The sequence below is a fragment of the Nuphar pumila genome, chromosome 4 (genome assembly GCF_984573655.1).
Source record: "Nuphar pumila chromosome 4, dmNupPumi1.hap1.1, whole genome shotgun sequence".
Classification (NCBI taxonomy): Eukaryota; Viridiplantae; Streptophyta; class Magnoliopsida; order Nymphaeales; family Nymphaeaceae; genus Nuphar; species Nuphar pumila.
In genome coordinates, this window is record NC_143252.1 from 123015598 (window position 1) to 123159776 (window position 144179).

The 144179-nt window shown below is 37.0% G+C and overlaps 2 protein-coding genes across 6 annotated transcripts; both read right to left on the bottom strand.

The window, feature by feature from the left end:
• Window positions 1–9064: 9064 nt before the first annotated feature.
• LOC149840880 (Tetratricopeptide repeat (TPR)-like superfamily protein) lies at window positions 9065–80902 on the bottom strand. Of its 5 annotated transcripts, XM_090003421.1 has the most exons (6): window positions 80376–80902; window positions 78087–78167; window positions 76529–76654; window positions 52938–53179; window positions 51990–52232; window positions 9065–9542 (listed from the first exon to the last, which is right to left on the bottom strand). In XM_090003421.1, the coding sequence occupies exons 4-6, from the start codon at window positions 53148–53150 to the stop codon at window positions 9288–9290; spliced, it is 711 nt and encodes a 236-aa protein (XP_089859547.1). In that variant the 5' UTR covers window positions 53151–53179; window positions 76529–76654; window positions 78087–78167; window positions 80376–80902; the 3' UTR covers window positions 9065–9287. The 5 variants fall into 5 exon arrangements, with proteins under 5 accessions (XP_089859547.1, XP_089859549.1, XP_089859550.1 ...); XM_090003423.1 differs by lacking the exons at window positions 76529–76654; window positions 78087–78167 and having other exon boundaries at window positions 52938–53162; XM_090003424.1 differs by lacking the exons at window positions 76529–76654; window positions 78087–78167 and having other exon boundaries at window positions 51990–52169.
• A 37502-nt stretch (window positions 80903–118404) lies between these two features.
• On the bottom strand, window positions 118405–134190 carry LOC149840881 (U-box domain-containing protein 6-like). The gene is made up of 7 exons (XM_090004575.1): window positions 134007–134190; window positions 133052–133171; window positions 131190–131278; window positions 130169–130354; window positions 124202–124309; window positions 120543–121717; window positions 118405–119460 (listed from the first exon to the last, which is right to left on the bottom strand). Exons 3-7 carry the CDS (start codon window positions 131247–131249, stop codon window positions 118674–118676), a joined length of 2316 nt encoding a protein of 771 aa, XP_089860701.1. The 5' UTR covers window positions 131250–131278; window positions 133052–133171; window positions 134007–134190; the 3' UTR covers window positions 118405–118673.
• Window positions 134191–144179: the final 9989 nt, after the last annotated feature.

Below are 144179 nucleotides of genomic sequence, written 5' to 3' on the forward strand. Positions count from 1 at the left end.
GTTGTCAGACGCTCATTGAGAGTACTACGTTGCTTGAAGATCTTTCTAAGCTCGCACCTGAAGTTTCTTCAGGCATTTGCATATTCTTCCAACACCAATGATTTCATTATCTCAAGAATGTTAAACTTTTTCTTCAATAACAATATATGTATCTTACGTATAGATGAATGAATAAATGTTAAAATTCAAAAAATTATATTATATAAATAAAGAATATACCTACCAATACTAAAGTCCAAGCATCCTTCTTGAAAGAATCTGGTAATGCATGTCAAAAAAAATGTAAAGGTATGTGGTTATGATCTCGTAAGATTGTTCCTATGAAGCTACTTAGGTATTGTGCCTCTCACCCTATGGTTACCCATACATATTAATGTCAACCTTATGCTTTTGTCTCTACATCAATGCTTCTAATGATACATGTCTAGGAAATATCTCTTAAAAATTTAATAATATGTTAACATTTATAAAAAATAAGCATGCATTCAATAATATATTACAAAAATATTGATTATAATGTAAAACCCTTAAAATCTAAATCATACATGAGAAAAAAAATAGATTTAGCATGCATTAACTACGAAAATTCTAAAAAATATGGATTATTATGCAAACCTCTAAAATTTAAATCATACTTAAAAAAATTGATTTAGAATGCATTTAATCAATATATTACAAAAATATGAATATCATAAAAATCATAAATATATCATCAAATAAATGAAAACATACCACTATCATGTAGACATTCTTCTATGGGTGTGTCAATTGGGTTTTCAATGTTTGTTCTAAGAATATCTGTCGTGACCTAATTTATATCAACATCGTCATTTATACTTTAGACAACATCAATAGCATGTGGTTTACTATCCCAATATGGTTCTAGCTCACCGGCATTCATGACATGCAATTCACCTATTTGTTTGTTGTGTATATCAAATAAATGTCATGGTTTTGTTCTAATGACAACCTGAAATATGCATTAGTAGGATCTTTCACATAAAAGATGTGTTCTTTTTAAGATGCAAATACATAGAGTTTGCCATCCATGCAACACAAGTTCATGTTGACAAGTGTGAAACCAAATTCATCTTTCTTTATCTTCTTTGCACAAGGACTAAGGACATCATGTCATTCACACTTGAATAAAATAAATCGCATATCTCCACGAGATTAAATTTTAATGATGTCAGTAATGTATTCATAATAGATGGCATCACTGACTATCTAGTTTTTATCTCTTGCACTTGAATAACTTGAAGTTTGGGCACTGATAATGACACCACTAATTTTGGTCTTCTTTATTTCTTTGTGTCATTTTGTATGAAACCAAAAACCATTTATGACAAAACCCATGTATCTCCTTGCAACTTTTTGAAGATACTGAGAAAGCTATATTATCTTATTCTGAAGTTCATTGCTAGTACCTCCATCACATAGTTGATGAATCTATTATAATAAAAATATTATTTCATGAACATAATAAAAAGTGTGCATGAAAGGACAATATAATAGTTTCTTACATGGTTTCAAAACCAATCTACAAATTTGGCCTTATGAATGGGCTCAAGTTCACATTGACTTTGAAGCGATATTAAGTATTGCCTACAAGTATAAAATTTGGCTCAAATATTAAAAACTTATTTAAAGAAATTGCAAATAATAATTGAATTTAAAAACAACCATAATCTTACTAAAGATACGATAATACATATTTATGATTTAATAAAATGTATGTGCGGATTTGGTTCAATGTTGATGGTGAGAGACTAAACAATTCACTTGCACACAATGTATGTCCCCTTCGCAACATTGAATTATTGTCAACTGGAATACCAACATCTTCATAATTTCTTTCTGGCCTATTAAACCTTGTCTTCATACCATGTAAATACCTGGAGCAAAATGCTAAACATTCTTCAGTCAGGTATCCCTCAATGATTGAGCCTTCAGGCTCACTTATGAAGTGCATATATGCTTTCAGCTTGCATAAGTACCTAGAATATGTACACATCAATTGTAATAATTGATAATACACTGCTGGTTAAAAATCACAATAGTATTGCATTTATAAAGTATTTTTGTTTGTACCTTTTGATAGAATACATCCATTGGTATGCAACTGACTCACCCAACCTAATCTCTCATGCTAGATGAACTGGTAAATGCACCATAATATCAAAAAATGAGGGTGGGAAAATCTTCCCTAGATGACACAATATCAAAATAACAATTTGTTCTAGTTGTGATAGCTCATCCTCGTTCACAACTTTTAAGCATAAGTCCTTAAAAATCATGCAAAACTCAATAGGCACTATACTGACCTTCTTGGGTAACATTTTTCTTAGCGCCAAAGGAAGAAATTTATGCAAAAACACATGGCAATCATTACTCTTCAGGCCAAAAATTTTATGCTCTTTCGTGAGTACACATCGTGACATGTTTACTGAATAGTCATATAAAACTTTTATATTCTTCAACACTTTACAAAATATAGTTTTCTCTCTCTTGCTCATAAAAAAGCATATTACAAGTATAAACATTTGAGTAGAATTAACATGCCTTTGTGGATGAAGTGTATGTCTTATATTCATTGCCTACAAATCAAACTGACCATTGAGATGATCCTTCGACTTCTTATACATATTCATTAACGTTTCAATGATGTTATCACATAAGTTATTCTAAATGTGCATGACATCCAAGTTATAACAAAGCAAATTATGCTCCCAATAAGGTAATTAAAAAAAATTTATTGTTCTTCTTCCAATTCCATAAAAAAGTAAGTTCATTGGCAACTGAGATATGTGCATCTGTTAGTTTTTGCAACGTGCTTGTGCTTGAAAGAGGAGTTGGAGATGTATTCATTTAAACGGTACCATCGAATGCATGTTTGTTCTGCCAATATCTATGATCCATGGGCAAGAACCAGCGATGCCCCATATAACACATTTTCTTGTTGTGTTTTAGCCGCATAGAACACATGTCCTTATGGTATAATAGGCATGCTAACTTCTCTACTCCATCCTAATAGATCTATGCATGCAGGAAAATAGTTGAAATTACTTACTATTTGATGCATCATAAGTGCAAACACCGTTGACCCATAATGTTTTTAACTCCTCCATAAGAGGTTGCAAAAACACATAGATGTATTTCTCAAGAGATTATGGTAAAAAAATAAGCAATGACATCATCATGTAAGATTGCTTCATACATATCTATGGAGGCAAGTTGTATGCAATGATTGACTATGTTGTAAGTGGTACTCAAAGTTCTATAAGGATTAAAACCATCACTTGCCAATCTCAGTGTAGCATTATGATTGTCAGTTGTAAATGATGGATGTGAAAGATCAAAAGATTTTCATATATAAGTCAGCAGGATGCCTTAAACTGTCATCTTTGACGCATACTTTATCATGTCATCTCATTTTCGAAACAGTCTTTGTTGACATAAACAACTTTTGCAACCTCTGAATCAAAGCAAAATACTGCAAAGTCTTTGTAAGAACATTGGTAACTTCCTTGCGATGTGTCACATCACCCTCACTCTCTCTCCATATTGATATTTTATAGTGCACACATTTCTCCTTTTTTTTGTCTTCTTTCCAATATAACATGCAATTTCTGGGACATGCATCTATTATTCATAATTCAATCTTAGTTTCCTAATATTTTTTTTCATCTCATAATAATCCTTAGGTAATTATACACCAACAAAAAAAACTTCATGCAATAGCTCAGGCAACATATCAAAGGACTTATTAGTCCACCCGTTATCTGAATAGAGTTGGCGCATCGAGAAAATATCTGAATGTGACCAAGACTGATAATCTTATCCAAAAGTCAAACAGCGAAACCATGGCTAGCTCAAGGACAACGATATTTCCTTATGAGCCATCACTCAACGAGAAGCCACTATGGCCAGATAAATCATTAAAATAGCCTGCAAGGAATCTTCATGGGAAATCTAAGAACCCAAACATAATTGAACAGGAATCAAAAGAAAGGATCATAGAGGAAAAGGTGATACATGCAACTGATGAATGGAACAAATACTAGAAATGTGAAACCATATGCCTGAAGGCTTTTGTAGGTCAGTGGTTTTCTATATTTGATCAGGGCCAACAATGAAAAATAGATAATTATTTTTTTTACCAGAAATTGCACTTTGAATTGAGTGGTTTTGATGAAAAAATATGATTAGCAAGAATGAAACTCAAAGGAATTGACTTCTTAACATTGAAATTTTAAGGCATTATACTGTTGGAATTCGTGGCCCTTAGAAAATTTGCCTGTACAACATGTTCGGATGATCTAAAACATGTTTTTGACTAAGCAATCCATGTAGATCATATTGATAGGTACGGCTTGATTCACAAAAAAAGAAGGAATAGGTAGTTTCTGCTATAGGGTAGGATTGGGGTGTCAACGGGTTGGGTTTACCCAGATCTGACCCGGACCAAAACCCTATAGCGTCTGGGTTTGGTGACAAATAGAAAGACCCAATTAAGACGCAGACTGAAGGTCTGATTAATACGTGGACCTGGGTATAGTTTGTGAAATTTTATACCAGACTTGAGTTTTGATTAAGCCACAATTTTTCAATGTAAAAATGATAAAAAAATATTACTTTAACGAGTATGGCCCGGGTTTGGTTCATGTAGTTCTTATCGGTTCCAAGTATGATTTCACTTATAGTAGACCTGATTAGACCCAGGTCTGGACCTGATAGCAGACCTAAAAATTGGTTCAAGTCTGGTTCTACCTGGGTTCGAACCAAACTCGACCCGTTGACAACCCTAGGTATGATACACTTGAGGATAGCCAATATTTTCATGGGTTTGCTAGATTAATAGGACTCACTTGGGCCTAGTGGATCTAAGGCTTGTTTTTGTCAGGTATAGAAGATCTAATGAGCGGACAACCATGATTCAGAAAATGATCGTACTGTACGAATAATTTAACCTGATTTCCTAAAAACTCTATAATTTTTTATATTTCTTTCGATATCCAAAATTGCAAATATCTGACATCGTTAGGACCCTTTTACCTTTTGCAACTGTGAATTTATGCCTTATTGATATAAAAATGTACCACCCATCGACTAATTCCACCTCCCACTTAAATCCAGAATCATAGGCTTTTTAAAGCAAAAACTCTGTCCTCACAAACTCGCATAAATTTATTTACAATTATTTGGTGAAATTGAAACCACCAAAATCACAAATATCCTACTACTTCCCATATACATCAATATTTTGCATAAAAATATTTGTGAAACTCCACTTAAATTAAAGCCACTAAAATCCTATTGTTTCGCATATAATTCACAATTGTGCATAAACATATTTGTGAAAATCCTACTATTTCATGAAAATCCTTCTATTTCGCAAATAAGTTGGTTATTTACAATTTCATTTGTTTCAGCAGTTACATGAAACAATAGGATTGTTGTGAAATTGTCAAATTTGTGAGAATCAATAGGATTTTTGCAAATATTTTTTTTTTTGAATTTGTGACTTAATATGCAAAAAAGTATGATATATGCAATTTTAATGGTTTGAGTTTAAGTGGACATATATTTAAGCGAATTTATATAGTATTTGTGATTTAGTGGTTTCAGTTTTTAAAGTGGACTTTCATATATAATAACCCAAATAACAATACAGACATTTAAATCATTTAAACATTTAAATGATTTGAAAACATATAAACAACGACCTTATATACAAATCATTCAACGGTGCTTTCATTTTGAACATTCAAATTATTCAAACATTTAATAGTGCTTTCAGTTTAAACATCTAAACATTCAACAGTGGTTTCAATTTTATATTCAAATCATTTAAACATTCAATCAATGACATTATATACAAATGAATGACAAGCAAATGACTTTATATAAAAATTCATTTATAGAAACATTCAAATGACTTTATATACAAATTAATGAGTTATAATGTTAATTTTCGAATATATACAAAAAAAAATCAAATGAATTTTTATGGTTAAGGATGTTGTGACTGCCATGGTCATAGCTTCTCGATGACCTTATTTGCATTCTCCATAAGGTCAACTATATTTGGATACGTGCACCTACGCTCTACTATATATATATATATATATATATATATATATATATATATATATATATATATATATATATATATATATATATATATATATATATCATTTTTTTATATGTGCTTGATTTTATGCTCTACGATATATATATAGTGGTTGGCATGGTCGATTTATGAGGAATCCACACTTGGATCATGTACTTTCAATGAAAAAAATGATATTTGGGGCCTTAAAATTTTACAAAGATTTTGGACCATGTGTCAAATTGAAGACTTCAAGAGCTTATCCCTATAAAGTCAAGTACATAGATCACATTTGTATGGTCAGAATTTAAAAGCAAAACAAAAAAAAACTAAAAAACTCATCAAGCATGTATCGCAACCACCTAACGTTCAAGCACCTACGTTCTACTATATATATATATATCAATTTAATCAATGAAATCAATCAATTGCAATGAATTTCTACATGTTTCACCCATACATGACAAACTAATTAATTGCATTCATATATAGTAGCAATTTCAATTTAATCAATGATTATTACAAAATAACAAATGAACAAGATATATGTTCATGAGTGCCTCTTTGTCCAAAAATTCACAAATAAATTTATGCGAGTTCGTGAGGTATGAGTTTCCACATAAAAAACCTGCGATTCTAGATTTAAGTGAGAGTTGAAACTAGTTGACAGACAATACAATTTCATCGCAATAAGGCATAAGTTCGAAGTTCCAAAGGGTAAAAGAATTCTAACGATGTTAGATATTTGTGATTTTGAACATCGAAAGAATATAAAAAATTATAAGGTTTTTAGAGAATTGGGTCAAATTATTTGTACAGTACGATCATTTTATACCCATGATTGGCCTTAGTCCTAGGCCTGCAGGACCAGATAAGACTCTGATGCCACAAACCTTGCTAATTAAGTATGTACTTGAGAGCTCTCAGCAATCCAAGCTCTCTCTATATATAGAGAGAACCAGGAGTATCGTCGAAAAGTTATTGTGTCGGACTAGCTGACGTGTTGCACGTCCGCTCATATGGCCTTTAGCGACAATCGTGGCTGCACTAAAGGCCTTACAATTATAACACAATATGATTATAAGGTCTTTAGTGACTGCAACCGTTGCTAAAGATAATTTTTGCATAAAATGAGGTCCGCACATTTTTTTGTGAAACTTCCTGTTAAACTTAAACACAATGAGGAAGTCTGCATATATTTTATGTGGACTTCCTCAAGTCCCCATATATTTTTATGCTGACTTGAGGAAGTCCACACATTTTATGCATACTTCCTCAAGTTCGAATAAAATATATGTGGACTTCCTCAAGTCTGCACAAAATATATAAGGACTTGAAGAAGTCCGAATAAAATATAGGCAGACTTGAGAAAGTCTGCATATATTTTATGCGAACTTGAGAAAGTTTACATATATTTTATGCGAACTTCCTCAAGTTCGCCTATATATTTTATGTAGACTTTTCATCCTTGCCTATGTTCGTTGTTTGCATGTTTAAGAAGAATAGTCTATCTTTCATATGACATTTCTTTCCAACAAATCAAGGTGATCTTGATGGCAGTGGAAAGCTTATGTCTTGATCAAGGTGATCTTTTTTTCTCAATTTCTATTGCAAGTAGCCAAAAAATAGCATAGAAGAAACAAAAAATGCACAACCCTTAAGGGTGCAAAGCATGTTTCTATTCTATTTTTATAACTTAAAAATGAAAACACTAAAGAGGTTTTCTGATCTCACTCAAAATATGAAAGTTACAGTTTTGTGCCTCAGCTTTCGAATAACTATAAAAACACAAGTTTTCGACATCTAATGAAAGAGATAAAGATATGATAATAAAAAATATTCTGTAAAAAAGAATCACATTTTTGAAAGAAAGTTCACATATATAGGAAAAGTTCGCATATGCAAAGGGTAAAAAAGTCTTTTTTAATTCAAATATTTACAATTTTAGACATGAAGAGAATATAGAAAATTATAGTTTTTAAAAAAAAAACATCAAATTACCTGTAGTCATTTTTTGAAAAAAAAAAGTGTATGCCATTGATCCATGCACGATCAGGAGCAGATAATGTTACGATAAAAGTAGATGATTTGCTCATCCACTGTTGCGAGCTTCTCTCTCTCTCTCTCTCTCTCTCTCTCTCTCTCTCTCTCTCTCTCTCTCTCTCTCTCTCTTTATATATATATATATATATATATATATATATATATATATATAGGAGTAACATTGGACAACTATACTTCTCATCAAACAAGCAGACATGCAGCCACTCGCAAAGGCTTTAGCAGCGGTGGTGACTGCCGCTAAAGGCCCTTTGGGCAGAAGAAAAATGTGGGGCTTTGATCGCGCATGCTGTCAACAGTTTACACTAGTCCGACCTGAGCATCCAGTGTTATATATGCATTCTAGTTTCAAAATCTTTACTAAGTGCACGTATCTCAGGCTAACCGGGCTCAGAAGGCTAACTAACCTGTTTGAGTACCATTTGCATAAAACCATGTCAGTTCAGAAAATCGTAATGCCCATTGTAGCTTATTGCGAAGTCACGTTTGCTTGCCAAATGAATGAAGATGAACAGATTTTGGTATAAAGCCTAGACAAAGGGTGAGTCAGTACCGAGGAATGGTTGGATCTTGGTCACCTTTCATCAACAGCAAGGATCTGAAGTAAATCTTGGAAAGAAAAGTAGCCATCTGAATCAGGTTTCAGATCTGGGCTTGGTCAGTACTTCATGGGTGGTTGGATCTTGGCCACCTTTCATCAACAGTGTGATTATCTGAAGTCTGCAACTGTTTTCATGTTAAACAGCATTCTATGCCAGTGTGCCACCTTATGCTAAAATACAATCTTGGGTTTAAGGCTACATGCCTCGTTAGGGAGCAAGTGCAACAAAAAATATCTGAACATGATGCCAATGCGCTTTTCAATCTTACATGAATTCATAGTCCTTTACAGGAGTGACTAATGTTTTCATGCGCAGTCATTACGAAACCTTCAGCGATCACAATCAAATGGGAGGTTCCACATGATTTTAGAAAATGGCAAGGAAAAAAGCAAAGTGGACTGTGAAATTTGAAACATAATTCTTTAAGCATAAAAAGTTGGCAACTTGCCTACCAAAAGCCCCATCCAGATTTGCAATGTACTAAGAGAATTCAAAATCTACTAGAAAGCAAGTTATGAAGAGGACATTCTCCGGCGCAACTTTTCCTGGTTTTGCCATTCCGGATCATACCACCAAGTTGGTGTTGCAAGAATTTCCTGCTCAAGCCAATCACTCCTGGCTTCTCCCTTACTATTGAAGTTTTCAAGGAATGATTCCCATCTATCCATGGCTCGTGTTAGCCGGATGCTTTTTCTTCGCACAAAAAGAAACCGGATATAATCTTTTACAAGCCTGCTGAACTCCTCCCCATTTATGATGTAATAATACTGCATAAATAGAAGCACATATTAACAACATCAAAATTGTAAGGCTAGGCTTAGTGGCATGGCACATCAATCTAGACCTTATCAATACTCCCAGTTTACTCCCCCGGGCCAAGACAGCAGAATCTTTGTTTAGAGGAGCATCTTATGATGCACAGCTGTATCAATGATCCCAGATATCTCCATGACACCCCATGAAAAAGTCAGTATTTTGTACCCCTATCTGGATATAAGGGGAATGCAAAAAGTCGAAGTTTCAGAAAATATAATCAACATAGCCCCAACGGTTTGGTGTTGAAGAACGAAGGAAAGGAACTTAGAATGGAAGCAAGTCTGATGCAAATACATGGTTTCAATTATGACAAGTAATATTTTTCTGCACAAAGGATAAGCAGGTACAAAGCAACATTAGTGTTAATAGTATTGCAGCTGCTGCATTGGTACAACAAAGTGCTCCTAAGAATAGAAAAAATATCTCACACAAACATGAACAAGATCAAAGAGCAAGTACTTCAAAATGAAAAGCACAGTATTTCGGATCAATTTTTCCATACTTGGAAATTGTTTTGAAGATATTGCTTCTCCTTAAAGGATTGAGATTCCCTCAAAGCAAGACAGACTTACTTCAAGGCATGTTCTCCTTTGTAATCTCATCTACCTTTCCTTACAAGTTGGCATCTATAATGGTTTTCTATATTGTTCACCTGATTTGCGTTCATGCTCTCAAATATTTCCAGTTGGATTCATCTTATGCTTCCCAATAACTTGTTTTCTTTCATCTCTAGCACTCCAAGGTCATCACAGAGCTATGTCACATGGATACAGATGCGGGAGCGGGACACAATGGGGATTCACTTGTTACAATTCGATAATTTTCAATAATTAGGATACAAGGACAGGGCTACACACACACATAGATGTATGTATGTGTGTGTCTGTATAAAACAACAATTCTAAATTGCTATAACTAGGAACATCAAATAATGAAAGTAAATTGAAAATGAAATGTAATATAATTGATGACAAATTTTAAAAGAAAAAAAATCAGGTGAATATGAAATAGGAAAAGAAAATAGATAAAGTTAAATGACACAATGTTGACTGTGTGAAACTGGTTTGACTGTGCCCATGAAGTATAGTGTCGTTCCCATGAAGTGTCGAAGTGTCATATCGTGTTGAAATGAGATATGCATGCTAAGTGAAGTGTTTGTGTGACATAATCTCAGGGACTTTTCAGCTTCGCACTTTAGTAGTAGTTCAAAGGATTCTGATTCTTACCCAACCATGACTTAGAAAACACAGACAACTGGACAAAATTAAGCTGAGTTGTATGAGTTTCACCAAGTTTAGGTCATGCTAGACCAAGGTTGTCAGTCAAGGAAGTAGAGCAAGAAGCGATACGGGAAGCAAAAGCGGAAAGTGAGACACTCCTAAAAAATTAGAAAGTAGGAAGCGTTGAACTTGGAAGCAAACCGGGAATCGTATCAGAAGCAACAAGAGAATCAAACCAAAAGTCACTTAGGAATTGAACCAGAAGCGAAAAAGGATTTGAAAGGGAAATGAAGAGGGAACCGAATGGGAAGCGAAAGGAGAAGCGTATATGTATTTATATTTTTCCAACTTAATCAAACATGTAACTTATGTTATCATTGATAAAGGAAAGCATGAATAATCAAAAGCATTATAACCATTAATCTTAAAATTGAATCATATGTGCAATCACTTAACAACTATGTAATACAGACTCTTCTAACAGGGCACTGCACCCGCATCGCACCCGCGCCCATGTGGGTGCGATGCTTGGACACGGCTTCCTTTGTGTCATGTGAAGTCAACCTCACTGAGGTCCATTTCTGTCCAAAAGTAGATTCAGTTAACCTTAACCAAGTTCAATTGTATCTATATTATATATATAAATACATAAATGAACACATACACGTGTGTGTGTGTGTGTATTGATGATGAATAACAATTGTAGATTGTTAATTTGATTTATTGCATGATGAATTGATGATATGATAATTATTTTTATTTCATTAGTATTAACTTAAAACTGTTAAAATATATATATATATACCCTCCCCACACCCCCGCACCCAAGTTTTTTTTAAAGTGCCGCATCGCCGCATCCACACCAGCACCTATGTGACATAGCTTAACAAGATGCATCTTTTTTGCAAGCATTTGGTACATCAATGAATAGCTAGTAACATACTCCACTGTATCATGATGTCTGACTTAGTACAAATAAATAAAAATTCATATTCTATATCTTTGACTGAAATTTTGGTCCCAATACTCCCAATCTCAACTTTAGCATCTGCTGACCATGCCAAATTGTTTTGAAGTTTGAGCTTTGAGCTTTGAACTTTGAATTACCAGAATACCAAATACAAAAAAATGCACGAATTTTTCATCTAATTCAATTTTAATCATAATTCTAACGTTGATGTCTCACATTTTTTGTTTTTTTCTTGTTTCCATCAGATGAAAGCAAATGAAAATGCCAGGAAAAAAGAAAATTGAAAAAGAAACAGAAAAATAGGGAAGTGAAGAACAGGAAAAAGAACAGAAAAAAAGAAAAATAGCAAAAAATAACAGAGAAAAAGAAGAATATAAAAAAGAAGAAAAGGAAGCAGAATAGAAAAAAGAAGAGGAAGAACAGAAAAAAGAAGAAAAAGAATAGAAAATAGAAGAAGAAAGAAAAAGAACAGAAAAAAGGAGAAGAAGAAGAACAGGTAAAAAGAAGCATAGAAAAAAGAACAGAAAAAAAGAAAAAGAACAGAAAAAAGAACTAGGAGAGAGAGAGAGGGAGTAACTACGAACCTTGTAAAAAACCCCATAATCTAAGTGTTGGGAGTGACCGTGTGGAAGCCAACTCATTGAGAGAAGAGTCGGGGCCCTTTGCAAAGAGAAGAAAAACCTAAACCCCAGCGCAAATGCGCTCTTTATAACTTTTTTGTAAAAGTACTTTTTTCTATTTAAAAACGCAAATTTCCTTTTTTCTTTTTGGTCAAAACACAAGTATAAAAGGTTAAAACTGAAAAATCACATGCAAAAAATAAGGGGAATCAAGTTTTCCAAGTAGGGGAATCTCGATTCCCCATAATGGAAATCGTGGTTCCTATATTCAGGAAACCCATTAGTAGCTTGTGTGTGATCTTGAGTGTTTGTTCTAGCCCTTAGTTTATGTGCTTTATCCCATTGGATTTGTGCATGCACTCTTTCTTCATTACATGGTATCAGAGCCAATAGGCTCTTAATCCTATTGGTGGACCTTCGTGGTTATCGAGCTTCTTAGAGAATGTGTCATAACTTTGAATCTTCATCAACTCTCTCTCGTTCCATCATATTTCTCTCTCGTTCATTATGGAGAAAGAATTTGTATACGTCATGCCCATCAAATTGAATGGATCCAACTATTGTACTTGGGTCTTTACTATGGAGAATCACATTATCCAAAGGCCTCATCAAGTAGATCGAGAGAGATTGCCTGAAACCACAACTCTCATTCACAAAGATTGTGCATGGGAACTTGAGGTTCCTTGAAGACAAGGAAAAGACCATCGCCACTCTTGAGTTTGAAAGAAGACACATGGAATGGTAGATGGACAATGCAAAAATCATTGCATAGATTGTAAGTAGCGTAGATGCTTCCATCCTTGGTAGTGTGACCCAATTTAAAGTGGCCAAGGAAGCTTGGGAGTTCTTAAAGGATATGTATAATATAAAAGACATGGCGCATTGGTGGAACCTGTTAGAATACAGTATGGATATATGCATATGGATCTGGATCCAGATCCATACGCATATTGTATGAACACATGCCATATAACCTCATTAATGGCATTTTTGTAATATCGTTGTACATGTTTTTACCTTTTAATGTTTAGGGTTTCGGTGGTCGAGCAGTGTGTGCCGCCCCAGCCATTGTGACTTCTCTCTCTCCCTCTCTCTCTCTCTCTCTCTCTCCTTATTTCCTGTATACCAATCTAATATGGTATCAGAGCACACAGGTTAATCCTGTGCGTGAAGAACTTCCAGCGTGATCATCTCGTGGTTCGTCAGCGTGAACAGCAACCCCAGCTCCCAGCGTGATCATCTCGTGGTTCGTCAGCGTGAACAGCAACCCCAGCGTGAAGAAGTTCCAGCGTGATCATCTCGTGGTTCGTCAGCGTGAACAGCAACCCCAGCGTGGACAGGTCCCAGCGTGATCATCTTTTTTATCTGAAAGTTGGTACTTTCCTTTTCCCCTTTTTCCTTTCAGCGTGCTCATCCATCTTTTCTTCTCTGTTAATGATTTATCTTCTTCATCTTCTCTGTTAATCATTTATCTTCTTCATCTGTTAATCGTCTTTGATTCCAGAAATTTTTTTATTCTTTTTATTCATTCTTTGATTTCCAGAACTTCTTTGATTCCAGAAAATTTTTCTTTATTGCTATTTTAGTGTCCCCTGTGCAACGTCTGTCAGTTTCATTCATTTTATTTTTTATTGATTCCAGAAATTCTTCCTTTATTGCTATTTTAGTGTCCCCTGTGCAACGCCTACAGGCAGATTGTAACTGTTTACAATCTCGATTCTGAACTGAAAAAAAAAAGGCGGTTATTTCCAGATATCGGTAGCACAGGTACATGTCTTGTTGAGGTTCTCCTGCTTGATTAAGTGATCTCAAACCTGTTTGTTTCTTTCCATTCGTTTTGTTTGCTTATTCATTGTCCCATTGATATGGATTTCCATTCGTCATTCGGTCCCTCTGCAAATTTCTTGAGTCAGCTCGTTACAGAAAAACTTACTCATTCTAATTTTTTGACTTGGAAGAGGCAAATCCTTCCTTTTATACGGAGTCAGGATCTCGATGAACATCTGGATGGTTTAGTTCCTATACCATCACGACTTATTTTGCAGGAAACCAAAGATGAGAAGGGTGACACAATTACCATTTCTATTAAGAATCCAGAGTATACAGCTTGGAGGAAGCGGGATCAGTCTTTGGTTGCTTATATTACGTCAACACTCTCTCAAGAAGTGTTGGTTACTCTTTCAGATGATTGCACTGCGGCTGATCTATGGAGTAAGTTGTCTCAGACATATTCTCAGATATCAGAAGCCCGAGTTATGTACTTAAAAAATGAATTTCAAAGTTTGAAGAAAGGCTCCATGACAGTCATGGAATACATAGGCCGCTTGAAGAGTATTACCGATCAATTGGCGGTTATTGGAAGTGTTATTGCAGATAAAGATAAAGTTCAACAACTTCTCAATGGATTGGGTCCTGATTTTGACATGCTTACCACGGCTTTATCATGCCTTCCGCAGTTGCCCACTTTTGACGATCTTCAAGCGAAGCTTCTCCAGCATGAGATGATTATGAAACAACGGGCAGAAGGAAATGAATTTGCTCGTCCTCATTCAGTATTGGCCATGGACACTTCTGTAGGTTTTGGACGAGGGAATGGAGGGCATCAAGGAGGCAGAGGCCGCGGACGTTTTGGGCAAGGAGGATGTGGTATTTTGCCTACACCTAATATTTCAGGGGTTTTTAATACAGGAAATCAGAGGAGAGTGCCCACTTGTTTCTTATGCAACAAAATAGGACATGTGAAAGCTGATTGTTGGTTTAATCTACAGAATAGAGGAAAAATAAACAAAATTGAGCATAAATCAGCTACTCCTATGGACACAAAAGGGCCATCCACAGATGTGCAACAACTTTTGTTATCAGCATTGTCACAGATGACGATCAAGCAAAATGAACAAGGCGAGTGGTATGTTGATTCAGGTGCCGCCACACATGTTACGGGTAATGCGGGTAAGTTATCTCACTTATTGCCTTATTTTGAAAAAGGTAGTATAGTTACGGGAGATGGAACTTATCACTCCATTAGTCATACTGGCAGTGCACATATCCCTATGTCAAAGTCCTCACTTCACTTGTCCAATGTCCTTCTTGCTCCTAATATTAAAAAGAACATTGTTTCTGTAGCTAAACGTGTTGACGATATGAATTCTTTCGTCGAATTTACTCCCTCTTCTGTTTATGTTAAGGATCTACGAATGAAGGAGACGTTCGCTAAGGGGGAGCGACAAGGAAACATGTACGTCTTCAAGGAGGTTCTTTCAGTGTCTTCATCTTCAGTCCGAGTTCTCTAGTTGAAGTCGTCCAAGCATTCTTCAGTGTCTTCATCTTCAGTCCCAGTTCTCCAGTTGAAGTCGTCCAAGCATTCTTCAGTGTCTTCACCTTCAGAGTCTTTGTTTTTTCCTTCATTGAAAGTTTTTAATTCATCTCATTGTAATAAGTCAAATATTTGGCATAGTCGTTTGGGACATTGTAGTCGGGGTTTCGTTGAAAACCTTGTATCTGATGGTCTCCTTCCAGAGTCTAGTTTATGTTCATTTTTTGATAATAATAATAAATGTTCTTCATGCGAACTCTGCAAAAGTCATGTTCTTCATTTTCATATTATAAATAAAAGAGCTTCAAAGCCATTTGAGATTATTTGTTCTGATGTTTGGGGACCCGCACCTATTCCTTCTCTTTCTGGCAGTCGCTACTATGTTATCTTTATTGATTCTTATTCCCGTTATACTTGGATATATTTCTTAAAACACAAGCATGAAGTTTTTCAAATATTTCGGGAATTCCATTCGATGGTCAAAACAAAGTTTGCTTGTGATATTGTGCATTTACAATGTGATGGTGGAGGAGAGTATTCATCGAACGAGTTTATTGCCTTTCTTCGGGATAAAGGAATAAGTCGACAGGTTTCTTGCCCTCATACTCCTCAACAAAATGGGGTTGCGGAGAGGAAACACAGGCATATTGTAGAGAGCGCAATGAGCATGCTACATGACAGCAATATGCCCATTAGTCTCTGGACAGAAGTTTTTCATACATCTGTTCATATCATAAATCGTCTTCCTATGACACTTTTGGATCGGAAATCTCCCTATTATACTTTATTCGAGCAACATCCCTCTTACGATGAGCTGCGTGTTTTTGGTTGTGTATGTTATGTACATGTTGATTCATCTCTGCGAAATAAATTTCAGGACAAGGCTGTCAAGTGCAGATTTGTTGGGTATGCAGATGAATACAAAGGTTATTGATGCTATGATCCTACTACAAAACGTATTAGGACCTCCAGGAATGTTGTTTTTGATGAAGGAAATTTTCAAGTCAATGACTCTGCAGCGTTACCATCTCGAGAATTAGAAGTATATGATCCATGGATGAGCGCAGATCTTTTTGCTAATACAGGAGAAACATGTCAGACAAATTGTCCTTCCTTCGGCTTGAGTAGGGAGTTGAATGACTCACAAATGCATGTTGAATTATCTTCAGTTGAGTCTCCAGCTGAGCCACCCCCAGTAGAACGCTTCTCTGGGCAGATATACACTAGACGAGACAAAAATACAGAGCCGAGGAATGTGAAGGAAAGCATCGCCAATGCTTCGGCTCAAAGGTCGTCACGCATTAAGCATCCTATTCAACGATGGGTGAGTTATGAGACCTTCTCCCTTGATTTCCAGTTGTTTGTGTCTCAGCTCACAAAACAGGATGAACCCACTTGTTTTAATCAAGCTCTTCAATCCCGTCATTGGACTGAAGCTATGAATGAAGAAATGGAAGCTCTTAATGAATGCCAGACTTGGGAAATAGTTTCTCGGCCAGAAGGAAAGAATGTAGTTGGCTCAAAATGGGTTTATAAAATAAAATATAAGCCTGAAGGAAGTATTGACAGATATAAGGCGCGACTTGTTGCTCGAGGATTCACACAACAATATGGTGAAGACTACTACGAAACTTTTAGTCCCGTAGTCAAAATGGGTACTATTCGTATCATCATATCCCTAGCAGTTGATAAAGGTTGGAGCCTTAGCCAGATGGATGTTAAAAATGCTTTTTTGCATGGAACTTTAAAGGAAGAAGTGTATATGGAGCAACCACCTGGTTATGCCGAGAAGGATCCTATTGCCTGGGTGTGCAAACTAAGGAAATCTCTGTATGGGTTGAAACAGGCGTCCCGTTCCTGGTTTGAAAGTTTCTCTATGCAGATTCAGAGTTATGGTTTTAGAAGATGCTCTTTGGATCACTCACTCTTTATTTACCAAAAGGCGGACATTGTTATACTTCTTCTTATATATGTTGATGACATTGTGATCACTGGGAGCTCAGATAGTCATGTGCAAGACGTGAAACAGTTTTTAATGAAAACTTTCAAGATGAAAGATTTAGGGGAGTTGCGGTACTTTCTTTGTGTGGAAGTTGACAGACAACAAGACACGTTGACACTCATGCAACAAAAATACACTCTCGACCTTCTGGAAAAAGCCGGGATGACGAATTGCAAACCAGTCAGCACTCCTAGTGTATTACATCAAAGGCTGAGCTCTGAAGATGGTCATCTTTGTGTCAACCCTACAACGTATAGAAGTCTCGTGGGGATGTTACAGTACTTGACCTTTACCAGACCTGATATAGTTTATGTTGTCAATCAGGTATCCCAGTTTATGCATGCTCCAACGGAGGGTCATATGGAAGTTGTGAAGTGCATTCTACGCTATTTAAAAGGAACTATATGAGACAGACTTGTTTATCGCAAGAACGATAATCTGCATAGAGGACATGAACTCATCACTTATACAGACACAGATTGGGCAGGGGATCCAGATGAGAGACGATCTGTCTCTGGATATTGTGTTTATATTGGGCACAATTTAGTGTCCTGGAGCAGCAGAAAACAAAAGGCAGTGGCACGATCGAGTACAGAGGCTGAATACAGATCGATGGTTGCAGGCACGGCAGAAGCCACATGGATTAGACACTTATTGAGTGATCTTGGGGAGACAATTATTCGATCATTTCTTTTATGTGACAATCAAAGCGCAATAAACATTGCATGTAATCCTATCCAGCATAGCACAACGAAGCACATTGAGATTGATCAACATTTCATACGGCATAAAGTCGAGATGAAGGAGATAGAACTACGTCATGTTCGAACAGAAGATCAAGTGGCAGACCTGTTTACCAAAGGATTAACAGGACGTCAATTTTGGCTATTGAAGAGCAAGTTGTACATGCTCCAAAATCACGTACAACTTGAGGGAGGGTGTTAGAATACAATATGGATATATGCGTATGGATCTGGATCCAGATCCATACGCATATTGTATGAACACATGCCATATAACCTCATTAATGGCATTTTTGTAATATCGTTGTACATGTTTTTACCTTTTAATGTTTAGGGTTTCGGTGGTCGAGCAGTGTGTGCCGCCCCAGCCATTGTGACTTCTCTCTCTCCCTCTCTCTCTTTCTCTCTCTCTCTCTCCTTATTTCTTGTATACCAATCTAATAGAACCTTCATAAGAAGATTATGTCCTTCAAACAAGGTGACAAGTCTATCCGAGACTAATACAACGAGATGACCTTTCTATGGAGGGAACTTGTCGTCTTGGAGCACAAGTGGGAGACCACCGAGGATCTTCGCCTTAGACAAGCAACTAAAGAGTGAGCAATTGTTTATGTTCCTCAATGGTTTAAGGCTTGAATTCGAATGAGTAAGGATGATGATGCTCCATAAATCCAAAATCTCTTCTCTCCAAGAAACCTTACTGAATTGAGCATGGAGAAAAGAAGGTTGAAAGATGATAAGAAAAAGCTAGTGACACTGTTCTTCCCGCCTCCAAACCCGATGCCACTATCAAAACATATAAACCTCTACATTTTGGAAGACAAAACAATGGAGGTTTTATAAAACTTATTTCACTTTTTCCATGAGTCGGGTCACATAAAGCCGGCTTGCCCAAAGCTAAAGGTGGGCTTCCTTTGGAGACTCCACCAAAGTAAGCAATGATATCAACAAAGGAGGAGAACTTAAAGATCTCTCAATTGCACAATTGGTCGCGGCTCTATAACGACACTTGGAGGCAATACATTCTTCCACTTCTGGTGTCGCTCACAAGCATTGGTCATTTAAAAAATGATTCCACAAATTTTATTGTTCGAAAAGTTAGAATTATTCCTAAATTAAATTTGAATTTGATTTCAGTTTCTCAAATAAGACCATAAAATTAGGTTAGCCACTTGGAACATAGGGTCTTTAACTGGTAAGTTGGTAGAGCTAGTAGATGTTATGTGTAAGAGAAAGATTGATATTTTATGTCTACAAGAGACCAAATCGTTAATAGATGTTATGTGTAGGAGAAAGATTGATATTTTATGTCTACAAGAGACCAAATGGGTAGGTGAGAAAGCAAAAGTGATAGAACCTTGGGGATATAAGATTTGGTATACAGGAATAGGAATGGAGTAGGGATTGTTATGAGTCGTGAGTTTATAGATAATGTAGTTGAGATCCGTAGGAAGGGCGAAAGGATTTTACTTATTAAATTAGTATTAGGTACAGATAATATTAATATTATTAGTGTGTATACACCTCAAGTAGGTTTAGATGATTCTATTAAGAATCAATTTTGAGAAGATTTAGATGGAGTAGTACAAGGGATATCTTACGGAGAAAAGTTTTTCATCGGTGGTGACCTTAATGGACATGTAGGCATTAGTAGGGATGGATTTGAGAATATCCATGGAGGCTATGGAATAGGAGAAAGAAACAAAAGAAGAGAAAGGATTTTAGATTTTGGTTTGTCCTATGATATGATCTTAGCAAACACTTGGTTTAGGAAGAGGGAATCTCACCTAGTAACGTTTAAAAGTGGGGTTAATACGAGTCAGATAGATTTTTCCCTACTTAGAAAGAGAGATAGGGGTTGTTGCATCGATTGTAAGGTTATACTGGGAGAAAGTGTAGCTACACAACATAGAGACTTAATTTTAGATCTTAGAATTACACAATATCGCAAAAGAGATAGACATAGGATAGATCCTAGAATTAAATGGTGGGCACTGAAAAGAGCTAAACAATGTATGTTTGTAGAGCAGGTAGTTAAGGAAGCTGATTGGTGTCTCGAGGAGGATTCAGAATCAATGTGGAATAAGATAGCGGGTGGCATGAGAAAGGTGGCTAAGGAGGTATTGGGTGAGTCTAAAGGCGATGCACCGCTAGGTAAGGATATATCATGGTGGAACGAGGATGTCAAATTAGCTATTAAGGTTAAAAAAGAGTGTTATAGAAAACTAAGTAAGAGTCGTGATAATGAAAATTTGGACAAGTATATGATAGCAAAGAAGGAAGCTAAAAAAGTAGTTCGAAACGCGAGGGATAAGGTATATAAGGAGGTTTATGACAAGTTTGATACCAAAAAGGGCGAGAAGGATATTTATAGGCTTGCAAAGATGAGAGATAAAAAATCGAGGGATCTGGGTATGGTTAGATGTATCAAAGATGAAACGCAAAGGGTTTTAGTCAAAGATGAGGAGACTAAAGAGAGATAGAAAGATTATTTTGATAAAGTATTTAATGAAAGTCATGCTCAGGATCTCGGAGACTTCTCCATTCTTTTTCAAAAGATGAATCGTGACTTCATGCGTAAGATTTAAAAGAAAGAAATTGCAGAGGCTTTGAAGAAATGAAATCAAGAATGACAGTTGGTCCAGATGGTATACCTATCGAGGCTTGGAAATGCTTGGGAGAGAAAGGTTTAGAATGGTTGATAAATCTTTTTAACAAGATTTGGCGAATAAATAAGATGCCTAATGAGTGGAGGAAGAGTACTTTGGTGCCTCTATATAAGAATAAGGGTGATATACAAGATTGCACAAACTATCGTGGTATAAAACTCATGAGTCTTTGGGAGAGGGTAATTGAGTTTAGGTTGAGGAAGGTTGTCATGATATCGGAGAATCAATTTGGTTTTATGCTGGGAAGATCAGCTATGGAAGCTATACATCTTCTTAGACAACTTATTGAGAGAAATAGAGAGAGGAACAAAGATTTGCATATGGTTTTTAATGATTTGGAGAAGGCATACGATAGAGTACCTAGGGACGTTCTCTAGTGGACAATGATGAAGAAAGGTGTTACATTAGTATAATTAAAGATATGTATGAAGGAATAGTAACCAATGTTCGCACTTGTGGAGGGGTGACAACCAATTTTCCTATAACGGTTGGGTTACATCAAGGATCTGCTTTAAGCCCTTTCTTATTTGCTATAGTGATGGATGAGCTTACGAGATCAATTCAAGAAAAAGTGTCGTGGTGCATGTTGTTTGCTGATGATATTGTTTTGATTGATGAGTCTAGAGCTGGGGTTAATGCTAAGTTAGAATTATGGAGACAGACATTGGAAGCAAGAGGTTTTAAGTTGAGTAAGAGTAAGACAGAATATATGGAATGTCGGTTTAGTAAGCAACGAAGTAGTGATGGGAGTGTAGTGAAGCTTGGTGAGCAAGAAATACCGGTGGATGATTGTTTCAAATATTTGGGATCTATCATTCAAAAGTATGGAAAAATTGATGGAGATGTAAATCATAGGATAAAGGTTGGGTGGATGAAATGGAAAAGTGCAACTGGAGTGTTGTGCGATCGTAGAATGCCATTGCGGTTGAAGGGAAAGTTTTATAGGACGACTATGTGAAAGTATCTCCAATAAGATACTAATATCAAGACCTTAATATTCTTGATATTAAACCCACCACGAAAGCACAATAAGAACACTTTAGAACACTTCAAATAACTCACAAATGCACAAAGGCATAAAAACAATGGAATCGATTTATTGAGAACTTGGGCTTTGACTCAAAGCCATGAAAAATACAAAGGGGTGAAACCCCTATTTATAACAACACAAGAGGGGCCTTGGAGGGGCTCCACTCATAGACGTTGGAGCCCCTCCAACGGTCACAAATGTGACCGTTGGAGAGGGCCCAACGTCTATGTTAGTGGGCCCCCCAAGGTACATTTTGGTACTTTACATAAAAGAAAATAAAAAATAAAAGAAAAAGAAAACGAAAATAAATTACAATCACATTCATAAATTGAATGTGCGTAAAATGGAGAAAAAGACTAATCTACCCCTACGGCTAAACAAAACAGAAATATATATTTTATATATATAATAAGTAGATACATATACATATATATTAATATATGTATATGTATTACTTTATATATATAAAATATATATATTACATTGAATGATTAGATATATAATTTAACACCCCCCCTCAAACCTAGGGCAGGATGACCGAGAGTTTGCTAAGAAGAAAGTTGAAACGCGGAGCACACAAGGCTTTAGTGAAGAAGTCCGCCAATTGATATTCGGACGTGACATATGGAAGGTCAATGATTCCTTTGAGGTACGCCTCCCGAACGTAGTGACAATCCATCTCTATGTGTTTGGTCCGCTCATGAAAAGTGTGATTCTTAGCAATATAAATCGCACTTTTGTTGTCACAGCAAAGCTTGGTAGGCCCTTCAATAGTGATCCCCATGTCTTCCAACAACTGATGAATCCAAACAATTTCCATGGTAGTAGTTGCCATGGCCCGATATTCTGCTTCAGTTGATGATAGAGACACCTTTTGCTGCTTCTTACATCTCCATGAGATTAAAGAGTCACCTAAGAATACACAAAAACCAGTGGTGGAGTGACGGTTATTCGGGTCACCTCCCCAATCAGAGTCAGTATAAGCAATTAATCTTAACTCAGAAGAAGAAGACAAAAAAACTCCCTTATTAATAGTGTGCTTTAGATATCTTACGACACGTAAGATAGCACCCATGTGAACAGAAGTTGATGCATGCTGAAATTGACTTGTCGTATGCATCGTATGTGAGATATCTGGTCTGGTGATGCTTAGGTACATCAACGATCCTACTAGTTGCTTGTATGGAGTAGGATCGGAGAGGGGAACACCATCATCAATCTTCATTTTAGCTCCTACTATAGCAGGAGTTTCACAAACTTTATCATCTGTAATATCGGACCTGTCAATAATCTCAGATGCAAGTTTAGTTTGAGATAGAAAATATCCTCTATGAGAGTAAGCTACCTCAATACCCAAAAAATAAGTTAAGAAGCATAAGTCAGACATTTCAAACTTATCCTTTAAAATGGACTTTATACTTTTAATCCCTTTAGAGTCGCTCCCAGTTATAAGCATGTCATCCACATAAAGTAGTAGAATGACAATCCCTGCATTAGATTTTCTAACAAACAAAGCAGTATCAGTAAAGCAGGATGAGAAATCATTTTCTAACATTATGGAGTTAAACCTATCATACCAAGCCTTGGGAGCTTGTTTTAAACCGTAAAGTGCTTTCCGAAGACGAAGCACTTTTCCTTTAGGATATTCCATTCCAGGAGGAGCATCCATATATACTTCTTCGTTTAGATCTCCGTTTAAAAACGCATTCTTAACATCCATCTGATAGATGTTCCATTTATTGATAGAAGCAACGGTTATAAGACATTGAACGGTGACCATCCGAGCAACGGGGGCAAAAATCTCCTCATAATCAATCCCATATTTTTTACCATATCCTTTTGCAACTAAGCGGGCCTTATATCTCTCAAGAGACCCATCACTCTTAGTTTTGACTTTAAATAACCATCTAAACCCTATTGCTTTCTTGTCTTTAGGAAGGTCTTGAAACTCCCAGGTCTTTGCTTTCTTTAGGGCTTCAAGTTCATTATTCATAGCAACTATCCATTCCGGGCATTTTCGTGCTTCCTCGAAATCCCTAGGTTCTATGTACGAGTGAATGGCGCTTAGACATGCTCTATATTTTGGTGAAAAAGACTCATATGAGATGAACCTAGAAGGAGGACTTCTTGATCTTTCGGTTCTACGAAGATTTCCTTCACTTGGAGGGATAGACTCACTATCATATCTTTCGAGGGCACTTCTAAAAGTACTCCTATCTCTATGAGAGTAGGTTATAGGATCTCTATGTGGTTCTTCATTGATGTGTTGATCAGAATGAGTTTCGTCATTTTGATTAGTTTCATCATCACTAGTATCATCATCTTCAGTTAAGAAATCAAACAAAAAAAAAAGTCAATATTCTCGTCATTGGTTTCAAGTTTTTCGAAACCACTAACATTTTCCAATAAGCTTACATTTCTGGAAACATATAGTTAATCATTCTTAACATCATAATAGCGAAAACCTTTATGAGTTTCAGAATAACCAAGAAAGGCACAAGGAATGGCCTTAGGAGAGAGTTTGTTATTTTTATCAGTAAGGACAAAACATTTACATCCAAAAACCCTTAACCTGCTATAATCAGGTTCTTTTTCATATAATTTTTCAAATGGGGAAATCTTGTCCAAGTTTTTAGATGGAAGTCTATTTATGAGATAGATAGAAGTAAGAGTGGCCTCCGCCCAAAGTTTTTTCGGAATATTTTGGGAAATGAGCAAAGTTCATGTGGTTTCAATAATATGCCTATGTTTTCGTTCGGCCAACCCATTTTGTTGGGGGGTTTTGGGACAAGACTTTTGATGTAGAATTCCATGGTTTTCAAGATAGCTTTTGAATTCATTGGAAAGGTATTCACCACCCGAATCGGATCTAAAAAATTTTAAATTTCCATTGAATTGATTTAAAACCATCATATGAAATGTTTTAAATGTTGAAAAAACTTCATGTTTATGTTTAAGAAAGAATATTCAACTAAACCTAGTGAAATCGTCCACAAAGATAACATAGTAAGAGAAACCTCCCTTGGATATCACTGGAGCCGGACCCCATACATCGGAGTGAACAATTTAAAAAGGTTTTGTTGTAAACATGGATCTTTGAGGAAAAGGAAGACTTCTCATTTTTCCAAGAATACATTCATTACAAACAAAAATTTCATTACAAAGATGCTTAATAAAAGGCAAATAAGAGATTTTAACAATGTTGGGATGACCCAATCTCTTATGCCATACATGAATATCTTTGTTTTGAGCAACACTACAAAATTGATTCTTGGGAATTTTAAGAAAATCAACATAGTAGAGGTCTCCTCTCCTAGAGCCTTCCCCAATCAATTTCCCGGACTGGCGATCCTGTATCCAACATTTATTAGAAGAGAATTTTATATCGCAACCACAGTCCGAGAGTTGAGAAACGGAAAGTAAATTTAAGTTTAGTTTTGGTATAAGACGAATTTTTGGGATAAAAAAGTCTTGTTTTTCAAAATTGCCCATTCTTTTAATTTCAAGAGGGGTTCCATCCGCCGTTGAGACAAAAGATGGAAGACAATTTTTAGAATAATCAGAAAGAAAACAATAGCTTGGAGTCATATGAAACGAAGCACCGGAATCAAGTAACCAAGATGTCTTACCAAGAGAGGAAGAGGATGACATAGCGGCTCCAGAAATGCCTCCTTTGAGAAGAGGTTGAAGAGCATCCATAATTTGATGAAGCGAAAGAGGTTCATTCGAAGTTGAAGGCCGTTCCTCCGATTGGGATGCTAAAGCCGCGGCAAGAAATTTCTTCCATTTGGGACAATTGGGTGTGACATGTCCCGGTTCTTTACAAAAATGGCAAGTTAATTTGCTATAATCTCTCTTGCCATACCGATCATTTTGCCCTTGATTTTTGAAATGCGGCGGTTTGTAGGTCTTCAAATTATTTCCGGGTCTTGACACGGCATTAACCACTTCATAGTCACTTTGAGAAGGTGTAGCAAGGATGCTTGGGTTATTTTTACTAATCCCCATACGTGTTTCCTCACCACTTAGCTTGGTGATGACATCTTCAATAGATGGGGAGGTGAAAGCCGATAGAAGAGAGGACCGAATTTGCTCAAATTCGGGTCTAAGACCATTTAGGAAGTTGAAAAATCGATCTTCCTGTAGTTGTTTGTGTCTTAATTCAATAGCTTCTCCGCTCCATTTTGGTTCGAGCATGACAAGCTCGTCCCAAATAGATGACAATTTGGCAAAATATTCTCGAATAGATAAATCATTTTGTTGAAGAGTCAAGGCTTTCTTTTGGAGATAGTATTTGTGAGACAAGTCCCTTGAAGTATACATTTTTTCAAGGTATAACCAAGCTTCGGAGGCCCTTTTAAACTTAATGATGTTGGCATTGATCTTGGTTTCTACGGACGAAAAAATCCAAGACAATATTTTGAAGTTCTTCATTTCCCACTCATCATGCCTTTTGGAATATTCTTCTAAGGCCTTTTGTCTATCTTCTCCTTCTAGAATCTTAATTTCCCCTTTCTCTATAGCAGAAAGCTTGGGTTCGGGTTCCGATATGGAGCCTTGAACGTAACCCCAAAGGCATTTCCCTTTGATATGGGCTTCCATATTGCCGGCCCAAACATGGTAGTTCGAACCACTAAGTTTAAACCCAAGAGAGAAATGGGAGTCTTTTTCACCCATTAGAGAGAAGAGAAGATGAAAAATAATGCGTACCTTAACGGATTTTCAACCTTTTCTTGACAAAAGTTGCTTCTAAAATATTGCCCAAAGTAAATGCTTCACTCAAAAACTTCACTAGCTTGAGGGCACGTTTTTCGAGGTACTTCACAAGAGACGAGATGCACGATCATCTTTCTTCCAACGAGGCTCTGATACCATGTGAAAGTATCTCTAATAAGATACTAATATCAAGACCTTAATATTCTTGATATTAAACCCACCACGAAAGCACAATAAGAACACTTTAGAACACTTGTGCACAAAAAGCACAATCCACAAATAACTCACAAATGCACAAAGGCATAAAAACAATGGAATCGATTTATTGAGAACTTGGGCTTTGACTCAAAGCCATGAAAAATACAAAGGGGTGAAACCCCTATTTATAACAACACAAGAGGGGCCTTGGAGGGGCTCCACTCATAGACGTTGGAGCCCCTCCAACGGTCACAAATGTGACCGTTGGAGAGGGCCCAACGTCTATGTTAGTGGGCCCCCAAGGTACCTTTTGGTACTTTACATAAAAGAAAATAAAAAATAAAAGAAAAAGAAAAAGAAAATAAATTACAATCACATTCATAAATTGAATGTGCGTAAAATGGAGAAAAAGACTAATCTACCCCTACGGCTAAACAAAACAGAAATATATATTTTATATATATAATAAGTAGATACATATACATATATATTAATATATGTATATGTATTACTTTATATATATAAAATATATATATTACATTGAATGATTAGATATATAATTTAACAGACTATTAGGCCCGCTTTACTATATGGTACGGAATGTTAAGCTGCCAAGAGACTTCATATTCAAAAAATGTGTAGTTGAGATGCGTATGTGTGGAAATACAATAAAAGATAAGATTCAGAATGAGGAGATACGTAAGAAGGTAGGCATTGCACCCATTGACAATAAGATGAGATAGAATCGTTTATGGTGGTTTGGACATATTCGACGAAGGCCTAATGATGCTCCAGTTAGAAGGATGGAGAAATGGGAAAATATATTAGTTAAAAGAGGTCGGGGTAGGCCTAGGAAGACATGGATGGAGAAGATAGGAAAGGATATGAATGCTTTGAACCTCACCGAGGACATGGCATTGGATACAAATGATTGGAGGAGAAGGATTCATGTGGAAGACCCAAAATGATTTTCTTTTTTGGTTCATATCGTCGACCCCAATTGTTTTGGGATGAAGGCGTAGTTGTTGTTGTTGTTTGTATTTCAGTTTCTCAAATATCTGATCATGGGTATGATATCTCCTGATGGCACTACTTTAGAAGTCACAAGCATTGGTGATTTAAAAAATGATTCCAAAAATTTTGTTGTTCCAAAAGTTAGAGTTATTCCTAAATTAAATTTGAACTTGCTTTCGATTTATCAAATATCTGATCATGGGTAAGAAATTTCCTTCTCATCTAAGGATTATTTCGTGCAGGATCGCCAATCAGGGAAGCTAATTGGGGAATGTCATAGAAGAAGAGAATTATTCATAAATTAAATTTTAATTTGATTTCGGTTTCTCAAATATCCGATCATGGGTATGAAATCTCCCAATGACACTTCTTTAGAAATCACAAGCATAGGTGATTTAAAAAATGATTTCAAAAATTTTGTTGTTCCAAAAGTTTAAGTTATTCCTAAATTAAATTTGAACTTGCTTTCTATTTATCAAATATCCGATTATAAGTATGAAATCTCCTTCTCATCTAAGAATTGTTTCGTGCAAGATTGTCAGTGAGGAAAGCTAATTGGGAAAGGGCCATAGAAGAGGAGATTTATACTATATGAATTTTTTATGTATTCCTAGGAACTCTTTTTGTAACTATGCCACAAAAAAAGATATTGAAACGTGGCATAGAAGACTAGGCCGTCCAAGTGTATCAAAACTCTCTTGTTTCCTTTTTGCAAAAAGTTTGTAATGAGAAAGAATTTGTATGCAAAGAATGTATACTTGAAAAAATGAAAACTCTTTCTTTTCCTTCTCAATATTATGTGACTAAAAGAGATTTTGAGTTGGTGCATTAAGATGTGTAGGGACCCGCATCGATCATGTCTAAAGAAGGATTCTCCTATTATATTATACATATTGACAATCATACTAGATATACTTGGGTGTATTTTCTTAGGCAAAAATCGAAAATCTTTTCTTGTTTTAAAGGATTTCATAATTTGATTAAAAATCAATTTCAAACTAATATTCATGTCTCGATCAAATTCGAGAGGTGAGTTTTCATCATATAAGTTCAAAAGTTATTTGAAAGAAAATAAAATTTTACATTAAAGATCTTGCCCAAGAACCCCCCAATAAAATGGCCTTGCCGAAAGAAAACATGGACACATCATATAAACTACTAGAACATTACTTATTTCAAAAAATGTTCCTAAAAGCTTTTGGGTCAAATCCACTCTCACTGTAGTCTATTTGATAAATAAAATGTCATCTTTCACTTTGAAGAATATTTTTCGTTAGCAAAGCTTTTTGATATTGAACCGGATTTGAAAATACTGAGTTTTTTGTTGTAAGGGTTTCGTGCTTTGTGAAAGAAATGATAAATTTTCACATAAGGCCATTGAATGTGTTTTTCTTGAGTATGGGAAAAATAAAAAAGGTTATAGATGTCATAATTAAAAAATGAAAAACTTTATATATCAAGAAATGTAACCTTGCTTGTGTTAAGTTGTACATGTATGTATTTTCATACATATATATATATATATATATATATATATATATATATATATATATTTTTTGGTTCATATTGTACATATATATATATATATTCATACATATGTATATATATTTTAGTTATAATAATGTAATAGGTAAATACCCATTAGGGGTATGATGATCATTTCAATCCTTGTAATAAGTTGTGCCCATTAAAGGCACATTAGTACTTTTACTTTATTCTTTTCTTTTTGTCCCTTTCTGTTTTTATAGGGACTATTTGGTCAAATAACAAATAGAGTTTTTGGGGTTTTCTTGACTAATCAACATAGAGTTGACTAGTTAATAGAGCGGTTGGAACAGTCAAACAACTATATTTATAATTGTTGGAACCAAGGTTGTTCGTATCGTACGATACGTATCATTATTTTTTAGTCTAACAATACGATACACACTCGTATCGCGATACGAGTGGCATATTTATCAAAAATGCGCCTCAAGATGCAAATACCGTGCCTCACCTTGAGGCGAGGCCCTCTGCACCTCAAGGCGCAGGTAAATAGCGCAACAAAGAAAAAAGAAAGGAAAAGAAAGAAAACAAAAGAAGGAAAGAAAGAAAGGAAAGAAAAAAGAAAGAAAATGAAGGAAGAAAGAAAAAGAAAGGAAGAACGGAAGAAGGAAAGAAAAAGAAACAAAGAAAGAAAAAGAAATAGAGAAATAGAGAAATAGAGAGACAGAAAGAAAGAAAAAAGGAAAGAAAACTACTTATATTTGCAATTTTCTGTAGAAGAAGAAAAATGTTAATTTCGCTATTTATTTGCAATTTTTTGTTTCTTATTGATTTTTACTTTATCAATAAAGCATTTCTATTATTTATTTGTATTCGCAAATATTTTTAAAGGGTTTTTTAAAGTTTAAAAAAAATTGAGGCGTACGCCTCGCTTCAATTTTTGGTGGAGCGCTACGCCACAACGCTTTTCACAACATTGGTGTATCGTACCAGTATCGGGTGTATCGTACGATACATCCTTGTATTGACCTGTATTGTACGATATGCCATGTATCGTATGATATGGATCTGGCACACTTTAAAAGACCCAAAAACAAGTCTTTTTCGTTTTGGGTTTAAAAGCCCTCTTAAGGGCTGATTTCTACACGTGTAGAGGCTCTTACAAGGAACCCATGCACCCTAGGTTAGGTTCTGTGAGATCGATTTGTGGGCCTATTTGTGCGCAAGGGAGAGTGCTTTAGTGATTTTCTCAAGAGTGCATTTCCACCAATTTTTTCACTTATGAAAGTGGGTTAAGGTAAAAATCCCTATTGTTTGCTTGTTATTGAGTGTTTTTGAGGAAAGATGGTATCGAAAGATCCGACATGACAATGGTACACTCAAGTAACGAGTGGAAACCGATTAAGAATTAAATGCAACTATTGCCAAATTAGTTTTTCGAGTGGCATCTCTCGATTGAAGCATCATTCAGCCGAGACACATCATAATGTGCACGAATGCACATCAAGGAAATTATCGAATGTCGTAAAATGCCAATGTCAATAATTACTTGATGATCTTAAAGGAAAAAGACAAGAGAGATGAATAGGGCAGAAATGGGGTAGGAGGAGTGTAAGAAGATGAAAAATAAAATCTAAAAAACTAACCTAACTAGTTTCTAACTAGAATACATAACTAAGGTAAAAAACTAAAAAGAATTACATTATGATATTATATTTTTTAACACACCCCTTCAAACTTATGGTTGAATAACCGAAAGTTTGTTCAAGACAAAGTGAAATTGAGGAGCATCGAGAGGTTTGGTAAAGAAGTCTCTCAGTTGATATTCTGAGGAAAGATCAATGGTGTCATGTAGAAATTTCTCTTGCACGTAGTGACAATCAATTTCAATATGCTTGGTGTGTCTGTGGAATGTTCGGTTGCTGGCAATATAAATAGAACTTTTGTTGTCACAGCATAACCTTGATGCTTATGTACTTTCAACACCCATATCATGAAGCAAGCGCCTTAGTCAGACTACTTCCATAGTGGATGTAGTCATCGCCATGTACTCCGCTTTAGTTGACGAGAGAGAGACCTTTTGTTGCTTCTTGCACCTCTATGAAATCAATAATTCACCTAAAAATACACAAAAACCAATAATTGAGTGTCGATCATTGAGATCACATCCCCAATCTGCATCGTTATAAGCAGTTAAATCTAAGGAGGAAGAAGCAGACAAAAAAAGATCTCTAAAAATGAAAGTTTTAATATATCTAATAATGCATAAAACAACTCTCATATGAACAGTGGTATGAGCATGCTCAAATTGGTCTTGTAATGGAAAGATATGATAGTACCCCGACAAGTTGTCTGTAAGGTGTTGGATTTTCCAGTAGTTCTCCATCATTAATCTTCATTTTAATATTTACAACTTCGGGAGCGTCAACGTGTCTTCCATCTGAGATACCCGACCTGGCAACAATATCTAGAGCAAATTTAAATTGAGTTAGCAAATAGCCTCTAAAGAAGTACGCAACTTCGATGTCAAAATTTTTTTTTAAAAAACCCAAATAACTCATTTCAAAGTGTGTTTTGAGAAACTTTTTAATATTGTTAAATCCCTATTTATCACTTCCAATGATGATCATGTCGTCAATATAGAGGAGAAGAAGAATAATACCTACATCAGAATTCTTAACAAACAAAGTTGTGTCAGTAAAACAAAATTGAAAACCAAAATCAAGATAACCTGACTAAACTTATCATACCAGGCTTTTGGGGCTTGCTCAAGTCCATACAAACCTTATTTAAATGAAGAGTTTTTCTTTTAAGAATATTGATACCAGGTGGTGGGTCCATGTAAAATTTTTCAGCTAGGCTTTCATTGAGAAATGCATTTTTGACATCCATTTGATAAATATGTCATTTCTTTACTGAGGTAAAAGTTTCTTCATAGTCTATTCCAAAATCTTGAGAATAGCCTTTGGCAACTAATCGAGCTTTAAACCTCTCAAGAGTGTCGTCACTCTTGGTTTTAACTTTGTACACCCATCGACATCCAATAGGTTTTTTGTCAGATGGAATGTCTTGAATAGTCCAGGTATTTGTCTTTTCTAAGGCTTCTAATTCTGTTGTCATAGCTTTAACTCATTCAGGTTGTTCTTTAGTTGCAGCATAGTTAGAAGGCTCTTCATAGGAGTGTATTAAGGTAATGTAGGCCTGATACATTGGTGAAAACGACCCATACGACACAAATTTTCCAAGAACTTTTGAGGCTCTAGATGACTTTCTAGTTGATATTTTGTCATGTTCTTTAATATATTTTTCAAAAGCACTTGGTTTTTCTAAATTTCCCTGACTAGAATATTGAATACAATTTTGATTACCATCAACTGATATTGTACTTGTTAAATCATTTTGATGATCTTGACTCTCATCAATGACACCTTCATTAATTTTTGGAACTAAGTCCAACAAGAAAGAATACTCATCTATTTTCGTAGGATTCTCACTTTCAAAAAAACTTTCCTTTTCTAAGAAGGGTGCATTTCTCGATACATATAATTTTTTAGTTTTAAGATCAAAACACATGTACCTTTTTTGATGACTCGTATACCCTAAGGAGGCACAGAGAATCGCTCGTGGAGAGAGTTTATCATTTTTATCTGTAAAAACAAAATATTTGCACCCAAAAACCCTCAACCTAGAATAATCTAAAATTTGCTTAAAAAGTTTTTCAATATGAGAAATATTGTTTAGTGAGGAAGAGGGCATCCTGTTAATAAGGTAAACTGCAATTAAAGTGGCTCGGCCAAAAAGTTGTTGGTACTTGATGTGTAATGAGTAAAGTTCTTGTTGTTTCTATAATATGCCTATGTTTCCTTTATGCTAAACCATTTTGTTGAGGAGTATAGGGGCATGATTTTTTATGTGTAATATTGTATAGGTTCAAATAATCTTTGAATTCTTTTGATTAAAACTCTCCCCTTGAATCAATGCAAAATATTGAAATATCATTCTTAAATTGATTTTTGACTAGATTGTGAAATATTTGAAAATGTGAGAAAACTTTGAATTTATGTTTAAGAAAATAAAACCAAGTATGACGTATAAAGTCATCTACGAAAATTACATAATACATGAAACGACTTTTTGATAAAACATGTGTGGGTCCCCAAACATCTGAATGTACTAACTCAAGTGGTCGAAAAGAAACAAAGGCTCTTTCTAGAAAAGGTAGTCTTCATTTTCCAAGAATATATTTTTCACACATAAAGGCTTCAAAATTACAAAACTTCCATACTTGAAAAAAATTGAATCTTGGATATACTAAGATGACCAAGTCTCTTGTGCCATAGATCCAAGTCTATTTTCTGAACATTACAACATAATATACTCTTGGGTATTTCCAAAAAATCCATGTAGTATAAGCCTCATTCTTTATGGCATTCCCCAATCAAATTTCCTAACTGGTAATCCTGCACTCGACAATCACGAGAGGAAAAGGAAACATTATACCCATGGTCAGTTAACTGAGAGACAGATAAAAGATTTAAGTTGAGTTTAGGAATATATCTAATTTACAAAATACAAAATCCTTTTGAATTTTGAGAAATATTTTTAAATTTTCCTATTCCTTTGATTTCAAAAGATGTTTCATCCGCGGTAAAAACATTTGACCCACTTGAGTTATGACATTCAGATAGCATATTTATGTTTGGTGTCATATGAAAAGAAGCACTTGAGTCAAGGAGCCAAAGAGATTTACCGAGATCGAAAATGCCAACGAAAGAAACAGCGACTCTGGTGGATGAGGATGCTCCTTTGAGAAGTGGTTAAAGCGCATCCACCAATTGTGCTAGAGACGTGCTTCCAATAGATGACTCACTTGATTATTTCGGGGATTCAACCGTAGCGACCTTTTCATAGGATTTCTTCAATTTTGGAAAGTAAGTCTTTACATGTCTCGGTTCTCGGCAATAGTAACAAATGACTTTTCTTTTTTCAAATTCATTTCCTTGTTTTTCATCATTTGTCCTCCCAAGGTGTGGAGGTTTGTATGTACGAACATAATTTACCAGTCTAGATACGCCTAGAACCGAGTCATCATCACTCTTACAGATTCTTTTCTTGAGCTTATTCTCTTTCATACTTAATTCTTTTATTGTGTCTTTTATGAAAGGAACCTTTCTTTGATGAAGAAGAACGGATTTGGTTGATTCAAACTCCGATTTTAACTCATTATTAAATTAAAAGAAGTGCTCCGCATTCATTTAATTTTGGCAGAGTTCTATGACTTGTGGACAATGCCACTTTGGTTCAAGAAGAGTCAATTCTTCCCATAACTCGGACAAGTTATTATAATATTCTCTAATACTCTTGTCCCCTTGAAGCATATTACGAACTTTGTCTTGAAGTTTGCACACATGTGTAATGTCTTTAAGAGAATACATTCTCTTAAGGTAATCTCAAGCGTCATTAGTATGTTCAAACTTTGCAAGGCTTGAACATTTTTTTATGTTAACCCTACTTATGAGCCAAGACATAATCTTGGCACGTCCCATCCTCCATTCTTTCCACTTCTTTTCGTAAGTGGTAATGGCTTTGTTTTTCTCAACCTTCGTAAGAAGTATTCCTTTCTCTCCTTCCACTTTTGTAAGAATTAGTTTAGGTTCCAAATCGGTTCCATCAACTAATCTCTGCAACCCCTTTCCCCAAATGAAGTGCATCATTATTGAAGCCTATGTAACATAGTTGGAATCATTAAGCTTGATGGGTTTAATGGTGATATTATCATTGTCATTCATTTTACACGATTTTTTAGGAAAGAAAGAGTAAAGAGAGAATAACGATAGGAAAAGAGAAAAGAGAGGATAATAAGTACTCCACCACCGATAGTGAGTACAAGTGCTCCAAGCTCTTTAGACGATCACGATTTTGAAAGGAACTTCACTCCTTTTCCAAAAAAATTGAGTGGCGCATTTTTCGATGCATTGAAAACAAACTTAGCTTGATCACCAAGCTCTGATACCATGTAAGAAGACGAGTTCTTTGATTATCACCAAAAGAAGCTTCAAATGGCTTCAACCAAAATACCGAAAAAAGAGAACACACACAAGAACCACAAGGGTTCATACAATAATACCCAAAAAAGAGGTATTCAATAAAGGGAGAAAAAATTTTTATTGAATGGGTAAAACACCCTTACAAAAGACATACATATCAAGGGGAAATAGCCCCATATTTATAATACACAAAGAGGACTTCAAGTGGAAGTCATTGGGCTCCCAACAACTCTAAATAGAGTCGTTGGGAGTCCAACGACTCCCTAGTACACTTTACTTTTTGACTTTGGTCAAAAAGTAAAGTCTAAAAGGGTCCAAAAATAAAAGCTAAAAACTAACCTAACTAGTTTCTAACTAGAATACATAACTAAGGTAAAAAACTAAAAAAAATTACATTATGATATTACATTTTTTAACAAGGAGCCTTAGGAGAATGTCTATTACGAAAATAATCTCCCTACTTCTGATCCTACAGCCCATAGCATAGGATCAAAACTAGGAAGTTCTGCAGTAAAGAAAAAAGGTGTGGCTGGTGCTAGTAATAGTGGTGCAGGCACAAAAAGAAGATGAACAGGAGGAAGTTCTTCAAGAGGAGGACTAGGAGGTAGCGGTAGAGGCTTTATTAAGAGTTTTTTCCCTCCTAGGACTGCACCTGAGGGCATCCCGACATTCGTACTGCTATGACTCTTCAGCATTTAATCGAGCAGACTAATGTCACGGTTCGGAGATGGTTTTATAACGCATGCATTCCTTTCAATGCGGCAAATTCCTTTTATTTTCAGGTCATGGCAGATGCCATAACCAGTATCGAGACTGGATACAAGATGCCATCATATCATACTTTAAGAGGAAAGATTTTAGATGCTAACATGAATGAAGTGAAGGCTTATTGTGATGAGATGGGGCAATCATGGAGAGAGATCAAGTGTAGCATCATGGCAGACGGGTGAACAGATACAAAGTCAAGGACCTTGATAAATTTTCTTATTTATTGCCCTAAAGTAACAATGTTTTTGAAATCAATTGATTTGTCTGATACGCCCAGGAGAGCAGATGTATTGTTGAGGGTTTTTTACCAGGTAGTCGAAGAGGTTCAGCCTCAAAACATTGTACAATTTATTACTGATAATGCAGCAAATTATAGGACAACAGGTGAAGAATTGGCAGAAAATTTTGGGTCATTGTTTCGAACCTCGTGTGTTGCCCATTGCATAGACCTCATGCTTGAGGACATTGGCACCATTTATGAGGTACATCAAACAGTTGAATGCTAGTAAGAAATTACTAAATTTATTTGAAATCATGCATGAGTTTTAAGCATAACGAGAAAGTACATTAGTGTTGAGTTGATTCATAGTGCAGTTACCAGATTTGCTACAAATTTTTTAATAGTGCAAAGTTTAGTACAGAATAAAGCTGCAACAAAAAAAATGTTTTCATCATATGAATGAAATGCATATCCCCATGCCTTAAAAGAAAGCCCAGAGAAATTGTACATATTGTATTAAGAAGTGAATTTTGGGATTCACGTGTGAAGTTATTGAGAATAACTATACCTTTGGTGAAGGTAATTTAATTGATTGACAATGAAAATATACCAGGTATAGGTTATCTCTATAAGGCCATGGATAAGGCAAAAGAGGAAACAATTCTACGTACCTATATAGAACATCATTGATCATTGTTGGACTGAACAACTTCATCAACTTATTCATGCTGCAGCATACTATGTAAATCTTGTATTTAGATACTCCCCTACTTTTAAAATGGACAGAGAAGTCAACAAAGGCCTTTTGGATTGCATCGAAAGGTTGAACCCTGATTATAGCATTCAAGATCAAATTCATAAGGAAATGTAAACTTATGATAATGCATTGTATGATATGGTAAGACTTACAACAGTGCAAAACCGTGCCACAATGCATCCAGATTTGAGCAAATTCATACCGAAGGAAGAAACAGATCGGAGTACAAACGACTCAATGACTTTGTCTACGTTCGCTACACATTACGATTGAAGCAGAGGTATATAAAATTCTAAAGTTTATTTGTCATTTTCATTCAAAACTGAACTAATTTTATTTTTTTAAACTAATTTTAATTTTTTCATGTCATATTTTTAGGCAAATTGAAAAGTTATCAGCAAGGAAGCACAAAAAGCAATTTGATCTCATCAGTTTAAACATTTTGATGAATTAGATGCATGGATTGAAGAAGAAGCAAAGGCTCTTTTGAATGAAAAGGACATTCAATGGATTAACATGGAAGGAGCACAAGAAGTAGATGATGAAGACCCCAAGTATCATGGGAACGATGTGGATGTCGAAGAAGGAGAAGAAGAAGATAATGAAGATGATCATTAAAAGACTTGTTCTTGTAAGATGTTTTTGTTTATGTAATATGAAAGTATGACTTATGATATGTAATAGAGACATGCTTCGTAATATGTATGTAGTTTGTGCAATTCATCATTATTTCATGTGAAATTATTTTTTTACAATTTTTACTGAATTTTTCTGATTTTTCTTGATTTTTATTTTTTAATTTTTTAATTTTTTTGAATTTTTTATTAAAAAATTAGGATACGTTTACGATATGATACGATACGGAGTCACTATTGGATCGACCGATACAGGTAACGATACACTACTTACAATCTTGGTTGGAACAAACCAACAACTCTATTGAGGTCTCCCTCTCTCTTGTAAGTGTATAAATAGGGGCTTTTATCTCCTTTCATTTCTTAATGTTTCTCTTAAGCATTCATACGCAATAAGATGAGTATTTTTTATGTTTTGTATTCTTCTCTTTAGTTCTTTAATGCCTTGAATGCACTTAGTGCTTGTGTAACGCCGCAAAATCGTAGACTTGAAACCTTTTATGAAAAAGGTTGAAAGCTTTGAAATCAATTATTTATCAGAGTTTAAAACAGAAGTTCAGTGGAAGATCAGGTTCAAAACAACAAGTCCCTAGACCTTGGGCACATTACAACCAAAAAGCAGATTTTCCTTTTACAAACCGACTTGCAATTCAAATATATATTTTATTGAAATGAGAAGAAGAACCACATTTTGGTAATACAGATTTAGAAATCCAGAGTTCTAATCAAAAGAGATGTTTTCTAAGAAACCTTGTACCAGGTCTATCAAAAGAGTCCCCAGGAGCGCAACGTCAGGAAAGGGCATTGCCTTGAGTGCATCGCGTCATCATGCCATCGCAAGCTGTCTCAACCTGTTCACCACCTGCCCATGGAAATGAGTCAGTCACACAACAGACTAGTAGGGGTGCAAAGGACAAGAAAGAGCAGAAGCTGCAATAAGTAAGATAAACGCTAGCTCAAGCAGGAACAAGCAAGACTAGCAGATCTAACCAAATGTGTTGTGGAGTAAGCAAAGCTCTAGTAAAGCAGACAGCTACGTAAAAGAGCAGGAAGGATCAGAGTGCTTGAACAGACCACTATAGCAACCTCACAAATATAATAGGTGAAGAGTAACTAACTCTATCCACCAACCAAGCAAAAGCAATTGCAAAAGACAGGTATTCATAACAACATTCGAAATAAATACAAGTACCATAATATGGTTCAGCCTATCGGCCAGCAGCTACATTAATCGTGAGGCACAAGCTATTGCATCACAAGCAATTATAAGCTACACAAGATAAGCAATCAACTAGTATGAGAAACTAGTTATCACCAAGCACAGAACTGCGTAAGCAGTTTATCCAATAAGGGTAACGCCTCGACCGGCGTACCTAGCTCCACGAGTAGCATACCTAACTATCGAGCTAACAAGCAAGCAAGCAATGCACGTCACAATATGCATATCTCAAGATCATGTGCATAAGTTATATCTTGTCTCATTACTGAGCAGGCCGTTGTGGGTACGCACAAGGCAAAACGTAGAAACAGCCGAGATCGATTAGGGGGTCCATTATGCTATGTATTTTATTATACCCCGAATGACTGACTGAGTCCGCTTCCTAAGGGGACGGTCTGTGACCAAGAGAGTAAATCCCCAAAGGCAAACAAAGGCCCAATGGATGCGCATCCGTACTTCTGCAGAAGTGGCCCGAAGGATTTCCCCTAACCTCCGATGACTGGGGAAGGTCGGATCTTTGCCCGAAATTGCCATATATGACTGTCCATCGAAGTTTTGTACCATCCATCCTCTCTCTTGATGAACCGTTCCGAATGAGCGCGACGGAGGGTTTCTTAACCGCCGTCCCATTCTCATGCTCTGGTCTTTCAACCCAATCGAGCATCTTGCCTGTGAAGGCGCATGATTATTATTTAGGTGAGTTATACACGCCATTGCGCGTTCGAGACAAGCACACAATTCACATCTTACAAACAGCAGTACGCATCGTAACTATTCACATATACAATCACAATGAAAAGGGGGTCAATCCTCAGTGAGGGTAGAAACATCACTCTTGTGATCTCAAACACATGCCATTGCATGTTCGAGGCAGACATAGGCCTCTCATCCTACTCATCGTAGTACGAAACGTACCTGTTCAAAAGTACAACCACGATAAGAGGGGTATGGATCTCTCGCAGGAAATCCCAAAGCTTCTACTTTATAGAAACCCGCAGTGAACTTATTTCAGTTCCAACTGATCGTGCTCGGGTCCTTTAGACAATCGCGAGCAATTGGCCTATTAGGCGAAAACAACATAGGTTACTGTAGACCTCTCGTTCTGCTCTCGTAGCCCAAACATATCGTATGTGACTTAAGGGTACAACTATAAGAGGAGGAACATGGATCCTTCGTAAAAGATCCAACAATACCTTCACGAAGGAAAGCACCACAATCATGGTTGAACCAGAAAGCCTAGAAATTAGGTCTCGCATCAAAGGTGAGGTAGCGTCGATCTAGCGATGGCGCAAGTACCTCGTCAGGATTCCCGCCCCTACTCGTGCATAGGCTTCTAAACCAGGCTATCTGAGTCAAATCGAATAGGTGAACTAAGGTTGTAACACACCTATCCCGAATGCACCGATTTGGGAGATCTGGCCGCTATCACTTTACAAGCTATACATTCCTGAAAATAGGATCGCACCTAGGACAATGTCTTTTGAGAACTGAAGTGCATAAGTGCGTGTCGTGGCTTGTAAGCCAAGTGAAACGATATACACTATACATTCGAAGTTGCACGCAGGGAGTGCAAGCTGACAAGAGGCAAACGCATGCACATACTAATACAAAGGCAAAACGAGGGACAAGACTCAGTGGGCGAAACCGTACCGCGAGGGTAGAACGCTAAATCTCCACATGAGGTATGAGATCATACCTCGATCATCGTAACGCACAAGCAGGCAAACACGTAAGCAACTCGTGAGGTAAGAGATCATATACTGACCACGCGAGTGTAAAGGACGACTCACGAGGCATGGGGTTACACCTCGATAGATCAATAAGCGCAAGTAAGAAAAGGAGCATGCGACAAAGATAGGATACATGCACGAACAAGGCATATGCATGAAGCGCAGCATCAAGGTAAAGACGAATACATACAAAAGGTAAGTGCAAGAGCAAGCACGATAGCACATGAAAGTAAAATACGAAGAGTAAAGCAGAAGCAAAGCCATGGCGCATAAAGCGCAGGGCAACAAGTAAAAACAAGAAGTAAAGTGCAAGAACGTAAAGAAGGACCAGGCATCCTGGAGAACAAGGCAGACATAAGCAAGTAAATGCCAAGGCACAAAGCGCGGGGCAGCATGAAAGTAAAGTGCGGAAAAGTAAAAAGGACAAGGATCGCGAAACCGCGTCCTTGAGTTAAAAGACATGGAATGTAAAGCCTAGGCACATATAGCGCGGCGGCGACAGAAAGGAAAGTGCAGAAAAGTAAAGAGGACAAGGATCGCGAAACCGCGTCCTTGAAGGTAAAGACATACGTATATATATTATACGTATACATATATCGTCCTCTTTTAGTTATCTTTCTTATTTTAGCATTTATCAGTTCATTGTCCTTTCACGCAAGAATCCCCTACCTTAAGGGGTTGCGGGTCCTCGTACGCATGCAGCGTAGGCAAGCAAGAGCTCGAGCCACAGAGGGCGAGTTGGATCCACCGTTCAACCTGGAGATCTCAGAACATTAGTATATGCCATATAAGAAAAGAGAAGCAAACACAGCAAGGTCTCCTGCCTGCAGAAGGCAGAGGCAGGAGCTCTGCATCCTGCAGACAAGGGTGCCAGAGGCAGGGGCCTCAGCCCTGCTTGGCAACAGTAGCAGAGGCAGGGAGCAGGAGCTCCCTGTCTGCTAGCACAAGGAAAGGCAGGGGAGGGAGCAGGGGCTCCCTGCCACACCTGCCACAACAAGGCAGGGGGTAACACCCCCTGTCAGAACAAGAGACAGGGGAGCAGCCCCCTGCCGGCAGCAAGAACAAGGCAAGAGGGCAAAGCCCCTTGCCGAAGAACAGCAAAGATGCAGGGGGCAAGCCCCTGCTCGAAAACAAGAAATCAGGGGGGGCTTCGCCCCCCGCTGGCACAACGCAGGAGGCAGAGGGCCGCCCCCTGCCGGCCCAATGCAAGAGGCAGGGGGGACAGAGCCCCCTGCCGAGGAGCAACAAAAGAGCAGGGGGGCTCCGCCCCCTGCCAGGAACAACAGAGGGTGCAGGGGGCTCCACCCCCTGCAGGAAAAAAAACTGAAGGCAGGGGGGCTAACCCCCTGCCGGCAAGCAACACAAAGGCAGGGGGGGCCCTCCCCCTACCGAGAACCAACAAGGGAGCAGGGGGGCTCGCCCCCTGCCAGAAAACAAATGGAAGGGGGAGCCTCGCTCGCCCCCTGCAGGCAAACAGCAAAAAAGGACAGGGGGAGAGGAACCCCCTGTCAACAAAACAAATGGCAGGGGGAAGCGGAGCCCCCTGCCAACCCAAACAAGCGAGAAGAGACGGGGGGTGACAGGGCTCGATCGGCCCCTGCCGACACACTCCGAAAGCCCAGGGTGGTGGCAAGGACTCGGTCCCTGCCGACCCACCAGCAAAGAGGCAGGGGGTAACCCCCTGCCAAAAACAAGCGACAGGGGGCTCAGCCCCCCTGTCGACCCACACCAAACAGGAAGGAGCCACAGGGGGCGGAGCCCTCTACCAAGAAGGGCCAACGACAGGGGGCTCAGCCCCCTGTCGACCAGAAACAAAGGGAGGCAGGGGGGTTTTAAACCCCCTGCCTAGCAGCACTGCTGACAGGGGCTCAGCCCCCCTGTCAAACCCACCTGCACAAAGGAAGAAAAGGGGAGGGTTTACCTCCGAAAACGACAGCAACAGGGGAGGAGCTGAGTGGAAGGGGCGAAGAGGTGGTGGTCGTGCTTGCAGGATACCGGCGCTCGAGGGGTCGTCGACGGCTCCCACGACACAGGGAACGAAAAAGGGGGGTTCCTGCCGGAGCTAAAAGGCCGTCGGTGGCCGGCGCAGGGAGCAGAACAAGGGGGAGGCGACGATCGCCGGCGGCTGCAGCACCAAGGACGGCGGCCGAGGCTGACGGCGAGTCGTCGGTGCTCGGAGGCCACTGGGTCGCTCGAAACTCCGAGGGGAGGAGAAGAGGTGGCCGCAGGGAGGATCGTCGGTCGTCGGCGGCGAGGATGCCGGCTATTGAAGGTCGGCGGCGATCGTGGACTCACCGGAGCTCGAAGGGGGGAAACGCCGGTCGTCAGGGAGGCAGAGGGGTGCTCACGTCGTCGGGAGGCCCGCCGGACCGAGAGAGGAGGCGGCCGGACGGAGCCGCTCGTCGGCGTCTCCGATCGCCGGCGACAGCTCGAGGGAGGCGGAGCAGAGGAGAGAGAGAAGGGGCGAGGGTTTTGCCCCTCGCCCGAGACACCTGCGTCTTTTTAAAAGACGCAGGTTCTCGGGAGTTCGAGAACCCGGGTCCGGGTTGAGCTCGGGTCCGGCCCGGATCCGGGCCCGACGCAGGGGTCAGACCCTGACTCGTGTCCGACACGTGCGGGGCACGTGTCTGACACGAGTCGAACACGATTTTTTTTTTCACGGGCTTTACAGCTTGTGTTATGCCTTTGTTGATTTCATGCATGAGGGCATGAGAGGGTTATCACTGTGACCTATAACTTAATAATAAAGATAATCATGAGTCCATTTGAGAAGTCGGTGAAACAAGGCTCTCTGAGATGGCTGGGTCCGTCCCGATCTCTTGTCCTCCCGGGAGAGGGAAGGGCGATACAAGTCTCGTAGGATATATTAAGTTTTTAAGGGTTGAAGGCGCCTCTTGTCCCTATCCTACGGAGGTTAGGGGACAGGTAAACCAATGAGTCTTAGGTGGTAATACCACAACTCTGCAGAGTTAGGGATGCATGCCCGATTTTTCGCCGGCGATTTTGGTTTGGCGTATGCCAAGACCTGGGATCGTGAGTCCGTTCTCCCAACCGCTACATTGCAGAGTTGAATCGCTTGGGAAAAAACCAATTAAGACATAGGAGGGCAAATAAAATACATAGAATAATAAATACTTCTATGATTGTTTATGGATGTCTATACTCTTTTTTTGTATCAAATGAGTCTGAATAAATAAGAGAAACAATGAATTAGATTTTTAGAATCACTACTATCGTATGCATAAACATATAGATGTAAATATGTAGAGACTACTAAGGTTTGCATATGAATTTCACGTGTGAATGAAAAATACATGTTTATGGCCATGTGATTGACCTGTTGACACAAGTCACGAGCTTGTTTGTTGTACGTGAGGTGCTTGTGTGTGTGAGACACACAGGAAAGGTCGAATAAGGGTTTGTTCCTTATATAACTGAATGCAAATGTGCATTAATGTTCTGAGAATAAACATGAAAATTAATAATTTAGATAATGCATATCATAGTCATGAGTTGGACACGAATATGCTCTTTTTTAGGATAAAAAAAAGTGAAAGTTTACATTTTCATGGACTGTTATGTTTTATTTCACTTTGAAGCATGCTATGAATTGTGAATTCTCATTTATGTATGTGAACACCTGTCATGGATATGAATGAATGTAATGTTTAATGTTATGAATGAGATTGAATGTGAGTTTGAGTTTTATGCATACAACTTACACAATTATGAATGCCATGGAATGAATGATGATAAATGTAATTGAATGCTATATGCATGTTTTGATGTGGATTTCCTTGACCCTCATTTTTTAAATGATAAGAATCACACTTTGATTGTACCATTACAAACTTTATATATATTTTTCAAGTTTAGTTTTGGGTTTTCCTACGGGCAAATGGTTGATGCCCTACAACACTACAGATAACATCGGGGAGGACTGAAGCGAAGTGCGGGTTGTTGCACAGCTAAAGGCTCCACTCTTACCTATTATGATCCTTGGAGGATCTAAACAATTTTTTATGGTTATAAACTTGTAACAATTTAACTCTTTTATATCTCGATCTTTATGTTCGAAGAATTGTAATATTTTGGAATGAGAATATTTCTGAATTTTGTCTTTTCACCTATGCAATGGTTGTGCTTATGAATTAGAAATTTTAAATCTTTACGTAACTCCTCAACGGTCTTAAACCTTAAATTAATTTCATCTTCTGTATTTTTGTATTTTTCCACGTGTGAGAATCCCTGAAGTAATAACCTCAATCAAGTTGTATTTATGGATGATTCTGTACTGAATCTGATACAGGGAGGCTAATATACATTCGTGTTTGCGCTCAGGTGGGTCGTCTAGTATTCGGAACGGTTGGAATGTGGTCATAGATGAACTCGTTGAGATATTACTTTCAAGAATCATACAAAACTTTGTAACGAATAAAAAAGTTTTAAATTTTTTTCAAAATTTTGGGTTGGAAAAGTTTAAAAAGATTGAATTTTTTAGGGGTGTTACATTATTAAACTTTTTTTTAAATTATCATATATTTTAAAATATGATAATTTAAAAACGGAATGTTGGGCTGCCAAGAGACATCATATTCAAAAAATGAGTGTAGCTGAGATGCGTATGCTGAGATGGATGTGTGGAAATACAATAAAAGATAAGATTCGGAACGAGGAGATACGTAAGAAGGTAGGCGTTGCACCCATTGAAAATAATATGAGAGAGAATCGTTTAAGGTGGTTTGGACATATTCGGCGAAGGCCTAATGATGCTCCAGTTAGAAGGATGGAGAAATGGAAAAATATATTAGTTAAAAGAGGTCGGGGTAGGCGTAGGAAGACATGGATGGAGTTGATAGGAAAGGATATGAATGCTTTGAACCACACCGAGGACATGGCATTGGATAGAAATGATTGGAGGAGAAGGATTCATGTGGAAGACCCAAAATGATTTTCTTTTTTGGTTCATATCGCCGACCCCAATTGTTTTGGGATGAAGGCGTAGTTGTTGTTGTTGTTGTATCATATATTTTAAAATAATTTGAAATGGTGTTGTTTGTCTTTCACAAGCATGATCTTATAAAATTTTGCTTAACTTGTATTTAATTTCTCTCTCTTTACTCTTGGTGTATTCTTACGTGAAACTTAAAGTAGCTTATGAAGTATTAAAAATTATGACCTAGCTTATGAATAAATAATTTTTATATTGATAGTTGATTTTTGTGCACTTGTGATTGCCTTACATGATGAATGAGATTGTTTATTCGCGCATAAGGTATTGAGCATGATTTCTTATGAAGTCATTCACTTTAATAAATGTCTTTTGTGATACTTTTGTGGGACAATAGTTATGTTACCAGGTGTTTCTCTTGTTGGTCCTTATGATTATGTTATTTTCTTATCTCATGGCTTTTTAATGAAAATTATCTTACATGTATTGCAGGGGATTTAAATATTATGTTTCTATTGCATACTTAGTTTTTTAATAAATACTAAGTTGAGAATTATGAGAAACTTATTTGTGTTTGCCCTTTGTGGGTGTTATAAGTGTTTCCCTCATGGTTCACTTTAGCATGTGTTATTGATTAAAGACTCTGGATTCATTTCATACTTGTTATTTATAAAATATTATTTTTATATTGTGGCCTCTTTGGTATATCCTTAGTGCCTTAATGTATCACTTGCATGTATGCTTAAATGTGTTCTTATGTGGTTCTTCATAGCTTTTGTATAAGGTATATGGTTTTAAGTTATTAAGATTGTTATATATAAATGAGTTTTTTTATCTCTTTGTGAGTATCCATGATTAGTTGTACTTGTGTATGCACTTAGTTATATATATGGTTCTTTGAGAATCTCTATATATGTTTTGGCAATCTTTAATGTTATATGCCATTGTTGTCTTATAGGAGACTTGTAATCTAGATTGAGTTATCTCTATATATAACTTGTTTATATTGACCATGCATATGATTGCACTATATTCATTTTAAGTTTCCATCTATCATTATTAGATTTGATTTGAAACTTTGTTTTTTCAAATCGGTTATTATACATGAACTCACTTATTTGAAAATTGATTTACGTGAGTATTTATTGCCTTCTTATGGCATTTGTTTTGTCCATCACAAATCTTTTATATGATGCTTCTTTTGTTTTTGGCCTTGTTGCTTATGTTGAACCAAAGTTGTTTGTTGGGGTAAGTTGTGAGCACTTCGGTTTTGTCAATTTAGATTATCGGCTTATAGTTTAGATCTAATTGGCATTTGTTTGATCTTTGGTTCCATGAGAGTATTGTATCACTCACTTGGATATTTGGCCATTTGTATTATGGATGCTTATAATTATATTTATTTGCGATGGCTATCTATTTTTTAAACCATCGTGTTTCGAAAGGTTGTGAAATTTAATATTTCTGCATTGATTTGTAAATTTTTTCTTACCTTCTTGATGACACTAGTTTGTTTTCATTACACGCTCTCTTACCCTGTGTGTTTCCTCCTATTATGCCTCTTATTTAGCTGTCATTATGCAGACAAGAGATGTTTTTCAAATGTAGTGAGTTGTGTGCACCCATTGGTTATTCATATTTTTTATGTGTTTATTTTGCCCATATGTGGCATTGTGATTATGCGCTTATTATAGTAGTTGATACACTTGTTTACGTGTCATTTTATGTAGACAAGATGTGTTAGTTATTCACACTTTTTGTTTGTTTTTTAGTCCATTAGTGGCATTGTGATTATGCTCTTGTTCTAGTAGATGATACACATGTTTAAGTGTCATTTTATATAGACAAGAGATGTTGGTTATTGACACTTTTTGCGTGTTTTTTAGACCATTAATGGCATTGTAATCATGCTTTTGTTCTAGTAGCCGATACACTTGATTTTTGAGGTTTTAAGGTCTAGTGAGGTGCTTGCCTTGTGGTGGTCGAATTATTATTGAGATTTGCAAATATCATTCCTTTTGTTGAGTGGGATTTTTAAAATCTCTCCAAAAAAATTAAACTTTTTTCTACTTCTATGAAAAAATATTTATTGATAAAATTTTATGCATCTTATGTGCATTTCATTAATAATATAATATATATATATATTAAGATTCATGTTTGGTCCTTTGTGCTTAAGCCCATTCTAGGTTGTGTGAATGAATCATAGTCGGTTGTGATTCATGAAATTGTTTTCTTTCTTTATTATGTGCAATAAATATGTTTTAATTGCATGTTGGATTTATATGTATTTAACATTAATTATCTTGTTCACATTGTTGTATGCATGAATTTAATTATCTCTTCTTTTCTTGAGGGCTCTTTTGAATTGTTATATTTTATATGCATGTTGTCGGTGATGATTTGTTATTTTATTTGAAATGCTTTTCTAAAAATCCTTGGGATATTATTTATGCATAATTGTTTATCTCTTCATGGTGATTTATATGTCCTTTAGTGCTCAAATTCTATTATGATCAATACTTATGTTTTTCTTGAAAAAAAAATATGTTGATTTTGGGTTTATGGTTTGATTTTATAAAAAAATTATCATTGAGGTATGCTCCTCCTATCTTTCTTAATGATTATCTAATGTTTCTCTTATTCAAAAATATATTTGTTTTTAAAACTTTATAACTTTTGGGTTAGGATATTTTTTTTTAATTGAAACCTTTGTTTTGTTCGCTTTGCAAGTTCTTAAAGATGTGATGGATTGAGAAAAGAATATATTTGATGCATCATATAATGAAGATGGAGATATTTGATGAATGTGTTTGGGGACGATCACCAATAAAGACATACAGAGACTTATATTTGCAAAATTCTCTGATGTGACACAAGGATTGAGACTTTCAATGAAGACACTTGAAGACTTTGATCCTTCTCGTTGATTCTTTTTGCATTTTCAAACTTTCGGTATATCACACCGTAAGTTTGAAGGGGAGTGTTAAGTTGTGTGTATATATATATATATATAATGATGTAATAGGTAAATACTCATTAGTGGTATTTTGGTCATTTCAATCTTTGTAATAGGTTGTGCCCATTAGAGGCACATTAGTACTTTTACTTTATTCTTTTCTTTTTGTCCTTTTCTATTTTATAGGGACTATTTGGTCAAATACCAAATACAGTTGTTTGACTAGTCAATATAGAGTTGACTAGTCAATATAGTTGTTGGAACAGTCCAACAGCTCTATTGAGGTTTCCCTCTCTTGTATGTGTATAAATAGGGGTTTTTATCCCCTTTCATTTCTTAATGCTTCTCTTAAGTATTCATGCCAAAAAAATGAATATTTTTTATGTTTTGTGTTCTTCTCTTTAGTTCTTGTGCCTTTGTGCTTAGTGCTTGTGCCTTTGTGCTCTTGTATTGTCCCTTAGTTGGACTTATCTACGTGCATGTACACTTTGTTTTTATGATCTTCTAAGCCCTTAGAGACCCTCATTTTGTATTTTCGCATATTTCATTACACCTTGAAGAAGAAAGTGGCTTTGAGAAAGATGTGACTAAGAAAGATTGATTATTCTTTCTTGTTTGATTTATTGTCAAAAGAAATAAATGAATCATCTAACATTAACGATGAGAATGATGATTGCATTGCTAATAAACCAAGTAGTAATGATGAAGGTGGTAATGATAATGTTGGAAATGACTCTCCAAACATTATTGGAAATGAAGGCTTATTGACAAAGAGTTTAAGGTTTATTCTCGGTGTATTAATGAGGACCACCCATGTGCACTTGAGAAATATATGCAAAATCAACCTATAGATGAAACCCATCTTAAGGGATTAAAACACATATCCAAGGCCCCTAATAAGTTCATGTCTTATAAGTCTTTTACCCCAAAGTATAGAGTTTGTTTATTAGCCATTCATGCCCTTCATGAACCATCTACCTACAAAAAAGCCAAAGATCATCCTATTGGATAGAAGCTATGAAGGTTGAGTTAGATGCCCTCTATAAAGCCAAAACCTCAAAAATTATGAGTATCCTTTAAGAAAGAAAACCATAGGATGTAGATGGATCTTCAAAATTAAAACCAAAAGTGATGAAAATTTAGAAAAATATAAGGCTAAGTTAGTAGCCAAATGATATACTCAAGAATATGGAATTGACTACGAAGAAAGTTTTGCCCATGCAGCGAGAATGACAAGTGTTAGGATCTTTATAGTTGTAACTTCTATTAAAAAATGGTCAATTTACCAATTTGATGTCAAAAATTCTTTTCTTAATGGGAATCAAAATGAAGTGTACATGGACCCTCCTCATGGGATTGATGTTGAAGAAGGCAAAGTTCTTCAACTCAAGAAAGCATTGTATAGTCTCAAAACTAGTTTCTAAAGGATGGTAAGATAATTTTAGCAAAGTCATGACTGATCTTGGTTTTATATCATGCTATACTAATATTGCTCTTTTTGTAAAGAGTGCAGGACTAGGTATCATCATCTTACTATTATATGATAGTGCCAAAAAAAAGGGTTAAATTTATTAAAAATGTTCTTAAAAATAATTTTGATATGTTTGATCTTGGGTTTTCGAGATACTTTCTAAGTATTGAGGTTGTGTACTCCTCCCGAGTGTATATTTTGTCCCAAATGAAATTAGCATATGAAATTGTTGTTAGGTCAGATAAAAAGGTTGTGGATACTCCAAAAGTCATCAATATTAAAATGAGGATCAATGATGGAACTAGTTTAGAAGATCCCACACTTTACAAAGAGTTGATTGCATCACTTAACTACTTGTCTATTACTCAACAAGACATAACATGTGTTGTACACAGTATTAACCAGTTTCAGCATGCACCCACTTCACTTCACGAGTGCAGTTATGTGGATCATTCGATATATCAAGGTTAAATAAAGGATTATTTATTTCATCCACTTCTTGTTTAAATCTAATTGCTTATACAAATTCGATTGGAGAAGCAATCCTAATGGTCGTATTGTATCTTTCTTGGATACTCTGATCATTTCTTAAAGGTGCAAGAAGCAACACAAGGTGTCGCTCTCTTCCACCGAAGTTGAGTACTAACTAATGGCAACTATAATCTCAGAAATTATTTGGTTGAGAAGTCTCTTAAAAGATATGTGTGTTATCATCTCTACTCCATCGAAGATGTGTTGCATCAACAAAAGTGTTATCTATATTGCTAGCAATCACACCTTCCACGAGCGTACGAAGCACGTAGAGATGGATTGTCATTATGTTCGTGAAGAGTTTCTAAGAGGCATTTTTAAGCTTCCCTATGTGAACATAATTCCAAATTGCAGTTCTTCATCAAAGCATTGTCGGTGCCTCGCTTTTCCTTTCTCTTTAGCAAACTCTGGGTGGTCTCACATATTTATATATATTCATGAGAATATATATATATATATTGTAGAATGTAGTTTAGGATAATTGTATTTTTTGTTTGTTTTTGTTTTTTATTATTTGTTTTCTACCCCTTTATGAGAGGGGTATTTATGACTTTCTGGACTAACCGTTAGGCTAGGCCTAACAAATGAAACTTGCATTTCGCCACACGTTTCGAAAGCGATGCATTTCATGCTTTTGAAGTGCGCTTCCCCGCTCCTATAGGCGCTTTTGGTAACCCTGTGCTAGACCCTGGATGCATGAGTCTTCATAAAGTCTTGCCTACATAACCCAGTGAAAGCTCAAACTCATGGCCCACATACATCTGAGACCAACTGGGCAGCTACAGTAGGCCAGTTGTAAGATCTCTATGGTGGGGGTGGCTCTTCTGATCCCGCAACAAATTTGACCCAATTGGTTAGAACTCAAATCACCAAGAAGTATTCGGAAAGAATGGCAATTTCAGCTATTCTGAGAAGTAATCCTTCTATGAACATGGCTGCATTGTGTAATTAAAATAAACCAATGAAGCCTTCTTTATTTCCAGATTTAAGGTAAGTGTCTACTATGTCAAAAAAAATTTGAAGTATTTATTGATTTTTACATCTCAATTAGACCTAAAACTATGTCATTAGTAGTAGAATACTAGCAAGCGGACCAAATAGGTCATGAAACAAATGAAGCACATGCTTACCAAGAACATAAATCCAAGAGCTGCGAGGATCACTTGCAGAAATTCAGCAAAAGCCCCTGCAAATCCTTCATCCTCTGGTCCACCAGAACCATCACCTCCTCCGCCTGTTCCCTTTCCATCACCGCCATCATCATCTCCAAATTCCATCTCTTTCATCCTCTTCTGCTCCTTTAATACATCCTGCACAGTCAATTCCTTCTTGAACCTACCCATTAACTTTTCTAGCACTTTGAATGGAGAAGCCTGAAAAGCAATTTCAAATCATAAGATTAATGAAGAGGGAAGCTTTCAACCAGTAGAAACTAAGCATAGGCAATTTCATCATAAAATCTGTTAAATCTGTTATTCAACCTATGACCCAGAAAACCAAATCCTAAAATCTGTTTCAGAATTAATGTTACAACATGGCTGGGAATCAGATAATAAATTAATTGAGTTTTCTAAACACATAAACAGTATGATGTACATGAACTACAAGAATTGTGATCACCCACAATGACAACATTAAATAGACTGTTAAAGAAGAATAGCAATTCAACAGTAGCATGAACAACACATTATACAAGATCATAGAAGATCGCAATGCAAAAACAATATCCCTTGCTTTATTCTTACATCAGCATTTATCTAAAAGAATTTGTGAATCAGATATACAAAACACAGAAAACTACCTCCACATGAAACTGCCTGACTTCTTAACAACAGACTGTGGGCTTGGTTTGTATAAAAACAACTCATTGTTTTTAAGGAAAATAATTTACACAACAAAAACTTCAAACCATTTTACAATAAGGTCCTTGCATGGTAATCTTTTGAATGATGATATGATAGGTCAGCAGAAAACACACTTTCACTGAAGGCAATACCTTCCAGATAGCTATTTTACAAACTCACACATCTCTCACAACAGGAAGTCGATCACAATAAGGGTATATGAAGAAAAAATACCTCATTTTCTTTCCCTGGATTTACTCCACGGCCAAACACACATACTGGTGTGCATCTCTGGCTCCTTGATGCATCAAAAACTAGTCTTCTTTGAGCTTTAAGAACGTGGATGGGTTTGGTTGCATACCTGAGTGACTTTGAAGCAGAAAAGAAGCACACAGGACCTTCGATCCTCACATGAGGTGAGCAAGCATTGATGTGAAGAGAAGTCATCCTTAACTCATGCTTAATTATGCAACCAACTACATGACAACAAAGAAAAGACAGTGGCTTCAATGTGCGTTTACAGGTAAATAAAACAATAAGAACTTAACAGTAAGAATGTGCCATTAATCTCCAACTGAGTAAAAAACAGAAGCCCAAAGAATAAGATGCAATAAATTAACGTACATAATCACCAAGATTAAGAGTTCATAGGAACATATTGAGGAAAGGTTATTCCTACAAAATATGCCAAAAATATGAGACTTCTTTTCCCCTGAGGTCAAACTCTAAGGGTGTCTTTGAATGCCTTTGTTCTTAAATCCTGAAAGAAGGATTTAGGAGAGGGGATCTAAATCATGCCCATCTTTGACCAAAAACTAAGGTTGGGTCAGCAATCGACTAGTTTTACCCAAGGTTGTAAGTATTGTATTGTTACCCATATCGGTCGGTCCAAAATAAGATGTGTATTGTATCATATCCTATCATAAAAAATCATAATTTTTTAATATAAAAAAATCTGAAAATTCCAAAAAAATCAGAAAAAAATTAACAAAAATTCTAAAAAAACATCACACGAAACAATGATGAATTGCACAAAATACAACCATAAAATCATATATGAAGCATTGAAAGGAATGCAGGCATCATAGAACCAACCTCAACTAAATGTTAAGGAGTCATAGCAGTAAGACTCATGCATTTCAAAAAAAATGATGTTTTGGATCCCTGCTCACCTGAAGCCCGACCCCCCGCTGATCCCTGCTCGCCGAGTACACCGTCCCCCCGCCGGAATCCCCCTCTCTCCTGGACCCCGAAACCCCTCCCGTCTCTCGTCTCTCTCATGTTCACGCCGGAGCCCCCCCTTCGTCGATCGTGCTTGCCGGAGGCCTGCTTCCCCCCTTAGGTATGCTCTCTCTCCCTCTGCTCTCTTTCTCTCTTGATCACCCTCCCCTTCTTTCTCCTTTGGTTCTGTTGGAGCCCTCTTCCTCTTCCGCCATGGAACCAGGTGGTCGGACGGCCACCCAGCTCTCTCGGTTTCATTGTTGCACAAGGGACCCCTGAAGGTCGTCGGCCTGCAGCAACCATGGATACCCAGCCTACTCCTGCTACCCTCGTTGTCCCTGCTATCACTGATGCACACATTGCCACTGATGTCCCCACCTCGCCTCCCTTTACAAAAAACCCTCACTAGACCCCACATCGCCCCATCTCAATGGAAGTCACCTACGTGCAGGATCTCCCTTTATGGTAATCCATCTCGTTGGATGCCACCGAACACCTCCTGCTTCTCTGATTGACCGGAGGGCAGGCACCACCTGCGCCTGCCTCCTCCCCCTTTTCCCCTTCTTCTATGGCTGCCCAAGGCAACCACTGCTGCCGCAAGGGAGGCTTTCCCTTGTGCTACCTTCTACCTGGTATGGTGAACCCAAACTGGTCTCAGGATCCCAGCATCCTATCGTGCCACCCGAGGTAGGTAGGACCCTAGGCTGGCCGCAGTGGCCCAGGCTCAGTCCTGTCTAATTAGGGGGGGGGGGGGCTAGGATCGGCTCAGCCAGCCACTATACTACCCTATTCATGCGAGCAGCAACAACAATTGTTGTTGCTACATGCTCGACTTTGAGCTGAGTTTGGCTGGAACCAAACTCAGCTCAGCCCGGGTTGTTTTAGCGAAGCGTGACTCAGTCAGGAGGCAGCATCAGGCTGCCTCCTTGGCTCAGCTCAAACCAATTTCTAGCACCGAGCCCAGCTCGATCAAATTGAGTCTGGATTTGTAAAACTTAGTCAACACGGTTCCCTGCTGAATCAAACTGACTTTTTATGCCTCGTTCAACCAGGCTCGGTCCGGTCGGCTCGAACTGGGTTCGAGTTCGACCCCTACGACACAAACATCACTTATTTTGTTAAATTTAATTTGTTGCATCATTGTTTCGCAGCACAATAAAATATCTTTTAGCGCACCACATCGATGCAAAAGATGTGACATGCTTACCAAGGCACGAGCCCTTAAAAACCTACGCTCAGAATCATCAGCGAGTCTGACCATCTCCGAGGTAGAGAAAAGTTGCATACGAGAACAAATGACAGAATACTTTTAACTTATACGTAATATTATATATATATGCTTTTAACTCAAAGACGCAGTTTTGCATATTCTTGTTCATTTAAATTATGTCATTTACTTTGTCAGCACGTTGTAATGTGCACAGGCTACTGCTTACGCAATTTATTTAGCTGATACATGGCTTCGTACATCATGCATCACTTACGCAATTTATTCAGCCGATATACGGTTTCGTACATCGTGCATCACTTACGCAATTTATTTAGCCGATATATGGCTTTGTACATCGTACATCGTGCATCACTTACGCAGTTTATTTAGCCGATGTATAGTTTTGTACATCGCTTACGCAGTTTATTTAGCTCGATGTGTGGTTTCACACATCGGACCTTGTTTTATGTCATTTATTTTGCCGCCGCGTTCTAATATGCACAGGCTTATGATTTAATATATATGTATTCCATATATATATATATATATATAACTTTGTGAAATACGCAGTTTTGTGTACTCCTTCTTACTTTGTATTACGCGTGCATTAAAAGACGCAGATTTGTGCATCATCACCAAGTCTTTTTTTTTAAAAAGGGTTTTACATGCGAGATTTCAAACCTCGTAAAATTCGTTGTCTTGAAAAGCAAAAACAAGTATTTGGTGCAAGGTTGTCAAACTAGGAAGCGAAAGTGGAAAATGATACGGGAAGCGGAAGCGGAAGCTAGAAGTGAGGCATTTTGAAATTTACAGGGAGCGGGAAGCGAAGTATCAACTTTAAAGCAAAATATAAATAAAAAATGAAGCAATATGGTAACTTAATAGGAATCAAACAAGATGCTAATAAAACCTAAAATAAAATTGACTATTCTTATATTTCATGATTTTTCAGTAAAAGAGTTAAATTTTTGTCAAAATCTAACATTGATGGTTACCAATTTAGATAAAATAGATGGGAAGTGAGTGAAAGTGCGAGAGGAAATACATGAAAAACATGAAAAGAATCATTAGAAAAGCATATAGGAAACATATACCATGTGTGTGGGAAGCATAGAAGAAGAGTGGGGAAATTGAGATTCCCATGAAGTTTCGGAAGCGAGGAGTATCGCGCTTCTGGAGCGAGTTTCAGGTAATCTGGTAGCGTGAAAATGTACGATGATTAAAAGAAAATCACATAAATGGTGATGATCGCCTTCACAGGCAAGATGCTCGATTTGGTTTGAAAGACCAGAGCACGTAAAATGGGTCGTCAGTTAAAATAGAACCTGACATACTCATTCGTTTATTTGGTTCCGTCAAGGGAGAGAATGGGATGGTATAAAAACTCTGATGGATAGGTTGTTAACAACTACACGCCTCGAGTAGCAATTGAACTCGGTATCCTTGGTCATCGGAGTTACGAGATGAGGCTACCAAAAATTATCCTAGGTAGTAGATCCCATAGATTTTATGAAAGTTGGATGCATCCCTTGCCATCTAAGTCACAGGGACTCGGCAAAACAAGTGTCGCACCCGCATCGACGCGACGCGGGTGCGCGTGCAGCACCGAGTGCGATCAACATGACCCTGGGTGCGGTTAACGCACCCAGGGTCATTTTTGTCCACTTTTTGGCATTAAAAAAAATCCCCGATGAAAAGGAGGATTAGGGTAAAAAAAATTGCCCCTAATTTCTCCTCTCTTCTCCCCCTGAGCTCGAGCTCTCTCCTACCGACGCCCCAGCTCCACCTCCCAGGCTCCTCCTCTCCTTCCGCAGGTATGTACCCTCTCTCGCTCTCTTCTTGTGTTGGCAGGGGAGGGGCCGAGCCCCCCCTCACCCTCTCGCTCTCTTGTTGGGTCAGCAGGGGAGGGGTTGAGCCCCCACTCTCGCTCCCTTTGTTTTCAACAGGTGAGGGGCCGAGCCCCCCCCCTCCCCTCTCACTCTCTTGTTGGGTCGGCAGGGGAGGGGTCGAGCACCCCCTTCCCTTCTCGCTCTCTTGTTGGGTCGACAGGGAAGGGGCCAAGCCCCCCCCCCCCCTCTCGCTCTCTTGTTGGGTCGGCAGGGGAGGGGTTGAGCCCCCCCCTCTCGCTCTCTTGTTGGGTCGACAGGGGAGGGGTTGAGCCCCCCCCCCCCTGCTCCCTCTGTTTTCGGGAAGGGAGGGGTCGAGACCCCCCTCTCGCTCTCTTGTTGGGTCGATAGGGGAGGGGCTGAGCACCCCCTGCTCCCTCTGTTTTCAGTAGGGAAGGGGTTGAGCCCCTTCCTGTTTTTGGCAGGGGAGGGGCCGAGTCCCCCACCCTACTCCCTTTGATTTCAGGAGAGGGGTCGAGCCCCCCCTCTCGCTCTCTTGTTGGGTCGGCAGGGGAGGGGCTGAGCCCCCCTTGCTCCCTCTGTTTTCGGCAGGAGAGGGGCCGAGCCCCCACCCCCCCCCCCCCCCTCTCGCTCTGTTGTTGGGTCGACAGGGGAGGGGCTGAGCACCCCCTGCTCCCTCTGTTTTCGGTAGGGAAGGGGTTGAACCCCTCCCTGTTTTTGGCAGGGGAGGGGCCGACACCCCCACCCTACTCCCTTTGATTTCAGGGGAGGGGTCGAGCCCCCCCTCTCGCTCTCTTGTTGGATCGGCAGAGGAGGGGCTGAGCCCCCCCTGCTCGCTCTGTTTTCGGCAGGGAAGGGGCCGAGCCTCCCTCGCTCTCGCTCTCTTGTTGGGTCGGCAGAGGAAGGGCTGAGCCCCCCCTTCTCCCTGTGTTTTCGACAGGGAGAGGGGGTCGAGTATAATTGATTTGAAAATTTGAATGTATTTTTTTTTGTGTTTTCAGGATAAAAATGACGGATAAAGGGAAAGGACTTGCGTCATCCTCATCCCAACATGTGAATTTTGCTGCTAGTTTTGTTGATAGTTGCACTGGGATTGATGATGTGGGGTCACTATGGGTAGATGTAGATAAACTTGCAAAAACTGGAGAAGGAGGTAGTGGAAACAAGATATTTCGATGCAAGCTCTGCGAAAGAGATTTTGTTGGGTCTTACACAAGAGTGAAGGCTCATTTGTTGAAGATAACAGGACATGGCATTTCAGCTTGCAGAAAAATTGATGAGGCAATGCGAAGACAATACAAGAAAATACAAGAAGAATATGAGAAGAGGAAGGCAATGGACGATTCTTGTGCAGTTAATCTGCCATTTGCAAGCCACCAAGAAGATGCTGAAAAAAAAAAAAAAAAGTCAGTGTAGGAGGTAGAGGAACGATACAAGCAGCATTCAATACATATGGAAGAAAAGAATTTGATAGAAAATTGGGAGGTATTTTTATTCTGGTTCACTCCCATTTAATGCAGCTAGAAATCCTTATTGGAAGGATTTAGTAACATCCTTGGCAAATTGTAATTTAAGTGGTTATGTGCCTCCAAGTTCAGAAAAAATAGGAACCACACTTCTTCCAGAAGAGAGGGCAAATGTGGAAAGGTTGCTGGAGATTAAAAAATATTCATGAGAGCAAAATGGAGTTTTTATTGTGACTGATGGATGGACAGATATTCAAAGGCGTCCATTAATCAATTTCATTGCTTGTTCGCTTAGTGGCCCAATATTCTTGAAAGCAGTTGATGCATCTGGGGAATATAAAAATGCAGAGTATTTGAAGGGATTGTTTATAGAAGTGATAAAAAAAGTGGGTGATCAGAAAGTGGTACAAATCATTACAGACAACGCTTCAGTTTGTAAAAGTGCAGCGTTGAGTTTGGAGAGTGAGTACCCTCATATTTTTTGGACTCCCTGTGTAGCACACAGCTTAAATCTAACCCTAAAGAGCATCTGCAAACCCAAAGAAGAAGAAAATTCACAAGCATATGCTTTATGTTCATGGATTGAAGATTTAGAAAGAAATGTCAAAAGCATTAGGAATTTTGTTGTTAACCACCATTGTATTAATGTTACATTTAATAGGCATTCTGATTTGAAATTGTTGAAGGTCGTTGAAACACGTTTTGCGTCCATCATTGTGATGATGAAGAGGATTAAAAGAGTGAGGAATGCTTTGATCAACATAGTAACTGATGAAAATTGGATATTCTATCATGCTGATGATAATATCAAGGCTCAAGAAATTAAAAAATTCATTCTTGATGATGAGTTTTGGGACAGAGTGGTATACTTCATTCAATTTACGCAACTTATTTGGGAAATGTTAAGAGAAGTTGATAAGGATGAGCCCATGCTTCACAGAGTTTATGAAATGTGAGATAATATGATTGAAAAAATACAAGTTATAGTTTTCAAGCATGAAGAAAAAAATCCTGCATTGGATGATTCAGATTTTTTTAATCATATTCATTCAATTTTAGTCAGAAGATGGGATAAGAGCAACACTCCTTTGCATTGCATGGCACATTCTCTTAATCCAAAATATTATGCAAATAAGTGGTTACACAAGAGTTTGAAAAATTTTCACCTTCGAGATTATATGGACCAGCATTATTCGCGAGAGAAGAAGATAATATAGATCCTATCACATGGTGGTCAACATTCGGATCAGAAACACCTCTTCTCCAACATCTTGCATTAAGATTGCTATCGCAGCCTGGTAGTTCATCTTGTTGTGAAAGAAATTGGAGCACATATTCTCAAATTCACAACATGAAGAGAAACAAACTCACCAGTAAGCGTGCAGAGGATTTAGTATATGTTCATTCAAATCTTCGATTACTTTCGCGAAGCAATGATGAATACAGGTACTAATTTGCTCTCTTAGTTATTTGATTATTTTTTAGTTTTCCTTTAAATATACTTGTATTGTATTTAACATTTTCAAATTAGGTTTGTAACGCAGACAAGGAACATCCAAATTTTGGGATGTAAACCCAGAACAGTGTGACTTCAAGGGAGAACATGATTTCAACATAACAAACATGGATTTAGCTGAGCCCAGTATTCTTTCTAATTCCTTCTAATGATGCATTTGATGATGAAGAAGAAAATTATTAACATCCATTACTTCATCAGGATAAACTTTGGTATATAATTTAGTTCTTTTATGCTTTACTTATTTGATTGATATTTAGGTCGATTTATGTAATTGCTTTACTTATTTGATTGATAATTTGATATTTAGGTTGATATACTGCATGCATGATGAATCATATTATGACAATGTTAACTGTTAAATGTTAAATTGTTAAAACTTCAAAATTATATATATATATATAATTTTTTTTTATATTTTTGCCCATGCCGCACCCCTGCACTCGGGTTTTTTGGAAGTGCCGCATCCCCGCACCCGCACCCATGTGACATAGCTTGCCATGAATGCCTCTGTAGAATTCTCTCTCGATCACTGACAATCCCCTTAAGAACGCACTCAGCTAGTTGTCTGGAGTATCAAAATACATACAATAACAAACCTCCGGGCAGTCTCAGTTGTTTCTACGTTTCTCCTGTGTGTACCCTCAGGATAGTTAGTATCGAAACAAGATTATCATGCTCATTTTACTTATTCTGAATTGCACGTTACGAAAGGAACAACGCATATGTTAGTTTTGTTTCAACGCACTATGCACCTACCAGATTTTCATAAGTTTAGCCTGTTTTATGGGGTACAGGTGTTGGTACGACAAGCAAAGGCGTGATGATATCAAGATCCTGTTAAAATGAGAACTCCAGATTTACTTGCACAAAGAAAACGAAGAATAATAGGGAAAAGAGGCTGCAGAAGGTCACGGCTGAATGAATGGTTCAGCCTGATGTCTTGTATTCAGTAATATATATTATGAAAGTTACAATCATAAGGGTACAAAAATACCCTTTAAAAGATAACCAAATTACAACATAACATTGATGTGTTTGGATCCGGGTCCAGCCCTGTACAACATTATATATATATATATATATATATATATATATATATATATATATATATGGGTCAGTCCTGCACAGAACCATCATGCATCCAGATCCATATACGACTTCTTTTCACCCTGCCTCAAGTTGTGCATGGTCTTAGACCATGAACAACTTGCCTTTTAGCATCCAGAACCTGACCTTCATTAATCCTTTGGTAAATATATATGCAACTTGTTTTTTAGTTCGCACAAAAATAGGCTCAATCTCTTTTTCTTCAAACATCTGTCTGACGAAGTGTTGATCCATCTAAATGTGTTTTGCCCGACTATGATAAATAGGATTATGTGACATATTGATAGCACTTTGATTGTCACATAACAGAAATGATCAAGCAATTGGTTCTCCTATCTCTGTGAGGAGGTATCTTATCCACGTAGCATTTGCAGTTGCGGCAGCCATTGATCTGTATTCAGCCTCTATGCTCGACCTAGTAATGGCCTTTTGTTTTCTGCTACTTCAAGAGACCATATTGGATCCAATAAAGCTACAATAACCTGATACTGAACGTCATTCATCTGGGTCCCTTAGCCAATCAGCGTCAGCATAAACAATGATCTCATGTGCACCTTGATTTAGTTCACTTTTCCTTACACCAATCCATCACCAAGTGTACCTTTTAAATACCTAAGTATTCTCTTAACAGCCTCCATATGTGGTGTACGGGGTTCATGCATGAATTGAGATACCTGATTGAATGAATATACTATGTCAGGTCGAGTAAAAGTTAGCTATTGCAACATACCTACAATGCTACGATATCTGGTGGGATCTTCATATAAGTCCCCCTCTTTAGAGCTCAATTTCTGATGGATGATACTTGGTTTTGCCAAAGGTTTACAATTCTTCATACCTGCTCTACCGAGAATGTCCATCGTATACTTGTGTTGAGTGAGAGTGAGAGTATCACGTGTCTTGTCCACTTCCACCCCAAGAAAATATCAACGGAAAGTGATCACATTTTGCAGAGTGACCACATTTTGCTTCTTGTAAATGAATAGTGAATGATGTAGGAGGGACCTAGTGAAGTCATGTCTTTGTATTTCAAGTGAAAAACTCTCAAACCAAGAACGGGAAGCTTGTTTTAAACCATAAATAGATCTTTTTAATTTACACATACTGTTTAACATCTTGCTCTGCATATCCAGTGGGTTGCTCCATATAAACTTCCTCATTTAAATCGCCAGGCAGAAAGGCATTTTTAACATCTAGCTGGCTCAATGTTTATCCATGTTCAATGGCTAGACTCAACACAATTCGAATGGTCCCCATTTTTACAACAGGATTGAATGTTTCATCAAAATCCTACCCTCGTTCTTGTGTGAACCCTTTAGCAACAAGTATGGCCTTGTACCTTTCAATACTCCCATCTGATTTATATTTGATATTGTACACCCATTTCGACCCAACCACATTTCTGTTGAGTGGTCTGGGAACGACCTCCCAAGTACCACATTCATGTAAGGCTTCCATTTCCGCATTCATTGCTTCAATCCACTTCCTAGAGTTAGTGGCTTGATAGAACGTAAGAGGCAAATCTTCTTTATTTATGAACGTCAAAAACAATTGAAAATCCAACAAAAAGTTTTTATAGCTCACTCATCTATCAAGCGGGTGTCGAGGCCAAGTAGATCTTATAACACCCAACGTCTGTGAGGAAGTAGAAGGAGCATTAAGATCTGGATAGGGGACGGATGAAGGTTCATTCTCACGTCGGGTGTAGACAATACCCTTATACCTACCTGTTTTCGAGGATTGCGCAACAGCCTCTTCTTATTGTGATGCCTCTGTTGATTCCTAACATGTTTCCTTCTTACTACAATCTAAAGGACAATTATAATGTCCCTCAAAAATCCAACCTTGGCTTGATCCCTCCAGGAATTGTAGTAGGTAAGAGTCGAGCCTTCATATGCGCAGCAACCCGTGCTTCGCTTCATTCCTCTACGAGGTCATTTGTAATATTGTAAGGCATCAACCATGTGCCCATAAGAAACCAAAACTAGACTTGAAGAATGCAATTCAAGTTGAAATAACGCAATCAACTGTAATTCCTATCATTTTAGAAATGAGAGTCAAGGGAATTCACATCAATATAAGAACATGATATTCAATCACATAAACCATCATTCATTTCATGGCATTCATAATTACATCACTTGTATGCATGAAAATTCAAAATCATTCTCAATTTAACTCATGGCATTCAATTTCATAACCATTCATATCCATGATAATCATTTGCATAAATGTATGAAACTAACAATCCATAGCATACTCCAAAGTGAAGTAAAAATACAATATATCATGCAATGCAATCATTCATTTTCTTTATGCTCAAAAGAAACATGCTCAAGTCGAACTTATGACTAAAGCATGCATTATTTCAATTATAAATTCACATGTCAATTTTCAAAACATTTATGCACTTTGCATTCAAATATAATAATGGAACAGGTCTTATCTCGACCCTTCCTGTGTGCCACATATATACAAGCACCTCACGTGCATCAACCAAGCTCTTGGCTTGTATCAACAGGTCAAATCACATGACTAAACATAAACATGTTTTTTTCATTCACATGTAACAAATTCATGTGCAATAATCATGCAAAACCTTAAAAGTCTCTACATGTTCACAATATATGATTATGCATAGAAAAGCAGTTCTCCTAAAAAATCTAATTAATTGTTTCTCTTGCTTATTCAAACTCATCTGGTACAAAAGAGGGTATAGACATCTAGAAACAACCATACGAGTATTTATTATTCTATAAATTTTATTAACCCTCCTATGGCCTAACTAGTTCTTTCTCCAACGACTCAACCCTATAATGCAGCGGTTGGGAGAACGGACCCATGGTCCCAGGTCTTGGCGTACGCCAAACCAAAATTGTCGACGAAAAATCGGGTATGCATCTTTAACTCTGTCGAGCTGTGGTACTACCACCTAGGACTCATTTAGTATACATGTCCCTTAACCTCCATAAGACGATGACAAAAAGCGCCTTCAACCCTCGAAAACACATGTTCCACAAGGCTTGTACCGCCCTTCCCTCTCCAGGGAGGACACGAGATCAGAACGAATACAGCCATCTCAGAGAGTCTGGCCTTGTCGACGCCTCGTATTCATGCACATGGGGCTCGTATTCCCGTGTATGTTGACATAACTTTGCATCGGACTCTGGTGTTGTTGCAAAGACTTAATCACCCTTGCTTTTCTTGCCCTGAAATGACGGTTCGAGAAAATGACAAAAATATCCTCCATTCAAAAGTTGTGAAACGATGGGTCGATAAAAAGACAAAAAAGTCCTCCATCCAGAAAGTTTGATGTTAACCATTTAAAGTGGAGACGTTCCCTATTCATTAAACTCCTGCGCCATTTGTTGTAACAGTTGCTCCCATTATCAACCAAAACTTTTCCTTCGTCTCCAGTCGAGCTTTCCGTCTTGTTTTTTATCCTGTTGTACAACACACTGTCGCCTTCTCGTGCCTGCCTTGCGTTACAAAACATTTCAGTGTCTTCTCTTCATTTTTGTTGTCGTTAAGCATCATGGTAGAAAGCAATCATTCACAAACATTCCTTCCAGTGCCATTAAGGCAGCGTGAGTAGCTTTTCATCTCATCATGCGATCAATGAAGAAGGCATGTCGTCTTGTGTGTCATTAAGGCATTGTTTGGTTATTGCAGGTAGAAATTGTTCTTATGAAGGTTGGAAACTTATCGATATTTGTAAGACGCTGGGACCTATTGACAAGAATGCTTGTTTGCAGATGCTAGGAAGGGCCTTTACCCCATCAGGTATCCTACATTCATTCATCGTATTCTTTGTATCTCAAACCGCAGGAGACAGTAGAGCAACAAGGAGGAGGAGAACCTCCTATGCTAGCGTCAGGTGGTCGTGCCGGCGGTGGTAGTGATTCTCAGACGAGGAAGCGGCGACAATGGTGGTATTCATCGAGAGAGGAGGTAGAGTTGTCGAAAGGGTGGAGGAGATCCCTTTCATCGAGCGTCAATCACTGCTGGATGTGGTGGAGGACCCTCTATCGCAACCGCTTGGTGGTTATTTTATGAAATGTATTTTAAAGATGTATTTTGATGAAAATATTTGTGAAAGTTAGCCACCAAATAATAAAAACCAGCTCTCACTCGTGTGACAACTAGGTCGAACTCAGGAAATTGTTTTGATTAACTTCGTATTTCAAACAATGCAATTTCTTTATTGCATTAAAAGAAAAATTAAAAGTAATTAAAATTTAACAATCCAACAAAAGAAAATTCAACATAGTTTCTAAATGAACCATCACCTTTTTAGACACCTTAAAAGCCAAAATCCAAAACATAAAAATTACAATAAGAGTGTTTTGAATTAGAAGTAACCTCATTGCATAAGACAATAACATGGCTTTTTTATGCTTTCAACCTTTGTTGAATTTCAGCAATAAGTGATTGAAATAAAGAAAAATTCAACTTGCACATATATAACGGCAAACCCAAATATTTCAATGATAAACAACTCAACTTGTCACCCTGTTAAACGAAAAACTTGAGAAGCTACTTCTGAACTTACATTTAAAGGCACAATGACTGATTTTTCATTATTTATTTTCATGCCTGACACATATTCAAATTTTAGAAAAATGTTCTTAACCTTTTACACTTATTCCTTTCAAGGACTGCGAAAAAGCAATACATCATCTTTTAAAGAAAAGGTGAGAGATGTCCTAAGAAAAAGGTATGAGACGTTAACAACCTCAATGTAATTTGATATTAACCTAAATTCAACCTCCCGAAGAGTATCTCCATAACAATTAAAAACAAATATAGGAACAAAAGGTCCCCCTGCCTTATACCTCGAGAGCCCCAAAAAAATTTCTCCAAAACTTCATTCACCAAAACACGGAACAAAGCTCTGAAAACACAAAGCATAATTCTTTCTATCCAAATTGGGTGGAAGCCTAATCGAACTATGAAATCTATAAAAATGATGTCTACCACCAGTGCTCTCTCTCTCCATATACATATATATATATATAAGAATGAAAACCTATCCACCATACAACCTACAAAACCAACCCACTAAGAAACATTTTATCAGATTTTAGGTACTTTTTCAAAATTCTAACCTTCCAGATGTGCTCGGCATGATTGATTTACAAGAAATTGACACTTGGATCACATATTTTGGATAAAAAAATGTTATTTGGAGTCTTGAAAATTTATGAAAATTGTATGCCTTTGATTTTTGAAACCTTATAAAAGCCTATCCATGCATCGGAATCAAATGCTCCAAGAACTAATTCTTATAAAAATAAGTGCATAGATCACATCTGTAAGGTCAAAATTTTGAAAAAAAAAAACAAAAAAATTTGATAAAATGTTTCTTAGTGGGTAGGTTTGGTAGGTTTTCATTTTCCTATATATAGTCACTAGAATATACAACAACAACAACAATGCCTTCATCCCAAAACAAGTGAGGTCGGCGATATGAACCAAAAAAGAAAATCATTCTGGGTCTTCCACATGAATCCTTCTCCTCCAATCATTTTTGTCCAATGCCATGTCCTCGGTGAGGTTCAAAGCATTCATATCCTTTCCTATCATCTTCATCCAAGTCTTCCTAGGCCTACCTCGACCTCTTTTAACTAAAGTATTTTCCCATTTCTCCATCCTTCTAACTGGAGCATCATTAGGCCTTCGCCGAATATGTCCAAACCACCGTAAACGATTCTCTCTCATCTTATTTTCAATGGGTGCAATGCCTACCTTCTTACGTATCTCCTCGTTCCGAATCTTATCTTTTATTGTATTTTCACACATCCATCTAAGCATACGCATCTCAGCTACACTCATTTTTTGAATATGATGTCTCTTGGCAGCCAAACATTCCGTACCATATAGTAAAGTGGGCCTAATAGTCTTCCTATAAAACATTTCCATTCAACCGCAATGGCATTCTATGATCGCACAGCACTGCAGTTGCACTTTTCCATTTCATCCACCCGACCTTTATCCTATGATTTACATCTCCATCAATTTCTCCATACTTTTGAATGACAGATCCCAAATATTTGAAACAATTATCCACCGATATTTCTTGCTCACAAAGCTTCACTACACTCCCATAACTACTTTGTTGCTTACTAAACCGACATTCCATATATTCTGTCTTACTCTTACTCAACTTAAAACCTCTTGATTCCAATGTCTTTCTCCATAATTCTAACTTAGCATTAACCTCAGCTTTAGACTCATCAATCAAAACAATATCATCAGCAAACAACATACACCACGGCACATTTTCTTGAATTGAATTCGTAAGTTCATCCATCACTGTAGCAAATAGGAAAGGGCTTAAAGCAGATCCTTGATGTAACCCAACCGTTTTAGGAAAATTGGTTGTCACCCCTCCACAAGTGCGGACATTGGTTACTACTCCTTCATACATATCTTTAATTATACTAATGTACTTGAGAGAAACATCTCTCTTCATCATTGTCCACCAGAGAACGTCCCTAGATACTCTATCGTATGCCTTCTCCAAATCAATAAAAACCATATGCAAATCTTTGATCCTCTCTCTATATCTCTCAATAAGTTGTCTAAGAAGATGTATAGCTTCCATAGTCGATCTTCTAGGCATAAAACCAAATTGATTCTCCGATATCATGACAACCTTCCTCAACCTAGACTCAATCACCATCTCTCAAAGTTTCATAGCATGACTCATGAGTTTTATACCACGATAGTTTGTGCAATCTTATATATCACCCTTATTCTTATATAGAGCCACCAAAGTACTCTTCCTCCACTCATTAGGCATCTTATTTGTCCGCCAAATCTTGTTAAAAAGGTTTGTCAACCATTCTAAACATTTCTCTCCCAAGCATTTCCAAGCCTCGATAGGTATACCATCTGGGCCAACAGCCCTTCTTGATTTCATTTTCTTCAAAGCCTCTGCAATTTCTTTCTTTTGAATCTTGCGCATGAAGTCACGATTCATCTCATGAAATAGCTTATCAAAATAATCTTTTCATCTCTCCTTAATCTCCTCATCTTTGACTAAAACCCTTTGCGTTTCATCTTTGATACATCTAACCATACCCAGATCCCTCGATTTTCTATCTCTCATCTTTGCAAGCCTATAAATTTCCTTTTCGCCCTCTTTGGTATCCAACTTGTCATAAACCTCCTTATATACCTTATCCCTCGCGTTTCGAACTACTTTTTTAGCTTTCTTTTTTGCTATCATATACTTCTCCAAATTCTCATTATCACGACTCTTACTTAGATTTCTATAACAATCTTTTTTAACTTTAATAGCTAATTTGACATCCTCGTTCCACCATGATGTATCCTTACCTAGCGGTGCACTGCCTTTAGACTTACCCAATACCTCCTTAGCCACCTTTCTCATGTCACCTGAATCCTCCTCGAGACATCAATCACTTCCTTAACTACCTGCTCTACAAACATTCCTTGTTTAGCTCCTTTCAGTGCCCACCACTTAATTCTAGGATCTATCATATGTCTATCCCTTTTGCGGCATTGTCTAATTCTAAGATCTAAAATTAAGACTCTATGTTGTGTAGCTACACTTTCTCCCGGTATAACCTTACAATCGATGCAACAACCTCTATCTCTCTTTCTAAGTAGGAAAAAATCTATCTGACTTGTATTAACCCCACTTTTAAATGTTACTAGGTGAGACTCCCTCTTCCTAAACCAAGTGTTCGCTAAGATCATATCATAGGACAAACCAAAATCTAAAATCCTTTCTCCACTTTCGTTTCTTTCTCCTATACCATAGCCTATATGGATACTCTCAAATCCATCCCTACTAATGCCTATATGTCCATTAAGGTCACCACCGATGAAAAGCTTTTCTCCGTAAGATATCCCTTGTACTACTCCATCTAAATCTTCCCAAAATTGACGCTTAATGGAATCATCTAAACCTACTTGAGGTGCATAAACACTAATAATATTAATAATATCCGTACCTAATACTAATTTAATAAGTAAAATCCTATCACCCTTCCTACGGACCTCAACTACATTATCTATAAACTCACGACTCATAACAATCCCTACTCCATTCCTGTTCCTGTATACCAAATCTTATATCCCCAAGGTTCTATCAATTTTGCTTTCTCACCTACCCATTTGGTCTCTTGTAGACATAAAATATCAATCTTTCTCCTACACATAACAACTATTAACGATTTGGTCGCTTGTAGACATAAAATATCAATCTTTCTCCTACACATAACATCTACTAACTCTACCAACTTACCAGTTAAAGACCCTATGTTCCAAGTGGTAACCTAATTTTATGGTCTTAGACTAACTTCTTTACCCCCACCCGTCCAACAAAGTGAGGGAACCCTTGCCTATTTGACACCACACCCGGGCGCCGGTGTGACGCGTCGCTTCTGGGCGACGACCTAACAACCCTTGCCCATTTATCAGCCTCCAGGTCTATAAAGTACAGTGTGCCGCTCAGTAGGGAACGCCCCAACGAAATTCTCATATTGGTTCATATTTATAGGGTATAACTAAGTTTTTATGTTGGCTGTCACTGGCCTACCGCAACCCTCCTCCTTTATCCGGGCTTGGGACCGGCAGTGTATAACTAAACAGTTATACACAGTCAGAGTGGATGTGCAAATCTAACTAAACAGTTATAACTAAATAGTCACTAGAATATGAAAAATAAAATATGAGAACTAAAAATATGGGCATTTTAAACACTTTTTTTTGCAAATCTAACCATGTGGATGTGCTTGGTAAGGTGAATTTAGTTAGAATTAACCATTGGATCGTGTATTTTTGAATGCTTGAATATTTATGAAGATTATGAGCCATTAATTTTAAAGCCTTAAAAAAATCTCATTTATGTGTCAAAATCGATGATTCAAGAACGAGTTATTATAAAACCAAGCATGTAAATCATATAATAACAAGGTTAGATTCAAGAAAAAAGAACAAAAAATCCATTAAAATCGTGGTTCACACATTAGTTCTCTCTCTCTCTCTCTCTCTCTCTCTCTCTCTCTCTCTCTCTCTCTCTCTCTCTCTCTCTCTCTATATATATATATATATATATATATATATATATATATATATATATATATATAATGAATAGGGGTGTCAACATGTCAAGTTTGGTTTGGACCCAAGTGGAACCAGACTTAGACCCAATTTTCGGGTATGGTATTGGGTTCCGACCCAAGTATAATCAAATCCACTATAAGAGAAACCATACATGGACCCGATAAGGACTACATGAACCATACCCGATAAAGTAATATTTTTTATCATTTTTACATTGAAAATTTGCGGGTTTTAATGGGAACTTAGGTCATAAACGGGTCTATTATAAAATTTTACAAACTATACTCGGATCCATGTATTAATCAAACCTTCAAGTCCGAACCTGAGTCTTAATAGGGTCTTATTATTTATCACCATACCCAAACCCTATAGGGTTTGGTCCGGGTAAACCTGACTCATTGACACCCCTAATAGTAACTAGAATATGAGAGCTAGATTATGAGAACTAAAAATATGAGCATGAAAAATGTACATGTATCTCAGGCACCATCTATCGAGGTGAGTCTTTTGTCGATTATCCAACTGTCTCAATCAATAGACGATATTGATGTTGTATATGGTCAATGGATCACTACAAAGGACGTGAAACCATGTAGACAAACCAGTGCCATTGATCTTCATCGGACTAATTTAAATGACATGCAGCCTTCCGGGGATACGACAATCTTAAGTACAAGTTGTAATTTTGATGTAATTTCTGTTAAGTACAACTTAGCAATGCTTTATATGTTGCAACATCATGCTTCCATTTCATTTTCTTGGTAGTGTTCAACCTATAACATGAAGATTTTTCAGTTTCAAGCTTCCATTTCATTTTATTTTTATTTAGCTATTTGCTAGTGTTCAACCTGCAATGTAAAACCTTTCAAGTTCAAAATAGCCCTTGTAAACTACTTGAGATTTTGGATGTTTTGAATACATTGGGTATTGTGCGCACCATTGATTCATTTTCCTGCAAGGACACACATGTTATGCCCATTAAAAGGTTATCTTCACTGAAATAAAATCTCGAGGTTCTTGAGCCACTTGGATTCAGACACTTTGAATAGTCTTAGTGAGGCCAATTCCACAATCAGGTTCTACTCTTTAAGAGTCAAATGTATTAGTTAGCAGCATTTTGGAGGAAACAAACTAATTTTTTTACTGTTGCATATACTATAGTGTTTTGCCACTGCAGATCGATCTTAGAGGTTTTGCTTTTGATCGCCTCTACTGACTAAAGAATAAACCAAAATACTGTCAATAAAGATATTGTTGCTTCTGTGCTTTAGTGATCCTATAGTATGTTCAAGTGACAAAAGAGTTATACAGTTAATTTAGGGATTGGGCTTGTTGTACTGGTCTAAAGATTCAGATTCAATTTTGTGGCATCCGCCAGGTCCTTGATGAGATAAGAAATTATGTTTCAGGCAATGGAGGAGGTGTCCTTGAACCAGACAAGATTGATAGATACAATGTCAAGGAACAACTCACTGGGCATGTTGCAAGGGCAGTGATCGCGCATATGGCCATATCAGAGAAGCTTATGAAGAAGATACCATATAATACTGCTTACCAAAATCTAGATAATGGATCAATGAGAGCACCTTGAAATTATATGCACCCAGAGACTAGCATTTCCATGCAACTACGAACTAGCATTTTTTTTTTGTAAATAATTGATTAATCCTTTCTTTAAGTGCATTGTTGTGAAATCCTTGGCAATGCATTAGACTTGACTGGATTATGACTCTAGACAGGAGGTTAGTGGTGTTAGTAGCTTAGGAAGAAGATACCATACATTACTGCTTACCACAATCCAGATAATGGATAAATGAGATTAGAGCACCTTGAAATTATATGCACCAGAGACTAGCATTTCTGTGAAGTCCTTGACAATGTATTATACCTGACTAGATTATGACACGAGACAAGAGGTTAGTGGTGTTAGTGGTTTTGAACTAAAATTGCTTTTTGTGAGAGGCCTAAGCTGGTCATCACCTCATAGGCTTGGACCATTCAGAGAAAGAAAGATACAACTCTATTTACATAAATTTGCGCCAAGTCACCAAAGTGGGTATATAATTTTCCTTGCATTGAATATTCCACATGTGCAGTGTTATTAAAAACGCGCCTCAAGGCGCAAAAAGCGCGCCTCACCTCAAGGTGAGGGGCTTTATGCCTTGAGGCGCACATATAAAAGCACAAAAGGTTCAAGGCATGCACCTCATACGCCTTGAGGCGCACGCCTCGAGCGAAATGAACCTCAATAAGAGGCGTATGCGCCTCATTTTGTTGGTCAAACAGGGGTCAAAGCCCCCATTTGACCAAAACTTAGATGTTATTAAAACAGCCCCCCCGACCCTAAGCCCTAATTTTCCATTTCATCTCGCAGTCTCTCTCTCACATCTCGCAGTCTCTCTCTCGTCTCTCGCTCATCTCTCTCTCGCAGTCCCTCACTCGTCTCTCGTAGTCTCTCACTCGCCTCTCACTCATGTCTCTCTCATAGTCCCTCACTCGTCTCCCACTTCTCGTCTCGGTCTCTCCCACCTCTCTTCGTCACGTTTGTCAACCTAACCCGAGCTTGGGTTTCGGAAGAAGATGAAGAAGAGGTACATGTTTTATATATTTGTATATATTTTTCTCATATGTTCGGTTGAGTTTTAATCCCCTTTAGTGTTAAAATTTGTAACAAGCATATACGAGTCAAGCTGAGCCAAGTAGCCATTGTTCACATTCAGCTTGTTAAGCCTCTCTTATGAGTTTAAGTGGCTCGGCTTGTTTCACTGCCCTGCATGCTCAAACTCTTCAAAATGTTCTGATAAAGGAAAAAAGGGGAGATGGGAAGATGAAATAAACAAGAACAAACACACTTAGGGTGTGTCTGCATGGCTTGCGGTTCAAGATCCGATCTAGACATGCAGGCCACCCCAAATCCGACCTTCATTCAACTGGGGGATCTCTGAGATCTCAAAACTGTTAGAAATCCAAAATTTCTAACTGGGAAAAAAGGGAATGGCCGGAGATCATGAATCTGAAAAAGTATCAAGATATACAAATTTGATTTTATTTTAGTTAAGGTTTCTGTTTGGGGAAAAAATTCAAATCTAATCAATTTGCACTCTTGTATTGATTTTGGTTGTGCATGAAACGCCTAAGCACATGGCATGGAGGTGATAGGAAAGGATATGAATGCTTTGAACCTCACCGAGGACATAGCATTGGATAGAAATGAATGGAGGAGAAGGATTCATGTGGAAGACCCAGAATGATTTTCTTTGTTGGTTCATATCGCCGACCCCAATTGTTTTGGGATGAAGGCGTAGTTGTTGTTGTTGTTGTTGTATGAAACGCCTAAGCAATAAGAGATTTTACACTTCTTTACAATAGATTTAGTGTGGCCTTGGGGGCATTGGAATGATCAGGTTTCAAACTTAGTTCTGGTTCGGATTTAGGTTCGATATCTAACAAATTCATATCCAATTAGCAGGATTCAGTAGAGCTAGCAGGTAGTAAATAATCAGATTCGAGTTCAATATGCAGTCTTACATCTGAATCTGAACCAAATCGGAATTTAAACCCATAGGATAATGAACTAATTACATATAGAATGTATCTGATTACCAGTCAATGTGGGCTCCGTATTATATTTTCCCATCTGACTCTAAATTTGAATTTAAAGTAAGATCTTCCTAGGTTGGATTTTGTAATGCCTACAACAGAGATGAATTTAACCCCTTTGCATCTCATATTTTTTCCGTATTTATTTGAGATTTTTTATTTTTTATTGGTTGTTGCTTCATCAATAAAGCATTCCTTATTTATTTATAATTTTAGATCATTTTTGTAGTTTTTTTAAGTTAAAAAAAATTTGAGGCTTACGCTTTGCGCCTCGAGGCTTACGCCTCACCTCAAATTTTGGTGGAGCGCCTCGCTACGCCTCAACGCTTTTCACAACACTGCATATGTGTGATTTAAACCCAGAAAGATTTCCAGATATATTCCAACTACTGACACGTATGAAACTTTCATAATAAAACAGGTTTTGATATGTAAATTTACAGTAATCCATTGACGATGATCAAAACATGTGGGAAAACAGTAGAAAAATAAAATGTAAGACATTTTTGAACTGATATCATATCGGGAAACAATTGTGACTTCACGTTATCACCAAACGCATCCTTACAGGTGTTCCATATGACTTCAACCCTGTCAACAGAATCTGATAGTGCATGGTTGAGGCCGATTTTCAAAGCATTCCCAGACTTATTTTGATCTTTAATGGTTGAGGCCTCATCATATGTAATTTTTGTATAATCTGGTTAATTTTCTCATAATAAAACTTAGCCTTTCTTTCATAAAACTGATATCATATCTTCAGCATATTAGAAGATCAGTCCAAGAACTATACAGTCATCACCCATACTTGAAATGGACTATATCAAATCTGAGCCCAACTCTACTCAGACACTAATCTTAATTTGTTCATCATGCCACTGAGAACTACCAATTTATCTTCATCCCCTGATTCCTGAAAACAACCCTGCAACACTTGAAATGTTCGCTTATTTGGATGGCAGCCTCTTGCCAATGCTTCACTCAAACAATTGAAAGCCCTGTCCATCTTACCCCCAGAACACAAACCTGATACCAACAGATCTAGAACATGTGCATGAGGACAACAACCTTTCTGAATCAGATAATCCCACAATTCAATCCCTAATTCACAATGATCGTTCTGACAAAAAAACTTCATCAGCATAACGGTTGTGCGCATCTTCGGCAGAAATTCTTTCTCAACCATCCTTCGATAGAGCTTATATAATCCACCTATCGAATCTGAACTCTTCAGTCCCCGAAACAAAGTATTGTAAGTGACATCATCATGCCCAACTCCCTTCTCTTCCATTTCATTCATCAACTTTATTGCTGATTTCAGATCCCCCACTCTAGTGTAGCAACTTAGCAATGCATTATATGCTGCAACATCATGCTTCAAATTATGATACACCATTTCATCAAAAACTTGGCGAGCTCTAACAGGATCACGGGTGATGCAGAAACCATGAATCAATGTAGTATACGTCTCTACAGTAGGAGGACATTTTCTCTCTTTCATATCTATGATCAGCCTCAGTGCATCATCAATACACCCTTTCTTGCAAAAGGAATCAATTCTTATATTATAGGTCACCGTATTAGGTTCACACCCCCTCCGGATCAGGTCATGATAAAACAACTCTACTGCAGTTGGGTTTTTGGATTCTTTGAACCCCATTAACAAAATATTCAATGTCTGGGTATTCGGCATGAACCGTCTGTATATCTTGCGAAAGATGGCTCGAGCTTCCATCATGTGCTTCTGTGTGCAGAACGCATAAAGAAGCACATTGTAGGTATCAACTGTGTGCTCACCAACATAACGTTCCATCCGACCGAATGCTTCAATGGTTTCTTCAAATGATCGGTGCTGACAGTACCGTGCTAAGACAATGCTCATTGATTTGAGAGTTATTATGGATGAGTGTTTCTGATGAATCTCATCAAATAACTCCCAGACTTCATCGAATCTTCTCATCCGTGAAAGGATGTGAACCATCTTCTCAAACAAATTGGACGACAATCTGAACTCAGTGTGTCTCCTTGCAAAATTGAAGAGCTCCAAAGCCTTAAAGCCATTTGCATGGTCAGCAAATAAGCGGCCAAGTACGTCCTCAATGAAGAAAGATTGGACGGGCAGCCCAATTCGACCAAAGATTGGATCAAGGGGCTCAGCCGGAAATGGGTGATCGTTGATCAACCTGCAAATTTCATCAATCTTGGCAATTTGGGTGATTGATTTGGAACAAAAAGAGGCACACGAAAAGGAAGGAGGAAGAGTGTAGCGAGCAACCGGTAAGATTTTGATGAGTGTCTTGATATTTCTCAAAATGGTCATCCTGAAAGCAGGTATCACTTTCAATTTGAATGGTTAGTTTTCCCAGTAAATACCCATAAACGTCGTAACCATCAAAATAGTAAACTAAAGAAATATTATCAAAACGTTCAATCAAGAGGAAATTGATATCTTGGTCATTTTGGACAAACACTTGGTGTGCACTCTATTTTTCACGGTTGGCTTCCAAATTTCTGAGGAAACAAGAGTCACCATCAAACTATCCCATGCTAATTGAGGAACCTGTAATTTTAAAATACAATGATCAGACAGGCCTTAGAATTAGTTCAGCTGCATTGTGGAGGAAATGTGTTTGGGTATGGCTTGATCAACACACTAAAAGCTAATTGAGAAAATTTTCCTAAGTTTGATTAAGTAGACAACACAGGAAAAAAAGTCAATGTCAAAATTTGATTATGAAAATTTTCATTAGTGGTACCTGAGTTGCCTGAAACTGCACTCTTAAGACAGCCTTGCCTTGATCTTGTTCTTGTCACTCTTCCATTTAGCTCCCTTGAAAATCTTCCCCACACTCTTCAATGAAAGCCTTGTCCAGCAAATTTAACTGTCAATAATGCTAAAAAATCACCCGTGTGGAATCGATGTCACCTCAATCTTCTCCGACAATATCATTGACTGAGAATGCAAGTTTATTCTAGGATCTCATCTTTGCAAGTTAGACAAAGGGGGAAGGGTGGCTAAGACAGGGGCGAACCCCCGTCTGCCTCAGAGAAAGAGGGGCAGGGGCTTTTTGCCTCTGCCCGCAGGTGACAGAGGGTCTGGCAGGGGCATCGCCCCTGCCTATACAGGGAAATCTCGCGGCAGGGGACGAGGCCCCTGCCTGACAAGACGCACGAAGGCAAGGCTTTTGCCTTGCCTGCCTATCACAACGAGAAGAGGCAGGGGAGAAGCCCTTGCCTATCGGAGGATGCTCAGGGGCACTACCGAAAAACCACAGGTGGGAGGGCATCACCCCTGCTGCCGAGAGAAAAACTATGAAGGGCAGGGGGCGAGGCAGGGAGGCAAGACTTTTGTCATGCCTGCCTATCACAAGGAGAAGAGGCAGGGGAGAAGCCCCTGCCTACCGGAGGATGCTCAGGGGTAGGGGCATTGCCCTTGCAGCCGAGAGAAAAAATATGAAGGGCAGGGGGCAAAGCCCCTTGCCGGGAAGGTAGAGGTGACAGGGGATCCACCACTGCCTCGCAGAAAAAGTGGGCCGACAGGCGGTGCCTGCCTGCAAAGAAGGAGGCGGGGAGGCGTCTGTGCCCCTCCCGCAACGGCAGAGAGAGAGTGAGAGAGAGAGAGAGAAAGGTGATATACCTGCAAACTACCGACAAAGGGGATCCGGCCGCAGGTTGGCTGTGGAGCGAGGCTACCAGAACAGGAGGACGACCGGCGACAAGGTCGCCGACGTGGGTCAGGAGAGAAGAGAGCGATCGAGGAGGTTGTGGAGGGAGAAGACGAGAGGAGGAGGAAGAAGAGGAGTTCAGCGAGGGTCGCCGGCGGGGGGAACTCCGACGGCTGTCGGCCGGAGGCTGGAGGTCGAACGGGAGAGGAGAGAGGGCGAAGAGGGACGAGGGCGGCGGCGGCAAAGCTAAAGGGGGAGGGGGGCTTGCAGTCAAAGAGAAAACCCTAACCCCAACGGTCTTAGGCCCGCGGTGTGGGGGGCATGCCCGGTTCGGATCCGGGTCGGGTCTGGACCCGACCCAGGTCCGACCATTTTTTTTTAAATCTTGGGTTTTACGGTTACTGTATTTTTAATGTCCCAATACTATTCAGTTAGCAGAATGCATAAAAAAAAAAGATGACGAGATAGCCAAGTCAAATACAATTTTGCAAAAGCTTTTTGTGTGAAGCAGTATCTATGAAGTTAGTATTCAGTTGCTAAAAAAATGTTTATGCAGATGCTTGATAATTAATTAAAAACAGTTACCAATCAATAAAATGTGTTCTTCTAAAAGGAAAAAGGCTAAAGATTTAACTGAAATTGAAGATACCTGACAAAGACGGCCAAAGACCAGTTTGTGCCTGCTTGAAAATTTTGTGATGCAGTTCTCAATATAGATTGTAAGACTTATCTGTAATACACAAATATCAAAGGGTTGAAGACAGATTGAAAACAATATAGAATCAAATGTAGTGTTGTGAAAATCGTTGAGGCCTAGCGAGGCGCTCCACCAAAATCTGAGGCGAGGCGTAAGCCTCGAGGCGCAGAGCGTAAGCCTCAAAAAAAATTATAACTTAAAAAAACTATAAAAATGATCTAAAATTATAAATAAATAAGAAATACTTTATTGATGAAGCAACAACCAATAAAAAATATAAAATATCAAATAAATACGGAAAAAAAATGAGATGCAAAGGGGTTAAATTCATCTCTGTTGTAGGCATTACAGAATCCAACCTAGGAAGATCTTACTTTAAATTCAAATTCAGAGTCAGCTGGGAAAATATAATACGGAGCCCACATTGACTGGTAATCAGATACATTCTATATGTAATTAGTTCATTATCCTATGGGTTTAAATTTCGATTTGGTTAAGATTCAGATGTAAGACTGCATATTGAACTCGAATCTGATTATTTACTACTTGCTAGCTCTACTGAATCCTACTAATTGGACATGGATTTGTTAGATATCCAACCTAAATCCGAACCAGAACTAAGTTTGAAACCTTATCATTCCAATGCCCTCAAGGCCACACCAAATCTATTGTAAAGAAGTGTAAAATCTCTTATTGCTTAGGCGTTTCATGCACAACCAAAATCAATACAAGAGTGCAAATGGATCGAATTTGAATTTTTTTCCGAAACAGAAACCTTAATTAAAATAAAATAAAATTTGTATATCTTGATACTTTTGTTCTTGTGTATTTCATCTTCCCATCTCCCCTTTTTTCCTTTATCAGAACATTTTGAAGAGTTTGAGCATGCAGGGCAGTGAAACAAGCTGAGCCACTCAAACTCATAAAAGAGGCTTAACAAGCTAAATGTGAACAATGGCTACTTGGCTCAGCTTGACTCATATACACTCGTTACAAATTTTAACGCTAAAGGAGATTAGAACTCAACCGAACATAAAATATATATATATATATATATATATATATATATATATATATATATATATATATATATATATATATATATATATATATATATATATATATATACAAATATCTTCTTCTTCTTCTTCTTCTTCTTCTTCTTCTTCTTCTTCTTCTTCTTCTTCTTCTTCTTCTTCTCCTTTTGCTTCTTCTTCTCCTCCTCCTCCTCCTCCTTCTTCTTCTTCTTCTTCTTCCACTTCTTCTTCTTCTTCTTCCGAAACCCAAGCTCGGGTTAGGTTGACAGACGAGACGAAGAGAGGTGGGAGAGACCGAGGCGAGAAGTGGGAGACAAGTGAGAGGCGAGTGAGACGAGTGAGGGACTGCGAGAGAGAGATGAGAGAGAGACTGCGAGATGTGAGAGAGAGACTGCGAGACAAAATGAAAAATTAAGGCTTAGGGTCGGGGGCGGGGCTGATTTAATAACATCTAAGTTTTGGTCAAATGGGGGTTTTGACCCCATTTGACCAACAAAATGAGGCGCATATGCCTCTCATTGAGGCGCATTTCGCCCCAAACCTCAAGGCGTATGAGGCGCACACCTTGAACCTTTTGCGCTTTATATGTGTGCCTCAAGGCATAAAGCCCCTCGCCTTGAGGAGAGGCACGCTTTTTGCACCTTGAGGCGCGTTTTTAATAACACTGGGCGCTCGGTTTTGAAGGAGGTTAGTATTCCTTCGTGTGGGGCTGCAGTTGCAGCGACAGCAAGAATACCTCGCATTTAAACAACAATATGGTGTTGGTTTTTCCGTTTCGGGAATCGAGTGAGCAGGCTATGCCATGAAGACAGCAGGACTCGGCCAGCATAGAGAAAAAAGAAAAACAGCAAATAGGAAATCAAATCTAATGCATATATGTAATTCAGCATGAAAAGAAAATGATCTCTATCGGTTGGGGGCTCAGATTTCTAAGCGGAAACATGCAAAAATTCGAGAAAACCCTGATTAGGGTCAGTCAGCAAGAAACAGGAAGAATCTTGACAGCATACTACTAAACAGTGAAGTCCCCCCTGCTGGGGGTCGTTTTTCCGGCAAAAACTAAGATCAAGCCACCTACAGTGGCTCGGATTCTGGGCAGATGGGGGAAATCGAACCCCAGGACAAAAACTATGATTAACAGGCGCTTTGCTGAACAGAGGAGAGAAAAACAACAAAAATATTCAAGCAAGGTGCAGCGGCTCACCAGGGTTCACGGGCGTCGGTGGTGGAGCCGCAGCAGAGGCCAATCGTTTGCTGCTCAGGGAGGGCGAGGACAGGCGGTCCTGCGACTTCAGATGTCGGAGTCTAAGGGTCAATGCAACGGTGGCCAAACGCAGTGGCCAGCAGCAACGGGGGTCACAGTGGTGGAGGCCTCCGGTCGGCGAACAGGAGAAGACGGCTTCTCTGGATCTCCGACAGCAGCTGAGGAGGGAATGGCTGCCCTCTAGTTGGTTACCGAACTGGGAAACGAAGCGAGTCCCGGCGACGGAACCTGGGGGTATTCCCGACCGGCACCCGAACGAGGGAAGGAGAAAAGGAGAAGGGAAGGGGAAGAAGGGAGGAAGGGAAAGAAGAGAGGAAGGAGGGCGTCGGTTGGCGAGGGTCGGCGACGGCGCTGCTCCGGCGGGTCTGCGAACGGGAAAGGGGAAAATCGGGCTGCGTGAGAGGGAGAGGGTGAACAGAAATGGAAAAGGGGATTTTGCGTTAGGGCTTTATCTGGGTGTCATCGGGTCCGGTTCGAGCCTGACTCGAGGAACGAAAAAAAAATCAATTGTAAAATAAAACTAAAGAATCTCTATGATGAAATGGGTAAATAAAATAACACTATAATTAAAACTATTTGGTGACTAAAATTCAAATTTTAGACAAAATTTTTTGTTTTAAAGATAATACTCTATTTACTTAAAATATTTTCCAAAATTTATTTTATGACTAAAATACTTTTTTTACGAAATCATTTCGAGAACCATTAAAATATGTCCCTTTAAGTTCAAAACCCCTATAAAAATATCTAAATGATTTTGGGACTCATTAAAATGTTAAAATTGAATATTTTCATGATATTTTATTTACCAAAATTATTGAAATTATTATTTTACCCTTGTTTGTCAGAAATGTGTAATTAAGCATATAAACATACAAAATTAACAATAAAAGATAAAAACACAAATTTTAACTTAAAAAAAGGCAATTCCTTTATTTATTTTCTTTCAAAAATTTACAGGTTTTACAACAATCATCATTGATATTGGAGAAGAGTTCGAAGCTTAGACATGGGTAATACACCTCAACATTAGAACCTAAGCTGGAGAGGTTAGTTGGCAGATTATCAAAGTTCATCTCATCAAAAAATGGCATTTCTCAATATTTTAATGCAGTTACTCGAAGGATCATAGCATCTATACCCCTTATAGTCATCAACATATCCCATAAACCTTCACTTCAAGGCTTTATCCTCAAACTTATGTCTCAATGAGTTGTCAATAAGCGCATAACAAACAGATCGAAAAACACGTAATTCATGATAATTGGGATGAGTGCCAAGGAGTACATAGTGTGGTGATTTGTTTTCTAAAATGACCATAGCCAGACGATTTATCACATGCATTGTAGAGTGAAAGGTCTTTGTCCATAAAGTAATGGGGAGATTATTATCATGCATCATACTTATAGCACTCTCAACAATATGTTGATGCTTTCTGTCAACAATCTCATTTTGTTAAGGTGTATATATGCAAGACACTCTTCTCCTTATTCGATTATGTAGAAGAAAATTAATAAAGTCACTAGAAGATAACTTTCATCCTCCATCACATTGAAAATATAGAATATTCTTAGAGAAATGATTTTTGACATAAATAGAAGATTGAGTAAATTCAACCGAGGCATTAACATCATCAACAAGTTTTGAGACGAAAATAATATTTTTCTGATACCAGATACGTGATGATCTTCATTTTATTTAAGTACTCCATGATAGACATCGAATCTTTCTTTAACATCTGAAATTCTCGCTTAAGAAACACAATTCTTACCTTAGAGATATGTGAATATGTTTAAACTAGCTTGTCCCACAACTCCTTGGCTGGACAATCATCAGGAATGGCTACAAAAACCTCTTGTGACAACGTATATGTGATGTACGCTATCAATGCTTGGTCGCTTTTCATTCAAGCAACTTATTTCAGATTTCTGAGAAGTATAGTAGAGAACGCCCCTGTATCATCTGTCTTTTCCTGCAAAATAAACCCTGGAGGGGTCAGGATTGATCTATCCAGATGTCCAGAGAGATTTTGGCTCCTTATAAAAAGGATCAATCGATCTTTTCCAAGTCAAGAAATTGAAGTTATTTAACTTTTCATAAACCAGTTGGCTAAGGAAATTAGAATAAAGACATGTCTATGGTAAAGATGGATCTATTTGAAAGGACACAAGAAGAAAATAAAGGGAATGTCGTTGAACTACGAGGGAAGAATTTCTGGACCAGATTTAATATACAATATCAACCACTTTATATTTTGCCTTTTCTTTTACAAAAATTTATGACAGAAATGCTATATTCTGACTTGATCAGAGAACATAAGAGGTTTAGTCTTGACACAGAATCAGTCCCAAATTGATAAATCCCTCCTTGAACAAAAATGATGTTAAGAGGTTTTGCAATCTGAAACAACAAAGATATTGGATGTAGATCCCCAAAAAAAAAACAGACAGGATCAAATATCAGATTATCAGCAGAAGATCATATCGATGTTACCTTTCAGATGCATGAAGTTTTTTAGATCGCTGGTAAGAATTAAACAGAGAAAGAAACATTATTTCAATATGAAACATGTTTCAGATTTATAGAAAAAAAGACGATTCAGAACAAGACTCAGATTTAACAAGTTCTTTATGGAGAAATAAATCAGATCTGAGAGGAAGAAGGAGATTTTGAGTTCTTACTAGAATCGGCAAAGAAAAGGGAAAAATAAAACAGATTGAGGAAAGACGCAAATTTCTTGAAGGAAAGAAAAATGCAGGTTGAAGAAAGACGCAAATTTCTTGGCTTGGATTTTCAGATTATCTCCTTAGACATGCCTTTTGGAAAAACAATCCCAGACCCAACATTAACACCACTCTGATACCATGTTAAAATGAGAACTCCAGATTTACCTGTGCTGTGAAGAATAATAATAATAGGGAAAAGCAGCTGCAGAAGGTCACAACTGAATGAATGGTCCAACCTGACGTATTATATTTAGCAATATATATTATGAAAGTTACAATCATTAGGGTACAAAAATACCCTTTAAAAGAGAACAAAATTACAACACAACATTTACGTCTTTGGATCTATGTCCAGCCCTGTACAACATAATATATATATATGGGTCAGTCCTGTGCAGACCCATCATGGATCTAGATCCATATACGACTTCTTTTTAGATCCCACTATTTCTCTGACATTTTATTCTTGAGCATGTTTTTTTGTAATTTTGCATAAGGTTTTTCTTTGAAAATTCTTATTTTGTATAAACTCTAAATTATTAAAAACCTTGTTTTAAATCTATTTGGTTTCAATGCTTATACAGAGATACAAATCTATTTGTGTAAAGGAAGGTTCGCCTGTAATGCGCTCATGGTCTGTTGACTTGTTATTTCAAATACCATTTTCCGCTGAACTGCCATTTTAAACTTTGAAAAAGGATAAATTATAAAGATTTCAAAATTTTCCTAAAAAGTTACAAGTTCTAAATTTTGGAGCATTATAATAGTAGTACGAATGTCGGGTTGTGCCCCAATGACACTCTTAGGAGGAAAAAAAAAACTTCTAATAGAGCCTTTATTTTTACCTCCTATTGAAGAACTCTCTCCTAGTATTCTTTTTGTGCTTGGATACTACTATAAGAACCAGTCATACCTTTCTCCTTCGCTGCAAAACTTTCTTCTTTTGATGTTATATTAAGGGAAGGGTTGTAAGATCATAAGTAGAGAGCTCATCTTAGTCCTCCCAAGGTTACGCACATACCATTTTTGTCTTACTCATCTCTTTTTCTTGTCTTTTTTTTCTCAGACCAGTGAGTAATTGTTGGTGTTGCCATTTCACGGCATCCGACAACTTCCTTAACATGCACACAACAACATTTAGATGTGTCTCGGCTAAACTATGATTCAACCGAGAGATACCATCCCCAAAAATAGTATGACAATAGTTGCACTCGATTTTCACTCATTACTTTAGTGCCCCATTGCCATGTCGGATCATTTGATGTCATATTCACTAAAAGAGATTAATAATAAGCAAAAAATAGTTTTTTTATCTTAACCCACTTTTTTGAGTGAAAAAATGGTGGAAATGCACTCTTAAACAAACCGCAAAATCTCTTTCTCTTGCACACAAGTAGGCCCCTAAATCGCTCTCATGAGTCCTAAGATGCGTGGATATCTCTCTAATGGCTTCGACACAAATGAGGGAGTTGGCCCCCAAGAGGTCATCAAAACCCAACAAGGCAAAAAAAAAGATTCGGCCCTTTTTTAAAGTGTGTTGATACCGATACATGTGATATATACGATACAAATAAAATAAACACTCGCATCTCGATACGAGTATGTATCGTATCGATATTTCTCATAGTAACAATATGCATCATATTGTATCGTACGATATGGTACGATACATACAAATTTTACCCAGAATACAAGCAACAAATGAATAGTGCATATCACTGTGTGGTCCCACACCATATCCAATTCCTCATATATGAGATCTAAACATACAAACACTGCAATAGAATACTACCACAAGTAAAATCGCAAAAAGGGAAGGCATCACCATAATGATGAGAAGTCATTTTAATCAATAAGAGCTTGGGCAAATGAAAATAATGGGAAAGAAAAGTGGGCTTTTTTGCTTACCAATAGAGCCAACATATGGTTAAACATGTTAAAAACACATGCATCTAACATAGTTCTCGACATTCGTCTCAGCCTTTTCCAATGAGATTTTCCCTTAGGAGACTTGCCAAAACAACTAATATTTGGGGGAAATCATGGTATTTTAAAAAATAAAACTATAAAAATAATACAAAATTAAGAAAACAATATAATCAAGTATTATTTTCTCATAGTGATATATAAAAAGTAAACAAAATCTTCAAAATATAATAAACAAGGAATAAGAAAATATGTTCTTCAAATATAAACATAAGAAAAGTAATTTTCTAAAATGCTGAAAACATTTGGTAGTTTTTTTTCTCTTTTCTTTTAAAAAATTGAAGACACCACAATATTTTCAAGCAATGTAGGCTATGTACTCAAAAGCGTTAGTTTGTGCAAAAAGCACTAAGTGCTTAAAAAGACTAGTCGAGGACTAGGCAGAACCTTAATTAAAAAATACATAAAAGATAAAAATAAATTGCTAAAATTAATAACAAACATTTATATAACATAAAATCAATAAAAAAAAAGGAATAGACAAAGAATAACATGTATGCTATTATATATATATATATTTAACTAATAAGATCATCTTACTAAGATGTATTCACATATACATCAAATAAATACACGTGCTTTAAGCCAAGCAACTAAGCAGGTAAGCTGTAAACAACAAAAATCATACTTTAACATCATCGTGAGTTCAAAATAAAATCAAAATATGCTAAACAAAACTTTTTTACGAAAACATGCTTTTACGGAAACATGTCAATACAAAATTCATAATATAGACATAATTCAGAAAAAAAAAACATAACAAAAAATCTGAATACAGACATATGTTAATTGCTAACACAAAAATTCATAGCATGATTGCATGCCCTACATAGAATCATGCTTTTAGCGATAAAAGCATTTAGAAAACATGATCTATAGATCATAAAACAGAAAAATTCAGAATATAGCTATATATTAACACATAATTCATAGCATATATACTTTAGGGAATTTCATAATATGTATACACATATATATAATCTCTCTTTCTCATTCTATCTATCACTCTCACTCAATAAAAAAAGAAGTAGAGACGAGAAGAGGGGAACTAAGGAGGAAAAGAAGAAGAAGTGGGTGGAGAGGAGACAGAACAGGGGAGGAAATGAAGAAAGGCCTAGATTAGAACAGGGGGATGAGAGAGAGAGAGTAAAAAGTTGGGAAAATGGGAGGATTACAGTTAAAAACACCTCCACCCCCACTTCTTTTACAGTTTCTTTTTTTTGGCATAGCACTTCTTTACTCTTTTACTAATAAGATTTTCATTTTTAAAAAATAAAAATATAAAAATAATACAAAACTAAGAAAATAATAGAATCAAGTATTATTTTCTCATAGTGATATACAAACAGTAAAAAAAATCTTCAAAATATAAGAAACAAGGAATAAGAAAATATGTTCTTCAAATATAAACATAAGAAAAGTAATTTTCTAAAATGTTGAAAACATTTGGTAGTTTTTTTTTCTTTTCTTTGAAAAATTTGAAGATACCATAATATTTTTAAACAATGTAGGTTATGTACTAAAAAACGGTAGGTTGTGCTCAGGCAGTAAGAGGTTAAAAAGACTAGTCAGTACCCCAATTAAAAAATACATAAAAGATAAAAATAAATTGCTAAAATTACTAACAAACATTTACACAACATAAAATCAACAAACAATAACAAATAAACAAAGAATAACATGTATGCTATTATATATATATATAAGAATCAAATATACATTTAACTAATAAGATCGTCTTGTTAAGATGTATTCACATATACATCAAATAAATACACATGCTTTAAGCCAAACAACTAAGCAAGTAAGTTGTAAACAAAAAAAATCATGCTTTAACATCATAGTGCGTTAAAAAAAATGAGAATATGCTAAACAGAAAAATTTCACAAAAACATGCTTTTATCAAAACATGCCAACACAAAATTCATCATATAGACATAATTCAGAAAAAAAATCATAACAAAAAATCAGAATATAGACATATGCTAATTGCTAACACAAAAATTCATAGCATGATTACATGCCCTAAATAAAATAATGCTTTTAGAGATACAAGCATTGAGAAAACATGATCTATAGATCATAAAACAGAAAATTTCAGAATATGGCTATATATTAACACAAAATTCATAACATATATACTTTAGAGAATTTCATAATATGTATACACACATATATAATCTCTCTTTCTCATTTTATCTCTCTTGCTCTCACTCGGTCGGAAAAGAAGTAGAGACGAGAAGAGGGGAACGGAGGAGGAAAAGAAGAAGAAGAAGAAGAAGGGGGGGTGGAGAGAAGAAAGGGAGAGAAGTGTGGAGGAAATGAAGAAGGGCTTAGCCTAGAAGAGGGGGGTGACGAAGAGAGAGAGAGAGAGGTGTGCCCGGTTTGGGTCGCCTTCTTCTTCCTCACCGAGAGAGAGAGAGAGAGAGAGTAAAAAGTCAGGAAAAGGAGAGGATTACGGTTAAAAACACCTCCACCCACAACACCCTCTACTTTGTTTACTCTTTTTTTTTTTCGGCATAACACTCCTTTACTCTTTTACTAATAAGGGTTTTATTTTTAAAAAATAAAATATAAAAACAATAAAAAATTAAGAAAACAATAGAATCAAATATTATTTTCTCATATAGATATATAAAAAGTAAAAAAAAAATCTTTAAAATATAAAAAACAAGGAATAAGAAAATATGTTCTTCGAATATAAACATAAGAAAAGTAATTTTCTAAAATGCTGAAAATATTTGGTAGTTTTTTTTCTTTCAAAAAATTGAAGATACCACAATATTTTCAAGCAATGTAGGCTATGTACTCAAAAGCGGTAGGTTGTGCCCAGGTATTGAGCGCTTAAAAAGACTAGTCGGAGACTAGGCGATACCTCAATTAAAAAATATATAAAAGATAAAAAAAATTTGCTAAAATTAATAACAAACATTTATACAACATAAAATCAATAAACAAAAAGAAATAAACAAAGAATAACATGAATGCTATTATATATGTATATATATAAGAATCAAACATATATTTCACTAATAAAATAATCTTATTAAGATGTATTCACATATACGCCAAATAAATATACATGCTTTCAGCCAAACAAGTAAGTTGTAAACAACAAAACTCATGCTTTAACATCATCGTTCGTTAAAAAAAAATCAGAATATGCTAAGCAATTTTTTTTATGGAAACATACTTTTACCGAAACATGCCAACACAAAATTCATAATATAGGCATAATTTAGAAAAAAAATCATAACAAAAAATCATAATATAGACATATGCTAATTGCTAACACAAAAAATCATAGCTTGATTACATGCTCTAGATAGAATCATGCTTTTAGCGATACAAGCATTCAAAAAACATGATCTATAGATCATAAAACAGAAAAATTCAGAATATAGCTATATATTAACACAAAATTCATAACATATATACTTTAGAGAATTTAATAATATCTATACACACACATATATATAATATATCTTTCTCATTCTCTCTCTCTCTCTCACTCTATCGAAAAAGAAGTATAGACGAGAAGAGGGGAACTGTGGAGGAAAAGAAGAAGAAGGGGGTTAAAGAGAAGAAGGGGAGAGAAGAGAGGAGAAAATGAAGAAGGGCCTAGCCTAGAAGAGGGAGATGACAAAGAAAGAGAGAGAGACGTACCTGGTCAAGGTCGCCATCTTTTTCCTCGTCGAGAGAGAGTAAAAAGTCGGGAAAAGGGGAGGGATTACATTTAAAAACACCTCCACCCCCAACACACCCCCACTTCTTTTAGTCTTTTTTTTGACATAACACTTCTTTACTCTTTTGTTAATAAGGGTTTCATTTAAAAATTTTAAAAAATATAAAAATATAAAATAATATAAAATTAAGAAAACAATAGAATCAAGTATTTTTTTTCTTATAGTGATATATAAAAAGTAAAAAAAAACTTCAAAATATAAGAAACAAGGAATAAAAAAAGATGTTCTTCAAATATAAACATAAGAAAAGTATTTTTCTAAAATGTTGAAAATATTTGGTTGTTTTTTTTTTCTTTTAAAAAATTGGAGATACCATAATATTTTCAAGTAATGTAGGCTATGTACTATTATCGTCGCAAAATTTTTTTCCTTCCCTGCGGAAGAGAGGGGAAAGATCCCGCGAGTCAAACTTGACCAAAGTTTGAAAATGATTTTGAAAATACTCGCCTCCGTTTTGAAAATAGCAGGAAAATCTGTAGGATGAGGCTCGCCTGTCGGTACGAGGTTCGACCGTTCTTGGCGCCTTTACTAAGGGTAATCAAACCAAGGATAAAAGAGTTCTTAGCTTAACTTAATTATCAAAGTCAATGTTCTATCTTAAATGCACAGAGAGTTCATGCATGTGCTATGAAATTTTGTAAAATGCATGTTGAAAAATATGATGGATGCTTTTGAAAATATTATGTAAAATGAAAGAGAAATATTTCAGAGAGAAGGGGAATCGATTTATTAGAGAAACCCTAACAATTTTGATAATCTTGAGAAAACTTTGTAGATTTAAAGAAAATTGACTTTCTTAATTTTGGAAAATGCACTTTGGAAAATCATGAACGAGTAAAAGTCTTTGGAAAATGGAAGAGATTTTGAAAAATCCTAATTAGAGGAAAATAAATAACTTTGAGAAAAAGGCCCTTTTGAGAATTCCAACCTTGAAAATCATTTTTTTTTTTGGAAAATTATAGAAAATTCATGGAAAGTCCTTTTAAGAAGGGAAATCAAACCTTGGAAAAATCGAGATTCTGGGAATTCAAACCTTGAGGATTTGAAAATCGATTCTGGCTTTTGGAGATTCATGGGAAATCCTTTCAAGAACCTTGAAGGAATTTGAAATTTTAAGGAATTGTAGAATCTTTGAGAAATCATTTTTTTTAAAATGGGATCTTCGTGAGAAGACAAAAAAAATGAATATAATTCCATGATGCCAGCTAACTTAAATGGATGAATGCACCTTTATGAAGATATTTAGAAAATTTTGAGAGAATTTCTTGAAAATGTGTATTTTAGAATTAAATCAAGGTAAATTTTTTACATATTTCGACTATGAACGTAAATATGTTCAGAATTTAACTTATTTAATTCCAAAACATTTTGCATAATGTGAAGTATGCTAATGATTTTCGAAAGTAGCCTAATAGTGTAGACTCAATGTGGCTAATACAAAGATGATGAATCTAGGTCTCATCTGTATTCTTACTATGGCCATAAATACGGCTCCATCGAGTTCATCAACTCCCTAAGAGCTGGTGCACATGTCATTTGTGTTCATCCATAGTGGTTTTCAAAGAAGATGCATGAATCATATATCAGGATATTACACAAAGTAAACTATATGCTATGCGCCCTATTATAAGCATAAAAGTAACTCTTATTCTAATATTCATTTTACATTACATCACCAAAATAAAAGAAATAAAGACAAGAAATTCAACTCCTCTTTTCGAATATCCCTGAAAAACTAGAAATTGAATTAGTATAGATATGTAGGTTTTTCCAGATTTTCCTGATAATATCCAGAAATTATCAGATTTATCTGGATATAAACCCAATCTTATGCCTCCTTGATATGAACATGATTTGAATTCATGAAAATACTAGAAAATAGGATAGTAAAGATTTTGAAATTCGGAATTAGGGTCAAAATGACGAAAATACCCTAATAACAGGATTGTGACTTTGAAATTAGGATTTTTGAAGGGAGTTTGATAAAATTTGGGAGTTTTGAAATTCAAATGATGATGAAATTGAAGATGGAACATGATGACGTGCTGCTAAACATGATAAAACTATAAAATCAGAAGAATCTCTGAAAATTTAGCCAAAATATTGAATTTTGCATGCATTTCACGCGAATCGGGATCCTACGAAAACTCTGTTTTGATGATACAACTAAACCAAATGTCAAACAAGTATAAAATTCTGCCAAATTTGGCACAAGCAGTCATATCATTCCCTGAAATGTAATAGAACCCAAAATTATGTTTTATAGCCTTATTTCAACACAAAATTTTAGATAGAACTTCAAATGTGCTAGATTTTGTCCGCGGGTGCGAACCAAATGCAATTTTCAACACAATAGCAGAGAAATCCACCATAGAAATTTCAGAGATTTTGCCTGCTACTGACAGACATAAAAATAAGCAATTTTGGATTTTACAGCCCCAGGATCCGATCTACGGTAACTTCTGTAGCATAGATCCAATTCTGATATGCATGAATTTAACAAGATTTTCTAAAAAATAGATGAAAAATAGCAATATGCAACCAAAATTCCCAAAATTTACTTATGATACACAGATAAACAATCTTCATTTTTACAGATTCGGCTTTTGACCCAATGACAGTGAAGATTTAAATGTGACAACTGAATCATGAATCACGAAAACAAGAACGAACAATGAAACCAAATAACTATTCTAAAATTATTAGAAAGGTGTCAAATCTACTCTAAAAATTATGAAAATTTAGACTCAAATAGTGGACACCTTGAACATGAACTTCCTCTTTTACAACCTCTGCTTTAGAGACACAGATTGAGAACTATGATTGACTCAAGTTGATCCAGAGCTCTAGGGACTCGTATCAGGCTCTGACATATGGCCTCTGCTCTTCAATTTTTGATAGATAATAAAAATTTCAAAAAAAAAAAATGATAAAATCACATCAAATACTAGACAAAATACCAAGACTGCTGCATTTTTTTGGATCAGTAATCGGATCTCCCATGAGGGAGATTTTGAATTTACAATCTGGGTCTGGATATATCAAGTGTTTTCCTGACCTTAAAACTCGGTTCGGTATTTCAAACTTTAAACAAAGCAAATGATTTCAAATGATTCCAAATTTTTTGTAGGATATCAGGAACAAACATACACATATTATATGATTTTTTAGGTTTTTTTGAAAAAAATACGAACATGAAATAAGGAGTGGATTGAGCCCCTAAATCAGAGTATTACAGAAATTAACAGAAATGTTAATGAAATCACATAATGTGAACAATAACATGAAATAAATTATGAAAATGATCCTAAATGATGCATCTAAAACAAAAAACACATAATAGTGATGGTATGATGCCAATGAATTAGGGAGGAATGGATTTTGATCGCTATATGCCATAGATGAAAATGATTTGGTCCATTGATTGGACAAATCTTCTATATCAAACGACATTTATTACCTTCATAAGCAATGTGCCAACATGAGTCCAATTCAAGATCGAGTTCACCTCAGATTTTATGATAATCATATGAAGGAGGACACATACAACATGAACTCAAAGAGAAAAGAATGCATAGGAGTTTACCTTAACGCTCTTGTCTCGGGCTTGCAACGATCGGAGCTGGGGTAGTTGGAGATATTTCTCTTGGTGATTCGGCTGCTACATGGATGCTAGGCTGAAGGAGGAGGGATGGAGGTTGACTCTGTAATGCTTGGCTGCCACTTGAGTGTTGGACTCAAGGAGGAGAAAGGAGGAGGAAGCTAGAAGGGGCGTGTGGTAGGAGAGAGAAAGAGGGAAATGAGGTGAGAGAGAGAAGTGGAAGGCCACAAGGGGGCGTGTGATGAAAGAGATCAAGAGAGGGAAAAATGTGAGTTCAAAAGGTGTTAGATGCCTCCTCTAGGGGGTCGACTATGAGGTTCTTAAAGAGAGGGAGCTACATCTTAGGAAAAGCAAAGAGCAAGTTTGCTTTTCCTAATTTGTAGGAAAAGCAAAGGGAGCCATTTGATTTTTGATTTTTTTTTTTTTACTTTTCTAAAGGGGCTCCTAATGTGGCGCCACCTCAAGGTGGGGCCCCACATTTGTTATTTAATAAAATGAAAAAAAAAATGAAAAGAAGTCTCTGGAGAGGCACCACCTTAGGGGGATGAATCTGGTTTTTTGAAAAACTTTTATTTTCTTTTACTAAAACCTAGCTAAAGCACCTAACTTTAAGGAAATCAAAGGTGGCAATTTTGCTTTTTGAAGATTTTTTCAAAACCTAGCTAATTTCAAGGGGTTTCAATTGGGGTGCCACCTTAGGGTGGAGGCCACCTTTTATTTTTGAGATGATAAAAACAAATAAGAAAATCTCTTCTTTTTTTTGGAGGGGTGCCACCTCAGAAGGGGACGACTCCTTAATTTTAGGCTTTTTTGAAAAAGCTTGAAAACAAAAGCTAACTTTAAAGAAGATCTAAGGTGGCGTCCCTTAAGAGTGCCCCCCCCCCTTGGAATTTGAAATTTTGAGTGCCTTAGGGTGGCGCCGCCTCAGAGTGAGGAAGCTCCTCCTTTCTAGGCTTTTTCAAAAGCTAAAACAAAAAACCTAATTTTGAAGAAGAACTAATGTGGCGCCACCTCAGGGTGGCTCCACATTACCTTTTTATTGGTTGGAATTCAAAAACAAAGACTAAAAGGGAAAAAGCAAAACTTAACACCTCTTTTTGGAATTTTCATAAAACCTATACTAACTAGCAACTACGAAACAAAATTCGACCTAATGATGATTTTTTTTTGAAAGAAGGTGGCTCCTCAAGGCATATTTACAAAACAACTTTGAAATTGTTGATAAATAGGGCAAATAAAGAGATTTAATAAAATTCAAAGCCTTTTTGCAAATTTGGAATAGAAATTATAGGTTCAGTGCCTCGTCCTCTTCTTCGAGCAGAATCGGTCCAGTTTACAAATTTTGAAAATAAAAAAGCATCCAGATTATTTTCTTGAGAAAACACTTTGAAATCCAGAGTCCTTGGGTTAAAATGAGGAAAAGATGGCAATTTTGAAGACCCAGGGGTTGAAAATTGATTTCAAAAGAGTTTGAAATTCGAATCTGGATTGAAAATTTTAAAATTGAGAGTTCTGGACCTCAAAATGACATGTTGTGCAGTGAAGTAGTATGAAATATTGTGCGATGACATGCACTGACATGTTTCGGGGAATTCAATTTTGAACAAGAATTGAAGATTTCAGTCTCCTGATATGAGTAAGACTTTGAAAATCCGCATCTGAAAGTGAAGATTTGACCGAGAATGTGGAATTTTTGAGAATTGTAAATGAAATTTGGACTTCTGCATGGTCCATGTTCACAAATTGACCATTTTGCCCTCTGAAGATCTCAGAGGACATACTGCGATGATTGTATGGGAGTGCTGGGGGAGGTGAGTGAAAATTTGGGGTGTTTACATGCACTGAAAAGCGTTAGGTTGTGCCCAGGCAGTGAGCGCTTAAAAAGACTAGTCAGGAATTAGGCGGTACCTCAATTAAAAAATACATAAATAAAAATAAACTACTAAAATTAATAACAAACATTTATACAACATAAAATCAATAAACAATAAGGAATAAACAAATAATAACTTCTATGCTATATATATACATAAGAATCAAACATATATTTAACTAATACGATCATCTTATTAAGATGTATTCACATACACATCAAATCAATACACATGCTTTCAGCCAAGCAAGTAAGTTGTAAACATCAAAAATCATGCTTGAATATCATCGTGCGTTAAAAAAAAATAGAATATGCTAAACAGAAAATTTTTACAGAAACATGCTTTTATGAAAATATGCCAACACAAAATTCATAATATAGACATAATTCAAAAAAAATTATAACAGAAAATCCGAATATAGACATATGCTAATTGCTAACACAAAAATTCATAGCATGATTACATGCCCTAGATAGAATCATGTTTTTAACGATACAAGCATTTAGAAAACATGATCTATAGATCATAAAACAGAAAAATTCAGAATAGCGCTATATATTAACACATAATTCATAACATATATGCTTTAGAGAATTTCATAATATGTATACACATATATATAATCTCTCTTTCTCATTCTATCTCTCTCTCTCATTCGACTGGAAAATAAGTAGAGACGAGAAGAGGGGAATTGAGGAGGAAAAGAAGAAGAAGGGGGGTGGAGAGAAGAAGGGGGGAGAAGAGGGGATGACGAAGAGAGAGAGAGAGAGAGAGAGAGAGAGAGAGAGAGAGAGAGAGAGAGAGAGAGGCGTACCTGGTGAGGGTCGCCTTCTTCTTCCTCGTCGAGAGAGAGAGAGAGAGAGAGAGAGAGAAAGAGTAAAAAGTCAAGAAAAGGGGAGGATTACATTTAAAAACACCTCCACCCCCAACAACCCCACTTCATTTACTCTATTTTTTTTCAGCATAACACTTCTTTACTCTTTTACTAATAAGGGTTTTATTTTAAAAAAATAGAATTATAAAAATAATATAAAATTAAGAAAACAATAGAATCAAGTATTATTTTCTCATAGAGATATAAAAAAAAAATAAAAATCTTCAAAATATAAGAAACTAGGAATAAGAAAATATGTTCTTCAAATATAAACATAAGAAAAGTAATTTTCTAAATTGTTGAAAATATTTTGTAGTTTTTTTCTTTTTTTTAAAAAATTGAAGATATCAAAATATTTTCAAGCAATGTAGGCTATGTACTGAAAAGCGGTAGGTTGTGCCGAGGCAGTGAGCGCTTAAAAAGACTAGTCAAGGACTAGGCAGTACCTCAATTAAAAAATACGTAAAAGATAAAAATAAATTGCTAAAATTAATAACAAACATTTACACAACACAAAATCAATAAAGAAAGAATTATATATATATATTTAACTAATAAGATCATCTTATTAAGATGTATTCACATATACATCAAATAAATACACATGCTTTCAGCCAAGCAAGTAAGTTGTAAACAACAAAAATCATGCTTTAACATCATCGTGCATTAAATAAAAAATCAGAATATGCTAAACAAAAAAATTTCACGGAAACATGCTTTTATGGAAACATGCCAACACAAAATTCATAATATAGACATAATTCAGAAAAAAAATCATAACAGAAAATCAAAATATAGACATATGTTAATTGCTAACAAAAAAGTTCATAGCATGATTACATGCCCTAGATAGAATCATGCTTTTAGCGATACAAGCATTCAAAAAACATGATATATAGATCATAAAATAGAAAAATTCAGAATATAGCTATATATTAACACAAACTTCATAACATATATAATTTAGAGAATTTCATAATATGTATACACATATATATAATCTCTCTTTCTCATGCTATCTCTCTCTCTCTCACTCGGCCGAAAAAGAAGTAGAGACGAGGAGAGGGGAACTGAGGAGGAATATAAGAAGAAGGGGGTGGAGAGAAGTGGGGAGGAAATGAAGGGCCTAACCTAGAAGAGGGGGATGACGAAGAGAGAGAGAAAGAGGCCTACCTGGTCAGGGTTGCCTTCTTCTTCCTCGTTGAGAGAGAGAGAGAGAGAGAGAGAGAGAGAGAGAGTAAAAAATCTTGAAAATGGGAGGATTACAGTTAAAAACACCTCCACCCCCACTTCTTTTACTCTTTTTTTTGGCATAGCACTTCTTTACTCTTTTACTAATAAGAGTTTCATTTTTTAAAAAATAATACAAAATTAAGAAAACAATATAATCAAGTATTATTTTCTCATAGAGATATATAAAAAGTAAAAAAAATCTTAAAAATGTTTTCTTCAAATACAAACATAAGAAAAGTAATTTTCTAAAATGTTGAAAATATTTGGTGGTTTTTTTTCTTTTATTTTAAAAAATTGAAGATACGATAATATTTTCAAGCAATGTAGGCTATGTACTCAAAAGCAGTAGGCTATGCCCAGGCAGTGAGCGACTAAAAGGGCTACTCGGGGACTAGGCGGTACCGCAATTAAAAAATACATGAAAGGTAAAAATAAACTGCTAAAATTAATGACAAACATTTATACAACATAAAATCAATAAATGATAAGGAATAAACAAAGAATAACATGTATGCTATTATATATATATATAAAAGAATCAAACATATATTTAACTAATAATCTCATCTTATTAAGATGTATTCACATATACATCAAATAGATACACATGCTTTCAGCCAAGCAATTAAGCAAGTAAGCTGTAAACAACAAAAAATCATGCTTTAAGATCAGCGTGTATTAAAAAAAATCAGAATTTGCTAAACAGAAAAATTTCACGAAAACATGCTTTTACGAAAACATGCCAACACAAAATTCATAATATAGACGTAATTAAAAAAGGAATCATAACAAAAAATCATAATATAGATATATGCTAATTGCTAACACAAAAATTCATAGCATGATTACATGCCCTAAATAAAATAATGGTTTTAGAGATACAAGCATTGAGAAAACATGATCTATAGATCATAAAACAGAAAATTTCAGAATATGGCTATATATTAACACAAAATTCATAACATATATACTTTAGAGAATTTCAGAATATGTATACACACATATATAATTTCTCTTTCTCAGTTTATCTCTCTTGCTCTCACTCGGTCGGAAAAGAAGTAGAGACGAGAAGAGGGGAACAGAGGAGGAAAAGAAGAAGAAGAAAGGGGGGTGGAGAGAAGAAAGGGAGAGAAGTGGGGAGGAAATGAAGAAGGGCCTATCATAGAAGAGGGGGATGACAAAGAGAGAGAGGCGTACCTGGTCAGGGTCAGTTTATTTATTCTCGTCGAGAGAGTGAGAGAGAGAGAGTAAAAAGTTGAGAAAAAGGGAGGATTATGGTTAAAAACACCTCCACCCCCAGCACACCCCCACTTCTTTTACTGTTTTTTTCCAGCATAACACTTCTTTACTCTTTCACTAATAAGGGTTTCAATTTTAAAATTTATGCCCCATCCACCCTTATTTTTGTTATCATCGCAAAATTTTTTCCTCCCTCTGTTAGAGAGATGCGAGTTAAACTCGACAAAAGTTTTGAAAATTACTCGCCTCCGTTTTGAAAAATTGCAGGAAAATTTCGTGGATTGGGATCCCCCTGTCGGTACGAGGTTGGACATTTCCTGATGCCTTTACCAGGGGTAATCGAACCAAGGATCAAACGTGTGCTCGACTAAGTACAATTATCTAAATTTTGCTCTATTTTCCTAAAATGAAAAAAGAATTTGGCATGTGCTATGAAATCTTGAAAAGATGCACATTTGAGAAGTATGACATTTGCTTGGAAAATACTTGGAAAAGGAATTCCTGGGAAAATCATGAATTTCATTTGAAAATGACCTTTGAAATGGAAAATGGATTCTCAAAAAAACTGAAACTTTGAGAAAATCAATTTTTGAGATTTGAACTGCTTTTTCTGAGAAAATCGATTTTTAAAAAGGACTTGAAAATTCTGGGAAAATCAGTTTCAAAGATAATTCAAGGAGTTTGGGAAAATCGATTTTGAGATTTGAAAGTGGAATTGATATGTAAAAAACCTTGAGAAATCATGATCTAAACTTGGGAAATGCTTGAAATATCATTGGAAAACTCAGAGTTTTTTAGAAAATCAATTCCTAAGAAAGACTTGGAAAATTTTAAGAAAATTGATTTTTCTGAATTAAAATTGAGAAATAAGTTAGAAAATGATGCAAATTGAATGAAATGAATGAATTTGAAAGATATTTTCTTGAGGAATTGAGAAAATCTATTTGAATTTTTGAGAAATGGAGTGCATTTTTGAAGTCAGCCTAAGAGTGTAGGCTGAGTGTGGCTAATACGAAAATCACAAATTTGGGTTTCATTCATATTTTGACTATGGCCATAAATACGAATTTCACCAAGTTTGTCAACTTCCTAGGAGCTTGTGCACATGTCATTCGTGTCAACCACAATGGATTTGAAATAAATGCACATGAATCATACATCAGGTATTGAAATTTGCAGAATTAAACTATATGCAATCCTAATCTAAGCAAAAAATATAACTCTTATTCCAAATTATTACAACTTGATATTACATTCAATTAAATAAAATAAGTAAATAAAAGTCTTCTTGTTGAATGTTTTTGCAAAACTAGAAAACATGTTAGCATAGAAATATAGGTTTATCTGGATTTATTCAAAAATATTAGAAATTATCGGATATTATCCATATGTAAATCCAATTCATACCTCCATGATATAAACATAAGAAACATATGATGAAAATGCAAAGAATAATTGAAAATTCGAAATTGGGGTGAAAATGACCAAACTACCCCTGATAGCAGGACTATGACCTTGAAATCAGGGTTTTTCAGAAAGATATTTTGTAAAAATAGGATTTTGAAATCCAAATGAAAATAAATCAAACATAATATGATATGATATGATTGAAAATATGAAAATCAAAGTTTGGAAATTTGAAATTTAAGCAAAATAACCAAAATGCCCCTGATAGCAAGACTATGGCCTTGAAATCAAAGTTTTCTCAAATAAATTTTGTAAAAATGCAAGTTTTGAAATTTAAATACATAAAAATGACATGGAAATTAACTTTAATATGATATGGAATCATGACATGTATATTAAAACTCTAAAAATGCAAAAATATCCTAAAGACACTGAATTTCACCTGAATTTCGCCTTTGATTTTAAAATTCAACTAACATAAAAGGCAAATGAGCTTGAAATTAATTTAAATTTGGCAAGTACACCTAAACTAACCCTAGAAACAGAATAGAATCCGAAAATTAATATTTTGATATTTTCCAATATAGAAACTCAAATAAAAAACTCTAAATTATGTGATTTTTGCCTAAAATTCAAAATTTGACCTAATGATGACCTGGTTTCGGGTACTAACCTACCATAGAAATGCATCAAATTTTATGGGGTGACTTAAAAAAGTCAAGAAAAGATTTTTGTCTTTTACAGATTTTGGTTTTGACTTATGGTCAGAGCTTTACAGCTCCGACAAGTTGGATCGGAATCGGACGACTCTGAAATTTAGGGCAGACTGACAGGTTTTCACAAAAAATTGGGAAAAAATGGTAAAAAGAGACCAAAACCTCTGAAATTTTGGGAGAATTACCTTGACACACAGAGGAACAATTCCTCATTTGACTGTTTCTGCAATGGAGCTACGGATTGGATAGACACAGAGGTTTATCAAACCTCTAATTCTAATAAAATCTAACTATCAGGGATTTAGCTAATGAATGTGTAAAATCTGGAAAACTAAGAATTCAAACCCTAAAAATCCTGAAATTCTAGGAAAAGATAAATGAGTTTATTAAGAACAACTCCACTTTTTATGGTTTTGGCATTGGACCTACTGGTTGACGCGCCGCAGTGGATTAGGGTTGGTCTAGACCCTAACAAACAGAAAACCAGATTTTCACTAAGGTCTAGAAAATTCGATTTTTGACAGAGGTCAAATCTCTTTAGAGAAATCCCAAAAATTGCATGAAAATAGTAGATTCTACGCTGAATCTATTGTATTTTTTAAAGAAGGATTTGAAACTCCCATGGGGGAGATTCTGGGTCCTCAAGTCAGCTAAAATAGGATTCCAGGTTTTCATAGGGTTTAAAACCCAATGTAACATCCGTTTTGTTTAATGGGATTCCGAAACCCAAATTGATTTCAGTTTTTGGTAGGGGATTGCAGACAAACCAAGGCATTCATGAAGAAATTTTTCAGAATTTAGTGACAAAAAGCTATGCATAAAATGATGATTGGACTATGTGCCTAGAATCGAAACTATATGCTATCAATGATACTTTAATGAAATCATACTAAATAGCATAAAACGATGAAATAAAATGAATATATCATGAAGAAAACATGAAATCTATCTAAAACAATGAATAAAATCAAAAAAATATCAGGGAGGATATGCACTCATTAGTATTTGTTGTTAAAAGGAGGAATTCTATCCACCGATCGGATGAATTGCCTCTCTTGTATAGCATTTATATAAAAGGATCCATTGATTCAAACTTATTCATAAAATAAAAGTTTTTCTTTTTCTTTTTAGCAAAATGGATCTAGTGTTGAACTGATTTTCTTATTGGATTCATTTTTCCCAATGAGGTAGCAATGAAACTCATCAAAATAAAACAAGAAATCCAGTAAGATAGGGGAACATATGGGCTCACCTTGGATTTATGCCTGGATCGGCTGCGGTGGTGGATATGGCACTGGAGGAGGCTTTGCAGCTGGACCAAGGAAGGCTGGGTGTCTTGAAGGTAATGGATGCAGCAAAGGGAAGATCGAGGCACCAACTGAAGGAAGGAGGTACTGGAGATGGATCGGCTGGAGCAAAGTTGAAGGGAAGAAGCAAATGGCTGGAGCAAGGTTGCTGCAGTTGGGCGATGATAGAGATGTTGCTGGAGCTGTGGCTTGCGGTGGTGCTGCCAGGCTGGAGGTAGGCACCAACTAGAGAGGTTGATTGATGGTGAAAGGTTGCAGCAATGGCTGCTTAGGGTTATGCTTGGAGGGGCTGGAACCAACTGCAACAAAGAAGACTAGTGAAGAGAGAGAGGTAGAGAGGGAGTTAGGGCTGAGAAGAGGGAGCCTCCAAGCATCCACCATATGTGGTTGAATTGGCTAATTGGAAAGGGAATGAGGTCATAAGGACAGAGCTGGACCAAGGAGGAAAAGGAAGGAAGGGGGGTAAAGGAAGAAGGAAAGAAAGGGAAGAAGAAGAACGAAAGAAGAAGGGAAAAAGAAAAGGAAATAAAGAAGAGAGAAAAGAAAAGAAGGAAGGAAGAGAGGGAAGAAGGAAGAGGAGAAGAAAAGAGGAAAGAGGGGTGCTAGTCGACCAAGGGGGAGAGGAAAGAAAGAAGAAGAAGAAAGAGAAGAAAGAAAGAAAAGGAAAGAAAGAAGAAAAAGAAAAGGAAGAAAGAAAGAAAAGAAGAAAGAAGAAGAAAAGAAGAAAGGAAAGAAAAGAGGAGGGAAAAGAAAAGAAAATGGGAAGAAAATGGAAAGGAAAAGGAAAGGAAAAGGAAAGGGGGTCGACCCCTCCTGTGGGTCCCACCTCTCCTAGGTGGAGTAAAAATAAAAAATAAAAGGAAATAAAAAGAAATGGAAAAAGAAAAGATATTTTTATTTATTTTCTTTTTTTTTGAAACATTTGAAGTGTGCACCACCTTGGAAGTGGATCCACATTCGATTTTGGAATTCGTTTTGAAAGCCAGAGGGGTAAACTGGTCTCTTAGAAAATTTTTGGAGGAAATGAACTATTTTTGGCAGTTTTTGAAATGAGCTCAGAATTTGAAGTTCTATACCCCGTTGCAAAGCAAATCCAGTTTAGAATTTGAAAAACCAAGTTTGAAAAAAATCCAGATTATTTTCTCGAAAAAATATTTCCAAATTTACAATCTTGCGGGTAAAAATGTCAATTTTGGAAACCCAAGGTTTGAAATTGATTTTTGAAAGCTTTAAAACTCAAATCTGGATCGAAAATTTCAAAACTGGAGTTCTGGATCTCGAAAATGAAATGAAATATGATGAAATGTTATGAAATGATGAGAAATGATATGAAATGCCATGTAAAATGCTAACCCTGAATGAAGAAATTTGGATATTGGACCTCGATTGATACCTGTACAAGTTCAATAAGTGGTGATTTTTGATAAAATTGGGCAAAATGGTTCAAGAAATGACTTTTGGGTTCTACCGGGCCAGAGTGACACTGAAAATTTAGGTTTGAACTGGATTGAACCAAAATGAACTAGATTGAGCTGGGTTTTAGGGTTTCAACACTCAAATGGACTGACAAGACACTGACTCAACTGAACTCTCAGACTGAATTATCAAGAAAAACTATCATTTTTAGAGAAATCACGAGAAATGGTCACTAAAGTGAAGTGAATTTAGACTAGAGCTGGAACAAAGATCAGTAATACTGAGATAAACTAAAACCGAAGCTCAAACACTAGCTCAACTGACTGAATTTAGCTCAATTCCAGCTAAATGAGCTAAAATGGACTAAAATGGGCTCATAGACACTTGAAAGTGGTTTTGAACTGAAACAGGAGCACTTGGACCCTTAGTGAGCTCAAGCTAGACTCTGAGGAATATGACTGATTGAGAATGACTAACTCGGAGATAATTGGCTTGGATTTGAGTGAGAAATGAGCTCATTTCTGAAGAAATTATCCCATTTTGGCAGGAATGGTCAGAAATAAATATGACTTGTTCACTGTGAGCTCATGTGAGCTAGAAATGACTGACATTCTAACTGTTCTGAACTTAAGAGTGAGCTTGGTTGACTATGACTGACCAGGGTACTAGGATGACCTAAGAGCAAAATGGTAATTTTTAGGTAAAAATAGGTAAAATAGTAATTTCCTAAGATAGACTCGGGGTTTGACTCCTACACTGACCTACCAGGGTTGGCACCCACACGAGGGGGATTGTCTGAGAATAAATGAGGAAAATTTGGGGTGTTTATAATTTTCTAAAGTTTTCTTTTTCAAAATTTATTATGTTGTCAGTTTGAAATACAACACATATACTTGAAAGACTAGGCACTAAACCTCTTAGGATGATTAAGAACCACTTTTATTTTTTTTGAAAGGCAAGCTGGGGTTAGGCAGACCCCTACCAGTTATAATCTACACCATTGGGTTTTGAACCTGCAAAGTCCCAACACAAGGTAACGTTACCAGACAAGCGGAGCCCCCGTGGGTAAGAACCACTTTTAACTATGTAGAATGTATGTTATTAGTGACTATGGCTTCTACCATCGACAATATCAATCACAAAATCTCCATGACAGGAAATCCCTAAACACAATCCATACCTTTAAGCAATATGTGTGTATATATGTGCATGTGTGTGCGTGATGAGGGCCTTTTTTTTATAAAAATAATCACGACGAGATTCACACACACTGCACAAAAAATTTATAATAACTTATCACAAATAGGTATAAAAAGAAAAAGATAAATAAAATTTATTTTCCATGGTTAGAATGTAATATCAACAAAAAGTATGACATAATCAGCCACAATGTCTCCATAGAAATATCGGAAACTTATCCACAGAAAGTGCTAAAAAAAGAAGCTCTCAAACACTTAGAACTTGTCCTCACTGGCTATCATCCATAATTCCTATACTAAAAACAATAACTTTGTAGATCATAACCAACGAAGAAACTCCAAAACTCCCCTCCTATACTAAGTGGGTGTTCGCATGGACCCACTTATCCAGTACTCCGAAAACAATAACTTCGTAGATCATAACCAATGACCTTCACAAAACATTTTTGCAAATGTCCCCAAATTGTGTAAAACTTCTTTAATTGAACACTCCCGATGTATGTTCACAAATACAGTACGACTTTCGCAAATCATTTTTGCATATGTCCCCTGTAATGCTTATGATTTTTGCAAACGGTCTGAGGAGTAGAGTCCTTGGGATCTGGCAGCTGACCAAGATCTTTGAGATCTTGGAGGTTTCGAAGGGCAGAAAAGTCAGGTTTGGCACCTACCGACTGGAGGAGGACGCCAAGTGTAACACCAACACTCTTTCGAGGAATTTATTTATTTTATATACTGGATTGGAATAGGAAATTTATTTGAATTCAATAAATGGTAGGAGGCCATAGGTGGGCCGTCCCATCCTATGTGGCACTCCAAATTAAAGATTTGGAAATATAATATGAAAATAAAAGTGAAAAATGTTAAAATAAAAAATTAGTTATTTAATACAATTAAAAGTTTTTTTTTGAACTTCTGAGAGAGGGACGCCCATCTAGAGGGTTCCATAAGGGATGGCGTCACCTCTAGAGAGTCCTAAGTGGGGGTTGAGGGCTGGTTTAAGAAGAAGCATGCTATTCAAGAAGAATTAGAACTCTAATTTTTTTTACTAGTCAACTTGCTTACTGGGCAAGCAAGAAAAGAAAAAAATTGGGTACTCTACTCTAGCCTTTAGATCAAGGGATAGAATTAATTCCATCCATTGATCTAAAGACTAAACTCTATAAATAAAGGAGGGCTGCACGCCCGCCCCATTATTTCCCTTATTCTTTTAGCACTCTCTCTCTCTCTCCCCAAAACCTCTCTCGCTTATTCTTCTTCCCTACACCATAATGTTGGGTTTTTCTCAACGTGGTCCAGCATGGGAGGCTTCCAAACACCTGGAAGAAGCTTAAGAAGGTCATGAGTGAGGCCTTCATTTATGTGTAATGACTAGTTTGCACGAGGAGAGCCATCTATTATCACAAAATTGATTTTCGTCAATAAGGTAGGGAGTTCTATACTCTATACGTAATACGAGATTCATGGGTATGAATACCTTCGATCTTTCATGAGTACAAACCCTAAATCATGTTTCCCACACGTGGAATTGGTCTAGGGCTGTCAAATCATATTTTTGAAAGGGTTTTTTGAAAGAAAAACCCTCTAAAAATTGTTTTCCATCAAACCAATTTCTTTAGAAATTAAAATTGTAAAAACTGTAAAAGATCCATGGTAGTTGATTATTTTTCCAAAATATTTTAATTTGGGTTAGTAAATTATAATAATATCAATGTTCTGTAAAAATATGATGAATTTCTATGGTCTTTTTTCTGAGAAAATACGTGTTTTATAATTTGGGTTCTTCAGAAAAAAATTTGGTATCATATTTCTAGCTTAACACCTGACCGGTAAATTGCTTGTATCTCCCTCGTCCAGAAGAGTTTTAATGATAAATTTATTGCATTGGAAAGATAACAAAATTTTGCATATACTGTAGAATTTTAGGCTCTGTTCACAAAAGAAGCACGTATCTGTGACAGTTAGAACAAAAAAGTGTAGGCCTATATCAAAACGCTCGTATCTCCCTCATACAAATGAGTTTTTATGAACGGTTTGGGGCATTGAAAAGCTGACAAAATTTTCTATGATCTAATTTTTTTTTTAAGTCTGTCCACTGTACATTTTTTTTTTACAATCTCTATAATAGTCGGATAGAGTTAGGGTTTTCATAGAATCCGAGATTTGGTTCAAGAACAGACTCTTGATATAGGGTTTGTGATCGTTTTTGTTAAAGAAAGATGATTTGAGTATATAGGGTAGATTACTTTATGTTTAGCATGATTATACAACATGTGAATGTATAGAGAATCCATGTTTCCATGATTGTTTAGGGTTTATTATGATTCCTGCATAGATAAAATCTTATTCGAGTTATTTCATGATAGTTTATGATTCTAGGATGTTATAAATTATTGTTTTAACAAGACTAGCATGGGTATGAGCAAATATTTATTTTATGATGATGAAAACATGTTTAGATCATTAAAATTCGTGATTGATATAGACCTTTATCTTGAGTTGATTGATATAGACCTTTACCTTGAGTCTTGTTCTTTCTTGATGAATCTTGCATGAGTTTGAATCTTATTCTTTCTTGTCCTCGTTTTTAATCCCAACTTGTTTTAGAAAAAATCTATATCTCTATATTAATAAAACTAATTAATTTAAATAAAAATACTAGAGTATTCTACACATCCAAAGTTGAATTTAACTTTATTTGGTTCAATATTGAGGCCAAAACGTCCTTTGCATTAGAGCATAGATTTTCTGCGCTGTCTTTAGGACTATTTCTGACCCACGGTTTTGAGGATCTTAAAGACCTAATCAAAATTAATCAAAAAAAAAAAAAATTGGATGAATTCTAACATATATAAGATGATCCTGTAAAAATGGCTTTGTGAAAAGATTTATCTGGAAGTTTGAAGAAATTCCCCAAACCGGGAAATAATTTCTGCAGAAGACAAGGACTGTCGTATATTTTTCCTTAACAGAATTTAGTCCCATTTTTTTTTATTTATTTATAACCAAATTTTTAGTTCTGTTTCTTGGATTGTTTTCCTGATACGTGTATTTACAAAAAAATTAAGAAAATGCAATTTGTATCTTGTAATTTCAGGTGAATTTTCCAGAATTGGACTGACAGAATCCCGAAGCTGCAAATTGTGATAATGGTGATATGTTATTGAAATTGATGATATGCATGCAAAAATATGAAAACTTATCATAATGGTTACTGATATGTGCATATGTTTACTAAGCAAGATGTATGAATGGATGATTAAATGCCTATTCAAACTTGCAAATTGGGGTCCTAAAGTGACCAAATTAGCTTTCATAAACTTGGTTATGGTACTGCATGTAAAAGATTAATGCAAATAAGTGAAACCATAACACTAAACCACTAGCTTATTAAGAGAGGGTAAGCGGTACTGACTGACTTTATGGAAAACTATTTGAGCACGGATGGTTGCTTCTTTCCCCACCCAGAAAGAGAGGGGGAGCCTCTGCATAGACTGCAACACAAAGAATACAAAACTCATGAGGAAAATCTGATGCATCAGGTACACAAGTATATTGAGAGTCTCTCTTGCTTTTGTCATCCTGCACACATACTGTTGAAGTGTACCCGGTCAGGCCAAAGCCACCCTTGTATGAAAATATACCTGAGCCATGATCATTTATCAGGTTACTGCCTTTGTTCGTACCCACAGAAATAACAAGTGAAACCTAGTTGTATGTGCATTAAATGAGCATGACATGCATCACATAAGAAAGAAAAGATAATCAAAGATAATAATTGATTCATGCATAAGAAGGGCTTTTGCATTGGTAAGTGCATACATTTTTAATTGTTCATGCATTTTAATTGAATAGAGGACAAATAAATAATAACTTTGGTAGTTCCTGCTTACTTGATATACTTGCAATGCGTGTTGAATATTCTTATATTGGAATTGTAAATGCATGAAAGTCTGAAGAGATTCTTACTTATGGATTTTAGATTACTTGTTTAGTATAACTCGACCCTACTGAGATATGTTTGTCTAACTCTATGAATTTATAATGTTTTTCAGGAGGTGACTGAATTCACATGCGATAGCGAGAGGTTGCGACGGGGACCGAGTCATACATTTCCCAACCCTCTAAAAGTTGGTGAATAAGAGCATACTATTTGCTCAGGACTCTGATATATAAATTGATTTAAATTCTTGATTTTTATTATTAATGATGGACATGTAAAATCATTTATTTCAATTATGGATGTTAAATTTCTAAGTGCAAACGCTTGTTTGAATGCGAATGTAAAAGAAAAGTAATGTGCTAAGTTTTACTCTCGATTGATTTTACCCCGCTGCAATTTTATAAAGAGATTCAAAAGTATTTCAAAAAGAAAAAAAAATATTTCATGCTTTTTGAGACTTAAAATTTGGGCCGTTAAAAAAATGGTATCCAAGCAAAAGAAAAGTATGACCCAAACTTATCCAATCAACTCTTATCGCTGTATGTTCTAATCTTTACATTTATTTAATGATTGTTGTGAAGATTTATACAGAATTTCTCGAAGATAGTGACACCAATAACAAAATTGCTTTAAGTATTGCGAAAGCTCGTACCTTGCAAAATTTCTCATTCGCATCGCACCTGTATTGTAAAATTATTTTTCTTGCAAATTTTTGTCTTATATAAATGCACATTTACATTTTTTTTCTCATTTGTATCTTGAAAGAGTGGTAACCCTAATCCTGCTCCCTCTAGAACCTCAACCCTTCCAGCAATTTTCATGAAAGTTATTTGTTCCACCTCATGTAAGGTTGTAGTATCCTTATCCGCTTCCCTGATTAGCTATTAAGGTGAGTTCCGTACAATGTATCTATTTTTTTTTTATTTACAATGTTGTTTCCTTTTCTTTTTTTTTTGTTGTTGTGGACTTATTATGTATGTTTTGCTGTTATGGATATTATTCTATGTAAACATGTAATATTTGTTACCAGATTTACCGCATAGGTTATATAAGCTTTAAGGATTTTTGCACGTAGTTACTTATTTTTGTATGTTGTTTGTCAATAGTTAGTGGTTTTGTCAATATTTATCTCTATTTGATTGGGGATAGGATTGACTGTGCAGAGGCATTCAATTAGTTGGATGTGGATGTGGTTGGGGTTGGCTATGTACAAGCATTGAATAGGGGTTGTGTGGGTATTGTGGTTTATTATGGGTTGTTGGTTTTCAGAGTTGTTAACTAAGTGATACGTTGTATGGTTGATATAGGCAGTTATGATGGTTGTTGAAATGATATTTATAGATTGTTGTAACATTGAGCAACCCCTTTGGAGATCTATAATGGTATCTAAAAACAATAGATGTAAGGAATGTGTAGCATTAATATCTCATAAAAATGAGCATATGGTTAGGAATCACTTTAAAACAAAATTTGTGAAGAACTATAGTAACAGAGTCATTGTGTAGATTGCCTCTAAAAGATCCACTGCACAAAGATTGTAACACCCCAAAATTTCTATCTCAAAAATCATGTATTTTTTTTAAAGGTTTTATAAAATTACAACAGAAATTCGAATGCCATAAAAGCTTTGGCGAATTACATATCGATCACATTCTTTTCAAATACACTTTGAATTTAAAATCAAACATTCATAAATAATTAATGTTCATTACACTTTAAATTAAATAATAACAATCCTTTCAAATTAAATGAATATCAGAGTCTTTGAGCACTTGTCAATGCTAGCAATCCAAAACAAAGTCTAAAAATGGAAAAGGTCTGGCTTGGTCTCAATCACAACCTCCTGTCATCGCATAATCATCTATTCGCTACCTCAAAACATTAAATAATAATAGGGTCAAACAATTAAGTCCTCAATAGGGCAAAGCTATTCATTACACATAAATTAGAACACGCAAGCAAAAGATTTATCTGATACTCACACTATAAATACATACGTGCAAAGCTTTACAGAATTTTCATTCATTTATATAACTCTTTCAATCAAAAGAAAACACTTAACCATAAACGTTAAAATACACATGAGCAGTTAAAAATGCATGCACTTACCATTGCGGAATTTGAATTGTATGCATGCGTAGCTTTAACATCTTTAATTAACTTTTCTTTTTAAATGATGCATGCTATGTCTAACTAAATGCATATTCACTTTATGTTTAAGTTCTTATCCCTATGTGTGCAAACATAGACAGTAACCTAGATCAGAGTCATGGCGCAAGCAGTGTTTTCAAACAATTGTGGCTTTGGCCTAACCAGACACCATTCGCCAGTGTCGGGTGAGGGACGACAAGAGCGAGAGAAGCTCCCAACATCCACCATCATGATGCATCAGAATTTACTCATGAGATTTTGTTCCTCCACGTCACAGTCTAATGTGGAGGGTTTCTCTATCTTTGTGGTTGGAGAGGAAAAATCTTTCGTACTCAAATACGATATCCACAAAGCCAAAATAATAATGCTTACCCTCTCCTTGTAAGCATCAGTGTTTACTATTACATGTTTAAACTCACTTAGTTCATCGATTTCATGCAACACTCAATTGAATCATATTTATACAATTCGACCCCCTTCAAGGCTCATGGATGCACATGCTTTAAATACAAGGGAATACTTATACGTCAATGCATTCCTTTAACTTTACATTCATTTATGAACATGCAACGGTCATACAAAATTTAACATCTACATTAATTTATAATACATGTTCATGTCGCACAATTCAAAAGTAAGTGACGATAAAGTCAATTTGTGCATAACCATTTCATTCAATCGATGCATAATCATTTCATTCAATCAATGCATAATCATTTCATTCAATTTGTGCCCCATGTTGAGCACTCAATCCCTGCATACCAATTATTTTAACAGTAGGTATGCAATATGATACAATTTGCAAAAACATACTTGAAAGTTGTAACGACCCCAACTTATCCTAGTGAAAAGTGATTTTTTTTAAAACAATTGCGGAAACCAAAACCCAAGGATCTAGTGTATCACAAACTTAACAACTATCAAACCACAAGTGATCTTATATTGAATCAACCAACGAATAACCAACTTTATTAATAAAAAACCAAATGTCATAGAACATGAATAAATAAAGAATAAAATCTAGAGTCACATTGTTAAGAAATATCAAAAACTATTTACGAGATCTCGCAGGCTCCATATGGCAGTCACCCCCATCACTGAGCTCGAAATCTAGAGAAAAATATTTAAAACACCGTGTAAGAACTAGTAATTCTTTGTACGATTTTCTCTAAAAATTCAAACAGAAAAGAAAAGAGCATAAATCAAATTTATGCAAAATATTCAGAGGAATATAACAACAACAATCTCATAAACCATTTACCATTCAAGCACCTAAAATCAACTATCATACAATAACACTTTCTCACATAAAGCATAACAATTAAAAATGCATGCACTAAGGCAGAACAATAAATATGCATGATTCAATGCACATGCATGAATAAATTATTAAGTTATTATCAGAGTTCTCTTTTGCATGCATGTTCCTATTAAATACACACAATTTTAGTTTCACTTTTTATTAAATAGATACTCAAAACAGGTACAACAGTTTCTGAAGTCCAAGTTAGGTTCTCAGTGATACCTTAATACATAATTTGTATTTTATTACTGGGTTCCACACTTGTTCCTCGACCGATATCATGAATCAACACCATCTATCAAAATATTAAAAATCAACATCTAATGTCAGGACATCAGAGAAATCAACATCCATTGATGCCACTTTCATGGTATACCGATAACAACAGTTGTGTCACAGCACCCCCCCCCCAAGCAAAGTAGCTGAAATCTCCCTAAAATCGTGGTGAAAAGACGAACCACCATATCAGGTTCAGGGATAAATCGCACACGGAGTTTTAGTATCCTCACAGTTTCTTCAAAATCGCCATCTAGGTTTCCCACACTGTGGAAGGGACATCAAGAAAGATAATTAATTATACTATTTATCTCTTTTATCCTTTTAACAAAAATCAAGTTCATTACATAGGAATTGTTTTGCAAATCAACATGCAAAACCCAACACGGGACCTGGCCCGCTACAATTTTAACAGTGCAATTAAATTAGAAGTCAATAATTTCAGAATGAATTTTGCAATGCATAAAACAAATCTTGGAGCAACACATAGTGGTTCACATCTGACTATCAATGCATTTTATGCAAAATCCTTAGTGAACATGCATACACAGTTGTTCAAAACATGTTCACAATGCACATTTGATCACACACAACAAGAATGCACATATAAAATAATTTGCATATGCATGCAAATAGATGCTTGCAACATACACTTTCATGATCCATTTTACGCATAAGCTCTCAAACATGCACATGATGATATTCATGCATACAATAAATTTCACAACATGCTGTCGCCACATGAACTTGAGCAGCAGCATGTTGTTGCTGCATACGTGTGCCCAGCCACATGTTGTTAACAACATGCTATGCCTACACAAGTGTGCAACAATGAACTACCCCGAACAGCTGATATATATATATACCGACTGACTTGCAAATAAACATATAAATTCAAGTTTACAAACATGATCAATATTCTGATCATATATGCATGCACATATATGAATCAACATTTGAAAGAACATGTATTTGGCAGATCCAGACATCATTGTCGACATGTGCAAATTGGCAGATCTATCCGGATCTGTCCACATGTAAAAAAAAAAGCAGATAAGTCCATGTTCATGTTGTTCGGCAAAAATCTGATCCAGAATAGCATGTCTACATGTTGTTCAACATATCTGATCTGAAACAACATATGTATGTTATTCAGCAGATCTGATTCGAAACAACATATGCATGTTGTTCAACAAATCTGATCCGAGACAGCATATGCACACGAATCAATATCAAGATATTCAGGTATACGAAAATAAAATTCAATGAATCTGAAATCAAAAAGTATTTTTTAGATGCATGTTCGATCTCAAATAAAAAAACCAACATCTATGGATTTGGGATCATACATATTTTCAGAAATTGATATTCTAAGGAAATTGACAATCTAAAAAATTAATCACATATATATATATATATATATATATATATATATATTCTTTTAGGTCAGTTTTTTCCATTTCCATCAAATATTTTACATCAACATGATTTAAAACCCTTTCTTCCTATGTGAATCTAGAGAGAAACTCGTACCTTAGATTGGAGATGAAAAAAGAATCGAAAAATCTTCGTCGGATGATCGAAACAGAAATGATCCTCCTTTCCTTCTTCTTCTTCTCCTTCTCTCTTTTCTTTTCTTTTCTCTTCTTTCTTTTTTTCTCTTTCTCTCCCACGAGTTTCCTCTTCTCACTCTCTTTCTCTTTCTCTAGAATAACGATTCTAGAGGGAGAGAAAAACTCAACCCTTTTTCTAAGTTGTTTTAGATTTTTTTACTTTATCTCTTTCTCCTTTTTAATTTATTATAATTATCAGGATCCTTTAAAGGGTGACGCCTCCCTAGAGTCCCATCCCAATAAAGAATAGAGTTCTATACATGTAGAACTCTATCTCTCTTTAACTACTTCTCTTTTTAACTACCTTTTTTTTTATCTAGGCTTTGTACGAGAGTCCTTATCGATCACCATGTTGGAGTGAAGTTGGTGAGCGAGCCTTAGAGTTGCTAGAGATTATTCAGCATTTCTCAGATCATGTGCAGATGATTCATCAAAAGTTGTTGTCAGTGCAGAGTAGGCAAAAGAGTTATGCCGTCAGGAGGCACAAAGATTTGGTTTTTGCGGTGGAAGATCACTTCTTTGTGAGGATCTCACCAATGCGAAGTATTTTTTCATTTCAAAAAGAAGGGCAAGCTGAGCTTTAGGTATGTCAGGTCTTTCGAGGTGTTGGAGAGGATAGGTGTGTTAGCTTATCGTGTGGCTTTACTGCCACATTTTGCACTAATTCATGATGTATTTCACATTTCAATGCTGAGAAAGTATGTCGGTGATCCGTTTCGCATTATTCAACTTAAAAATATTGAGGTGCACGAGGATTTAACAATGGAAGAGAGCCCTTTTGAGATTATGGACCGACAAGATAAAGTTTTGAGAAACAAGGTGATTTCGGTTGTCAAGGTCAGATAACAACACCATGGTATTGAAGAAGGAGACACAAGTTAGTTGAGTTGACTTGAGATAAAGGTGTTATGGTTTGTTGATCCCACCCATAATTATCCTGAGATGGACAAGGTTGAGGACTTATCTTGATCCGATGCTCAGAAGTGCCTTATGAAAGAAATGGCATCCAAAGCTCTAAGAAGCTCAAAGGAAGTGACGAGCAAGGCGAGGAGTAACTCAAAGATGTCAAAAAATGAGTGAATGGTTTAACCATGGCATCACTCCTCCATGAGGGTGAGCTTGCATCAAGGCATGTGTTTGTATCTCAATGGAAGCACCATCAACAAGGAGAACAACTTGAGGGTATGGTTCATAGTGTTTGGATTAAACCCATTCACTATCTTTGATTCCGGTGGAATTCACAAATGGATCCACCAACGACGAAGTGAGTTTCTTCCTCTAGAGGCTCACAAATGCAGACGGCTCGTGTATTGGAAGAATGCATGGGTGTCATATAGTGTTTAAGGCTGGAGGACAATCTGTGAAGCACTGCAAAGGATCCTGCCAACATTTGAGATGGACGACAACCTTCATAGCAAACCCTTGCCTAGTGAACTAGTTAATTGTCAAGGGGGAGGGGATGAAATGGTCCAATTTCTAGAGGATCCAACTCTAGATCCATTGTCTCAATCAAGCAAAATGGATCTCAATGTTGAAGACCTCGACCCACACTCATTAGCCCAAATAGATCTAAACATGACATACTCAAATCCAAAATTGATATACCAAGGGATTTGGGTGGATCCAAACAGTACTATAGAGTCAAATGATAAAGGCTTAGTTCGAGTTGTGGAAGATCCAAATTCAAGATCCATAGTCCAAGCAATCAATAATGACTCATTTTCTGCAAATTTAGATCCTAGTTTCATCTTGTAGTAGGACTCACTCATGAGGTACCATATCAGCATTTGCAACATGCTCAGTTATGTATGGAAATTGGTATGGGGTGTTACCTCATTCTGCATTTGGGACTTGAATCCAGTTTGGGGTTGGACGAAGCAGAGCAAGAAGGACTTGAATGCCGCTTGGAATTACACGAATCTAAGAAAGACCAACTGGCCCTTAGTGGGGCCCACCTAGAGGTCGGCCTCCTCTCTTGAAAACAACTTGATGGGCGTGTAGGAGAATCTAAGTTAGGAGAAGAAGAAGCTAGAAGAAATGTGGCTAGTCTGGCAAAGTCAAGGGAGATATTTACTTAGAATAGACTAGGTCTTAGAAGGTGTACTTAATTTTGGTTGTAGTCAAGAAGTTTTTTACTTAGTTTTAGAGTCTCTTTACTAAGGTTTGGTAAATTGTGCAGAGGTGTAAATGTTCCTCTCAAGTCTATATAAACCCTTGTAATGAGCTTTGAAAAAACATAATATGAATCTCTCTCTCTCTCTCCTTAGAACTTCCTCACTTTTCTCTTTTTGGTCTGTAGGCTCTCTCCCAGGCTTCTCTTCTTTGCATCAAGATCAGACCTCAAGTAGGTTTGTACCTTGGTATTTGGCCCAAGCCAAGCATGGGCGGTGGACCCGAGCTCGGTGGTGGTCGAACCTCTGTTGCACTATCTTGCATCCAGACGACCCTCAGGACTTTCAAACCTATAGTAGACTCTTTCAAGAGTTCCCTCTAGGTCTCAGTAAGTCAAATTAACCCTAACCTAAGCCTAAACCCAAATCTGCACCCCTTTGACCCAAACCAATTCCAAGAAACCCAACCTATTCTGCTTGTTGTGAACTGCAAAATTTGACCCGACTTTCCTTAGTCATATCTTCTCAATTCAACCTTATCTAAGGCTGAGATTTTAATCTTAAGTGTTTCCACGTGTTCTTAACCAATCCTACAAAAATCAGCCTTATATCCCAACCCAATAGAGTGAACCAAATTTTTGTATTGAACCCTACTGGACGCAAAATACCGTGCAGACCCAGTCTGAACCCAATTTTCTGCAACCTGGTCTGGAGCTCATAAATCTTGAACCAAGTGTATTTTGGTGCTGATATTTTAACGTAACCTACTTCCATGTCTCTTGAACTTCTCCCTAAATTTGTAGCATTTTATGTAATTTGGGCATACTGAACTTTTTCCCAAAACCTGACAGAATTCAAATTGAACCTAACCATGTTTTCAAACTAGCCAACCTACCTAGACCTACTACCCTTGAACCCAGACCTACCCCATGGGCCCAAGAAAGCTACACTTCTTCCTCCACCCTTTAGACCGTCATCCCATCATCTCAAACTCAGCATCCCGCATCCCTCCACCAATCTCCACCACCACCATCACCAGCCATAACATCCCTCTTTTGCCTCTCCACCACCACCACCACCACCACCTCCTCTTCCTCCCTCCCCTTCCCATGCACTCACCTCCTCTCTTCTACACAATCAGCATAATTATCTTCAAGGTGATCCACCCTCTCAATTCACGCCTCCTCACAAGACGAGCTAAAGCGGCTGGCTCCCAACAAGGCAGTGGGCTACGTCGAGAGCGGATGGTGCTCAACCTCAGCACCGTCTCCACTACCGCCTTCGTGGTGGCAAAGCTCGGCAACCTCCTTATCTGTGGAGAGCTCACCAAAATCATCAAACTGTTATGATATATACAGGTCATGAAAATTGCATAAGCCATGGGTTAGCATTGGCTGTCCGATAGTGAATAAAATTGAATGGTCATGCTGTTATCGATAATAATAGTGTTTAACATTACGTTGTTTCATATATATATATATATATATATATATATATATATATATATATATATATATATAGAGAGAGAGAGAGAGAGAGAGAGAGAGAGAGAGATTCATTTTTTTAGATCAACGGTTATGGATGTGATCTATATATGGTTTTTTTAGTTGGAAACTTGTTTTGAGTCATGTGATTATGACAAGTAATTAGGGTTTTAAAGAGTCCAAAAATCAATAGCCTACAGTATGCCAAAATTTTATAACTCCAAAGATCACATTTTTATATTAGAAAAGCACCTATGATTTCTAGCTCATTAGTTCCTTACCTTCATTAGTAGCAAATATTTTTCCTATATATTGTGATAAAGCAAAATAATGTGTTTCTTTTTACTTTTTTTTTGTCATTCTTTAAGACTTTGTTTTAAACTTGCAGTCTTTCTCCAGATTTTTCCAAGAAAAATTAACTTGTTCAAAATCTCCCAAGATTTTCATTGGTGGAGAAAATCCCAAGAACGAGATTTGTGACTGTGAATAGGGATCAGGAAAAATAAAAATGTACCTTGTGCCCTCTTGGTGCTAATCTAGTCCATAATAATACCTTTTTCTATATTAGGCACATCCTTACATGTCCATACATTAATTTACGGTATGTTTGGCATCAAGACAGACTTCATCAACTTCATGAAATCTAGTATATCTGCTTCCACATTTAATGAAAATTGTGATCCATGAACTAGGCCATCTTCCAATGATGCCCAGGGGTCTTAAAAAAACCTCGTATCTTGGTGGCGAATCATGCATAGACAAAAAGGAGCTGAATCTTTCCTATGTGATCATGAATAGGGATGCAAACGGTTCCGATCTGAAACAGCTAAATATCGAAGATTCCGAACAGCCAAAAATTGCAAAACCCCATCCTGAATCCGGCCCATTTGCATCCCTACTCATAAATGTGATACTAGCGGCCACCACAATTAATGTCCTACCAAGCACAAGCAAAAGTGGCTGGATTGTTCTTTTAGGAGGCATTTGTTACATCTCCACCCAAGAATAGTTATTTTCCTTTGAAAGGATGACCGAGAGGAAAAATGTTTGCTCAAGGGGAAAGGTGAAGGAAAGATGCCTTTTTACTGGAATATGTAAACCAGCAAGGTATGCACCAAGTTTTTCATAGGTTTATTTTTAGTTTTTTTCTAAAGTATCACTAGATGCATGTTTTTTATAAAAACAGACTATTAGTTAATCCAGTTACGATGTATAAAAAAGATCTCAAGGCTTAAAAATCAATGACTCAGGATTTTTAAAAATATTCAAGCATACAAAATCATATTTCTTGATTCGATTACAATGATCCAATAATCAAATTCCAAGTAAATGGATGACGCTGAATGCATCTACAAGGTTAGATTTGAAAAAAACCTAAGGAAAAATCAGTTCATACTAGTTTACATATTTTGCTAGTTTACATATTCTAGTTTCTCTATTATAAAAGCCCTACCATATATTTCTCATTAAGATGTGTGTTTCACCTAAAGAGGCCCTCCTGCCTTTTCATAGGAAAGGACATGAAACAAACGGTCTCTTAGATTGAAAAAAAAAAACCACAACATTATATAGGTCTACTAGCACATGAAGACGGTAACTCCTTTTTTATCTTGCAAGTTAGGGAGTCTTCTTCCTTAATGTGTGGTAGGCTGGTAGCACATCTGCACAATCACAGGCGCACGCACACACACAAAGAGAGAGAGAGAGAGAGAGAGAGAGAGAGAGAGAGAGAGAGAGAGAGAGAGAGAGAGAGAGAGAGAGAGCTTTATAAAGGAAGAAATGCCTTTGCATACGCATCACAGGGCACCAAAGCGCCCGGAAACCACAAAGGAACTGCACACTTTATTCACAAAAGTTGAAAACGAGGGGAAAGAGAACAGATATACAGATTTCTGTGCATCTCTTCTAACAACTCCCGGAATCCCAGGGATAAAGGGAAAGAAGAAAAAGGGTCATAGCTTTCAGCCCAGCTTAAAAAACAATAAAAAAGAAAAAAAATAGACACTCTTTACATGGCCACCGCCCCACTAACATTAGTAAACTGAGAATGACTTAGCCTTCCACATGCGACTGAAAGCCTTCCCCAGTAGCTTCGACTTTGACTTGGACAATGGTTTCACCTCCCTTTCCTGCAGCTCTTCACCAGTGCTTCCACTTGCAATTCCCACTGGTTGGGAGGTGTTATTCCCTGGTTCCCGCTCCCGCGTCTCTCGCAGCTCTCGAAAATGCACCAGCAGCTTCTGTGCCTTGTTCTTTCCTCTTGATGTCCCATTTACAGACATTGAGACTAGAGATGGGACCACCCCTTCTTGCAAGACAAGTTGACTGCACTGCTCGTCTCCAGCACACAGAGTTAAAAGACAGGAGACTGCCTGCTCTTGCTCAACTTGTGTACCAGAGTCAAGAACCCATGCAAGGGAGCCTATGAGCCCTGGATATGTAATGATTTCTGTTCTACCCTTTTTAGTGGATGCTAAATTGCAGAGAACAGCAATAACTTTGTCAGGCCAAGTGTTAACAGAGCCACTGAGGGTGCGGGCGAGGTTGGCAACTGCTCCAGCCGCAAGCAAGCAAGGGATATTGCTTGGAAGTGTAGAGAGATTGTAGACTGCTTGGAGGGCATCAAATTTGCATTGTGTTTTGGGCTGCAGGAGGCAACTGACCAAGAAAGGAACAGCCCCAGAAGAACCAATGGTCGCCTTGGCTTCATCTAAACAAGAAAGATTGAAATAAAGAGCAGCAGCAGCCTCATAGGAGCTTGATTGCTGGATTTCTTCCAGCAGTGGAAGCACTCCTGCGTCTATCATCAACTTCTTGTTCCTGTTACACAAGCAAATACGCAACAAACACGTAATGAGATCATATAAAGAAACAAATTACACAAAAATATCTGAAACAGCAGAAGAATAAAAGCAATATATAGCAGATAATCTTACATATTATATGTACAAAAAAGAAAACCTAAAGAACTTTATATTAGCATAACTATCAAGAGAGTCGGACATTTGAACATAATTTCAGTCAGTGACAAAATATATGATCAAGTAATGATTAAAATACTAGTTTGCTTTACAAGAGAATGGAATACACCAAAAGTTTGGACGATAGCTCTCTATGAATAAAAAATTGACATCTACAGAACTGCATGTAGCACTTAATTATTCAAATATATTGTTGCAAGGAGTCTTTATATCACTTCTTTTACTGAAGACCGAATGGATACCTTCATGACAGAACCTAGGTAAATGTTTCTGAAATAATGAAATAACAACACAATGAAAGTTTTACTGAGAATGTAAAACTCTATAAGCCTTTCGGTGAGCAACATATTTATTTCAAAAATTGATGTGTGTGTGTGAAACCCAAAAAGGAAAAAATTCATGAGAGACAATGTGCTGTAAAGAGATTATAATTAATAACACATGGTTGCAGCAAAGATGATCTCATCAAGGAACAACTTGCAATCAGGTCCAGTGTCATAGCTGGACTGGTAGACCCATTCCATATTTAAGCAAAGGTCTCAAAATATGGATGTAAACAGATAAACAATAATCAGATTTGGAGTTGGATTCACACTCATGAAAAGCTACTGCCAGATTTGGATCCACTTGGCTTAAATAGCTAACTGGAAATGCCTTTTACATGTAATGATGCTAAGATGTTAGATGCTGATTCCAATCCTATTATTAATGGGATTTTATTTTGTTTACAGAAATTCATATTCATTCAGCTATCTGACCCAGAACTATTGACATCCCTGGTCACGGGATGGAATCCAACTCTATCCCCAAGCTTGGCTACCAACAACAGCATGTTCTTCACTAGGGAATGCACACATGCATGCAACAACACTCACACAACTGAGCATGCATGCAGACAAAAAATCAGAGTGTAACACATACCTGTCATTGTTGACAGCAAGGTTGAAAATAGCCATAGTTCCAGTATCCTGAGCCTTCTCATTCCCTTCATGTACTGCAGTTCTCAAGAACCTCAAAAGGGCGTCAACGAAACCTTTCTCCCCCACACAAAACCTAGCCGCTTCATCATCCTTTAGCAAAAATCGTATCTCCTCTGCTGCCCTGCATTTTGTTTCTGTGTCTAGCTCACCGTTCAACAAAGTCAGCAGCCTTTCGTACCTTTGATCTGGATCCATCTCCATATTCCCGAAACAAGTATCATGAATTCCCGACTCCTTGCGCTTCTCTGAGCCATGTAAATCACAACTAGCCTCCAAAGGAACAACTTTGGCTCCTTTTACATGACTAGACTTGAATCTCCCTATTGATCCGGAGTTCACATTCTCACATTGTGACAAAGTCCATCTCCAGTAATCCAAATCAAGGGAATCAGGGGGTCGGTCAGGAAGACTCACTCCATTCTGTTCACACCAACTAGCAATCAGTCCTTTGACACAATAATTTGGGGTCAGACAAAGGTGAGACAGTTGCTGCTGAGTTTTTGGACAGGTGTTGTGCCCATCTCTGAACCACTTTTCTATACAAACTCTCTCATATGTCTGTCCAGATGAAATTATGACAGGGTCACACATCACTTGCAATGAAATCGGGCATCTAAATTCTTCTGGGATTATTGGCATGTTTCCCGACTTCCTGCCATTTGGCTTATCATTCAAGGAGCCAAGTTTCAGTAGTTGGTGATCAAAGGCTTGTCCTGAACCAGCACCTTCTTCAACAGAACCCTGGACTGTCGGGGAACATGGAGTTGATCCCTGAGAGTCACAATCATCTGAGCATTCACTTCTAAAAAGCTTTGAATACTTCCTCATGAGATGTAACAAATAAGAAACAATATACTCTTTCCTTTTGTCATTCTCACAACGAGCCCTTTCAACCAGCCTCTTGAGAGCTCTTCTCTCAGCAAGAGCTGCTCTTGAGGATGTGATACCCAACTTCGAAGCTGCTTCATGAAAAGCTTCAAGTTCAAACGTGTCACTGACACTGCTGTTACAATTTCTGTCCTGATGGAGCAATGCAATGACATCATCACCAACCTGCTTTTCCAAGGAATCAAGAGTGAAAGTGGTTCCCTGAAGCTCACTGGCAATTGCCATAACCTGTAACAGTTAGCACAAGATTATGATATTAACATTGAAAAAGAAGAGAAACCAACTAAATGTTACAAACATACTGAACCAGTGCAGTTAAGATGTTTGATGTTTTCATGCTAATAGTGAAAATTACCAAGAGTATATAATATTAACATTGGCAAAGAAGGCATACCCACTAAACATTATAAATGTATTGAACCAGTGCAGTAAGGCCGTTTCATGTTATCACGGTATAGTGCAAATTACCGAGTGAGAGTATAATAAGAACATTGACAAAGAAGACAAACCAGCTAAACGTCATAAACATACTGAACCCAAAGACCTTTGATTTTCATGGTATAGTGCAAAATACCAAGTGAGTGATTTAGTTTAGTCTCACCAGGCTATGCACTGACAACTAAGATCTAGCACCTTAGGTTGTTCAACTCTATCATGCATCCAAGAGGACTTATTCAGTCGAACAGGACTTATTGAACAAAAAAATGAACAAGAAAATGATTACTTGACAGCTTGATGATTGAAAAACCAGTGCTGACAAATGTTTGGTGAAATGGTAAAGGTGTGAGTTTTTTCAATCAATCTCTTTTCCCTTTTTATACCTTGTGAAGAACCCCAACTTTATACAAATCGCAGCAAGATAATCTAACTTTGTTTCCAGATTCTATATGCAGTCACTTTATTACTATTCAAAACCTAAGGACCACCTAACTGCAAACATCTAAACCAAACCTTGTAATGCTTGCCTTTCCAAATCCATATAGGCTCATCTGGGGATCACAGTAGAAGATGACAAAGAACATTCAAGAGAATGAACATGACCCATATTTAAGCCAATTTTCAGACGCACCAAGACAATTGTTGCAAACAAGGATAAAAAGTAAAAGGAATATATATACTTGAAGAAATATATTGATTGGTAGAACATCCAATCGTAACATTATGAAACTACAAACATGGAACCAGAACGTTCAGACTCTTTCTAGCACCCAATTAGCATAATGTTGCTTCTCCATTTACTTGCTATTTCATCATATGATGCACACCCACCAGGTGGACTATCAGTTGCACATTGAATTTATACATATAAATACTTCAAATCATCCAGAGTTTATTAAATCATGGACTGTTCTATCTGTCATACTTCAAATTCATGAGTCATACTATGAAACTTTGGGAGAGGGTGATTGAGTATAAGTTGAGGAAGGTTGTCATGATATTGGAGAATCAATTTGGTTTTATGCCTGGAAGATCAACTATGGAAGCTATACATCTTCTTAGACAACTTATTGAGAGATATAGAGAGAGGAACAAACAGTTGCATATGGTTTTTATTGATTTGGAGAAAGCATACGATAGAGTACCTAGGGATGTTCTCTGGTGGTCAATGATGAAGAAAGGCATTTCTCTCAAGTACATTAGTATAATTAAAGATATGTACGACGGAGTAGTAACCAATGTCCGCACTTGTGGAGGGGTGACAACCAATTTTCCTATAACGGTTGGGTTACAAGGATATGCATTAGAATGCCATTGCGGTTGAAGGAAAAGTTTTATAGGACGACAATTAGGCCCGCTTTACTATATGGTACAGAATGTTGGGCTGTCAAGAGACATCATATTCAAAAAATGAGTGTAGTTGAGATGCGTATGCTTAGATGGATGTGTGAAAATACAATAAAAGATAAGATTCAAAACGAGGAGATAAGTAAGAAGGTAGGCGTTGCATCCATTGAAAATAAGATGAGAGAGAATCGTTTACGGTGGTTTGGACATATTCGGCGAAGGCCTCATGATGTTCCAATTAGAAGGATGGAGAAATGGGATAATATATTAGTTAAAAGAGGTCGAGGTAGGCCTAAGAAGACTTGGATGAAAATGATATGAAAGGATATGAATGCTTTGAACCTCACCGAGGACATGACATTGGATAGAAATGATTGGAGGAGAAGGATTCATGTGGAAGACCCGAAATGATTTTCTTTTTTGGTTCATATCGCCGACCCCATTTTTTTTTGGGATGAAGGCGTAGTTGTTGTTGTACTGTTCTATCTGTCATGTAGAACACTGGGAAGTTGATCACGTAAAATGTGTTGACACAAGAAAACTTGATTGTAGGATACATAAAACAAGCCACAATCATAAATTGTTTATTTAATTACATCTATCATCTTTCTTAAAGATAGTTCTCATGGCTAAAAATACTTCAACTTGTCAGTTAAATAGATATGCATCTTAGCTAAATGGTTCGCTTTTAGCTAAATGCATCATATTACTCCTGCATGAATTTAGTGCAAAAAATGTCTTTGCACTACTCTTGCCTCATCCTGGAACTTTAAAAATTTCATTTATAATTATACACTCATAGCTGTATGATCTAGAAAAATATGCATTTTGAATGTCCACACTATTAACAGTAGAAATATAAAAGCTGGACAGTACTTGCAAAACAAGTACAAAAAAGGATTACCAAATCAAAGACCAGTGAGTTACCTGACAACCAACGACTTCTGGAACAATGTCTTCAACACCTTCAAGACTTTCCACAAGCGCACATCTAGCCTTCTCAAACTTTAACAATACAGAATCTCCTGTAATGGCCTGCAAAATCACACAATTTGTTCATGATTAAGGTCTACCTCAGAAATGGCACATTGTCGCACTCATAAGATAAAGCAATACCATATGGAATGCGTAGAACAAGAAAGATTAACATGAAGAGCAGGATGGCCCACATAAATCATCTTATACAATCTACATATTGAAAAGGGAAAACACAAAAAAGTCTCCAAGAATACCGTATACCATAGTTACCGGAAGTGATGGCCCACATAAATCATCTTATACAATCTACATATTGAAAAGGAAAAACACAAAAAAGTCTCCAAGAATACCATATACCATAGTTACCGGAAGCACCTCTCTAGGGGGGAAGCATGCTTCCAAAGCAGGAAGTGCCCAGGCGGTGTGCTTCCTACCCGCTTCTCAAATCGCTTCCTTCTCTCACCCCTTTCATTTCTCGCTCGATTCCCATGCTTCCCCATCACTTCTCCCTTATGTTTTGTGTTTTTCATGTTAATATTTATGGTTTTTGTTTTACCGTCGCTTCCAACTTGTTTCTCCTGCTTTTCCTTCACATTTCCTTTTTCGCTTCTCACACGCTTCCACAATCACTTCCAAAATGAATCTTGAATCCCACTTCATATTAAAACTTGCTTCACTGCTTCCAAAAATATATATATATATATGGTGGTTCGGTACCACCATATTATGGTGGTAATATATCATTGGTCGTTGGATTATCCTTGATCCAATGGATGTTCTTGTTCCATCAATAAAGACAAAGACATCCAGCCTAGATGACCTTCGGGGGGGGGGGGGGACATATAACCTCCCCCGCTTTTTGTGAGGCTAAGCCGGCAGAGTTGGCTCAAAGCCAGCAGGCATCATGCTAGTTAAGGCTTTTCAAAGACCAAAAAAATTGAACTTTTTGGTGTTTCTTGGAAATAATGTAAAGTTCAGGTTGAATCATCTCAGACCTATTTCTTCTTAATGAAGTCTCAAAGTTAGACCTAGACGAAAATGAAATTGGTTGGGTCTGGTTCCGAGTTTGGGTATGGCTAAAAATCATAGACTTGAGAGATTTGAGTCCAAACTGAATCAGGTCTAAATCAGTTGGGTCATAAATTGACCCACTTTCCATCGAGTTTAAAAATTAGACACACACATGAACCAATTTGAGTTTGGGTCCATATTTGGGTCTGGGTATGAATAAAACTTATAAACTCATATGGGTCAATGGGTCAGGGTGCAAACCTGAATGGATCCAAATTCATATTTGGATTTCATTATTTTGAGCTCATATTTGGATATTTCATGGATTGGTATGAAGTCAATCCATTTGAACCACTATCCAGTCTATGTAAGTTTAGCAGCACACATATTAGGTTTTTGCACACACACACACAGTTCCTATAATAGTGTTTCAGATGTTTCCTACGAATTTAATGCATGGCAAGAGCAGTCCTTAAGAGCCAACTCCAACCAGCTTATCTTCATAAAGGATCTCCAGGCTGGACTCCTTTATGAAGGAACCAAAATAGCCATTGGATCAAGGATGATGGCATGGTACCACTATATTATGGTGGTAACAAACCACCATATATGTATATAGGGAATATATTTGCTACAGTCGAGTGTAAATACAATTGGCTTGGCAACGTGGTGGCCCTCCTTTTTTTTGTTTTGTTCTCACATTTAACACCATAGATGTGATCTACATGTTTTATTTAGTGAGAACCGACTTTCAGATTGCCGGAATCCAACCTGTTAACAGGTTTTTTCGGGAATCCAAAAATCAATAGATATGAATGTATCAATTTTTCTGACTCAAAAACATGTTTTTTTGTCGGAAAAACATGATCCAAGAATCAATTCTTACTAAATCGAGCATGTTGAACACATCTATGAGGTTAGGTTCTGTCAAAACAACTCGCATCATGAGATTCAAAGTCGATTATATCAAAAATAGTATATATATGCGTATAACGAGAGAGAGAGAGAGAGGAGTAGTTACCTATGAAAGTTAAGAGCCTACCATGAGCAAACAGGGGTTTTCAGGGTCTATTTCGCAAACCTGACCTTGCAGATGTGTTGGGCATCGTTGATTTGCTATAAAATGACAATTCATATTTTTGAAAAAAAACGTGAATTTTTCAGCTTGAATATTTATAAAAATTATAGGCCATCAATTTTCAAACCTTATAAAAACCTAACATGTCCACTCCTATAAAATCAAGCATGTAACATGCATTTATACAGTCATATTTGAGAAAAAAATGAAAAAAAAAAAACTTAAGAAGCCTGATAGGCTGGTGGTAGGCACGAATTAGAGTAGGCAGTTCTCTCTCTCTTTCTCATTGAAAACACATGATCCAACAGTCTGTTCCTAGCAAATGGACAGTGCCAAATACATCTGCAGGGTTGGATTTGCAAAAATGACTAGTTCACATAATTCCAGATGACATATTCTAGTGGCCTATATATATAATCACTAGAATATGAGAACTGGAAATATGAGAACTAATGTGTGAACCGCGATTTTCATGGATTTTTTTTCTTTTCTCTTGAATCTAACCATACAGATGTGATTTGCATGCTTGGTTTTATAAGAACCCACTCTTGAATAGTCCGAATTTGTGCATAAACGAGATTTTTTTAAGGATTTAAAATCAATGTCTCATAATCTTCATAAATATTCAAGCATTCAAAAATCACATTTTTCATCAAAAATACATGATCCAATGGTTGATTCCTAACAAATTCACCCTGCTAAGCACATCCACATGGTTGGATTTGCAAAAAAAATGTTGGAAATGCCCATATTTCTAGTTCTCATATTCTAGTGACTATATATATATATATATATATATGAAAACTGGAATATGATTACCAACCAAATATGTTTACTAGCATGAACCAAGATTTTCATAGTTTTTTTTTTCATTTTTTCAAAAATTTCACCGTACGGATGTGATCTAGATGCTTGGTTTTATAGAAACAGACTCTTGGATCATATAATTACGATGTATAAGAAAGATCTTTTAAGGGTTAAGAATCGATGGATTAGAATTTTCATAAATATTCAAGCATAAAAAATCACATTTCTTGATCCGATTATGATGATGCAATAGTTGATTCCCAACAAAATAGACCACGCCGAATGCATTTGCAGGGTTAGATTTGCAAAATAACCAATGAAAATCTTGATTCATACCAGCAAACATATTTGGTTGGTAAACATATTCCAGTTTCCCTGTATATATATATATATATATTAGAGAGAGAGAGAGAGATGGGAACCTACTAAATGAGCTTCCCTATAAAATATGCTAGATGAGCCAGAATTGTCCGATTGTATTTTAATCGGACAGTAGCTCTGGTTGCCCACTTAAATATACCCCTTTTCTTGCCCTTTCCAGCGCTAAATTGCTCCCCTCTCTCACACTCTCCCTCTCCCGCCTTCCTTCTCTCTTCACTGGCAGCGATAATCTAAACCATCTCTAGCAAACGTATGCAACCTATGTTCTCCAGCAACAAACACCATCTATTGTGTCCTTTCTCCCTAACGATCTTGACTCTGGCGACACCATCGATAAGCCTACTTAATCAGCACCATCGACGATGATTTGGCGACTCACCACCTCCCTCTCTCTCTCCTCTCATGATGATCCACCACCTCTGGCATCACAACTACCGACTTCCTACGATCTGACAACAACCCAAACCATCATTGGCACCAAAGAAAAGGGAGGAGGCTCGGCTAGGTCATCGTGAATGATGGTTCTGTCAAAGAGGAGAAGAAAGGCGGAAGAGAGAGGAGGGTTGGGTCATCACTGGTTCTGGTGCAGCTAAAGGCGGTCATCGCTAAAGGGGAGAAGGGAGGCGGAAGAGGGAGAGGGAGATAGGGGAGACAAAGGGAGGCATCTAAGGTGGAGATGGGCTGCTAAAAGGGCTATTATATGGGATGAACCAGAACCATCTAATCAACATAAGATCTGATGATTCTTGTTCATTTAGTATGTTTTGTAGGGAAGCCCATTTAGCATGTTCCCATCTCTCTCTCTCTCTCTCTCTCTATCTATCTATCTATATATATATGGCTTCTCCAGTGTCAGGTGTGGTCAACAGCACTGGGGTCCATTTTTGTCCAAATGTGAACTCAGTTCACCTTAACCAAGTTTAATTTTATCTATAGCATATACATAAATAAAGATAAATGCAGACACATGATTATATATATATATGCACCCAGTACCCAAACTTTTTAAAACTATCATGTCGCACCCTTCGCACTCACATCCGTTCTCACACTTATGTAACATAGATTTCATCGGACCTTATGGATGTGATCTATCACATTTGTTTAGTAAGAAATGAGTTTTGAATCATGTGATTGTAACATGTAAGCAAGGTTTTCAAAGACTTCAAAAATCACCGGCCCACAACGTACTAAAATTTGATAACTCAAGAAATCATATTTTTTCATCAAAAAAACACGATCCTAGGTCCAATTCTTGGTAAACAAACCATGTTGAACGCATCTATGTGATCAGATTGAGCCGATACACTTTGCATCTATGATTTCTGGCCCAATAGTTTCGTACCTTCATTAGAACAAAACATAAACCCACATTATATATAGGGTCACTAGAATATGTGAACTGAAGTATGAACCACGATTTTCATGGTTTTTTTTTTCTTAAATTTCACCATGTGGATGTGATCTAGATGCTTGGTTTTATTGGAAACAGACTCTTGGATCATCCGACTACGATACATAAGAAGGATCTTTTAAGGATTGAGAATCAACAGCTCCGAATTTTAGTAAATATTCAAGCATAAAAAAAACACATTTTTTCATTGAAAATACATGATCCAACAGTCGATTCCTAGCAAATGGACCACACTGAATGCACCTGCAGGGTTGGATTTGCAAAAAAAGGTCCAAAATGCTCAGTTCACACTCCAGTTCACATTTTTCCAATTAACATATTCTAGTGACCATATAATATATATATATATATATATATATATATATATATATAGGGCCACTAGAATATGAGAACTACCATATGAACTGGCCATTTCCAACACTTTTTTGTGAATCAACCATGCAGATGTGTTCAACGTGGCGAATTTGCTAGGAATTGATTGTTGGATCATGTATTTTCAACAAAAAAACATGATTTTTGGATACTTGAGTATTTATAACATTCCGAGTTGTTGGTTTTCAAGCCTTAAAAAGTCCTACATATGCATCATAATTGGATGATTCAAGAGTCACATCCATCCGATTAGATTTAGGAGAAAAGAACAAAAAACCCATGAAAAACTCGGTTCATATGGTAGTTCTTATCTTCTAGTGGCCTATATATAAGGCAAATCATCAAACAAAAGGTCTTCACTTCAGCATTATCATATATCACTTAAAACCAAAGCATGACTCCTCTTCTAAACCCTTAGTGAATTATACTATATAACATGGGTGCTTCTGAACCCCTGAAGCACCTGTGCTGACACTGTTGGCTGTGGGTGTCAGTGCAGGTGCGGCATCCGACACGGCTGGGTGTAGGCCAACAAGTGTCGAGTGTGATCAACCTAGACTATGGCTTGCCTCAGCTTGCTTACAGCCTTAACTGAAGGAATGAGATCAAAACAATGTTTCATATAGGTCAATCACGTGAACCTGGTTGATAATGACTACTTCCATGTAACTGTTAATTGCAACTTCTTCAATTGATGCTTCCACTAAGGCAAAACAATAAGTAAATTCCATTCAGAATGTTAGCCCAATCCCATTTACAATATCATGTCAAAGTTTATATTCTCTATCACGCTTTCACGAGGCAGGAAACTTTGCAGTGATATAAAATGATCATGGTGAAAGGAGAGGCATACCAAGTAAAGTTTGCTGCTATCAGCACAATGCTGGAGTAGGCTCTTGGACTTTTCCAGTGCTACATGCAAAGAACATAATGCCTGTATGCCTGATTTGCATCTAGGTTTTGCCTCTTCTATAACTGGAAATATCGCCATCACTTTACACAATACAGAAGAAAGTTTTTTACACATCCCTCCATGTAACTGCAAATGCACATCAGAACATGGTTAATTCCACATAAAACTTGTGGACATCGTAACACTTATTTTATGTCTTCAACTCCCAAATGCTAGTAATCTGTACACAGCGTCACAGCCTATTCTGTGAACAGCTCTCAAATCTAAGGTTGAAGAAGGAAGAAAAATGCAATGATGCAGTTAAAACATTTAAAAAGTCAATGCCAGATAATCAATATTGCATGCTAGAAGCATCTTGCAGATCACACCACCAAAGTCTCTCACTTGGAATGCATACAGTGATGAAGCTAAAAGGATTAAAAATTCAATGCATACCAACCCGATCTTTTGAAACTAAAATGGATAACTTTGACGATGTTCTTACCAACCCCTCTCAAGCATCAAAATTCCTTACATACATATTAAGTGCCATGACAAAACCCTAATGTTCTCACCACTGTATACATATTAAGTACCATGATAAGCTACCCAGGTTTCATTAGAAGAAGTGAATTAAGGAAAAGGATCATATCCAAGATGACAATGCATGACCTGGGACTGCATTCAGCATTTAACCCAAGAAACACATGAAAATCCCCAACTTATTGCAATAGATACTAAGAGACAGCAATGCAGATATAGCTAAATCTGATATGAACCATTTATTATATCCCGAGAAGTGCATGATACTAGGAAATCACTTGTGAGAATAGGATGATGTTTAATGCAAGAGTTTTACATTTATGGCCCATTTTTCTATGAAAGTAAACAAATGGTCTATGATCTTTTTGTAACAACAAATCCAGACTCTTTATCTATGTGAATTATCTTCAAAAGCCACAGCTATAAATTGTAACAATACCTTAGCATCACTGACCGCGAACATGCTTTCTTCAACCTCAGCAGCATCCATGTTTCCCATCCACAGAAGATCAGAGTCATGTATTTCCGCTGAAAATGCAAGCATAAAAGTAAGAATGTGAAGCATTAGAACAAGAAATGGGAAAAACATTGATAAGAAAGAAAAGGTACAGAATTACATATTCAAACAAACTATATTTAAAAGAGAGCAACAGTAACAGCACACAAATGGTATGCAAATTTATCTACTCTGACATCCTATAGTTATCAAAAGCAAGTCATGGGTTTCTATTAGGGAATGTTTGGAAAGTGAGAAAGTGACTTGTTTTCATATGAAATGCATACTTTCTCACATAACATTATGGACATGTTTGCAATGCTTTGTGATTCTTGGATTTTCTCAAGATCCTGTGATTGTAAATCACAATCACAACAGTTTCTCAAGGCTAGTGAAACATGAGAAAAGTACAAGTTGTCGTTATGATTGCCAGATGTGATTATTTTTGCCTTGAATCTTGTGAAAGTTTGTCACAAGATTGACCTTGTGACCAACAATCACAGCTTCTACTTTCTCAGCTGTGATTGTTCATCCCCACCTCTGACCAAAGCAAACATGCCCTAAAAAAAATTAACGTGGGATCCATTTTCCCAATTCAATGGAAAAATATATCTTGGACAAAGTGGTTTACATGGGATTTGAGGTCACGCCTCCCTCCTTGCATCTTTGTTTACCATAAAAATTTTTTACATGTACCATTAGTGCCTACTTTTTCCCTGTATCTATAGTTGAATCTAGATCTATCAAAATCAACTTAACTGGTCTAATATCAAATGGAGTCCGTATTTGATTTTGGTTTTGATCAAATATCCAAACACATTTAAATTTGACTATGATCCATTTAAATTTGGATCTAATGTCAAAATATCATAAAAATTTGATGCTTGAGTCCAACCAACTTAAATTTAGATCTAAGATCAAATCCAAGTTAAAGAATGCTTGGAACTAATTGAGTCCAAGTTTCAATAGTATACAAACATGATAAACTGAGGCTCTTTCACATAATGCAAAGAGATTTATTTGCAATTGCATGTATGAAAATGAATCCCTCTTTCTAAACATAACCTTAATTATATTTATCAAGAAATTCTTGATCTAGCAAAAACATAAAATTTCAATAAAACCGCCAACCAGAAGTTTTATACAGATGGGTTTTACAAAGTAGAAAACAGGGACTAGGAGAGAAATGCCATAAAGAAGGCTAACCAATGGGAAACGCATAAAAGAAAAACACATCGATGACATGTAATGCTATGATGAATCCCAAGTAAGAAGTGAGAAACACCATATTTGTTTGCCACATTTAATTTATTAACCTAGAATAAAGAAAATCAAAACAGAAAAAAAAAGACCTGGCCATCATAACTCTCTTGTTGGGTTCTTAAATTGAACCATGCCTCTTATTTAGTATGGTATAATTATAGATCTAGTACTATATGGACAAGGCTGCCAATGGTGATACGTATTAAAGACTAAAGAGGTTGACCAATGAGAATGTTTTCCATAGAATAAATGATAAGTCAGGAGGCACATTTGAAACATAAAGAGCTACTATGGTAAAATCAAATAGAGAACTAGCTTAAAATATTTGTCATCAAAGAGCATCTAGATGATAAGGCTTCTATATGAGTGTTTTGGAACAAAATTTGGGAAGCAAAAACAAGAAAATGTCTCTATGCCTATAGGCACCCCTAGAAAACCGCATCAAAAAAGGAACGAATGGTATGCAGTGCACATCCGATAAATGCAGAAATCTTGTATGTCAACCACATCCTTAACAATTCACAAAATGCTGCACCACTCACCAGAATAGAGTTGTAAGATCAGCAAAGGTCACAAATTGGGATCCTTTACTATCAAATGATCCACATAGCTCAACAGATGAACCATAATTTGAACAGTTGGTTGAATCTTCTTGCATGGATCTACGAAAAAAATTTAAAAAGAAAAATCAGGGAAATATTAGGAAGTAACCAAGAAAGGTTCCAATAAGAAAATAAACCAAATGTACAAATTAAAGCCAAAAGGCAACCACCGCAGCAAAAATTTACAAGTACTAAAGGCAAGCAAAAAAATCAATGATCAAAAAATGGGTTTCTCAAAACACCATCCTAACATAAAATTACGTCTTCCCTTATACTAAGATTATCACGTAATCATCATTCAAAGAAAAATTAGCAGGTATTGATCCAATAATCAACACCAACTAAAAGAAACTAGATAAAACAAATCAATCACAAAAACCATTCTTCAAATCGCTCAATAAATCACACAAACCATTAAATGATAACTTAAATGCCAAAGCTGTAACAAGTATTCTAGCGAACAAACGCGTTAAAATCGAAATACGAATCACCATAACAACCATAAAAATCAACCAATAAATAGCTCAAAAGCTTCCCTCATAAGAAAAGGAAGAAAACAGAAAGCAAGAAAAATATAAAGCAGTTCCATTCTACAGAAAAGGACCCTTCTCGTCATCAAAACCGTCACAGATTCCAAATTTTCTCGATACCCATCATGTCAAACGGGGTTTTTCACAAAACCAACGAAACCAAAAACGAACCTATTGAAGGAAAAACGAACAAAACCACCAAGAGTTGATCTAAACCAATGAATAAATCGCACAAGTTTCAAAGAAAACAAACAAAACCCAGTTGAATTATGGGATTTCCCGACCTCGAAAATTCTCAGAAAAGAATGCTAAAAAATTTGCGGGGAGATGAGCAAAGCTAAGGGAGAAAGAATCAGAAATCTCACCAAATCAAGAGAGAGAGAGAGATTCTCTTGGAGGTTTCATGGAAGAACGAACACGGAGGAGAAAGTTTCCCGGCGTTTGAGAGTGAAAACGAGCACCCAATTTCGGGATTCTATAAATAGTCGGGATTTTCGTTTCGCTCTCCGCGTCCCTCCTGGCCTCGTCGGGATATGAGAGAGCGAGAGCGAGAGCGAGAGCGAAAGAGATAAAAATTAAAACGTGGAATTTTGGAATGCGGAAATTATCAAAATATACCTCAGTTTTAAAGAATGACGGATTTGTTTGAGTCCTTTGTTACCAAAATATCCTTGAGTATTTTCCATAACGACTTTTCGTTTCTGGATCTTCTTGCCTTCGGTTAAAACCACCACGCGTTTTGTGTGGTTGATGATGATGGAATGGATCTCAAATCCTTAGCGTGACCCGGACGCGTGTCTTTTGAGCTGGAAGTCCATGGATATGATGTAGGAGCAAGCTTAAATCTCACTAGGTCAAACCCAGATCTTACAAACCAATTATGGCGGGTTATGCTGGCAACTGGGTTAATCTTGGATCCGAATATCCCATATTTGAAAATGAGCGTTTTTGCTCATGACATCGTGGCCATTCGATTTGCATTTTAAAAAGCTCAAAAGTCAACAAAACCACGTGGCATTCATCCAAAATGCAAACAGACGGCAACGATGTCCGCATGAGCAAAAACGCTCATTTTCAGCATGACCTGATCTGCTTCAATATTAATTGGAGACGATAAATGAGATTACATGTTTAGAGGAGACAATGCTAATCGTAACGTGACGCATGACATGCTCCATGGCTGCAATTCTTTATATTATATTATATTATATATCATGGTTATTATATTTATATATGTTTTGGGTTGAACCACTCTCATCTGAGACGTCCGTTCAGTGGATCAGACGGCTTAGACGTTGATAATGTTTGAATGTTATAGCACAACAAAAAATGTTTCTCTGGGGACCTCCCCACCTTTGGGTCCAAGTATGACCCTCTCTCTTGCTCTTCCTTATTCTTCCTCTTTTCTCTTGCCGAAAACCCCAGTCGCTCGCCCGAGGCCTCTCTCTCTCTTCAGTGGATGATCGTTGTGAACTCGCAATAGAGCAGTCATCACAGTTTCCCATAATACCGGAGGGCCCTTTTCGATTCTTAAAGAAAAAATCTTTTCATGAAGATGTTAACATCATTACTCGCTCTACGCTAGAGGATCAGGTTTATGGTTACTTAGATGTTGTGATCCCTGACGCTTCGTATTCTGCCCGCCCTATTTTGAAAACTTAAGAGAAAGCAGACCCTGAAGGACGTATCGTTCTCGGCCAATGCATAGATATTTCATTTTTATGCCATGTCGTTTTCTCGATGGTTGACAACATAAAATCTATCATCATGAGACCATTTCAGATCATCTTGGAAACTCCTATGACCTGAATCTCTTCTCTCACTTCTTGTTTTGGAACAAAAGTTTTTCCTTATCGGGCGGATATGGCTCCCGCCTTAGTTTGTGACCGGGGGAGTCGGGACCACGACTTTTTTGCGGCTCCTCAAGTGGTGCAAATAGACATTGTGCACGGAGTCAATGAAGGGGAATCCTTAGGGGAAAAGGAGGATGATGACCGATTGCTTTCTCAAGTGATGGGCTTTGATGTCACGTCGGCAACACAACTACTGGGTATCGAGTTATATGAATCACAACTACATAAAATCTCGAAGGATCTTATGGTCCGTGCTACAACGGTGGTTTCATTAATCAGCCTTCTCCAGATGATGTGTCTTCAACGTCCTCTCGTTTGGGGTATACACAAAATGGAAGGGATGTCAGCACGACTATATCTCGCATGCAAATTAGAGATGTTGTCTCGCCACATCGTTCACCCCGGACACACAGACCTCAGATTTTTTCATATTGTGTCCAATGAAGATGGCTTGCTGGAATATTCGGGGCCTAAACTGCGTGACAAAACGCTTATTCTTGTCTAATTGGATATGACAGAAAAATCTGGTTGTAATTGCTATTTGTGAAACAAAGATGCAAGTGGTTTCTATTGCTTCGGTTTCAGAGTTGTGGAAAGGTGTGAGTTTCTATTTTAAAGCGGTTGTTAATCATGCTGGGGGTATTTTAATTTTGTGAAAGTCTTCATTGGGGGCGACTCAAGTGGACCTTGGTCAGTTTTCGATTTTCATCACTTTCACTGTACAAAATATGAACCGTATGGTCGTGCTTATTGCGGTGTATGGCCCAAATTACGCTTCTAGGAGATTATTGTTATGGGAGGATCTAACTCGAGTGCTCACTCTGGCTGGTGATTGCCATATTCTATCGGGAGATTTTAACTATTTATTGTTCATTCAAGATTCGAACAATTTAGTGATGCTCAATCTGTCGATCAGAGGATTCCAAGATTTCGTTGCCGCTAATCAATTATACCCCATGCCATTGTCTGGAGAAAGGTTTACTTGGTCTAACTGACGGGCACGACCATGTTGTATGGGTGCTAGATAGACTCTTAATTTCAACTAGATTACTCGAAATCATCTCAAATATAAAGATGTGGATTATTCTCACAATCGTGTCCGACCATGGTTAGGTGATCGTGCAATGGGGAGGAGGCTTTAGATCAGTTCATCGATTTTCTTTCGAGCAGTGGTGGTTAACTGAACCAGAGTTTCATTCAGTGGTTGAGGGGTCATGGAGTTTGAGGGTTCATAAAGACAGGGCTGCTATCCGATATCAAAAGAAGCTTTTGCGCCTAGCTAAGGATATTAAACTTTGGTTTCAAAGGCAGTTTGTGAGTAAGTTTCATGAGATGGCTGAATGGGAAAAAAATATTTTATCATTGTTCACCCTATTATCTTCCAACGAAGGATTGTCGGGTGCACAGTTGAAGGGGTTGCAAAGTAGACTTGCTGATCAGACAACGTTATTGAAACGTTGGAGGATAAAAGAGGAGTTGAAATGGAAGCAGTGTGCTCTGGTGAAATGGTTGGCAGCAGGGGATAAAAATACTCATTTTTTTCATTCATTTGCTTTCAATCGGTTTAGACAAAGTATCCTTCAATCAATCACAATTAACGGGGTGTTGTGGGAAGGGCAGAATATTGTGCCGGCAGTCTCTAACTACTTTGAGAAGCTTTATTCTATTCTGCCAAATGCAGGGGGTAATATTGGGCATGAGTTATTTTCTTCTCTTCAACCGGATCAGGTCTTAACCTTGCAACGTAGGTTTTCAAAAGTAGAAATCATGAACGTAATTAAAGATTTGTCGGGTTGGAAGGCACCGAGAGTAGATGGTTTCCCTGTAGATTTTTTTAAAGTTTTTTGGAGAGTAGTGAAGAGTGATTTGTATACAGTGTTTGATGAGTTTCATCGTAACTCTAGACTGCCTAGGCAGTATCATGTCATATTAATCTCCCTTATTCCAAAAGAAAGCATTGTCACATATATTATGCACTTTCGTCCCATTTTTATAATGGGAGCCTTGTATCATACAGTCCCAAAGGTCTTAGCATCAAGAATAAAATTGGTGGCATTTAATCTATTTTCTAATTTTTAGTTTGCTTTTATTCCTAATAGGAGAGTTCAACAAGCATATGTCTCGGCTTTAGAGGTCATTTATTTCATGCATGCGAGTCGTACTCCTTACTTCGTGTTGAAGCTTGATTTTAATAAAGCACATGATTTTGTCTATTGGCCTTTTCTTTTGTAAGTGGTGAATCACATGGGATTCGACAATCATTTTTCTAGATGGGTGTCAGAGCTCCTTGCCAATGCACAAGCCATGGTGTCCATTAACGGGGTAAAAGGTGAGCAGTTTTCATTGCGGCGCGGCCTACGATAGGAATGTTTGTTATCTCCACTTTTGTTTAATACAGTGGCAGAAGGACTTGCAGTGGTTCTTAGACGCGCGCAGACAAGGGGCTTCGTACAATTGTTGGATATCTAAGGTTTTTCTGGGCATATTATACAATATGTTAGTCTTTGAAAGGGCTTCACTGCAGCAAATGCTTTGCGTAAGGCTTATTCTCATGTTTTTTACAGTTTTGTCCGGGCTGAGGCTAAATGAAAATAAGTGTTCGATCACACTTCTGAATGGCGATTCGACCAGTCAAAATGCGGCGGAAAAAAAATTCAATTGGGCTTTAGGGCCATTGCCAATCAAGTACTTGGGGCTCCCCCTACAAGTCAAGCCAACCTCTAAAACATCACGGGCACTGATTGTTGACAAGGTGTGTCTTAAGCTCCAGTCTTGGCATGCCAAATATTTGTCTCTTGCAGGCATAATTATTTTGATCAGGCATGTTTTGTCAGCGATTTCAGAATTCTTCATATCAGTTTGTGTCATGCCAGTCAACGTTGAGCAACAACTTAAGCGCGTCCTGTCAAGTTTTTTGTGGCGTGGTGTAAATGGACCTTATAAAAGGCACTTGGTGGGATGGGACTCCATCGTTATGCCAAGGACTACGACTGGCTTAGGAATTTTTGCTTTGCGTAAAAGGAGTGTAGCATTGGCTGCGAAGCAGTGTTGGTTGGCTCATACTTCACAGGATGCATGTGCAAACTTCCTTCGGCTGAAATATGGTCTAATCGATTCGCTTGTTGTTCGTCGGAAGTCTCGTGGACCATATATATTGCATTTGAGGAAAATGTGGTTTAGGGCATTGCGTTTGTTTCTTGACAGAAATTTGGACATGGGGGTAGACAAATCTTGGCTTCAATGGGCAGTCTCAAATGCGGGAGTTTTCCAAGTCCACAAGGTCTATCATTCTCTTTTACCTCCAGGTCCGGGCTGGATCCCCAAAAATGCTTTATGGGCGAAGGGACCATCTCCGAGGACCATGGTATTGCCTTGGTTGATTCTTCATGACTGGATACAAACCCATAACAATATCAAGAGGATGGAGGTTTTAGTTTCCCTGTTGGTGTGTGCTTTGTCGACAGGCTGAATAAACCACACAACATCTTTTTTGGTCGTGTGAAGTGTTTCGAGAATTATTTTCTAAAACTTGGAGGGATTCATCAGTTGTTGTGCGGGAGGGTTGCTTTGCGTTAGATCTTATCCTCGACCCTGCTATAATTAGATGAGAAAAGAAGTGGAGGACTATTTAGAGAGTTTGGTTATTTACAGTGTGGTGGTTCATATGGATGGCCAGAAATGATGCTACTTTTCAGGATGTCTCGTTCAACCTTAACCGTTTGACTCATAGGGTCTTGGCTGATGTGTATGCTATCTTACGCATATATCTCAAAGACCTGCCTTTGCCTCCAACCGATCCTCATCTAGATGTCTGTGGTCCTTGATGAGTTTTTTGTTTTGTGTTCGGGTTTTTCATTTTTTTTTTGTGTAAATGGTGTTTTCATGTTTGGCTGTCGTGTTTGTGCTTGTGGGACTCAACACTTTGTTGAGTTTCACTTTTAAGTAATGTTGATCGCTTTTCGGCTCTCTCTCTTCCCTCTTTCCCCTCGCCAGAAAGGCAGACCAACATGGCGATTGTTGCCTCATCGAAGCCGGTCGACCAGGCGGCACAACAACGACAAAGGAGGATGATCAAGAACCAAGAGTCAGCTGTGATGTCGAGAGAGCGAAAATTGGTGTGTGGTCTCTTTCTCACTCTCATTTTTTGGACTGGAGTTTGTGGGTGTTTCTGGTTTTTAGTTGATGGCGGTGGTGATGGGATCTCTTTAATTGGAGGATGTGAATTTATAGGGTTCGTCTCATTGTGGGTTGTGGTTTTGTTATCGTGTTTTTGACCAATAGTTGCGGGCTTTTTACATTGGCATTTTGTTGATTTTTTTTGTTCTTATTTTTTTTCCTTGAGTTCACTACAAAAAAAATGTTAATTAGCGACAAAAAAAAGCCGCCACAAATTTGCGACGGATTAGCTAGAGAAAACTAGCCATCACCAAAATTGAAATTAACGACAAATTTTTTCTATCACAACATCTGTCGCTAATTAGCGACGGATTCACGACGGAAAATGTATGTCGCAAACTAGGCACGGGTTAGGGGTGATTTTTTTTACTAATTTGTCACAAATTAGCGATGGATTTCATAATGAAAAATTTTTGTGGCTAATTTGTGATAAAAAAGCCCCATTTAGGGCACGATCTCTCCCTCTTTCCTCCTCCTCCCTCCTTTCTCCTCGCAACCTCCGTACCACCCGCTTGTCGCAGATCCTTGGCCTCCGCAACCAGCACGGCCTGTGGTCCAAATCCGATCTTTCCGACCGGAGCGCACACAACCTACATAGTCTACCAAACTCCAGCTTCATGCGAGACAGGAATGGCGGAAAAACAGGCTGTGACATTATGGCAGCACTGGCTTGCTGGGTGGTTTTAGGCCCTATTTGGAAACACGCCATCGGTGTTGTGGAATACTCTGCCCCCAAAAGCGTTTTAGATGGAGGGAAAAGCAGGAAAAAGGTAACCGGGGAGGCATTTACCGACACCAATTCCACGCAGAGGGAGAGCTTGTTTTTTCTGTTTTATATTCACGCCTTTTCTGTTTCTAAACAAAGCCTAAGGCTCAACGATTGTAGCTTGTTCAACACGCTGGTTTAACATCCTTGCTTGTTTCCAAACAAAGCCTAGGCTCAATGTTGTGGCCTGTTCGACATGCTCTGGTTCAATGTCCCTGCTTTTAGGGTTTGAACCAGTTCATTGAATAGGCATACCAATTGTTTGATAGAATGCTCAAGAAAATGAGGTTAAACCATGGTATTCTCTGTGTAATCCACTATATTTTTTGGGTCCCATTGGGGTTAAATTTGACATGTTTAATGATTGATATTGACCCTTCTATGAAGCTCAAATGTAAGTTTGTGCTAAGTGGTTGTGTTAGACAATTTTTTTGGATATTTTGTTTGTTTATATGCATCGACAGTTAGAATCTATTGTTGAATTCATTTGCTAAATTGGCAACTAGTGTTTGTTCCAATTTTGTACATTTGGAGTTATCCAAATTTGATAAAAATCTGTTGAATGTGGATAGACCTGATTTGTCGGCTCCCGAGAGCTTACAACTTTATCAAGACACCAGGTTTGAGCAGTTAAAAGTTTCCACTGAACTTGAACTCTGGCAGGTTAGTGAAGTAGCCGTCTTGTAGGCATGCATTTGCTGGAACCTGATTTTTGCATTAGTTAATTGATGCCTTTATTGATCCTTACAGGAAGACATTCATGGCCTGATGTGCATGATCAAGAAAACTCCAAAGTCATCATTGATGGCTGTTTATTATGCCAAGTTGATTGAAATCTTCTAGGTCTCAGAGAGCATCTTTATCATGCCTATGTTTGGTACAAGCTTTATGCCCTTCAAAAAAGCTTTAATAAGAACCTAACCCAGAAGGATTTGCAGCTAATGGCATCATTAGTATTGTTGGCTGCACTGTCAGTTACCCCCTATGATCCTAAGCATGGTGCATACAAATCTCAAGTTTTAGGTAGATGCTCTCTCCAATGTTTGTGAAAATGTTAGAACACCAAAATTTAAGCTTTGATTGATGGATTTGATATTCATCTTAAGAGCTATCTAAACTGCACATGTTAACATGAATATGTGATTTTCTATACTAAAAAACTATCATAATATTGCAAAGATGTAATATCCTACTTCATTGTTATGATTCTATTGAACCAATTCCTAAAGTGGATCATTTATCAACTTCCCATCTCTCTCTCTCTCTCTCTCTCTTACTAACCATGTGCGGCTGGCTACCATGGTTAGCAGAGGAATGGCGCTCTAAGACAGCTTGGTACCACAATAATCTTATTATATTCTTGGAGCATGTTTCTTCTCATAAGAGCTGGTGTAACAAAGAAATCAAGCCATGCCTGATGATGAAATGGAGAAATCAAGCAAACATAGCCTGCATCTTGCCATTAGCGATGTCAAGTGTTGGACCGCTATTCAACTTCTACTTATTTAGGTATGCTCCTCCCACCCCTGCAATGTTTCACTTGTAATTTTTATTTGGATATTTGAGCATCATATTCATCAGGTTTATATTGGTATTAATTTGATGTCTGTGTTACTTGTCTTGTAGAGAGGTTTTGTTTCTCTATCTCTTCTTTTATTGTTGATTTTTCAAGTGTTATGAAAGATCTCATTTACCAGGCTCTTAACAAATATATTGTATACAATGACAAACCATATTTACTGATTTTGATATCTATGAACCTTGTCTACATTTGATTACCCCAAGACAATACTACGAGAAAACAATTATTAAGAAAAGAAAAGAAAAGAAATGACAAAAATATTTTCAGTGTGCATTTTCTCTTTTAATGTTGTAGCTTAGATCTCTTCTCAGATTTGAGACAAATAGAGGTCTCATACTTGTTGTAACTTAGGATCCAAGCCGAGCTGGAATCCCTCATGAGGACTCACTCATTTTAACATAGGTCCAACTGATAAGTTGTGGAGCCTAATTCAGAGTTTTTGCCTTTGCAGTAAGAGGGGTCGGGGGCTCCCCCGGCGCAGGTCAGATCTAATGACGGATATATATATATATATATATATATATATATAGAGAGAGAGAGAGAGAGCCGTGCAAGTGCTGAAAGATACTGTAAAGGCTAAAGTACTGTCAATAAAAAAAATGCAATGCAAATAACCTAATCTAATGTCAATAACAAAAAAAAATCATACGTTTATTCTTAGCGTGTTAATCAAGAAAATATAATGGTAGATAAGAAGACTAAAACCTGACATAAGCACAAAAAGTGGATTAAATTGAGACCTTTGTGCAAAAGCTGCCATAACTTTGCACAGGTCATTTTGATTTAATATGTAGCTGGGATGGGCGTTTACGGAGTTTATGCATTAGAAGAAATGGCAGCTGCCAAATTTATGATTTATTGTAAATACAAAGAAGATCACTTTTCATCCCAAATGCATAAACTTATCCTAACCCCGCGATTCCAAACCGAACCACCAAAGTAGTTTGACAAAGATTTAACCTCGGGACAACCAAATGCATACACAACCTAAATTCCAAACAGGTCCTAAGTGTCTAAGACCCATGAGAGAGAGAGAGAGGTCATGTCAGGCTAGAGAGAGAGAGAGAGAGAGAGAGAGAGCACTCATTAGGGCTTTGCATGATGACATTAAAGTAGGTCTTTGCCGAGGAAATTTTGGCATATATATATATATATATATATATATATATATATATATATATATATATATATATATATATCAAACGACTCTCTAGCATAGATGTGCATATCATCAAATACAATAATGCTTTGATATACATTCTCAACCAGATCGGACCATGTGAATAGACTTATTGTTTATTTAGTAGAAATGGTGCTTTTGTCTCATCTTTAGAGTAATTGATGAAGTAAGATCCTTCTCTTACTGGACAATCTAAAAAGGTGCACCCCAACCTCCAAATGGTCACAGCAGTCGAGCAGAACAGACGCCTTGGCTTAAACCAACAACAATTAATTATTCCAAAGCTGGTGGTATGCACTTACCCAAACTCGTCATTTATTTGAAAGAAAGAGACTTTGTGGATCTGTTCACTCTCCTTCTGCTACTGGTAGTACTGTTCTTGCTTTTTTGGACAAACTAAAGTGGGGACCGTTTGGTACTTGGGTCCGGGCGTTGCAAACACGAATTCAACCATGCAGCATGGAGGGTGGTGTTTGTCCTGTGTTTCAAACCCAAATGCTAACCAATTTAAGAGTCCAAAAGATGGACAATTAGACGGTAACATCAGTTCTTGCAAGCCCATAAGAGCTCTGCGCACGTGGCTAGGCGAATTGGTTTAAGATATTCAAGTTGAGGTCTGGTTACCGCTGGGTCAGAACCCAACCCGACAGGTTGACACCCCTATTTGTATCATCATTTTTAGGCAATAAGATTGTACTTATGCATTGAATGTGTGGTACAAATGCCCCAAATGAAAGACCTACCCTCACACACGTGCACACGTTTAGATGCCCACGCACATATGCTGACAAAGATTGATACGATCTCTTTACAATGTTATATATATATACTAAATAATATAGTTTTTATATAATAAGTAATTAAAATATCAATTTCTCCCACTAAAATTCTATAGGTGTCATTCCCGGTGTAGTGTTTTACGCTGGCAGGCTGAACCAGTACAACTAGGTCACTGCCCCCAAGTCAGTTTTTCCCACTAAA

What these genes read in the sequence shown, in the direction of transcription:
- LOC149840880 (XM_090003420.1), bottom strand. Translation starts at nt 76,092, where the DNA reads ATGACCATTTTGAGAAATATCAAGACACTCATCAAAATCTTACCGGTT.
- LOC149840881 (XM_090004575.1), bottom strand. Translation starts at nt 131,249, where the DNA reads ATGGGAAACATGGATGCTGCTGAGGTTGAAGAAAGCATGTTCGCGGTC. An exon ending in TCGCGGTCAGTGATGCTAAG is followed by an intron (nt 130,355 to 131,189) that starts GTATTGTTACAA and finishes GTGCATTTGCAG; the next exon opens with TTACATGGAGGGATGTGTAA. An exon ending in ATAGCAGCAAACTTTACTTG is followed by an intron (nt 124,310 to 130,168) that starts GTATGCCTCTCC and finishes GTGATTTTGCAG; the next exon opens with GCCATTACAGGAGATTCTGT.